The sequence below is a fragment of the Lissotriton vulgaris genome, unplaced genomic scaffold (assembly GCF_964263255.1).
Source record: "Lissotriton vulgaris unplaced genomic scaffold, aLisVul1.2 SCAFFOLD_1256, whole genome shotgun sequence".
Classification (NCBI taxonomy): domain Eukaryota; kingdom Metazoa; phylum Chordata; class Amphibia; order Caudata; family Salamandridae; genus Lissotriton; species Lissotriton vulgaris.
This window is the reverse complement of record NW_028242559.1, coordinates 331,945-476,123: the sequence shown is the minus strand read 5'-3', so window position 1 is coordinate 476,123 and position 144,179 is coordinate 331,945.

The window sequence follows — 144,179 nt, the reverse complement described above, 5'->3', positions numbered from 1 at the left end:
AATAATAAATTAGGGGCTAATTAATGTGTCACTGAAAGAATTTCAAGTTCCAGCCTGGCACCTGCTTGTCTGCTCCTTTAGCTGTAAATCAGGACCTTTGTGGCATACAGTTAAGGTCAGAGCAGGGTCACACAATAGTTGCAAGCAGGCAACCGACTTCTGGAGGGCCCCCTCAGGAAGCACTACAGAGAATCGTTACAAATCATGAGGTTGACCTTTTGCACCTGCTCATTGCTTTTGCTTTTGCTAAAATCGTTTTTCGGTTTTTTCGCGCTATTCGCGGGGCGCGGCGTCGTGCGAAACTGACCGCGGAAGCCGCCAATTCGTGCGAATGAGCATTTTATTTTTTTGCGGCTTGTTGTTTCGCGAGTTTTTTTGCAGCATTCGCGAGCCGCTTGCAGCGCAACACGCGAATTTACCCCAAGGTCGAGTACTGGCGCGGCCATTTTGTTTGCGTGACGTATTTCCGTTTCCGCCCGCTATGTATAATCTCGCGCAGTAAGCGCATTGCGAGTAGAGGTTCGCACGAGATCGCGCGGGAAATCTAGAGGTTCGCACGAGATCGCGAGGAAAATCTCGCGCGAACTTACTTTCGCGCTCGTGAACGGGCGCCGGCCATCTTGTTTTTCATTCATTTCCTGTGTCTGGGCATGGTGTTTAATCCTCTTGGTATCTTTGCCATCCTTTGCTTGTTTTCAGTTTTTTTTTTTACGATTTTGCTTCTTATCTATCCCTCTCTTTTCCTAGCTGTATATTTTTGTCTTTTCTGCTATTTTTCTTTACTTTTAAACTACTTTTTTAAACTCTTTTCTTTTCTTCTTCCCTATCCTATTCTTTCTTAATTTTCTACTTCTTCCTACCTTACCTGCCCAGACCATGGTCAAGCCAGGCGCCGTGAAGCTGCCCAGGCACTTGAGGGCCGCAGCGGCGGCGGGGAGTAGTGCTGGACCCAGTGCCAGGACAGCATGCGGGAGATTGAGGGGGGAGCAGGTGACGCAACGGGAGATATTCAGCCCGGAGGAAGTGGGCGCGCTGGTCTACTTCGTCCAGCGCCGCCTGCCCAGGACCATCGCGGGAGGCGGCAGGATCGCGGCCGGCGGCTACAACATGCGGGAGCGCCGGAAGCGGTGGGAGAAGGTGTGCTGGGCCATATCCCACCTCTACGGGGTCCAGCGCACCTACAGCCAGGTCACCCATCGCTGGACGGACCTCCTGGACCGCGAGCGCGACCTGCTGGACCAGCTCGGCTTGGAGATCCCCGGGCTTGGTGAGTAGTAGTAGCCATTTAATCACTCACTACTATGATGTTTTCTCCTGCTCTGTGTTGTTATATTGCAAATATTTGTTTTTTACATGGAGCAAGCCAATAATGCCGCTGATGACGATTACATTGTAGTTAAATTATATTTCAAAATCTTCTGTGCATTTCAGGTGCACTGCTCTCCTTCTCAGTGGCGTTGCTACTATGCTTATTTGTTTTCTATTTCGTGGTCTCATTGGCCTGAGTAACTATTATGTATGAGTGTACTTTACAGAACTGCGTAATGCTAGACACTAGGGGGCAGATTACATTTACAAGCCCCTTGCGCCACGTTTACGTTGCCTTGCGTGACGCAACAGCGGCGTAAACGTGCCGCATCCCTGCGAGTCATTTACAGCATCACGCATCTTGGGAGATGCGTCACGTTATAAAGCCATGGGCCTGCACCACAATGGGTGCGTTCCTAGTACGCAGGGTGGGCGGTCCGGCGGCTGTGCGCCTCGCAAAATTGCCTGCGTGAAATCTACAAGATTTAACGCAGGCACTTCTGCGACGCTGCTACGTCAATTCAATTCCTTATGTCTGCTGGAAGCAGGCGAAAGGACTGACACAGCATGTTAAGTATTGGGTGGCCCTGAGCATTACTGGAGTTGCATTGCGTTGGCGACGTGACTCCAGCGATGCGCCGCTCTTACGTGACGAGATGCGTCACGCAAGTGCCTACCCTTGCGCCAGGGCGCGCCGCATTGTAAATGAGGCGCATCTGCCGTGTCGCAAGGGTAGTTTTGCGTGACGCATTTGATCTGGCGCATCTCTGGAGATGCGCCAGAACGCGTAAGTAAGTATGCCCCTAAGGGGCAGAATTGCAATTACCGTCGCATCCCTGCAAAGTAGCAGGGATGCGCCATTAATTGTGCGGCCCGCTACCACCACCAAACATGGTGCGCCGTATTTGCAATGCGGCGCACCATGGGCCCAAAACGTCACCGAAGCTTTACTGCTGGAGTTGCGTCGCAACGATGGCGCAGCTCCAGCAATGCTGTGGGGTACCCTATCTCCCCAATGCTGGGTCAAGCCGTACGTCTGCTTCAAGCAGGTGCAGGGTTTGTGTGACGCATCATTGTCCTAAAGGTGACTGATTGAAATTTTGTAGATTTCCCTCAGCCACTTTTAGGATGTGTTCCAGCGCAGGAATGCCCTCCCTTGCGCCGGAACGCCCCCTGATGGCGCAGGGCTTTATAACGGGATGCATCTCCCAAATGCGTCACGTTGTTATAATATTATACGCCGCACCATGGCGCCCTTTTTTGTTTAGCTGCTGCGTCACAAAAGTCACGCAAGAACGGCGCAAAAGAGCCGCAAGGGGCTTAAATCTGCCCCTTCCTTTGTACCCCTGACAATAAGAAAAATAGTGGCGGTGGATTGATAGTTTGACTATTTAAATGACTGGTAATGTAGCAGGCAACTGTTAGTGTTGTCACTGATCTGACTGAAATCACAATGGAGTTTGTCTGTCACTTTGCGTCTTGCCTGCGGACTGCTGCCTGCCAGTCCTAGGTGAACGTTTCAGTACTTTGTTTAGTGAGTTACGTGACTTTCGAAGTCACAGGTCCGCAAATAAATGAAAACTAACCCTAATCAATATAATTTCGCGGAAATATTTTGTTATTGTTCTTTTGAAATGTTTGATTTGGTTGACATTGACAAGCAACAATCATCCATGTTTTCTGTTCTTTCTTTCATGTTGTACGTCAGCTCCCCCCAGGGGCGAGAGGAGGACACAGGAGCAGCAGGCGGCGGATGCTGTTCAACAGGGCCAGGATCGGGCAGGCGAGGGCTCCTCTGCTGGCCCCAGTAAGTTTTCATTTTAGACTAGTACCTATTTTTCCTAGCGTTCCTCATTTGACTTTTTTCAAAATTGTCTTTGATCTTCTTGTAGACTGTATCTAAATTCTTATCCTGCCTCTACTATGACTCCCTGTGGTATTACTAGATTATTCTTATTAGTCTGTCTGTGTAGCTAACTAAGATTGCACGGTTGGCGAAACTCCCATGATTCTAGTCAGCAATAGCTCTATCAACTTAGTGCAGTCCTCTGGGATTGTCCATAATGTCTTTTAAAGTGTTCTATCTGGACTCATGCTTGCAAAAATTGCAAAACCTTTCGCTCAGTCACTCTAGTCTGGACCAAAAAACACAGATTGTATTTAAGTTTAAGAGCTTTATTAAAAGTAAACACATTTATTAAAATGAAGTCATAATAAAACTAAACGTTTAACTGATAATGGAAAAGTGGTTAGTGCTGACGATTAATTGAAGACATTTCTTGTGGTCGAGCCGAGCTCTCACCTGGTTTCAACTTGATCTTGTTGTTAGAAGTCCATCTTCTGTCTGTGTGGAGAAAAATGGTGCGTGTTAAAAAAACAGCCTTCATCAGTTGTGCCAAAAAGTGCAGCAAGACAACCTTCCCTGGAAAAAGGGACATTTTTTTAACTTTAAAGTAGACAGTCACAAATTACATTGTTTTCACATGTCTTCATTCCTAGACCAAAGACTAGTGAGTGCTTTATTCTAACATTCTTAAATGTACTTTGTAGGTGGAACATCTGGTGGCGGGGCCAGTGTGGAGGTGGTGGTGCTCGACACGGAGGCGGAGGGCGATTCTTCAGGGGAGGAGGCGGCGGCTGTGAGAGTTGAGACGGTGGTGGTGGCGGCCAGAGGTAAGCTCTTATATATTCCTTACTTATTGAGATTGAAGACTAGCTGGGAAGGCAAGAATATGAGATGCATGGCTGGGTGAATGATGAAGCAATGATGGGTGGAAGGACAACAGCCTGGGTGGGTGACACAGAAACTGTATGTGTCCATATACCTGGATCATGCTACTATCTGACTCTTAGATAGCATATGTGTATCTAGAGCAGGGGTACTCATAGTACGGCCCGCGGGCCGGTGGTGGCCCGGCAAGCCTTCCTTGGCGGTGCGCAGATCTTGCAGACAATCACTGCTCCCCCGGCCCCCACAGAGCAGAGGCTTTTTTGTATTTCACCTGTTAGCGCCCCTGCATCTCCACTCTGACAATCACTGCTCCCCCGGCCCCCACAGAGCAGAGTGGAGATGCAAGGCCACAAAGAGGTGAAATAGAACAAAGCCTTTGCTCTGTGGGGCCGGGCAAGCAGTGATTGTCAGGGTGGAGAAGCAGGGGCGCTACAACAAACAAAGCCTCAATAATATGTTAATGGTCTTTTAAAGACCTGTTAAGTACTTTGGTGTTGTTGTCTGTGTGTGCGCGTTGAGGAAGCGGTCTCAACCCAGGCTGAAGGCTGACACAGATAGACACACACACAGTGAGATGACAGAGGTGGAGGGAGAGGGAGGGCAGGAGGGAGAGAGAGATGGAGAGGGAGGGCAGGAGGGAGAGCAGGAGGGAGAGAGATGTATGTAAATGCTGGTCTGGTGGCTCAGTGGATGAGGGCATCTGCTGCAGGGACCTGTGTGCAACCTCATGGTCACAAGTTATCGTTTTGCTTTAGCCCCGCCCCCTCTGACTCCGCCCCCACCAGTGCGGCCCTCGGCCACAAACTACACTGTAAATTTAGCCCCTGAGAGAAAGTTTGTGAGTACCCATGATCTAGAGAGAGTAGACGGTCAGTGGATGAACTAAGTGTAACTTTGAAGAGCATGTAACACTGCACCCGCACGTCCGTTCCAGTGTAGGAAAGGCAAGGAAAAGAAGTTTTAATTTTGTCCAAATACTACCATCAATAGTAGCAGTAGTTTGTATTGCAAGCACAGCATAGATCCGGTTATTACGGTGGCCACTCCCTACCTCTCTTAATAAGTTTAGTAGTACTCAGTCATTCATGTGTGGATGTATCACTGGTCACTCAATAAAAAGCAAAGCACCTAAAGTCATCCCATATATAAGCAAAAACATCCCATGTGAAGTGAAAGATAATCAGATTATTTATCTTCTTCAATTTTCCATTTCTAGTACTCATTTCCACTGTAGGGTGAAAGTTAAATTAATTAAGCAGTAGCCCTTGAGTTGTAACAGAGTATTCTCAGTGCCACCCGTAATAGAAAAGTAAGAGCTTCACCACCTGCATGTACTGGACGGGTACAGTAACGCAACGCAAGTCTAGGTCACTCCTCATGGCGTGCGTCTCTTTTTCTCGGGTGCAAGTTTACTGCGCTGGCATTATGCCGGCTTGCAGAAGATAACGTACCAATTTTCCTAAACAAGAGACAAGAAGAAGAATAAGACTGGTGTACTTTCATAGTCGACTCCAATGGAAGTCCATAGTGCTCGTAGAATTTGTTCCTTAAACTCCCACTAATGTTAGAGCAAGGATGAAGAAGTGTGAGGTTAGATAGATACTGGCCTCAATAGTTATGTAATGCGCTTGCAAGTTGCTAGTTGTAGTGCAACACAAATTTCTGCTGAATGATTGAGTTAATCTTAAAGAGCATTGGTTACAGACTATGTCTTTCTTTCTTCATATAGGTTCTCCTTCCAAACGAACAAGGAGGAAGGAGCTGGCTAGAGCGGCCCGGCAACGGAGGATCGATGCCACTGTGGCCGAATATCGTCGGCTGGTGGCCCTGGAGGACGAAGAAAGTGTGCAGTCGACCACAACAACTACGTCGTCTGCATCGGCCTCCGTTCCCCCACGGGCTGCCAGTGCCACCCAGCACAGTGGTCCACCCAGACTGAGCCGGGCTGCCAAAGCCAAACGCCACCGCCGAGTAGCAAGGACTACAGCTTCCTCTCACAGCCGTTGCACCTACAAGGCATTGAAGGCACGCCTGCGCCGCAGTACCCTGATGGTGTCCCGCCTCCAGCAGGAGCTCCACCACTTTTCAAAGGAGTTGGAGGGGCTCCGCGTAGAGCACGCCTTGCTCCGCCAGGAGCATGATGCCCTGGCCCAAAAAGTTGACAGCATCCACCCATAGTGTCCCTTGCCCCTTTTTTAGAGACTTTTGGGGGGTGGGAATTGGGAGTTGGGTTTTTGGGGACTTTTGAAGGACAATCGTTGGGGTTAGGGAGGGTCTTGCGGGAGATTATTTTGTTAGGGATATAAATATACTTTTTCAAACTTTATCTGAGCATACCCGTTTCTTACTGCTTGCCTGGTGGGTGGGGGTTTAACAGTGACTTTGTTTTCCTGAAAGTTTAGTTCCATTTTCTTCCTTTAAGTGTAAATGCCCAAATGTTTTCAACACTAAGTGCCTCTCACAGACTAAGTGAAGTGAATCCAAGAGTCCTAGGACTTTAGTAGTACTACCTTCAGTCTCTCGTCTCTCCTACTAATACTCCATTATACCCCCAAACCACCAAACGCTTATCTTACCTGTAATTTGTGTTTGAAAGTAGGGCTAGACCCAGGGATGGCTCCATGGGAAACAGCGAATAAGGTTGGCAATCTTGGTCGGATAAAATTTCCTCATAGCGGTGGTACTAGTGGTGTGACACAGTGGCAGTTGCATGCCTATGAAAAAAAAAGAAAATGAAATCTGGTTTGTCCTCCTGAGCAATTCAACGGTACAACTGAGAATATAGCAGGTGACAGAAGTACAGTAGAACAGTGCCACATTGTAGCCTAACAAATGGTAAAGTATAACTACTAATTCGGTTGAAGTTCTTTCACATTAGCAATGGTTCTTTGTCAAGCAGAGTAAGAATATATCCTCGGATTTCTTCACCAGCCTGTTGCTATCACCTTATCCTCCCCAGCAAGTGTGTGGATTTATTGCTGTAATTTAGTCACACATCAATCAAAACCACACAGACCGGGGGAAGAGGGTTAGGGTTTGAAAAATGGATGGGTACGGGGGTTTTTGGGAAAGGTTTTGGGAGACAAGAAAAAATAGCACAGCATAGACAAACAATTGTGAACATAAACAAATCTTTGGGTACAAACCTATCCATCAATCTTTGAAAGTGCATGCACTACTGCATGCATGTCAGTGAAAAGTAAGTAGTACATTCGACAACTGTGGAAGAAAGAATGCGACAGTACAGGGCCTGTGTGGAATTATTGATAACGATATTCAACATAAGGTCTCTGTAGCCAGATACCCGAGAGCCTTGCTGGTCACTATAAATCCATTCACAACAACACTCAATGGGGTTGGTCTGGAAGGTATAGTAGATAGAAAAGGAGAAATTGCTTTTTTTCTAGGTGTCCCCTCACTCACCAGGGTTGCCCCTTGGTGACATGCTTCATCATTGGGGCCATCCCAGTCCTCTACGGCCAGGGGCGTGCTGCGACTTGCGAATTACGTAGGAGCACTTACAAATGACTATGTGTGGTGCAGATGTGATAGTGGAGTGGACTAAGTGATGTGTTAAGGGATCAATTTAGAAGCAGAGAGAGATCCAAGAAATGCAGTCACAGTCAGAGAAAAAGGCAAGGGATACTGTATCTATGTGGTTGAAGTGGTCCTGTTGGAAGTGGTAAGTAAGTTGCCTGCAGAAAAAAAATCCTCCTATTAGCGGCACTCCTCCATTGCAGCCGACGCTTCGTCCATCGATGTTGGTCACTAGAAGACACCCTGTAAAAAAAAGCACAGCATAGACAAACAATTGAACATAAACAATTCTTTGGGTACAAACCTATCCATCAATCTTTGAAAGTGCATGCACTACTGCATGCATGTCAGTGAAAAGTAAGTAGTACATTCGACTACTGTGGAAGAAAGAATGCAACAGTACAGGGCCTGTGTGGAATTATTGATAACGATATTCAACATAAGGTCTCTGTAGCCAGATACCCGAGAGCCTTGCTGGTCACTATAAATCCATTCACAACAACACTCAATGGGGTTGGTCTGGAAGGTATAGTAGATAGAAAAGGAGAAATTGCTTTTTTTCTAGGTGTCCCCTCACTCACCAGGGTTGCCCCTTGGTGACATGCTTCATCATTGGGGCCATCCCAGTCCTCTACGGCCTGGGGCGTGCTGCGACTTGCGAATTACGTAGGAGCACTTACAAATGACTATGTGTGGTGCAGATGTGATAGTGGAGTGGACTAAGTGATGTGTTAAGGGATCAATTTAGAAGCAGAGAGAGATCCAAGAAATGCAGTCACAGTCAGAGAAAAAGGCAAGGGATACTGTATCTATGTGGTTGTAGTTGTCCTGTTGGAAGTGGTAAGTAAGTTTCCTGCAGAAAAAAAATCCTCTTATTAGCGGCACTCCTCCATTGCAGCCGACGCTTCGTCCATCGATGTTGGTCACCAGAAGACACCCTGTAAAAAAAAGCACAGCATAGACAAACAATTGAACATAAACAATTCTTTGGGTACAAACCTATCCATCAATCTTTGAAAGTGCATGCACTACTGCATGCATGTCAGTGAAAAGTAAGTAGTACTTTCGACAACTGTGGAAGAAAGAATGCGACAGTACAGGGCCTGTGTGGAATTATTGATAACGATATTCAACATAAGGTCTCTGTAGGCAGATACCCGAGAGCCTTGCTGGTCACTATAAATCCATTCACAACAACACTCAATGGGGTTGGTCTGGAAGGTATAGTAGATAGAAAAGGAGAAATTGCTTTTTTTTCTAGGTGTCCCCTCACTCACCAGGGTTGCCCCTTGGTGACATGCTTCATCATTGGGGCCATCCCAGTCCTCTACGGGCTGGGGCGTGCTGCGACTTGCGAATTACGTAGGAGCACTTACAAATGACTATGTGTGGTGCAGATGTGATAGTGGAGTGGACTAAGTGATGTGTTAAGGGATCAATTTAGAAGCAGAGAGAGATCCAAGAAATGCAGTCACAGTCAGAGAAAAAGGCAAGGGATACTGTATCTATGTGGTTGTAGTTGTCCTGTTGGAAGTGGTAAGTAAGTTGCCTGCAGAAAAAAAATCCTCTTATTAGCGGCACTCCTCCATTGCAGCCGACGCTTCGTCCATCGATGTTGGTCACCAGAAGACACCCTGTCCACTGCCTGCCTGATGCTGAATTGTGGCTCGCTACTGTGAAGCCTGACTCCATCCTTTTTTCCCCATTACAGAGACTGAAACCCGGCCTGTAATTATTCAACGAAAAACAGGAAGTGATATAATATTACAACACCACTGATAAATAAATATAAGGTATGTAGGCTGTGGAGTGCAAAAAGTCACAATTTGATTTTCCTAGTAGACAGTACAATATTTTTGAAAGTGCGTACTCTGTCTGAGTCACCTTTTGAAGGATAAATAAGTATGGGCAAATTAATGTAGCGGATCTTTCCCCTCAAGCTAGGTGTACTGTAAACTGTGTTTTAGAACAAAATTAGATCTTCCTAGCAGTGCTCCCACCCAGACCCTTACTAAAGCCAGTCGCAAAAATGTAGAAGACCCCCAATCAAATCTCAAAAAACGAGGCCTAGCAGAAAACTGGTGACAAAACTTACTTTGAAAGTAAAAGTAGGCCGAAGTACCCCCTTCCTAATTACCCCTTACCCACCGTGGATTGCATTCAAACCACTTGCAAGCAACCAAGCAAAAGTAGCCATAGCCAGCATCGCTCCAAGACTCGAAATCCCCCCCACTAAAACACATGCAATAGAAATACTGCTAACCCTAACGAACCCTAAGTTAAGAATAGTGGCAAAGGCTTTCTTTAACTATGCCAAATCCCCCCTTTCCCACCATGGATTTTCTTCAAATGACTTGCAACCAAAATTACACATTCTCACGAGTGCTCTAAGACCCCAGAACTCAGTTGCAAAAATCTAGAACACCCCGAAACACATGCAATCCTGCTGCTAGGGCTAACCCTAACGAACCCTAAGTTACAAAAAGTGCCAAAAGGCTTTTCCGCCTGGATTTTGTCCCAACCACTTCTACCCGGTATTAGACCTTCCCAGGAATGCCCCAAGACCCGCCAACCCACCCGCCAAGAAGCATAACACCCCCAAACAGGCCAAAAGCAAAATCTCATACTTGCAATATTTCTCGGCCTTCGGTCCAAACGCGCTGCATAGCTAGGCCATAAGTCGGGGTTGCCACGACGGATTTCCTGAAAAGCAAATGCAATCAAGATTAGAGTGTCCCAGCAGTGCTTCCAGACCACGAAACTCACCCACAAACAGACGGAACCCCCCCTAAGAGCACCTCAAAGGCAAGCAAGTCATCAAAAACACAAAAACTTTTCCGCCTGGGATTTGGTCCAAAACACTTTTATCCGGTATTAGAGCTTCCCAGCAATGGCCCCAGAGCCGTCAACCCAGGAGAAAACGAGTAGAAGACCCCCAAACAGCCAAAGAGCAAAAGTACAAAAATGGGGACTTAGTCAATTTTTCACAAATTTCCCAAATCACTCCGCGCGCGCTCTGCAGCTAGGCCCTAACTCCCCTATGCCACCATGGATTTGCTTCAAACCTCTTGCAAAGTAAAGTATATATAGCCAGCAGTGAGCCCAGCCCCCGAAACACACCCACAAACACCAGGAAGCCCCCCAAACAGGCCCCCGAAAACGCTACATTGAGCAAAATGTCAGAAATAGCCAAAAAAAAAATCGGCCTGGATTTTGTCCCAACCACTTCTACCCGGTATTAGACCATCCCAGGAATGCCCCAAGACCCGCCAACCCACCCGCCAAGAAGCATAACACCCCCAAACAGGCCAAAAGCAAAATCTCATACTTGCAATATTTCTCGGCCTTCGGTCCAAACGCGCTGCGTAGCTAGGCCATAAGTCGGGGTTGCCACGACGGATTTCCTGAAAAGCAAATGCAATCAAGATTAGAGTGTCCCAGCAGTGCTCCCAGACCACGAAACTCACCCACAAACACCAGGAAGCCCCCCAAACAGGCCCCCGAAAAGGCTACATTGAGCAAAATGTCAGAAATAGCCAAAAAAAAATCGGCCTGGATTTTGTCCCAACCACTTCTACCCGGTATTAGACCTTCCCAGGAATGCCCCAAGACCCGCCAACCCACCCGCCAAGAAGCATAACACCCCCAAACAGGCCAAAAGCAAAATCTCATACTTGCAATATTTCTCGGCCTTCGGTCCAAACGCGCTGCGTAGCTAGGCCATAAGTCGGGGTTGCCACGACGGATTTGCTGAAAAGCAAATGCAATCAAGATTAGAGTGTCCCAGCAGTGCTTCCAGACCACGAAACTCACCCACAAACAGACGGAACCCCCCCTAAGAGCACCTCAAAGGCAAGCAAGTCATCAAAAACACAAAAAAAATTCCGCCTGGGATTTGGTCCAAAACACTTTTATCCGGTATTAGAGCTTCCCAGCAATGGCCCCAGAGCCGTCAACTCACCTGCAAAGAGGTACAACAACACCCCCACAAGTGCTGAGTCTTTCTTCATTGGGCGTAAACCAGCCCTCTGGTTTGATGGAAATAGGAGTCTGGAGGAGGAGGATAGAGGAGCATGTTCTTCTGAACTTGTGAACCTGAGGAATGCAGACTGCGGCAACTTCAAATCAATTAGCAAACCAGTGAAGACAGTTCTGCTGATGGGCTTGATTTTGTGATTATCTGATTAAAGTTTGAAATATATTAACTGTGCACAACAAAGAAAGACAGACACACAGGAATAAAAGTGAATAAGGATGAAAAAGAAAGTTATTGATTCGTTGTCTCATTTTCAGGGCTCGGTATCACGGTCTAGGAATAAGAATAAGGCTTCGTCATCATACTCTGCGAATTCAGGCAGGGTGAGCTCAGTGTCACCTGACAGAGTAGAAATTCCCTCATCTATGTTGCTGGCCACCTCCTCTTCATCCGGCACGCTTTCTCGTACTCTGAAATCTGGTGGTATGAGGTGCTGATTCATCTTGATCATTGTTAACCTCTCCACATTTTTGGGCGAGAGGCGGCTCCGTTTGGGAGTTACAATGCCACCAGCAGCACTGAAAACCCGTTCAGAAGACACACTTGCGAGTGGGCAAGACAAGTAGTTTAAAGCCAGGTTGGTGAGCTGTGGCCACAATTCTTTTTTCCCATGCCAATACGCCAATGGGTCAGAATTAACATAGACCTCTGTTAAGTCATTCAGATAGTCCTTCACCATCGACTCAAGGTCCTCATCAAAGGTTCCTCCACTTTGCTTAGCTCTTGCTGTGCCTCTGACCTTTTGAGAACCAAACCCACGCAGAGCTAGCCAATCCTCTTCAGCCTCCAATGTTTCTGTTGTGTCTCGTGCAGATGATCCGGTTGCCGGTGTCTTTAACGGCTGAGAGGTCACTTGTGCCACAGCCACAGGTGCAGAAGTGGATTGTTTTGACTGGGGATGGCCTGCTGATGTACTGCCATTTCCTTCAATTTTCAGCCGTTCTGTTTCAAACCTCTTGGCTGACAAGGCTAGCCAACGTTTGTACTTTGGAACATGTTCATCATCAAAAGGAAAGAATGCTTGGCCTGCCAGCGCCTTTTTGTAGCGTGGATCCAGAATAGTAGCACAAATGTAATGCTGTTCTGAGTGGATCTTTTTAAGACGTTCATCACCTTGTAGGAGCTCTAATAATTTCTCAGCCAGAAGCAAAGAGTCTTGGTTTTTGTCATCTTTTTCAAACACAGAACACACCTCCTTCAGTTGGTCCTCCAGCATGTACAACAATGGGATAGCTTTTCCCAAATTAGAGTCCTCCTTGCTGACTGCACGCGTGAAGAACTCAAAAGGACGAAGCATGCGTGTCAGGCTTTGAACTATGTTCCATTGCGCCGCACCCATCCTCAGCTCCTCTGTACCCTCTGTAAGGAAATATTGATCGAGTTCCGTATACTGCTCATACAGACGCTCAAGCATGTAGAAGGTTGAGTTCCAACGTGTTACCACCTCCTGGATGAGTGCTTTCACTGGCATTTTACGTTGATATAGCAGGCTCCTCAGCTGCTTCCGGGCCTTAAAAGAATGGCTGAAATGGTTGCACATTTTTCGGCAGGTGTCCAATACACTGTACGCTGCACTGCCTTTATTACCCAAGAATTTTTGGACAACCAGGTTTATACAGTGCGCCAAACACGGCACTCTGAAATAGTAACCGTCCCTTATGGCCTTAACTATATTGGCGCCATTGTCCGTGGAAACATAACCAACCTGGCGTTTTAGTGGGGACAGCCAGTTAAGGACCTTTGTGTTAAAGACATGCAAAATGTTTTCTGCTGTGTGACGTTTCTCCAAACCAAACATGGCTAGTGTTGCATGTTTCCGAGCAGCTTTAAAAACAATGTCTGCGTCAACACCTGCGTTTAGCTTTGCTTTAGCCCCTGAAAAAGAGACCCAGTGTGCAGTGATGCACATGTAATCAGCGCCTGCGCCACTGGTCCACATGTCTGTTGTCAGATGTATAGTGTGAACAGCACTCTTCTGCAAAGCTGCCCCAATCACCTTCAGAACATCTTCATGTAGTGCTGGAACCGCAACTCGGGCAAAATAGAACCGGCTAGGAACCTTCCATTTAGGGCAGAGCGCTGCCACTAATTCTAGAAAACCAACCCCTTCTACAAAAGAAAAAGGGAGAAGGTCCAGAGCTAGCATTTTAGCCAGCTTAGTGTTATACAGACGCGTCAGTGGGTGGTTGCGTTCATATTGCGCTTCTGTAAACAACATCTTTTTAATGTTGCCCTGGACCAAGGATTTACGGGATGATGATGATATCTTCGACCCAGTTACGCTCGCTGATGAACTTTTCCGCATTGATGTCTCACTCTCTCCCACACTCTTAGTGTGCCTCACATGGGGTGTGCTGCTGACAGGGGTACTGGTTGTAAGTGAAGTGTTTGAATCGTCTTCTTCCTCCTCGTCATCATCAGATAAAAAATCAACGTTTTCATTACGTGCAATTCGGGCTTCCTTGATCACCTGTAGGTGCGCAAACCATTGGACAGCGTGCTTTCTTTCAAGATGACCTCTCTGGCCTCCGGTACCATAGTTGGAACCAAACTTACCACGACTAACTGCCAACTTACAAATGCTACAAATGGCGAGGTTTTCCTTTTTTGTGGAAACACTAAAGAAGTCCCAAACTGTGGACTTGAAATGTCTTTGGGGGGCGAAGGAGGCGGCGATACTGGTGGTGGTGGTCCTGCTGCTAATGCCAGATGAAGTGGAGGATGTGGATTGCCGAACTTCAGTACGTTTTGCACTTTCACCACCACGAATTGAGGTCGAGGTGGGTACCTTCTTGCGAGGAAGAAATATGGAAGCGGTAGGTGTTGGTGTACTACTTAACTCCAAATCTAATGATTGTTGTGTTTCCATTTCCATTGCCTCCTCGTCGACATCATCATCACGCTCAGCAGCTTCTCATGATAGGGTCAAAATGTCTCTTTGCTGCATGCCCGGTGGGGCTGCAGTTACCTTTGTGATGACTGGCTCGTCGTCATCGTGAGAGGCTTCATCACCAGCAGTATCTGTCACTTCTTGTTGAGCCTCATCACACTCCATAGGTATGAGTTTTTCGACGACCTTCCTTTTACGCTTAGGTATCTTTGTCAGATCATGGTGTGCCTCACTCTCAGGCTGCCGTTGTGGTACCCATTCGTCATCCAGATCATCAGTAGGAGGTGAGCTTGAAGAAGATGTAGACACCCCCCTTGATCTTTTCCTTGCAGGAGGAGTGGCTTCCTCAAATGATACCTCGGTCTGATTGTCAATTTCCTGATGTGCCCCTACTTCGGGAGGAACAACTATTGTGGGCACTTGTGACCCTCCATGCACCTCTGCTTGCGCATCTCCTTGCGCTGCCTCTCCTTCCACATGTACTTGGGCTTGTACTACTTGCACATGTTGTTGTTGCGGCTGTGGTTGTTCAACACTTGTCAGATGAGTTACAACAACCTGTGTTGATTCAGGGACATTGCTGCTACTTTCTTGCGATGAGCCAACATCACTGGTCGATGGTGATTGGAGAAGTACACTGACTGCCTCTGAAGCACTCAAGGGCTTTGACTTAAGTTGGCGTGGTGGTGGAGGCACTGAACCCAATGGAGCAGGGGTGCTGCTCCCAGCTTGGTCCCCAGCAGATCCTGCTGCTGCAGGCGTACTTTTTTTTTTGCTCCCAAAAAACGTGGCGGTTGGCACACCAGCCACCTTGGTACCTTGCTTCTTCTGCTCCTTACTAGCAACTTTCTTGCTAGAGGAGCTACGGAGACCTTTTTTTGGGGCCATCTTCTTCAGAGCAGGTCAGACAGCAGGCCGCAGTTGCACGAATTGTAGAGTTGTCTGAGGCCAGACGTGACGTCGCGTGACGTTATGCTGCACACACACACCGCTGCAGGACTTCTTCCTGGCACTGGTGGTTCTCTTGAGTCTTGTGCACCTAAAAACAATGGAAGACAGAGGAACATCAGTTCAGTTATACAGCACAAAAAAATCGAAAAACACTGCAAAATCAGCACAATCCCAATCCATCCATGCCCTCCATAATGTTTAAATTCAAGACAACCCACAGAAAGACTAGGCCCATGCAAGACTCACTACCCCTGGGCATAAATAAAGGTTGAAAAGTAGGCAAAATGGTTGCAGGCCTAACAACAAAGCCTGCATTCAAAATGGCCACTTGCCTGCCAGCACATGGCCAGTGCCTGTAGCTGCACTCAAAATGGCCACCAGCCACATGGCCTGTCCCTCCCCATGAACACCCCCAAAAATCGAAAAACACTGCAAAATCAGCACAATCCCATTCCATCCATGGCCTCCATGATGTTTAAGTTCAAGACAGCCCACAGAAAGACTAGGCCCATGCTAGACTCAAATACCCCTGGTGAAAAGGCCACAAGTACAGGCCCAAAAAACGAAAATCACTGAAAAATCAGCACAATCCCATTCCATCCATGGCCTCCATGATGTTTAAATTCAAGACAACCCACAGAAAGACTAGGCCCATGCAAGACTCACTACCCCTGGGCATAAATAAAGGTTGAAAAGTAGGCAAAATGGTTGCAGGCCTAACAACAAAGCCTGCATTCAAAATGGCCACTTGCCTGCCAGCACATGGCCAGTGCCTGTAGCTGCACTCAAAATGGCCACCAGCCACATGGCCTGTCCCTCCCCATGAACACCCCCAAAAATCGAAAAACACTGCAAAATCAGCACAATCCCATTCCATCCATGCCATCCATGATGTTTAAGTTCAAACTAGCCCACAGAAAGACTAGGCCCATGCTAGACTCAAATACCCCTGGTGAAAAGGCCACAAGTACAGGCCCAAAAAACGAAAATCACTGAAAAATCAGCACAATCCCATTCCATCCATGGCCTCCATGATGTTTAAATTCAAGACAACCCACAGAAAGACTAGGCCCATGCAAGACTCACTACCCCTGGGCATAAATAAAGGTTGAAAAGTAGGCAAAATGGTTGCAGGCCTAACAACAAAGCCTGCATTCAAAATGGCCACTTGCCTGCCAGCACATGGCCAGTGCCTGTAGCTGCACTCAAAATGGCCACCAGCCACATGGCCTGTCCCTCCCCATGAACACCCCCAAAAATCGAAAAACACTGCAAAATCAGCACAATCCCATTCCATCCATGCCATCCATGATGTTTAAGTTCAAACTAGCCCACAGAAAGACTAGGCCCATGCTAGACTCAAATACCCCTGGTGAAAAGGCCACAAGTACAGGCCCAAAAAACGAAAATCACTGAAAAATCAGCACAATCCCATTCCATCCATGGCCTCCATGATGTTTAAATTCAAGACAACCCACAGAAAGACTAGGCCCATGCAAGACTCACTACCCCTGGGCATAAATAAAGGTTGAAAAGTAGGCAAAATGGTTGCAGGCCTAACAACAAAGCCTGCATTCAAAATGGCCACTTGCCTGCCAGCACATGGCCAGTGCCTGTAGCTGCACTCAAAATGGCCACCAGCCACATGGCCTGTCCCTCCCCATGAACACCCCCAAAAATCGAAAAACACTGCAAAATCAGCACAATCCCATTCCATCCATGGCCTCCATGATGTTTAAGTTCAAGACAGCCCACAGAAAGACTAGGCCCATGCTAGACTCAAATACCCCTGGTGAAAAGGCCACAAGTACAGGCCCAAAAAACGAAAATCACTGAAAAATCAGCACAATCCCATTCCATCCATGGCCTCCATGATGTTTAAATTCAAGACAACCCACAGAAAGACTAGGCCCATGCAAGACTCACTACCCCTGGGCATAAATAAAGGTTGAAAAGTAGGCAAAATGGTTGCAGGCCTAACAACAAAGCCTGCATTCAAAATGGCCACTTGCCTGCCAGCACATGGCCAGTGCCTGTAGCTGCACTCAAAATGGCCACCAGCCACATGGCCTGTCCCTCCCCATGAACACCCCCAAAAATCGAAAAACACTGCAAAATCAGCACAATCCCATTCCATCCATGATGTTTAAGTTCAAACTAGCCCACAGAAAGACTAGGCCCATGCTAGACTCAAATACCCCTGGTGAAAAGGCCACAAGTACAGGCCCAAAAAACGAAAATCACTGAAAAATCAGCACAATCCCATTCCATCCATGGCCTCCATGATGTTTAAATTCAAGACAACCCACAGAAAGACTAGGCCCATGCAATACTCACTACCCCTGGGCATAAATAAAGGTTGAAAAGTAGGCAAAATGGTTGCAGGCCTAACAACAAAGCCTGCATTCAAAATGGCCACTTGCCTGCCAGCACATGGCCAGTGCCTGTAGCTGCACTCAAAATGGCCACCAGCCACATGGCCTGTCCCTCCCCATGAACACCCCCAAAAATCGAAAAACACTGCAAAATCAGCACAATCCCATTCCATCCATGCCATCCATGATGTTTAAGTTCAAACTAGCCCACAGAAAGACTAGGCCCATGCTAGACTCAAATACCCCTGGTGAAAAGGCCACAAGTACAGGCCCAAAAAACGAAAATCACTGAAAAATCAGCACAATCCCATTCCATCCATGGCCTCCATGATGTTTAAATTCAAGACAACCCACAGAAAGACTAGGCCCATGCAAGACTCACTACCCCTGGGCATAAATAAAGGTTGAAAAGTAGGCAAAATGGTTGCAGGCCTAACAACAAAGCCTGCATTCAAAATGGCCACTTGCCTGCCAGCACATGGCCAGTGCCTGTAGCTGCACTCAAAATGGCCACCAGCCACATGGCCTGTCCCTCCCCATGAACACCCCCAAAAATCGAAAAACACTGCAAAATCAGCACAATCCCATTCCATCCATGGCCTCCATGATGTTTAAGTTCAAGACAGCCCACAGAAAGACTAGGCCCATGCTAGACTCAAATACCCCTGGTGAAAAGGCCACAAGTACAGGCCCAAAAAACGAAAATCACTGAAAAATCAGCACAATCCCATTCCATCCATGGCCTCCATGATGTTTAAATTCAAGACAACCCACAGAAAGACTAGGCCCATGCAAGACTCACTACCCCTGGGCATAAATAAAGGTTGAAAAGTAGGCAAAATGGTTGCAGGCCTAACAACAAAGCCTGCATTCAAAATGGCCACTTGCCTGCCAGCACATGGCCAGTGCCTGTAGCTGCACTCAAAATGGCCACCAGCCACATGGCCTGTCCCTCCCCATGAACACCCCCAAAAATCGAAAAACACTGCAACATCAGCACAATCCCATTCCATCCATGCCATCCATGATGTTTAAGTTCAAACTAGCCCACAGAAAGACTAGGCCCATGCTAGACTCAAATACCCCTGGTGAAAAGGCCACAAGTACAGCCCCAAAAAACGAAAATGACTGAAAAATCAGCACAATCCCAATCCATCCATGCCCTCCATGATTTTTAAATTCAAGACAACCTACAGAAAGACTAGGCCCATGCTAGACTCAAATACCCCTGGTGAAAAGGCCACAAGTACAGCCCCAAAAAACGAAAATCACTGAAAAATCAGCACAATCCCAATCCATCCATGGCCTCCATGATGTTTAAGTTCAAGACAACCCACAGAAAGACTCAGTCCACCCACCACTGAGTACCCCTGGGCAAAAGGCCCCAAAACAGCCCAAAAATCGAAAATTCCAAAATTTTAGTTGCAGCAACTGTAATGCCCCAAACAAACTTACTTGTAAAATTTCTAATCCAACAGTGATCCAAAGAAAGTCAAAAAGGCCTCAAATCCAAATATCCAGCAGCATCCACAAAAAGCAATCCTTCCAGCTCCAGATCCAAATGAAAAGTGACCAGGAGATGGACAAAGCACTGGGAGGAGCCTGCTGAACAGGAACAGGAAGTTGAAGACTGTGGGGCACTTCCTTCCTCCCACCCCCCTCCCCCCCTCCCCAAAATGGACTCCTCGCTAAAAAAGTGCAGGCAAATGTCAACCTAAGGAGTTATTCAGATAAAAATCATCATTTCTAGAAGGTTTATGCTGCTTGCTGGTGGATTTCTTGTGCAGAATTGCAAATTTTATATTTTCGCTCGCCGCATCTCAAATCTCGCAATTGCGAAGTACCGCGAGACGTGATCTCGCCGTACTCGCGTTGACAAACTCTCGCTGGCAATCCGCGATGACGTTGCGCGCTCGCCAATTCCCGCGGGATCACACAGCAAGATCCAAAATGGCGCAGCACTCGCAAACTATCGAGAAAAACAACCCGGCAAACGATGATAAACGCCGCGCGCCGCAAAAGATGTATCACCAACGCCGCGCGCCGCAAAAAAAATCCGCTGCGTGCGAATTTGCGGATTTTGCGGGAAATTCGCAAATCTCGCGGATTACGAATTTCCCCAAAATCCGCAAAATCCGCGAGCGAAACGGATTTTCCGCCCATGCTTAGTAGCTTTGGCTATGTTGCCTATGGCTTTCCCTGTTAGTTGCGACATATCCTCTATGTCGCTGACTCTTTGTTCCATAGCTTCGACTTAATTGTTCGTGGCATGTATGTCTGCTCTAATGGCTGCGAGCTCGAGCTCAATCTTGTCTGTTGTTTTTTGTGTAGATATGGCTAGATCATGTACCTCGGCCAATTTCTTGAGTATACTGTCCAATGTGCCAGAAATGTCTGATCTATTCTTAATTGGTGATTCGGTATTGCTCTCTGGTCTGTTTTTCTTTTGTTGTTGCGACATTTTGCTCTGGGTTTTGTCGTTTGTTATCGTCTTCTCTTTGGTGTTGCCTATTTTAGGTTTGTTTCACATTCATTGGTTTTGATAATCTGGTGTTCTTAGCTTGATGCTCTTTTGCCCCCTGTTTTATTTTGTGGTTGGGAGCGCTTTTCCTCGCTTGATCTTTGGCTGTTTACACTGTTATTCTGCGTCCATGCGATGTTGTTGCGCTATTGCCCCTTTCAATATGGCCGCCTGTCTGTACTTTTTTGCTCGAGGGGGTGAACGCCTGTTTGCTGGGTACTCTTGTTTGTTCTGGTGGGTATTTTGCTGCCCTGTTTGTGTCCCTTGGCGCCGCTGCCCACACACCACTGTTTGTCCCAGCTTGTTATTCTCTCCGCTCAGCTTTGTCCTTATGGTTTTGGCGCTCAAAATGGTGACCTCGGTAGGTTTCGGTTTTGTTTTAGTCTATTTTCCAAATTTGTATACTGTGCTTTAGCCCCTCCTCTCGGAAATTTGTCTTCCTGCTATTGGCACAGGCTGCTCCACGTTGAGTATCCGCTGTTGTTCGGGAGCTCCCGCTAGCCGCAAAAGCGTCTGATCGATAGTGCTGTTGCTGCATCTTCACGCTGCCTGCCTTCTTTCGATTATCTACCTCCGCACGGCCGCGCTTGGAGTTGTTATTCTCGCTCCCACAATGGCTGCGCCCTGTGTGGGTTTCGCTTTCACTTGCGCTTTCGCTGCGTTTATCGTTGTTGTTGCTTAAATACCAGGCATTATTCCATATATACAGCGGAGGGGGTGCCTTTCTGCGGCAGCATTACCGAGCGACTGACCTTCGGTACTTGGTTCTTTCTGCGGTCTCCTTGATACTCAGTTCTTGGATGCGCTCGTTCGTTGTTTGCTATTGTGGAGTCTCGCCATTTTGAGCTCAGTGGTGTGATAGTTTTCTGCGGGCTTATAATTAAAATCGCTATTTTCTGTTCGGCTTTATTGTTCTGGTTGCTTCGTTCCGCTGCCTACACCATTCCCATAAGCGTTGCTCCCTTTTTCGAGTTTTGTGCTGCTCGTTCACGCCGTTAGTTTAGCTCTTTTCCAGGGGTCGGACGGAGCTCCGGATTTAGGCTACTCTCCCCCTTGCCATCCAAGCCATGCCCCCCTCCATCATAGCTGTCTACCAACAATATCTGCACCCTCTGTGCCTTACACCTTTTCTTCCCCCAATTCTGCATCCCCATCTTTACCTTTTCACTGCTCTGTTCTCTCCAACACCACGGAGGATGTGTATATAACCCTCACCTCTAACCCGGACAACCCTGTTATTCCTCACTTGGAATATGGTATTTCCTACTCGAGCGCCTTCCACCAAGTTGTTGTCCCCAGTACTTCTCCTCCTTACCCACTCCTCCCATCAAATCGTACGTCATCCACTGTACCCTCTGTGATCTCCAACAACAGGGGGGTCGGGCATTACACCAGAACAACCAACCATGATACCCCTGCTAATCTATCCCTAGGCTCAGGTTTTACCAACTCAAGGGCCTTGGACCTAGCTGCAGTCTCCAGTTTGTTGCCCCGTAACCCACACACACCTTCCTCTTCCTACTGGGCATCCCTTATCGCCTTTGTTAAATCCACCTTGCCCGTTATTAATCCCAATCCAGGATCTGCTCAGCTCCCCCTTGCACCTAATCTTAAACCCAGTCATGCTAATCCTCCTTCCTTGGGGGACGCTGAGACCATTCTCAAGCGGGATTCTATCTCCCCTTTAACTGTGGTAAGGGACCTACTCTACCTGTATATACACCTCTCACAGTTGGGTCAGACCCATCGACTCATTCTGGTTCAGCTGAGGAGGACATTAACCGCCCTTGCCTTGATTAGAAGATTGCTGACATTAAGCAGCATCTCCTTGCTGTCAAACAGATAATGCAGACCCGTCTACAGTTCTCGATGAAGATGGGGAAGCTCTGGAATACACCCCCCTCCCCGTTGACCAATCAACACAATCCACTGAAAGTATTTTATGCTGGTGATAATCAATCCTCTATCCATTCCCTTCTTAGCTCCATCTGTGGTTCTAGGCCTCTCTCTAACCACCATTCAAGGCCCCATAGGCTCCAGCCTCATCTGTCGGATGAGGACACCCTCGCTCTTTTATTCTCGTACAGTGACTCAAGGATTTTCTCCTCCTCTAACTCTCCTATCAACATCCCTACTATTACCTCGGACCCTGACAGGGAACCTAGTGTCAACCACAGATCAGTTAACAAGGAAAACCTACTTTAAATAACTACTTCTCATCATAAAGTGGTCACTACCAACCATCACATCAATTCAATGCTACTCAACTGCAGATCGGCGGTGAAACATGCAGCAGATATTTCGGAACTCATCATTTTGCAAGACTTGGACCTACTGATTCTCACTGAAACCCCTGTTCTCGACATCTTAATCCCTTCTAATTACACCATTATCAGACGCGATCAACGTGTTAAAACAAGGGGGGGTATTGCATGCATACATCGCTCCATCCTTTAAGGCTTTCCTCTCTGATCTTAACTTCTCACTGGTCTGTAAGGGACCAACCTACAACAAGAGCGCCACTCTCGACCTTATCATTGCCAAAGACAATAGCATTCAACTGAGTGACACCCTACCCTGTGACTGGTCGGATCATCATCAAATTTCCTTCCACATCTTGGAAAAGGTCACGTGCAGACAGGGCCAACCTCTAAACCTAAATAACTGACTCGCAATTTGAGAGACATCAACATCAATGTTCTAACATCCATCACCAAAAATAGGCTTCAGTCCCCTCCTAACAAGACCAACCTTGACGATCTATCTGATCACTTCAGTAACACTGTGGCTAACATTTTTGATACTATTGCACCTAAGCAACTCAAAAGGATTTCAGTCAAACAATCCAAACCTTGGTTTAATGGTACCCTAAATGATGAGTGGCACAATCTTAGACTCTCAGAGAGGCTTTGGAGAAACATGCCCTCCACCACAAGCCTCATTCAGCTAAGGAAGGTGAGAAGTACATACAACAAACACATCCGCATTGCTAAAACAGCCCACTTCAGGGCTCAGCTGGATGGCGCTGAAAATAGACCCAAGAAGCTATTTGAAATCATTAAGCAACAAGCTTACCACTCTTCCAACCCTATCTCAATTCCCATGTCCTTGCTTCCTAGTGGGGAGGACTTCTCAGTGCACTTCTCTGAAACAAGGAAAATTGAACTGGAGCTGCTACCTGACACTCCCATTTTGCGGCCTCTGACCTCACTGCATCATCAGCTGAGTTGGCGGAACATTCAGCAGTGTCCTTACCCATTGGTTGTTCTCTAAAAAATGCTGCCTCTTGGAATTCCTTTCTCCTTCCAGATGTCAAGGAGCTATTCCACAACATGGCGTCCCTTAAACCTTCCAACCATTATAGCGATCCACTACCTGCTAAGTTTTTTTTAAAGATCTCAATTCGGCCATTCTCCCTCTGTGGTCCTGCATCATACATGAATCTCTGTTACAGGGAATGATCCCTGATTGCCTCAAGACTGGGTAAGTTACTCCCATCCCTAAGAAGTCCAACTCTGATTTATCTGATCCTAACAACTTCCGACCTATCACCAGCATCATGACTCTAGCTACATTGCTTGAGAAATGCTTCCACTCGCAGCTATACAACAACATAGAGAAATTTCAACTCCTTGACCTCTACCAGTCGGGTTTCAGAGCAGGGCACAGTACTGAAACTGCACTAACTCACATTGTGGATGATGTCTTGAGATCCCTTGATCAAAATGTCCCTTGTCTCCTGATTCTTCTTGACCTGTCATCAGCATTTGATACCATCAGACATGAAAACTTGTTTGCTCTTCTTCAACAAAGGATTGGTCTCACAGGCCCGGTCCTAAATTGGTTTGCCTCTTTCTTACATAACAGCACACAAAGAATCAAAGTTAACCACTCCCTTGCAACTAGTACCACTGTTACGATCGAATTTCCGCAAGGATCTGCACTCTTTAAACCTATTTATGGAACCACTTACGGTCATCCTGAACCATTGTAACATATAGTACCACATGTATGCGGATGACACATAACTGTACTTGAATAACTCCTCTCAAGAGGACATAAAAAGGCTAAATGATTTACTCTCACAAACTTAACAATAGTTAGCCCAGAACCATCTTTTGTAAATATTCTCAAAACTGAATTCCTTCTGATTGCCCCCCCCAACTACTCTACATCTACCCTTGACTGGTTTAAACAACTCACTGCTCTTAACTGCACCCCTCATGTGGTAGACTCTGCTAAATCGTTAGGCATCACCTTGGGCAAATACCTAAATATGCACACACATCAGTGCAACTATTAGGGGAGCCAACTTTCAACTCAACACCCTTAAGAAAATCAAGCCTTTCCTTCCCCCAAAACATGAGGCCCGCTGTACAATCCCTGGTTACCTCTCGACTGGAATATATTTTGGTGACCCTTGCTGGGCTTCCTCTAGTTAACTTGGCCCCGCTCAGAGCTAATCTAAATGCATCGGCCAGGCTCATCACTGACTCCAGAAAGCATGACCACATTTCCTGGACCTTTTGCAACTAAATTGGCTATCTATCGAAGCTAGGATATGTTTCAAGATAGCTTGCTTGACGCATAAAGCCATGCATTACAACGCCCCAGGTTACTTGGGGAATAAGCTTGAACAATCGGGCTCATATCAGAACTTATAAAGTACTCCCACCCTACACACAGACATAGAAAGGGGACTATAAATGCATTCTGCAACACACCATTTTCCTTACCAACAACCAACAAACAGTGACAAGAAGAAAAGTTCTTGCATTTGGGAACTAATGGTTTTGCCAATTGGTATTGGCGATGCTGTACAGCATTTCCTGATACTGTACATTAGGGCTAATGAATAATTAAAAAAAACGCCTATGATGCAGCTGCCGTGTTAATTTGTAGGTACACACCATGCATGTGTTCAATTACAAAATGACACCGGAGCATTTATTTCTTTTTATTTACTGATCCGAGTTGGATCAGTAAATATAAAGGAATAAAAAAGCGTGGAGGCGTTTTTTCTTTATAAGAGGGTGGGGAAAGTAACATGGGATCCTGGAAGCATGAGGGTGACAAAAGCTACATGGTGGACTGGTGGGGCAATAGCAATGGGGGACAGGTGGTGGAAGCAACAGAGGGTCCTGGATGGGGGACGCAACATGGAGGGTATGGGTGGAGGGAAGTCCCTTTATGTTCTTGGCAAGCCCACTTTCGCAAAGAGGCATCTTTCACTGTCTCGTAGGCTCAGCTTAAAAAACTGAAGGACACCATTTAAAGAAAATATTGCACAAGACATCAATCATCTACAAAACAACAACAAAATCATCTTACGATGCATAATCCACATCCAGGTGAACAAGTTGCATCTCCATTTTAGCCAGGCCTTCGACTCAGGCAGACACCACTGATTACAGATAACATCATGACGAAACATAAGACCACTAAACATATAAAATAAAATCCAATGCAATAAACAAAATAAAAAAGACATACCACCACCCACACAGGACAAGACAACACTACTCACTCCTCCACTTACATAGCTCAAACATCACAACCTACAAAGGGTAACACGTCACTTCAACTCCTCCCACTGCATGGGGCAAAAAGGCAAAAGAAAAATCTGTAGTTCTCATTCGTGGTTCATAAAGTATTTTTACCTAGAATGAATCACTTGTGCATGCTTGCTATTAGGCATTTGTCAATATCCAATGGCATATTTTGGTAGTGTTTAACACGCATATTACCAACAGTGCTCCCCAGTGTCTAGTAACCCACAGTCATAACCTACATGCGCCCAGAACAAATAAGAAAACACGTTGTGCTCAAAATGAATGTTCATTTAATATCTAGTTGTCAGTGTAAATGTTGCAACATTCAACAGCTCTAAAATCTTCACACCAAAACAAACAATTGTGATGCCAAATGTGAAATGAATTACCGTAGAGCAAAACATTGAAAACAGCATACTAGTCAAAACATATTTTCGAGGAAAAACAGGGCTCAGCTTGTCTCTCAAGGCATCTCATTTCATAAGTTTAAAGTTATGCATCCATTTATCTAAGAATACCCTGTGAAGACCAAATAAAAGAAGTGATCACCAAGTAGCAGCTTAAAATGAATGTGGAGAATAATGACTGTCCCCCATGGATTCTCTCGACTGTGTCTCGTTAATCACCACATTGCTTCATCTACGTCTAGATGTATACTGACAAATCCTTCAATGCAAGGCTCAATAAGCAAATACCCTCATGTGGTACAGTCCATAGTTTTTTTTTTTTGTGATGTTCCTGGAGCATAGTCTTTAGGCCCAGACAAGGATCTGGGCCTAAATCCATCGTTTTTTTGCACTCCACACCACCCTGGAGTCAAGCTATCCAGGCTGATGAAGGCTGATAGCCAGAAACCGGTCCTTGGAAGCTTGATTCCGGTCTGGGAAAGACATGGCTTGGTAGTTCGGACTGGACTGTTCCCATGAGGCACAGGGTCAGAGCTGATTTGCATATAGCCAGTGTCTAACCCAGGGTGGTGTGGAGTGCAAAAAAACGACGGATTTAGGCCCAGATCCTTGTACTGGGGTGAATGTATGACATTGTTCTACATTCTGTCCATCAACTATGTTTTTTGCAATTTTAGCCCCGAGTGTGCTGGATATACTCAGACGTGAGTCCCAGGCTCTCCACACCACTGGAGTCAAGCTATCCTTGCTGATGAAGGCTGATAGCCAGAAACCGGTCCTTGGATGCTTGATTCCGGTCTGGGAAAGACATGGCTTGGTAGTTCGGACTGGACTGTTCCCATGAGGCACAGGGTCAGAGCTGATTTGCATATAGCCAGTGTCTAACCCTGGGTGGTGTGGAGTGCAAAAAAACGATGGAGTTAGGTCCCGATCCTTGTACTGGGGTGAATGTATGACATTGTTCTACATTATGTCCATCAACTGTGTTTTTTGCAATTTTCACCCCGAGTGTGCTGGGTATACTCAAACATGAGTCCCAGGCTCTCCACACCACTGGAGTCAAGCTATCCAGGCTGATGAAGGCTGATAGCCAGAAACCGGTCCTTGGATGCTTGATTCCGGTCTGGAAAAGACATGGCTTGGAAGTTCGGACTGGACTGTTCCCATGAGGCACAGGGTCAGAGCTGGGTATACTCAAACATGAGTCCCAGGCTCTCCACACCACTGGAGTCAAGCTATCCAGGCTTATGAAGGCTGATAGCCAGAAACCGGTCCTTGGATGCTTGATTCCGGTCTGGAAAAGACATGGCTTGGAAGTTCGGACTGGACTGTTCCCATGAGGCACAGGGTCAGAGCTGATTTGCATATAGCGAGTGTCTAACCCAGGGTGGTGTGGAGTGCAAAAAAACAATGGATTTAGGCCCAGATCCTTGTACTGGGGTGAATGTATGACATTGTTCTACATTCTGTCCATCAACTGTGTTTTTTGCAATTTTCACCCTGAGTGTGCTGCACACCACTGGAGTCAAGCTATCCAGGCCGATGAAGGCTGATAGCCAGAAACCGGTCCTTGGATGCTTGATTCCGGTGTGGGAAAGACATGGCTTGGTAGTTCGGACTGGACTGTTCCCATGAGGCACAGGGTCAGAGCTGATTTGCATATAGCCAGTGTATAACCCAGGGTGGTGTGGAGTGCAAAAAAACAATGGATTTAGGCCCAGATCCTTGTACTGGGGTGAATGTATGACATTGTTCTACATTCTGTCCATCAACTGTGTTTTTTGCAATTTTCACCCCGAGTGTGCTGGGTATACTCAGACGTGAGTCCCAGGCTCTCCACACCACTGGAGTCAAGCTATCCAGGCTGATGAAGGCTGATAGCCAGAAACCGGTCCTTGGATGCTTGATTCCGGTCTGGGAAAGACATGGCTTGGTAGTTCGGACTGGACAGTTCCCATGAGGCACAGGGTCAGAGCTGATTTGCATATAGCCAGTGTCTAACCCAGGGTGGTGTGGAGTGCAAAAAACGATGGATTTAGGCCCAGATCCTTGTACTGGGGTGAATGTATGACATTGTTCTACATTCTGTCCATCAACTGTGTTTTTTGCAATTTTCACCCCGAGTGTGCTGGGTATACTCAGACATGAGTCCCAGGCTCTCCACACCACTGGAGTCAAGCTATCCAGGCTGATGAAGGCTGATAGCCAGAAACCGGTCCTTAGATGCTTGATTCCGGTCTGGGAAAGACATGGCTTGATAGTTCGAACTGGACTGTTCCCATGAGGCACAGGGTCAGAGCTGATTTGCATATAGCCAGTGTCTAACCCAGGGTGGTGTGGAGTGCAAAATGCCGATGGATGTAGGCCCAGATCCTTGTACTGGGGTTAATGTATGACATTGTTCTACATTCTGTCCATCAACTGTGTTTTTAACAAATTTAAGGGCATTTTGAGAACCAACCTATGTATTAATAGGTCAGTTCTCCAACCTCTGATTCATAGTGGGTCATTATGCATGAGGTAAACAGAGTCAAGCGCACACAACCTAAATTAATTAATAGGTAATGTTTTGTGTCATTCAAGGAAAGGATAAGATCAAACTCCAATGGTATTGTCTTATTTGTTTTTTATTCATCTGATGAGAAGCTCCCCTAACCAAAAGGGGAGTTTTTCTTTCACAAGAAACCAGCCGACACGTGTTTCAACAATAACGGGGTCGACCCGTGACTCTTCAGGGCTGTATAAATAGGCTGAGGGCAGTATCGGGGGACCGGTGATAATTCCAACCCGGTCCATTACCTATTAACTAATTTAGGTTCTGTGCGCTTGACTTTGTTTGCATTTTCACAGAAGGTAGAGCTCCTCTCCCCCTTCTCTTCTCAGAGACCAAGGTTATCTCTGATCAAGAAGCACCAACCACCTAGACCTCGCAACTACCATTTGACCACTACCTGTAGAGCGCCATCATATTTCTGAACACTTCCATAACCCTTCGCTGAACTTCTTATTATGCATGAGGTAGGCCACTTTTTTTCCCTTCCTGCCACACTTTTCATGGAAGTCGCACCGCCATGAAAAATGTGGCAGTGAGGAAACTCCTAATATGCTTGGCGGTGCTGCAGTGGCCCCACCAACATATTAGGGGCCTCAGACCAATGCGCCACCACCAGGGATTGTGGATCCCTGACGGCAGCAGGGGTCCCATGGCGGTCCAACCGCTACAGTCTTAATGCAGCAGCGGACCACCAGTCTGGCAGTCCGCTGACTGCCACCACAGGTTCAGCGGTCTATTGGACCGCCAAACTCGTTGTCAGGGTCTTAAAGATTCCGACTCTCAAAGGGATGACCTTAACACGCCCCTTCCACATCTGTATTTATTCCCAAACCCAATTAGCGATTCTGTAAGATTCGGTAACAAGTGACTGAATTTCTATTTGGGTTTGGACCAGCAAACTCATAATAAGGGCCTTAAAGATTTGGTAACTGGAAGGGATGCACTTAACAAGCCCCTTCCAAATACCAAATCTGTATTTATTCCCAAGCCCAATTACCGATTTGGTAAGATTCTGCAATATGTAACTGAATCGCTATTTGGGTTTGGTGAATAGGCTCTGGTTTTTCGATTCAAAACCTTACCGACTGTAAAACGGTTTTGGACATGAGGTCCTACGCTTTTGTAACTAGTCGTCAACCAAAACATGCGAACCATGCTCTGAGATCAACACACATGCTATGGTGCACTCAATAAATGCATACTATGGAATTGCAAGTACTGAAGAATGAAGGCCTACTGTTAAAAAAAAATAAAAGTGTGCCCAGACCTAAGGCCAACACCACAAACAGAGTAAATGTTCTCAGTATTATAGCCCCATACTTTACTTTATAAATTTCCACTTGCACTACCGACACCACACAGGGTACTCAACTTGCTGCCATTATTGCGCATACCGGTATCAACAATAACGCAACACACATTCCGTAACTTAAGAGTTGGAAACATTGTCCTAGTTGCAGTACCATATGAAGGATATCCGGAGCCCCAGGTAAGACATATTTTGAGGCACCCTTTCTTTAAACATTTTGAATTTATAACCAATTTTTAGCTGATGCTAAACAATGCTGAATATGTGAAACTTTAAGGAGTGGTGGCATGCAAAAACGATTGAAAGTAAATGCAACTGGATATCCTCCAGCCAAACACTACCAAAATAAAGCTTGACAGGCATTAACAATGCATTGCACTTGGATCTAGATTTTTGAAGACTTGCAATAATATTTTTGGAGAATTGAGTGTTTCACCAGTTTGTTCCTCCCATTGTAGGAAAACATGGCAAGGGTGACTTGATGGCTATTTAGAAGCTTAATGCATAATATTAAAATAAGGCACGTGTGCATAGGTCTTGAACTGGTGCTTTAATTAACTGTTATTAATAATCACAGGCAACCCCCCATTCACAACTGGTAATTTCCTTATAGCAGAGAAAATCAGAACACTGCTCTAAGAATGTTTACTATTCCATCAGGTGAAATCTGATAATGTTTCCTTCTCTTCACTTGATTTCCTCCTCCTCTCTTCTGAGTAAGCAAGGTCACTAGACAAAGATAGATAGTGGAAGGAAAGTCAGAGGTGCATTGACAAAAAGTTAAGGTATGCATACGTGAGGTAGAGAGAGATGGGAAAGAGAGAGAGCGGGCAGGTACACAGTAACGTAAATAATATATTTTTAATCACACTATTATTACAGAGGGAGTTCTGATTTTATTGCAAGGCAGAAGGCCTATGTTGTGCATATCTCCCGTTATTGCTCCTCACACAGAGCAGCAACAAGGACAGAATCAAGTGCATTAGATCTTTGAAAACATTCTGGAACATACATCAAATACACAGAACACACAGCCACCATCAATCTTTTCTTGCTGCTCAGGCACAGATAAGTACAATGCTTGAGATCTGTTTTTCACGGATGATCTAGAATGTCTTGAATGACTTGAGCAAGTTATGGCAAAGCTTAGAACATTCATAATATTGGCCTTTGTGCCCTGCCATAAAATGCTGATTTTCCACAGCTATAGTGGGTAGAAAAGTAAAGACACAGAGACTAATATTATCCCTCCCAGAGTTCAACCCACTCTTTAAATGATTAAATTCTCTATTGGAACAGGTCAAGTTTAAGGAGAGAGAGTAAGACTTTAATGAGTTCATTGGAGGAAGTGTGGATTATTTATTCAAATTCGGAAAGATCTCTAGGTAAGTGCCCCTTTTTGACATAGTCACCCTCACCATTTGCCTGGTATCTAGTGAAGTTTTGACAGAAAGTGCACTGAGTTCCTGCTAACCAGGTGCCTAGTACCAGATCCTTTTCCAAAACTGTACACTTGTTCCCCAATTGTCAATACCTTTAGCAACCCCTATGAGTCCCTAGTACATGGTACCCCTGGGCTTGGAGTACTAAGGAGGATCTCTCGAACGGCTGCAACATGTATTGTGCCACTGGATTCAAGCAAGCCTGGCTGAAGACGGCTGTAATGCCAGAAACCGGTCCTAGGAAGCTTGTTTCCGGTCCAGGGAAGGCATGGCTTGGCAGTTCGGGTTGGACTGTTCCCATGAGGCACAGGGTCAGACTAATTTGCATATGGCCATGTCTGAACTGGGGTGGCAGAGTGATACTAAAGAACGGTGATGGATTAAACCCAGATCTGTTGACTGGGTTTGAGTGTTTGATTAGTTCAGATGCTCCGTCCATTACCAACCCCTTTTGTACCACTGGAAGACACCCCCAGCACCAACATGCAAACTGCCATTGCAGACTGCATACCATGATGCAGAGAAAAGGGGAAACACAACATTGGACACCCCCTGTGTTCCATGCCTGCAGGCACCGCATGCTGTATAAGTAAGCCACCCATAGAGCAGGCCTTACAGCCCTAAGGCAGGGTGGAATACACTACATGTGTGGACAAATCTACATGAGCAGATATGCCCCTGTGATATCTAACTCAATTCTTAGATGCTACAAGTGGACAGTTAAGCCATTTGATACATGTGCTGGACATTGGTAAATATGAGCTCCCCAGCTACATGATGGCTTCACCAAAACCCAAGATGATTGGTACCAAACATCTCGTATTAATAAACCCACACTGATTGAAGTGACGGATGTATTAATGCAAGCACCCAGAGGGCACCTTAGAGGTGCTACTGAAAACCTACTGACTCCTAGTATGCTGGCTGACTGGTGTAGGCCAGCCTGCCAACACAGACTGTTTTCTTACCCCCTGCAGGTGAGAGCCTGTGCTGTTTGAGGGCAGAAACAATGTCTACTCTGGACGGAGGTGTTGTCCGCTCCTCCTTGAAGGTTGGCTAAGTGATCAGCATATCAAGGCAGGAGGCTTCAAATGCCTCTGCGGCTTTTAACATGCAGCCCAAGGCTTCTACAGACAGGGGAAATGCTACCTCCTACCCAGGCCGACTTGGCACCAGGACAGGCAAAAAAGTTAGCTAGTAAGGAGGTGTGTCCCCCTATAAGGCTAGGACCTACTGAGGTTCTTCGATTTCCGACTTCGTTCCGTATTTGGCCGCCATTTTGTGTCTCGTCGCCATTTTCTGTTGCCCTCACTCAGGCAGCACGGCGAACGGAGTGTTTTTGCTTTTCTCAGCTGCCACGTGTCTCTTCTGTTGAAAAGTAGCCCCCTGCCCTTGTTTACGAAACCGATGTCAGGGTTTGTCCGAGTTTACTAATCCATGTCTGGGATGATTGATCCCGGTCTCGACTGACTATTTGGCTTCTCCTATTCTTTCCTTACATTATCTTATCCGACTGGCCTTCGCTATTCTCTCCTTGTATTCTCTTGTTACACAACTATCCTTTGAGGCACACAAATACGTCCTGCCACCTGCAAATTGGATTGTAGGCACTAGCACTGATTAATTTGTGGGGAGGGGTGACACACAGGGTCTGAGAGAGGGGCATATTTGGGACACCTGATAGTTTGTTTTCCAACTTTTCCTATTGGCTAGCCTTGTATGTACTGGGAGTATACGTTGTAAATATGTGTGCTATAAAAGATTGTGCGCCACAGACTAAAGTGGCAGTCTCCTGAGAACATACACTGTACTTCTGGGACAAATGTGCTTAGCTGCAGCTAATAAACCTGGTTTTCTACGCCAAACACAGTGTCTCGTGTCTCTGTCGGACAAGGCAGGTGAACTCAGGAATTTAAGGCGTGCCCTGCGCCGCCAGGCACATAAGGCCCGGTTCTCCACTACCCTAAAGTGGGCTACCTAAAGTGGACATGATTTTTAGAAATCCACCATCTTAGTTTTGGTGTAATAATGATTTCTGGGTCAGGGTTATGCTCTCTTCCCATAGGAAGTGGTCTATAGAGGGTGTAGACACCCTAAAGGTAAGTAGCTCATTGGCTACTACTTGTCACTCCCTGTAACACCTCTAAATTGAGTATTTAGGTGGCAACCCTGACACCAGGAATTCAGATTAGAAAGATCAAGAAGAGAAGGACACCAAGAGCCGCAAAAAAAAGCGAGAACTGAGGCTGCGTTGAGTCAAACCCTGCATGCCGCACTTAGTCCCAACAACTGTGACCAAGTGACTTGTCCTGCCGCTGAAATCCTGCCAAGAGCCCCAGTGGGCTGCCAGCACTTTGACAACTTCCAGAAAACCTCCCCTGGAATAGAAGAGCTACTCCCTTGCAGTCCACAGGCACCAAAACGCAAAGTGCAGTTTACAGAGTTGCCTCTCCCGACCAATCCTGAAGCAGCAGCTCCCCAGGGAGAAGACCCTGTGCTCCTAGAGATCAGATCCGTCCCCCCACCAAGGGAGAGGACACCAGGACCAACCAGAGTAGCACAGGACCAATACCCATGGTACCAAACCCCTGGTAACAAGTAAAGACCATGAGAGTCCAATCTGGACTCCAATGACCCAAGACAAAGCAACTGTCAAGGGCCATTAGCACTGCAGAGACCCGCTTTCAGAGTGCACCAGCTGTCCTGATTTTTGCACCCTCAACTGGCAAGACCGACAACCACAGACTCGAGAACGCACAATGCCCAGCTGACCTTTTTCTGCTGCACCGGAGCCCCCCAGCCCAGGTACCGATGAACTGACCATACTCCCTTGTCCCCTGGACCCTTGTGACCTGAGCACCCTATTGGGAGCTCCTGGACTTGACCTCAAGTCCCCATCTGCAGCCTTTTTCTAGGTTTCACCACTTATCCCAACCGGCCTAGCTCGAAAAGCTACCAATACATCCAGGACCTCTACACCCAGATGCCCCAGGGCAGGTAACGAGAATCTGCTGGGTGAACTTTGGACCTTGGCCCCCTACAATCTTAAGCTCTGAAGGAGACCCCAGAAACTGAACACAAATAACTGTATGGTATAGGAAAGAACTGTGCTGAGTGGATGGCAGCTATTTGCCTACAACTAAATTCAAGCAAATCGGAAATCATTCTCTTGGGAAGAGATACCCACCATTGGGGCCACCAGTGGTGGCCCTCTTTTTTTGGGGCCACATCCACATCCCAAGGCTCTGGTAAAAAATGTAGGTGTCTGGATTGACAGTGTTTTGACATTTGAAGAAAATTGAACGTATCTATAATAAGATCACCATCAGAGGATTGCCTACAGCTAACTGCTATGTATCATACTCCAAGACACCTCAGGGTATTCGCACGCTTTAGAAATCATATTACCATAACATAACATAAGGCCCCTGCCTGCGTGAAGAGGCAGCAGTTGGTGAGCTTCTACCCCTGATTCCGGAGAATGTTGAAGCTCTACTTCGCACTGTGAACTCAGGCTCTCCCCTACACGTCATTCCGGCTAATATCTCCTCTACACTCTCACAACAACTCTCTGCACCTATCTGTTGTCTCCTCAATCTCTCTCTGAAAGAGGGACACCTATCGCAGGAATAGAAAACGGCTCAGGTCATACCCATTCCTAAAAAGACAACAGTTCCTATGGAAGACCTTTCCAACCTGCGGCTTATTTCATTACTACACCTGATGAGTAAACTTTTAGGAAAATCCATTAATAAACAGCTGTCAGACTATGTTGAGTCTTCAGGCAGCCTAGATACATCACAATCAGGTTTTAGACCTCAACACAGCACAAAGACAGCCCTGGTAGCTGTGTCAGATAACATCAAAATGGCCTTGGAAAAGGGTCAACCCACTCTTCTTGTGCTGTTAGACCTCTCGGCCACGGTAAATCACCAGATTCTGCTTAGAAGGTTGGAGGACATAGGCATTGGAGGATTAGCCCTGCAGTGGCTGACAAGTTTTCTCACTAATCAAACTCAGACAGTCAACCTCTGACCCTTTAGATCTAGAACGATGAAGTTGGTAAAGGGAGTGCCACAGGGCTCATGTTTGATCTCCACCCTGTTTAACATATATGTCACTTCCTTGGCAGATCTCCTGAGGTCCTCCGCGTTTACACCAATCTCATATGCTGATGATACGCAGTTTATCTTCTCCTTCAATGAATCTACCCTATCAGCCCAGGCTACTTCCTCTTCGGGTAGGATGGTGATATCCAATTGGATGAAAAGTAACTTCCTCCAGCTTAACGTAGGGAAGACCGAGATCATGGTTTTTGATGAGGCCACACTGCTATGATCACCGAATTGGTGGCCACCGGATCTTAGTTCTCCCCGTACCCTAAGACAGTTGCTAAAAATCTTGGTGTCCACCTGGATCAGGCATTAACCTTGAAGGAACATGTGGTACATACTGTTGGACCCTGCTTCCATGCGCTGAGTCTGTTGAGGCGTGTTTTTCCAATTCTTCCAGACTCTTCAAGGAAAACCCTCTTCCAGGCACTGGTACTAAGCAGACTAGATTATTGCAACACTCTGCTGATATCAGCAAATGAATCTTCCCTGGATCAATTGCAGGTAGTCCAGAACACCGCGGCGTGCCCGGTTTTAAATGTACCTTCCAGAACGGCCTCGGCCCACTGCTACAACAGCTCCACTGGTTGCTGGTGCACAAACGTATCAAATTAAAAATTTGCGGCACGGCCCATAAAGCTGTATTTGACAAGAGCCCTGTCTACTTTGCTGAGAAATTCATTTGTTATACTCCCGCCAGGGATCTGCGCTCAGGAGCTAAATCCCTTCTTGTAGTCCCCCGGGTCAAGAAGGCTGGGATGGGGGCAAAAGCCTTTTCGTATCTTGCACCACTGCATTGGAATGTGCTTCCCATCACGCTGAGGCAATGCCCAGATCATCTAAAATTCAGGAAACTCCTTAAAACAGTCCTGTTCTAATTGATCGCCCTCAGCTTTCTCTAGTAGGCTCCGCAGTGCAGAGATACCCCTTTGGGGTGATTCTGGCGCAATATAAGTCTATAATAATAATATTAAGCACAGGTGAAATCGGTGGTGGGTGCCTGTTTCGGACTCCTACATCGGCTCAAACCTATTGTTGAATTTGTTGATTCTCCCACACACCAGGTAATCATTCAGTCTGCCATCCTTTCAAGGCTGGACTACTGTAATGTATTGTATTTAGGATCTAATAAAACAGTGACCAGAAGACTTCAGCTGGCCCAATATGCTGCAGCAAAGCTGCTATTTTCCCTTCCTAAGTTTTGCTGAGTGTCTAGCTTCATCCACAGGCTGCATTGGCTCCCTGTGGATAACCAAATCCATTTCAAGGACCTGTGCACTGCAAATAAAATCCTAACCTCTCAAGGGCCTCCCATTAAATCCAATTTGCTTCACCCTTATCTTCTCTCGCAGGTTCTGCGCTCAGCCAATCTCAACTTGGCATGTGTCCCTCGTTTCAGAAGAGCACGAGCAAGAGGTCTCACTTTTCATGCCAAAGCACCTGTTCTCTGGAAGGAACTTCCTCTCTCTATCAGGAGCATTCAGAACCATTGGGTTTTCAAGTGGGCCCTGAAGGCTTTTTGTTTTCAATTTTACCTCTAATGCGATTCCTCTGCTTGCCTTTTACAGCGGACCTTTCTTGATACTAGCGCTGAGACGCCTGTTGCTGGGGCAGACATGCCGTTTACAAGTATTTTAATGTAACATAACATAACATTGTGCGCAAAGACATATTTAAGTGAACATTTTACTTACCTGCTAAATTCAATATCTTAAAAAGTTCCTACTTGCTATAAAAATTCTTGGTATAAAAATTTGTATAAAAATACAACTTATTTTTCTAAATTGGTCTCGGATTTGTATGTCAACAAATGCTTAGCACTACCCTCTGATACGCCTAACTCCTCGACCATACTACCACACAAGAGAGCATTTGGGATATAATTTGTGCCACTGTAAACCAATCGGGGTATGCCAGGCCCAGTAGCGGCCGGTGGTGGGAGTGCTGTGGGCGGTAGGTGAGGCGAGGGTGGAGCAGGGTGCGGGGTAGTAAACTATGGAATACGGCTGAACAGAGGTAAATAAACAAATAAATAAATAAAACAAATGTTGCGCGCGCTGCATTGCATTTGGCAATGCTCCTCCCCCGCTCCTCCCCCACCCCGCCCCACCGCCCCTCAGCACTCCCACCACCGGCTGCAACTGGTCTGGACTCTACACAGTGTACCTTTTTTGGGTCCCCTAAATGAAGTGCCAGCTTCGTACAAGATCGACACAGGAAAATATGATACATTTGCAACAAAAAAGAAGGACGATGGCTGCATGTTCTATGTATTCATGCAAGTTCCACAATGTTTTTAAAGTTCTAATTTTCTTCATTCTATCCTTTAAAGTAGATATGCATAGCATTAGCCTCTGTGTCCTTAATAAAATCATGATTTTCTACCCAAAGTAGCTGTGGAACATCTGCACCTTCTTGATCACATTAATAAGAGGCCTCTTGGAGGTGGGGGCAGGGGGTGCCCAGGTAAATATTCAACTTTGTTTATCCATGTCCTAAAACAGCTCTGTCTCGTGTTCAGTGATGCATAGCATATGTAACAGCAATGTGTGAGAGTTCTATGTCTGTATGTTTCGTATTAAACCAACTTGTAGTATCAGTATTTGCCTGAGAAATTCAGTCGGCTAAATCTCCTTTGTGATGATTCTCCATATTTGTCAATAACCATATGAAGAATACAATTTTCTCAATTCTCTATTAAGGAGGGACCTAGTGGAGGGTATGTGCATGTGCCATGGAATAGAGGTGAAATTTTGACATTCACAAATGAATTCCTGACATTTAAAGAGAATCCAGTGGAATAGTGCAGATGGATTTAAATGTTTGTAAAAATCTCAAAAGTTCTGTGAATAGATTTGAATACATTGTTTGACATTGTGGTTCCTAGAGACTTATTGACTGAGTGTAAACTTTCTGTAGATTTGCCTGAAGCAGGATCATAGAGGGATCCTAGAATAGGTGCCCCATCTCCAGTAGTGTTAGAGAAATACCAGTAAGTGATGACGTTCTTGAAAGCTGAGAATTTCTCCTAAAGAAATCAAGTGGCAAAAGATTGACAGAACTGCTCAGGAACTTAAAGAATCAGTTCATGCTTTTTACAAGAGATTGATACAGGTTTTCAGAGAGCACAGTGGAACAAAAGATGTGGCAGAAAATGATATGGGAAATTTTGTTTATAGATTTGTGGATGGTTTGCATCCTGAGACTACGTCCATGATTAATCAGCATTTACTGTGTTGGTAGAATAACCCGATTGATGAGATTTTGCATTACACCAAATATTGTGGAGATGAATTGGAATTAAAAGGTGAAGGAAAAATGAATAAAAAGCGCAAATGAGAGCAGTACAAAAAGTTCAGAATCGTTTTGACAATATGATTTCAGTACAAGGAGGATTTAACATAGTTAATAGGTGTTAATGGTTTTCACCAACATAATTTCCAGACACAGGTTATAGGTCGCAGTAATCCAGTGGATTATCGAACCAGTGTTTATTTGTCAGTTTTGAAGAATTTGAATCCTTGTCACATGTGACGAAATTTTGAACATTGGAAACACAAGTGTAAATTTAATGTGAGTCATTTTGGAAATCAGATGCAGAATGGAACTGATGCACAGTTGCAGGGAAATTTCATAGTCCAGATTAACAGACACAAAAACAGAGAGCTCCAAATCCTAATACAGCCCAATCAATGCAAATACCCCAACGTTCCAATGCCTCAACAGAATGTTCATGTTAGAATTGGGGGTCTCTAGTTGGCACAGGTAGGTACTTGTGACAAATAGGAACCATCTCCTCTAGTCAGAGTAAGGGGGGTACACTCCTAGAAAAACCCTTGCTCACCCCCTTGGTAGCTTGGCATGAGCAGACAGGCTTATCTCAGAGGCAGTGTGTAAAGCATTTGTGAGCACATACAGTAATCAAGTGACAACACTACAAATAGACACCACACAGGTGGTATAGTTATACAAATAAGTATATTTTATATAGAGTTACCACAAGACCAATAACGGAAAAAAGTAATCCACAATACTGTTAGATTTCAAGAGTTCTGGTTAAAAAGGCTTAAATCAAGGTTCTGTGCGAGCCGGTAGCCCTGTCTGGCTACAGCGTTGCTGAAAGATCACAGAGTCTAACAAATCCAGAGGACGGCGTCGATACGGGCCCACTCAAATGTCGACAGACTCTGTCAAAGTACCTTTTACTTGATGCGGCCGGCACGGACGTGCGAGCCGGTTCTGGTGTTCGTCCTGGTGCAGAAAAGAAAGAGTTGCCGGACGTGTTGCCCCTCGATGCTGTGCAGGCAGCGGCCCGTTGACAGAGTCAGTGGCTCCAAGGCGTGCATTGCAGGGCGAGACGGTACTTCGATGCGGTGCTTGCAGCTTGCAGTGCGGCAACAGAGCCTGAGTTCGGTAGCTGGAGCCGATCAGTCCGGACAGCGGTGCGAGTCAGGTGGTGCGTCGCGAAGTGTGCGAGGTCGTGCCCAACTCCTATGCGTTCCTAGGACTCGAAGTCAGCAGCAGTGACCGCGTCGGTCAGACCAGTACGAGTTGGTGTAGTGAGGCGTTGCACGTTGCGGTGTCCACCAGTCGCGGTGCAGGCAACGGCTTGGTGACGTCGTCAGGACGGAGTCGGTGAGCTCAGAGCTTGCGTTGTTTGAGGCGGACGTTGGTCGATGCGGTGCCCACAGGACACCGGGCGGTCGTGAGAGTCGGTCACAGATCCCTGCCTCTGTAGCCACTGAAACAGCGTTTCCAGCAGCAATCTGTAAGGGCTGGTGAAGTTTACTGGTCCTGAGACTTCGGTCAGGGGGCAAGCTCTCTTCAAAGCCCTTGGAGATCCTTCAGAAGTTGAAAGTGAAGTACACAAAGTTCTTTCTCCTTCCTTTGGCGATCAGGCAACCACTGGAGGCCAATCCCCCAAGCAGCACTTCAGCTTGGAAATAGTCTCTCCTCAGTTTCTTCAGGTTCCTCTCCTCAGCAAAGGTTTCTTTTTGTAGTCCAAAAGTGATCTAATTTCTTAGGATCAGGGTCTCAATATTTATACCCCAAAATCCTTTGTTTTCTGAGGGGAGAGGGGCCTGTGCCCAGTCCAAACCAGTTCTGAAGCACTCTGTTTACCATACTTCTCCTTTCCTTTCACAGTGCAGGGCAGGAACATCAGATGCCCCACAGGAGGTGGAGCCAGCATTGTGGAAGGCAAGTTCAGCCCTGGAGCACTTTGTTGACAATCTTCCTTCTCTTCTTTCAGTGTGCAGGGCAGAGACATCAGACGCACCACAGGGGATAGAGCAAGCACTGTGGGAGAAAGTCACAGTCCTATTCATTTCCCAGGTGCAACTCCTCCCTCCCATCTAGATGCAGATCTATTCACCACTAGACTGACTCATTCTGTCTCCTGGAATTCCTCGGTCCTGTCACTCACTCAAACTCCACACAAGGAATACACAACCTAGCAGAGGCAGGCTTGAAAGGTTTAGGCAAGCAAATACCTACTTTCTAATATTGGTGTTTGCAAACACAGAATGTTAAAACCCACTTTACCAAAATATGTATTCTATCATTCTGAGTCCAGGCATACTAAACTCGAATTTCCACCATGTTCTCTGAGTCAGTTAGGATTATAAAATGTAATAATTCTAACAGCCCATTCTGGCCTATGGAGAACAGGTAGCCTTGCAATAGTGAAAGCAAGAAAATGGCTGTAATTCACTATTAGGACATGCCACACACATCAGAGCTTGTCCTACCTTATACTTACAATGCACCCTGCCCTTGGGCCTACCATATGAACAAAAGGGAAGGTTCAGGGACTGGCAAGTGGGTGCACTTGCCCAGTCAGCATGACAGTACCAGACTGCACGCAGGCTCTGTAATGGCAGACCTTAGACACGTTTTACAAGGCCGCTTTTGTGGGTGGCACAACCAGTGCTGCAAGCACACTAGCAGCATTTGGATTTACACGCCCTGGGCACACTCAGTGCACTGTACTATGGTCTGACAAGCAAACCAAATAGTCAATCATGGAATCACCAATTAATACATTCATTTACAGTAGGGAGAGCATATGCACTTTAGCACTGATCAGCAGTAGTAAACTGCCCAGAGTCATAAAATAACCAACAACAGGTCAGAAAAAATATAGGAGGAAGGCAAAAAGCTTAGGCATGACCCTGCAAAAAGGGCCAAGTCCAACAGTTCAAGTACAAAAAATGCACAGAATAAGCAGATGTATAGAAATCAAGACCAACATCAAAATGCATCACAGCAGTATTTGATTCAGGCAGATGGCAAATAAAAAGTTTTCCACCCCAATTTCAGAACCAGTTCCTCTTAAAATAGGGTAATTGGAGGTTAGACATTGATTTTGTGTAGTGTGATTCAAGTCCAGTAAATCAACTAGGACGAGATGTGTTATGCAAGCTAAATTGCGTCATTTATTGCACTCCAAATAGTATTGAGTTTCATACCACTGATGAGGATGTTGTTTTTAAACTTTCTGACAGAGATGTGACCAAACAGGATCTATCCATTGAGCTGAGAGACACTGTGTTGCCTAAAGTCTGGACTTTACAGATAAAGATATCCGACTAATCAAAGTTGTTGAACCAGTCCAAATCACAGTCAAACCTAATGTAGAATATCCAAGAATTCCAAAATACAATTTGAATCGCAATACTAATGCTGGAATTACTCCTGTGATCAACTCAATGATTGAACAACGGGTCCTAAAGTAGATACTGGGGAGTACATGTAACACTCCCATTATGGGCTTGCAGAACCGAATGGCAAGTATTGTATTGTTCAGGATTTCCGTAAAATAAATTCCATTGTTGTTCCATGTTGTCCTCGGGTACTGAATCCAGCTGTGATCCTATTTCAAATTCCATGTGAAACTGAAAGGTTTTCGGTTAACAATTACTTTCAAGCCTTCTTTCCCAGTGCCTTGTATGAGGATAGTCAATTCCTCTTCCCTCTTCATATCAGCAATCAGGTCTTGGCATGGTGCTGAGTCCCAAAAGGGTATTTGGAAAGCCCTCAATTTTTAATCAGATACTCAAGAAAAATCTTGCTGTTCTGGAGATGCCAAATACTCAGTTTTGGTGCAGTATATTGATGACCTACTGGTGGCATCAAAAACAAAAAAAGCTTGCAAGACTGATACTATTGCCCTGCATATTCATTTGGATGAAAATGGACATAAAATATCCCCAACTAAGATAACGTTTTTACAAACTGCAGTCCTGTACCAAATTGAAAAATAAGCATGGAAAGTGTCACAGGAAAGAATCGGAGTGATTCTAAATATGAGTCTGCCACCTACCCAGAAAGAAGTCTACATGTTCTTAGGAATGGTGGGCTGTTGTAAACAAGTGATTCCAAATTTCTCATTGACAGCAAAACCTCTTCAGAGGTTGACGTACAAGGACGTATCAGTTCCGGAGCCCTTGGATGACTGCTGTATGACAGATTTCACTGAGTTGCGAGAATGCCTTTGTAGGGCACTATTTCTAGGAATGTCTGATTACAACAAGTGCTTTGTGTTATTTTATAGTGAGAGAGAAGGCTTAGCCCTTTCAGTACTGAGACAGATGCATGGAGGCAATCGAAGACCTGTCACAAACCTTTCAGCGACTCTTGATCCAATAGCTGCAGCACTGCCTGGGTGTTTGAAAGTGGTTGCATCCAGGAATCTTGAGCAGTGTGAAAGTATAGTCATGGGGTATCCACTGACTGTGTTCGTGCCTCACTCAGTGGAAATACTGTTGAGCCATAGTCCGACACAGTATTTGACCAATGACCGTTTTACTAATTATGGACAGATACTTCTGGTTGTACAGAATATGACACTTAAAAGATGCATGATATTGAACCACTTTGTTGCCAGTGCCTGGACATCAAACTGTGACTGATGATGTTGAACATGATTGCCTGGATGTGACTGAATTATGTACTAAAGCCCAACCTGATATAATGGATGATCCATTACCTGAATCTGATCAGGTGTTGTTTGTTGATGGTTCTTGCTTACGAGACAATGATGAAAACCTGGAAGCTGCATATGTTGGTTGTACTGTTTCAGGTGTTGTGGAAGCATCATAGTGGCAAGAAGTATATTCCACTCAAGCTGCTGTGTTGATTGCACTAAGACAAGCTTGCAGTTTTTTAGAACAACTCAGAGTTACAATCTTTACAGATAGTCAGTATAGCTTTGGAGTCAAGCATGACTTTAGGCAATTGTGGTCACTGCGAGGGTTCGTGACTTCCTCCAGATCGCCTATACGAAATGGAGAAAGTGTGAGAAACCTTTTGCTGTCCCTACAATTGCATACCCAAATTGCAGTAGTCAAGTGTGTAGCTCACAGGCAAGACACTGACTACGTGATTGTTTGCAATAGCTATGCTGATGAGATGGCCAAACACTGTTCCATTAATTCCCATACCTTTAATGGAGAATTAATAGATGAAGTATCAGACGTCACAAAGGGCAACCTATTGCTAACTGCAATAGACACATTGGATGAAGTTATACAGTTGCAAGAAGAAGTATCGGAAAAATGGTTGCACTAGAAGGGAGGATGATGTTTGGATTTACTCTAATGGCAGACCTGATAGTTCGTTACCACCCATGGCTAGACATTATCATGGTCCTGCACATTTGGGAAGAGATGCAATGATGTGCCTCTTTCAACAGGTGTGGTTTAATTCTAGATTCAGATTGACTGTAAAGTACCTCTGCCAAAGGTGCATAGTCTGTCAGCAGCAAAATGTGGGAAAGAGAACACTTCTTACAATGCGTCATGTAGGGAAAGCAGCAAATCCCTTCAATCGGATTAAAATGGAATTTATTGAGAAGCTCCTCTGCAGCAGATGGAGATATGTCTTGGTTACTGTTTGCATTTTTTTTAAATTGGTGTAAGCGTATCCAACATGCAAGAATAACAGCTTGACTGTTGCAAAATTGTTGTTAAGGGAGTTAACTCCACGGTTCGGATTCCCGACTTCTCTCGAGTTAGACTGAGGGACTCATTTCAATTAAGTCCTGAACTTGTTATGTGCAGCATTACAGGTTGAGCAGACGCTACATTGCAATTACTGTCCAGAGGTTTCTGGGCTGGTCAAACAAATAAATGGCACATTCAAAACCAGATTGGCAGAGGCGTACGCTACAACATTTTTGAAGTGGCCCGATGCATTTCCTCTTTAGTTGATTAGCTTGCGAAGTATACCAGACATAAGAAGAGAATTGTCGTCCCATGAAATAATAATGGGCCTAGTGATGTGACAGCCAGCTGTTCCTCCAAATGCCTTAGTCAACATAAGAGATAACCTGGCCCTGAACTATTGCAAAGGTCTGACTGATAGGGGAACATTCTGTGTCTCACCAGTTTGAAGAAGCTGCTCTTACAACTCAACAGGAGCAGTGCCATGACCTCAGTCCTGGTGACTGGGTCCTGATGAAGGAACACGTGCAAAAATTGTGACTGGAGCCCCGTTGGAAAGGACCTTACCAGGTGAACCTGGTAACTCACACTGTTTTACAGTGTGGAGGTCTCCCGAACTTGGTAAGTGCTGTCCATACTCACAGAGTCCCATATCCCCTTGATGATACAACAGCACCTGTCCCTGCTGTGCTGGTGGTAAGAGAGAGATAGAGGGTGCGGGTTGGTCAAGCTGTTAGGGACCAGAAAACTGCTGCAACTGCACTTGTTGGGCCGGAGGGGGGTCCAAGAGAGTCAACTTGTTTCGGTACTGAAGGGTCTCAGCCAGTAGAGTCGACTATTAGAAGTTTTGACCCTAACAAAAGGCGAGTTGTTCCCATAAATGGTTGGCTCAGAAAAGGTGAGCTACTGCAATGTTGCCCAACAGAAGGAAAAGTGTGAGTACCACAGACCATTCCAGAAAGTTCTGAGCAGTCTGACAAGAATGAAAGTGATGATGAGAGAACAGTTGTAAGGAGATCAAAAAGAGTGAGAATAACCAATCAAAAGTACTTGTGTCCTGAATGGATTTATCTGGCTGCAAATGACTGGGAGAAGGAGTTTGTTACCTTTTGCTCTAACAATACAAGTCCACCTGAACCTCCTTGAAACAAACCTTGTGAATTTGAATTTCAACATTGGTATACCGCTTGAATGACAGACACAGTTTATCCTAAATATTCTCCTCAACGAAGCTGATCTGCCCATTGTTATTTGAACAGAACCATTGAACTGTGCCTAGGTATTTATGTGCCGTTCTTGTTGAATTGCTCAAACCACTCTCTGCTATATTTGTACAATTTTTTATTTTTTTCAAATGGTCTGAATTGTGAGAAGCCATGAGGTCTTACATTGAAATATCCCCTAGACGGTGCGTATGCTAGAATTATTTCTGTTATTATTCTGATATTAGTTTCATTACTTATTCTTTTGAATTAGGCCGCATTATGTACCTGTTGAAAAACCTAAGCTTACTAATTCTTTAAAACTGCTAAAACTAATGGTACTGACTTTAATATCTTGATTTCTCAAATCCTAAACCTTCACTAAATGTTTATACCAGACTGCTAAATGAGTACGTGAAAACAATGGATGCTAGTGATTGCTGCTTATGCATGCAATTACCTACATCAATTGCTGAAGATGTGACCTACAATAGCTTACCATTTACATATGGAGTTTCTTGCAGTGTGTTAACCAATTTGTTTTATGTCACTGACTGCTTACAATGTTATTTTTCAAATGAAGATCTGATCTTTTCTGAACTTCCTGTACTAAAAAGCTTAAACTCAGACTCTGAAGCTTTGCTTGTTGAATCAATGGGCTATCTTTTCAGACCGACTCAATCTTTCAATATGGCTTATGCACCTTCAAATATCTAATCTGTAAATGAGTGAGAGCTGAAAAGAAATTCATAGATTTAGTAGAGAGTAGATGAAATAATGTGCTTAATAAAATTGATGTATGTGTAAAATTGTCACTTTTTAACTTACCAGGAGAAGCAAATAAAATAGTAGAAGGGATTGCTACTTTAGCCTTAGACCGGCAGCATAAAGGAAAACTTTTTAGATATAGCAAAAGATTAAATGCTAGCATACAATTTAGAGGTCATAGTGAATGTAAACATACCTTTGATGTTTATAAAAACTGGGGAAAATAGTTAGAAGGAGTTGATCCGGTGTCACCTGGAGTGTATTATACATGTGGAAAAAACACCTGTCCTAACTTGCTGAAAGGATGGTATGATGCTGTAATTTAGGGTTTTCCCCCCAAAATGTGTCATAACAAATTAAGGATGAATTGCAATAAACAAACAGGAAAATTAAGAGAGGTGTGAGTGTTAATGAAGTAGGAGGTGACATTTTTGGAGCTTTAATACCTTCTGTAGGAGTAGCATTAAACTTGCATAAAATTAGAAATCGTTCTACTATAGTAGATAAATTAGCCACCAGTCAAACAGAGAAATTTTCTGTTGTGGATATTGAAATGATTTCAATAACATCAATGATCATGCAAAATCGACATGCCCTTGACATTGCTCTTCAGGAAGAGGGAAAAATCTGTTGGTTGTTAAAAGTTCAACAGTGTTGCACCTACATACCAGACAGGAAACATCCATTACAACTCAGTCATTACATTGTACTGCGTTTACAGTTCAACTGTTACAACGCAACTACCTTTACATCGCATGCCATTACAATGCATGTCACTACAATGCATGCCATTACAATGCATTATAAAGTAAGTAATGGATATTTTATAGTTTTAGGGTGGGTATTGGTTTTGGGGTAGATGGGAATAGTAATTTTTACCACCCCTACACTATCCACTACCTTCCCTACTGTTGCACTCACTGGAGTGGGAATACTAATTTTTTACCGCTTCACTATCCAACACTTACCCTACTGTTGCCCTAAAAATATTTTGCGTTGTAATGGTATGCGTTGTAATGGTATGCATTGTAATGGCATGCGTTGTGAAATCATGCGATGTAATGGTAGTTGCGATGTAAAAACAGCATTGTAAAAGCAAGCGTTGTAATTGTTTGGGTGGTAACGTTATATATTAATACCAGACAAGAGTAAGGATCTAGAGATAAATTAAAAATATTACTGACTTAAACAAAGACCTGAAAGAATTGAAAAACGATGGTGCCTCAGAAATAATAGGGAAGGTATTCTCAACTGTTCACAACTGGTTGGAAAATGTAGGTAATGGAGCAGTGATTTCCATCTTCAGACCAGTAGGGGCGATCTCTTTGTGCATACTACTGAATATACTACCTAACTAGTTCTGTAAATATAAACAGGAGAAAAGAGGAGTGAAAAGAACAAGATCTGATATTGAACTTGAATATGAAACTATGTAAATATTATGATGAAATTAAAAGTTTGGGAGAAAAAGGCTATAGACAACACAAATGTGATTTGTGACAACCTGATATGGATTGTTATGATGGTTTAAGTCACCATCAGAGGGGGGCTTGAAGAAGTGTAAAAGCTGATCTTGCCTTTGCATGATACACACGCTGAATTACGACTATGAGAGTAAATGTGCACTTTGCACTGTTTAGAAAGACAGCACCCAAAATTAGTAAGAACGAGGTTTCAGCACTGTAAAAGCATGCTTAAGTAGAGACAGAAAGGATTACTCAAGTAGTGAATTTAAGATGTTTATGTAACTGATTACTTTATATTTTTAACAAGAAGTTTTATGAAAAGTTGATTAAATTTTAGCATTGCAATTTGACTTCATTATAGAGTGTCCTAACAAACTCAACTTTGGTGCAGTTCTTAAATGAAAACATAGTCGATGTGTGACATTTTCAGTATAAGTACTTAACAGTATAAAGATCAATTGTGTTCAAGAACGATTTTATTTTAATGACTTTCAGAATTGATCTACATGTTTCTACGTTTTAGAAATAGTGGTAGTAGGCCATACTTGAAGTTGAAAATTTCTGTGTAACAATTACTGACAACACTACAAAATGTTTATATATGATTTGTGTGATTCATTTCACTGTGCCTGAAGTTAATAAGGAGTTTGTTATACTAAAAGATGAAATGTTGAATTTAAAAATGTTAACATGTCTTTTTCTCTTTAGGCTGCATTATTTAATAGCCTTGTACAAAGGACTTGATATGTTTCTCAAACATTGCTTTATTTGTTCTTGGTTCATGCATAATCCTTATGATAACAAAGACATCTTGCGTGTGAATGGTGGGAAGTTGATTTTTCCCCTATAGCCATGAAATGCAATAAGATGAACACATTCTTTGTCTATTGACCTGTGAAGATAGAAGGGCATCTGTTTCTCATGACTAATGTGGGAAATTATGTTGGAGTCAAATTTGTACTTGGAAAGACGGAAGAACAATTGTGGACTCACCACTGATGTCAAGATGACAAATATGAACCATTTAACCAGGATGCACAAGAGGAGGAGTATAGTCTCTTATTACCCTTTTTTCCTTTTGAGGAGAGCTTAAGTTTAAGCTCAAGGTGCCCTTTGACATTGTTCCTTGCCTCCAACCTGCCTGCCTGCTGATCTATCACTATTAGGACCCTTTGCTTTTTGCCCTCCGGTGACGAACTTGCCCATTAGAAAATTTGGAGCAGTTTGATGAGCTACCAGACTTAAACTTTCCTGATTTATGCTCCATTCCCCTTTGCCCCTAAAGGAATTTTAACTTGATCCCTTTGCTAATGCTTAGACAACTTTCAAGAACTAACTTCTTGCTTTGTTGGTGGTAGAGATTGTATTGCTAACTGAAAACTATCCTCTTAAGGATTCTTTTATTTTGGTCTATATTATTTTAACTAGATGTGTGGTTTTATATTCCAAACTGTTAGATTTATGACTGAGTTCCTTGAAATGTTACTAATATGCATTTGGATCTTTAGTACAATAACAAAGTTCTCTAAAGTTGTCTGAGTCTTATTGTGCCTAATCTTATTTTACAGAAATGGTGCTATTTTATAATAGATACAGTCATAGAATATTTTCAGCACATTCTTTTGCTCTTGTTCTGAGTAGCCACAACAGAGTTTTTGGTTTACATAATTCTTCTTAGACTAAACTTCTTCAGGATATTCGGACTACCAATTGCCATATTTTATTTTTATAGCATTGTCTTAAGAGTGATTTACCTAAACCTTATTACCAATTTGTGAGTTGGTTACCTATTTATGGCCCTCATTGGGTAGCTGACAATTGAACATCCTGCTCCATGGCCCTTACTATGACAGAGAAACGTCTATCAGAGGACCATCGCCTCTGAGGTAAAATCCTACTCCATGGGTCCTGTAGGAGTGTTGAGTCTAAGGTCATGAGATTAAATGCTACCCGCTCGAACAATACTATCACTCACACTGCCTGACACCCCAAACACCAGACGCTGATTCAAAATTATACTAACAACAATGCCAATGACTGAGAGATGCTGACCCACTGAAACATTCTAGGGCCTCAATTTTGAGGTCTGTATAAACACCTGTATGCAGGCAGCAGAATTTCAAGTTGTGTGATGTTTATCCTACCTGGTAACTACTGGATGAACTAGTGAAGGAAATTGCCAGTGAATTCTGTTAGAGACTCTAGGGTATGTATGAGGGTGGGATGGTCGTCTGAGTGAAAATTATACCCTTCCATGTGCGCAAATTCCAACAATTAATTTTACTTGCACAACTTCTGAAACAGGTGTGACTTATACCAGGCATAAATGTATATTATACAAGAAGGCATAAGTATATATTATACACAAATAAAACAGTTACTCATGTTTTTCAACCCTTATATTGTGTATTTGACACATTGTGTAGACTTTAAATAGTTGAAATTTGCAATATGTTTGTTTTAAATGTTAAAAACGTTAAAAGAAAAATCATGAAATGTTTTCCTACATGCTCCTAAAACCACCTTCATAAGGTGAACCATCTCCATAACCTGTATTGGACAATGGAGAAAAGATATGGGATATTTTGTGAGAGCCTATATTTTCTCACTCCTCGTGATGCTACTGAATTTCAAAAATCATGTAACACCACTTCGTATCATGCCTTAGTTCTAGGGGCAGATGATGTGAAATTTAAATTGTTGCCACTTTGTTTCTGTTGGAGTGGCACTAATGAACACATCATGACTAACATTCTATGAACCAATGAATGACTTGACATTCCTTCATAAACAAACTCTCTCTGATTTGGGTTTCTTTCTCTCCTTTTATATACCTACTTACACCCACAATTTGTAGAAACCCCAACCCAAGTTATTTGCATTTATTTGCTATAATACTTACAACACAAAACTATACATAGTACATGAAAATATACATTTTAATTAATGCCTCTTAACTAACTCTCTCCTCAAAGCGCTCCCTCTAGGAAGCCGTCATGTGTATTCCCACATGTACATATGAAAAGCAATCAAAGATAAAATGTAGAGCTGAAAGACACTCAGGTGCAGTATTAATTTTCTTTAGTAGTTTGGTTGTATTACAGTTCCTGTCAATCTCAACACTCAGTTCCAAGTCGTTTTGCATTCTTTCGCTATGATTGTTTTTGCTGGATTCATTTCAATCTGCCCCTGGTACCACATGCCTAGAGTTCAATCATTCACACACACACAGCATGTGACCGATATGCCCCTGTTACATAGCGGAGCTTCGGTGATAGATGTCATCAGCCTCATCTATACTTTCGTACATGTGATTCATAAGTGTCAGCTGCACTTCAGGAAGTCTTGCAGAAAGAGATGATTGATCACTGGGTGCTTACACTAATGCAGTAAACCCCAACAGACACTGACAGCTCGAGAAAACTTGGCAGTTCGGGCTGGACTATTCCCATGAGGCACAGGGTCAAGACTGATTTGCATATGGCCATGTCTGAACTCGGGTGGCTTGGTGAGGAAAATAACGATGTATTAAACCCAGATCTGTGACTGGGGGTGAATGTGTTGCCATTGTGCAACATTTCGTCCATCATCTTGTGTGTTTTGCTGTTCACCCAATGTGGGAAGGGTATGCCAAGACGTGGGTCCCGTGCTCACTACGCCTCTGGAGTCAAGCTATCCAGACTGAAGATGGCTGATAGCCAGAACCGGTCCTAGGATGCTTGATTCCGGTCCAGGGAAGACATGGCTTGGCAGTTCGGGCTGGACTGTTCCCATGAGGCACAGGGTCAAGACTGATTTGCATATGGCCATGTCTGAACTGGGGTGGCTTGGTGAGAAAAAATAACGATGGATTAAACCCAGATCTGTGACTGGGGGTGAATGTTTTGCCATTGTGCAACATTCCGTCCATCATCTTGTGTGTTTAGCTCGGGAAAACAAACAGTATGATCTTTCAACCACAAACCACAGGTCTACGGATAACATAAAGAGCCAAATAAATTCACACAAAGCATCAGTTCTCCATTCATACCACATTTTCCAACTTGGTTTGGCAGTTCGGTCTAGATTGTTCCCATGAGGCACAGGGTCAAGACTGATTTGCATATGGCCATGTCTGAACTGAAGTGGCTTAGTGAGCAAAATAACGATGGATTAAACCCAGATCTGTGACTGGGGGTGAATGTTTTGCCATTGTGCAACATTCCTGTAAAGAACGAGCGGTCCGGTTAAAGGTATAAATAATGGAGTTTATTGGAGAGCAAGCAGGACAGTCCCCTCCAGCCAGGCAACAAGCACCAACCGCAGCCTCCCCGACACCCCGGAGCGCGGACGCGGCGCACCATCCGGAACCACAGCAACAGAGGATGCACCACGAGCACAACGCCACATCTTCCTTCTTTATATTAACAGAACAAAAGAACATTGGACGATATAATAATATATGTGTGAGATACCAATGCAAAGAAGTAAAACAGAATATTACACTACATACCAATAAATAAGTGGAATAACATTGCAATGAAGTAAAACTAATAAGTAAAACAAGTCACAATAACCAACATGACCCACAACCCCTCTTCCCAATCAAAACAAAAAAACATAGCAAGGATTTACAATGAGTGTGACCTACTTCCAAGATGACATACTTGTAATGGGCAAATCCAGATGTGACCATGATAAAAGACTATTTTCTGTTTTAAAAACACTTGAATGTAATGGATTAACAGCCGAACCTAAGAAATGCAAATTTGGTATGAACTCTTTGGCCTACTTGGGCCATGAAGTGGGTGAAAAAGGTATTTTTCCCAAAAAGAAGTTAGTCGAAGCAATTGAAAATGCTCCTGTTCCTTGTTGTAAAGATGATCTTAGGTCATTCCTAGGTATGGTCCAGTTTTACTCAAAATTCGTGAAGAATTTTGCTGACAAAACTTTTAATCTTAGGCAATTACTTAAAGTAAGATCGGAATTTGTATGGAACGATATTCTACAAAATGACTTTCACAATATAAGGAAAGAAATAGTTAATGCATTTCCTCTCCAAGCTTTTGATCACACTCTACACAACATAATCACTACCGACGCTAGTGGTAAAGGATTGGGTGCTGTCTTTTCACAGTCTAACATGGATGGAGTTGAAGTCACAATCGCTTTCGCATCCAGGTCTATAACCACACTTGAAGGGAAATTCTCGGTCATTGAGAAAGAAATGCTAGCTGTTGTGTGGGGTATTGGGAAGTTTAGACAGTTCATTTGGGGCACTAGATTCACATTACGAACCGATCACAAGCCCCTATTAAAAACCCTTACCTCAGAAGGAATGTTGAAAGCCACTCCGAGACTTGCACGAATGAGTCTTAAGTTACTGGGATATGTGTATGATGTTGAATATATTCCTGGCAAAAGGAACATAGTTGCTGATTATTTAAGTCGTTCTCCCTTACCAGGCTGTGATGATTCCTTTGATTCTTTTGAGTCTAGTGAAGTTGCTGTTATCCATGAAGAGATTGACCAGCGATTAGTGGCTATTTCCAAAAAAGACTGGGAATGGTGCTGTGATAATGATGAAATCTTGAACTCTGTTCGCAACTTTGTTGTCTGTGGATGGCCTCGTAAGTCAAACTTGAGGGAGGAATTGAGACCATTTTGGGAAGTCAGGGACGAGCTTTGTATAGATGATGCTGACCACTTGTGTAGAGGTGAGAGAGTTGTGGTTCCTTGAGAGATAAGATTTTATCCATCAATCATGAAGGTCATCTTGGCATCATGAAATTGAAGTCAAGAGTAAAATTATCGTACTGGTGGCCTGGTTTGGATAAAGAGGTTGAGAGATTTATTCAAAATTGTGATACTTGTGCCAATGCTGATAAGTCCTTACGCGTATTTAAACCTACCTTAGGATTTAGACATATTTGGACATATTCCGATGTATCCATGGGAAGATTTAAGCATGGATTGGTTGGGTCCAATTGAAAATTGTGAAGGAAGCGTTAAACATATTCTGGTTGTAATTGATAATTACTCTAAATGGCCCGAAATTGAGATATCTGATAAGTTTGACACTAAAGTTGTTGTAGCCTTCCTACGTAAGTTATTTTTACAGGAAGGTGTTCCGAGGAACATCTTAACTGATAACGGTCCACAATTTAGATCTGAATTTTTTTTGAAGTTCTTAGATAGGAATGGTATAACTCCTAAAAAGACACCAGTATATCATCCTGCCGGCAACGGCATTGTTGAGAGGTTCAACAGGGTAATTATGGGAAGTATTCAAGCCTCCATTCGTGCTGATAAAGATTTGGAAAAGGAGTTACTAGAAACTATTTGGGCCTATAGGATCACCCCCACCAGTACCAAGTACAGCCCCTTCAGAATCCTTAGGGGTAGGGAACCATTTACTAAGGATAATGTTACTAGGAATTCTAGGAAAATATGTGGGAAGTGGTCTCCTGCTTTAGTTCGTTCAAGGCTAAGAAAAATACAAGATTCACATATTAACAATTTTGGTAAGAAGAATGCCACTAAAGAGGCTGAACTCAATGTTGGTGATTGGGTTAGAATTAAACGTGATACTAAAGTTAAGATGGAATTATTCTCGAAATCTGCCAAGTTGAGTGACAACCAAGTTTGGCATCACAACAGGTTGGCAAAATGTAAAGGCAATTTCTCTTGTTCCAAGACTGACTCTGGTCTTGATTCTTCTTTTGAATGGTTGTGGGACGATGTCTTGCAGGGTGGTAACACTGGGAGTGATGTTGTTAGAGCTTCTACTGGTGATGTGTCGACATCTTCTCCACACTCATCTCCTCAGCTTCCATCTCCTGATTTACCTGCTTTGGCGCATCCCTCTTCTGCTTGTATCCAGAACACCACACGCACAGGTAGACAAATCAAAATTCCTACCCGTTTCAGAAGCTATGTAATGTAACTCATTGTAAATTCTTGCTATGTTTTTTTGTTTTGATTGGGAAGAGGGTGTGTGGCTCATGTCGGTTATTGGGAATTTTTAGTAAAACTCGACCATACCTAGGAATGACCTAAGATCATGTTTACAACAAGGAACAGGAGCATTTTCAATTGCTTCGACTAACTTCTTTTTGGGAAAAATACCTTTTTCACCCACTTCATGTCCCAAGTAGGTCAAAGAGTTCATACCAAATTTGCATTTCTTAGGTTCGGCTGTTAATCCATTACATTCAAGTGTTTTTAAAACAGAAAATAGTCTTTTATCATGGTCACATCTGGATTTGCCCATTACAAGTATGTCATCTTGGAAGTAGGTCACACTCATTGTAAATCCTTGCTATGTTTTTTTGTTTTGATTGGGAAGAGGGGGTGTGGGTCATGTCGGTTATTGTGACTTGTTTTACTTATTAGTTTTACTTCATTGCAATGTTATTCCACTTATTTATTGGTATGTAGTGTAATATTCTGTTTTACTTCTTTGCATTGTTATCTCACACATATATTATTATATCGTCCAATGTTCTTTTGTTCTGTTAATATAAAAAAGGAAGATGTGGCGTTGTGCTCGTGGTGCATCCTCTGTTACTATGGTTCCAGATGATGCACCACATCCACACTCCAGAATGTCAGGGGCAACAAGCACTAACCGCAGCCTCCCCGACACCCCAGAGCGCGGACGCGGCGCACCATCCGGAACCACAGCAACAGAGGATGCACCACGAGCACAACGCCACAATTCCCTCCATCATCTTGTGTGTTTTGCTGTTCACCCTATGTGGGAAGGGTATGCCCAGACGTGGATCCCGTGCTCACTACGCCACTGGAGTCAAGCTATCCTGGCTGAAGACGGCTGATAGCCAAAAACCGGTCTTAGGATGCTTGATTCCGGTCGAGGGAAGACATGGCTTGGCATTTCGGGCTGGACTGTTCCCATGAGGCACAGGGTCAAGACTGATTTGCATATGGCCATGTCTGAACTGGGGTGGCTTGGTGAGAAAAAATAACGATGGATTAAACCCAAATCTGTGACTGGGGGTGAATATTTTGCCATTGTGCAACATTGCGTCCATCATCTTGTGTGTTTAGCTCGGGAAAACAAACAGTATGATCTTTCAACCACAAACCACAGGTCTATGGATAACATAAAGAGCCAAATAAATTCACACAAAGCATCAGTTTTCCATTCATACCACACTTTCCAACTTGCTTCACTCCCTATGGGGTTATAGATAGTCATCCAATAGCACAAAGCACCCACCTGAATATTCCCTCGATTTTCTGTACCAGTTTGCTGTCCTAAGAAAGGGTACTCCAGGAACGATTCAGACTGACAAGATGTAAATGAGAACACTATGCAGGAAATATGGAACACAAGAGGAGAGAAAATACATTGACAGCAGGCTGTTGGGATAGATGGATGAGGCATTTATCATGGGAAATTAAACTTGAGAATTTACACAGGATGACACATTATCCTAGGATGTCTAGAATAATATTGAGCAAGCATTGACACGGCTAACCAGTGTTTTCTTTGTCCATCACTGGCACCCAAGAAATCATCACAATATGACCACAGAGCATTCCTAGACATGGACATCAGCCATATTGTAATGGATTTTTCTTACAGTTTATAAAAAATTAGAGAGGATTGCTAGCTGGATGCCCACTATGTTAGTGCATACACATTGGTGGTCTGCAGGTGTCTGTAGGTGAGACTTAAAAGCAGACTTTCGTTCTATAATTTGAAGAAGTGTTTAAGAAGACATTTCAGATTCAGTAACACTGGTAATATAAAGAATATAAACGAAAAAGGTATTATGAATATGGACTGAAATAAATAAAAAGTATGTCTACTTTGAATCAGTTCTTATGGCTTTTGGTGCTAATTTCTGGTAGAAGAATTCACTAACCCAACACCACATCTGAAGTGCTACCGAAGTCTTCTGAATGTGAGATTCAAAGTATCAGGGCCATACAAGGATTTTTGCTCGATAATATTTATATTTTTCCATATTGTTACCCTTACAACAAGGATACATTTTCGTTTTATTAGGGTAAGATAGTGTCATCTGTGGTACCCTGGCAGTCGGCCTAAACCACCTGCTCATTAGGTGGCCCTGCACCAAATGAAAATATGCAAGGTAAAGTTAAACCTGTCCATGGATGATCAGAAAACATGCAACTTATTTATAGAGGTACATTTATATGTGAGTAAATCTGCACGTGTAAAGTTACTCTTATACTTTGTAGTAAATGTATTATTGTTGATTTTCTACCATTTCTGAAAACAGGTGTGAAGATGCTATTTGTTCCATTTCACAAGTTGGCAGAGGTCGCCACAGCCAGGGTAGAGATGTACCTATAGTAAGGTATAAGAAAATTTGAAAATGTTTATAAAAGATTTTAAATGGAGAACAAAATAAACAATGCTTCAGCAACATAACCTTAATTTCGAATTAAATATTTGAATAAGTAAAAAATATTACATTCTAAATTATTGTTTAAAGATTTATCAACAAAAAAAATCCTACCCAAAGTAAAATGTTTATAGTTATTTATTAAATTAATTTACATGAATGTAAATATTTGAAAAAAATAAGGTTGGACTTAAATATACATTTATATGTATATTTTGAAAGTCAAATTAAATTCATGCATGTATTCTACTTGCATTGCAGCATCATTCACACAGCTGAATATTAACAGTAGCTATGTTTGACATTGAACAATCACTCTTCATATTTGGTGCCTGCTGTATTACTGTTTATTATGATTGTATGTCATTAGAAAGCTGGCTTTCTTTGTAATGTTTGAAAATATCCAAATAAATAAATAATTGTAAAACTAAAGTCAAAATAAACTAATTTATTTTAACATTATTTTCTATGGGGTATTATTTTACATCCATGCCTACATAATTTTCTATGGGAGTTTATTGCTGTACCTGTACATGGGCATGTATGGTTCTGGAAAACTCCAAGGCTGGAATTATGACTGTTTGGGGGCATTTTGAACTTCAGTAACTTTAGAGCTGTAGTTTGTGAATTGCAATATCTTTACTTTTCTGTGGGTGGGAGTTTGCATTAGCATGTCACTCCCTAAACTAAGTCTGGGCAGTGAACTCTGCTCTGCTTGCGGAGTTTGCGGAGTTTTCTGCACTCTGCGTTACGCAAAGCTCGCAGAGTTCCGAAAAACTCTGCTTCAATTTGCAGGGCGGAGTATTTTTCCTTGCTCGCATTCTTCAATGTCAAGTTGGCGAGTTCGAGCCAGGAAAATCCACCTCCCGGCAAGATTTTTCCACGTTCGCAATCATCAACATCAAGTTGTCAAGCGTGGAGAATCAACCTCCCAGCAAGATTTCTCAACGCGGGCGGTCAGATTTCTCATTGCGAGTGGTCGCGTATCCTCGCGACCTCTCACGTTGAGAAACCGTCCGTTTCCATTGAGAAAAGCTGCAGCTCAAGTACAAATGCACTCGAGCGGCAGATAGGAAGCAGCTCCCGCTTGCGCTGTGCATTGTTCAGTTCGAATGGTTGCACAGTGCGGACAAGCACATGGCACTGCAAATCACAGCAAACTGGCATTTACCTAATGAGCTTTGCCTAGTATGGCAGAGGTTTTTTTGCACTTCGCAGAGTTCCGTATAGCGCAATTCCGTGAACTACGCCCAGGCTTACCCTGACCCCCTCCTTGTCTCTCCCTAAACCCCGCCCAGTCTTAGTGGATATTCCCCATTTTCACACCACTCCCTGAGTTTCTTTGCATATTTATTATATTTATAAATTTATATAAGTGTAGATCTCCCCATAGAAAAGACATGAGAGGTGGAGATAGTGACTTACACCTGCAGGTTTGAGAACTGCGTTTTGCAGTAAGTAAGTAGTACTGCCACAGTACTTCTTTATGTACTACAAGATGCAGTTTGTGAATGGGTTTCCCTACCTTTTAGAAGACCTTTGTAGTGAACCTTTCAGTACATATTTTTCTGGTACTACATGAAAGATCTTTAATGTGCACATGTGTATGGTTAACTATCACCAGCCAAAACTTGGACACAGTGACAGCAAAACAGGTCTGGTACACTTGGATATTTCCACCAATACAGTTTTAGGAAAAATATAAAATAGGAATTATGCACCATTCCAGAATATCAAAAGTACTGTAAATGAGAAAAAACATAATCTCCAATGTATTATACAGAAAGTGTTTACCAGATGTATTGGATTTTATCAGCATTAGGGCCTGATTTAGAGTTTGACAGACAGGTTGTTCTGTTACAAACACACAGAGTACCCTGACTGCAAACCCTTAGTCTTCAAGCAAGTATTCCGTCGAAGGAGCCCCAGTTGACTCCATTGATGGAATACTTCCTCTGACATCATTGATGGAGCAAGGTTTCACATATACCAAAACTTGCTTGTATTCAACCCTCTCTAAATAACTTGTAATATATTAACCAACATGTTTTGTTTACTAATATTTACATTTCACAACATTTTTATTATCTAGGGGAAGCTTGACAATGTGCTTTTACTAACAGCAATTCTAATGCATTAAAATGGCCGCCGAAAATGCGGGAAACCTTCTGCGCATGCGTCTGTCACATCTCCGTGGCATGACGTACCTCTCTGCTTGGTGGGAAATCTTTGCTTCTGCGCATTAGTGCCAGAAATGGCTGCTTTAAATCTCACATGCTAATGCTTATGCTGCAGCTTGTACTAAGCTTGTTTGTTCTGCTTAATCATTAACCACAAGTTAAAATAAAGTAACAGGAATAGAGTAGAGATAAGTGGTATATAGTGCATTCATTTATTTCTGTACTCTAATATGTTTCTTTGTGACTTTTCTACTAGCTCGTACTTTGGGCCTGACCAATGACACATCTTCCATCTTGGTCGATTCTGCACATGCACACTCTGACTCTGAAATTGCTGATGCAATGGCATTGAATATCTGCCAACACCATTCTTACCCACGATGTTCCTGGGAACCTGCTCTAATGACCTCTAAAGAGGAAGCAAGAAGACTCAAATAAATACAATGTATATGATTTGTATGCCAATATTGTTGGGCGGAATAAAGTCATGGTACCAATGTCTAAAGGGGTTACTGTGATTTCCTACAAACTTTATGTCCTACTAGTTATATTCTTGCTTGTAAAATTGATGGTCACGAGATTGTGGCTTTTTAATTTTTGACTCATAAAATCTCTCATACATAAAAGTTTTAAAACTTTCCCTGAGTCTGTGGTTATTATATGAAAGTAAATGTGTTTAAATACTACCTGTTTATTCTAACTCTCTCATTCACAGGACTTCTAATAAGGTGACAAGGATTGGTAAGTCATGGTTTACAGGTATAAGTCCTAAATCGGACCTCTGGGCAAACTGATAGCGTGACTAAATTAGTAATTGGTTAGGCAGGACTACTAGTTCAGAGTGTGAATGTTATATGGGCCCAAGGTAAGTATGGTAAATTGAGCTAGTTGGTCCCTGTGCGCTCTATCAGAATATTTTTCTTGGAAGCAGTAGTATGGTTGGAATTAGATAATAATAGGTAGTTAGCTGTGTATTTATTGTTAGATTAGCGATTATTGATTGTTTATTGATTTTCATGTGCTAACCAAAACTGTTTTTGTGCTGTTGAATGTTGTTTGGAATATCCCGGGATAAAGAAAACAGTTAGTAAATAGAAGCCATACTGTTGTGAGGTTACTTGCCTTGAGGAATAGGTGCAAAAATTTAGGTAAAACTTGATGCACTAGTTAGAGTTTATTTTTCCTTTGTATAATTGTGAGAGTGACTGGTAGCAAGAGGTTCGCTGGTGAAACTTTAGTCTTATATCACCTAGAAAGGGTAATTCTGAAGGAGTAGCCGATTCTTTTTTGCTTAAGTGAAGTAAACGGAAGGTTGTTTTACTCGCAGTATATGAAGAGTAGGCGGCATTAGGTTTACTCGTTGTGAAAGAAGTCTCTCTTTTCTTTTTTAGTCAATCAGGCACAGTAGCGAATGTTTCATGTTGTCAATTAATGATGTGTATAATTGAATATTAAAAGAAATTAAATTGTCGTATTACCTTGCAAAGGAGGGAGTCAGTCGCCGGTGCTGCACTAACGTCATAGAGAGCCGCGCTGGAATTGGTAGAAACAGCGGGTGTGTAGCCGTGAGAAAATTGTAAAGGAGGGGTGAGTGCAGAGAGTAAGATTCACGTCACATAAAAGCAGCGCTATTATTGGTTAAACACTGTTTGCAAGTTTAAACTGCATTGGTCATTAAAATAAGAGACGCGCTGGTATTGGAGAATTATTTCTGCAAAGTAAACAAACTGAGGTAATTGAATTCATTGACATTTCGTACAAAATTAAATAGCGGTATATGTGGAATTTCGATCCAGCAGTTATAGGAAACCATCCTGATAGAAAATATTTAGGATTTGCGAGAGAACAACAAATTAGAGGAAGCCCTTATATTATGTACGGAGAAAGAAGAAAGATGTCACTTTTCAGTAGAATAAAGAATTATTTAAAAAAAGACAAAGTTATTAAAACTAGAGAAGGGATTATTATTCCACCACCAAACACCCCCTCATCATACATGATGGTAGAAAGGGGCTACCACATCTGTGTGTGGTTAGAAAACTGGATAGAATAAACTAAGGAAGACAGGGTTTTGTCTTTTCCAGAACATGGTACCTTCAATGGTAGAATTTTGTACAATTTAAGAAATCGTATGAATAAATTATATCCCAGAGCCGTTTGAGCGAGACAGGTCCCGAAGTGACAGAAATTGGAGTAAGTTTCATCCCGAATTCCAAATAGAGACCAGAGATAAACAAATGAAAAAGTGGAGACAGTTCATGTTAGTGGAAGGATTATATCCTGTTTTTTACCACAGGAGAACCATCAGGAAATAAAGGTATAGGGAAAAATGTAATGACTAGTGGTGATTCGGATGATGATTTATTAGAGGACTTGTTAATGAAAAATACGCCACCTTATCAAGAAGAAACTCATAGGGTTACTCCTAGTGCTCCGTTCTTACACCGACCTTTAGTTCCGCAGGTTATATATGAAACCTCATTAGAAAAAGTACTTCAAGAGAGAGAAAAGGAAGTGTTAAACAAACAGCGTAGTGAACTAATTTAGAAAATTTCCCAAATAAATACAAGTCCTGAAGCTCTGACAATACCCTTAACAATAGGTCCTGTAATTCCTTTGTATGGAGATAAGCAAGCTCATTCTAAAACTCCTGTTCTGACTAGACCCATAGTACAGCCAAGAAAAAAAACTTTAATAGTTGATGATCAAGCAAGTGAGTGCGAGTCAGTAATTTCCTTAATGGATTTACCTATACGATAACCAGTAAGTGACTCGATCAGGAAAGTTACACCCCATGTTCAAAAGAGGTACAGATTGAAACATCCTCGGGAATGAGGCATGCAACTGAAGTAAGTCCAAAAGAGTTAGATAGATGGACCCGAAACATAGGGAAGCCTAAAACGCAACCAAAGGTATTGGACATATAATTGAGGGTGGAATTCGAAGAAATGGTAGCAGGAAATGTGGTTCTGGAGAGACTACACTCATTTGATGAAGATAAATTATTATTTATATGCAGAAGTATTACTCGCAATACAAAAATATATCATGAAAAATTAATGAATTTGTCTTTGGAAATGGGAATTGACATTGGCAAATCAAAGGTGTTGCAGAAACCATATAGAGCTTAATTTTCTGACAAAGATTTGGAAAACATGAATGTGTCAGGTCGTAAATTGCAGATAAAGGAATTGTTGTCGTTGCTGCAAAAATAGGGAGATCTAGACAAATGGAAAGTTAGATGGACAAAGAAAAATGAAGCGGCACAGGCAAATAAAACGTCTTCCGTATATTTACTAAAAGAAGCAGAAAAAGTCAAAATGTTGTGTTCGATGAGAGAAGTGCCAGGAGGAGGTTATGTACATGTCACATGGTCCCGACAGGATATTTTATCATTTACTAATGATTTCCCAAAGCTCAGAGAAAAACCTGTAGAATGGTACAGACAAGTCGAAAGGTTTGTGAAAGTGTCTAAAGTGCTACTAAAAGATTTAGATGGTTTATTTGATATTGTTTTTCCAGCTGATTTGTGGTCTGAGTGCAAGATCACTGTAGATTGGCCCAGTGATGAATACCCTAGAGACCAAAAGGCAGGAGCTCCTTCTGAGGAAGTAATGAAGAAATACAATCAGGTGATAACTTATTTAAAAGGGAAAATTCCTCCCAAAGAAACTGATTGGACTAAAATATGCAGAACTACCCAAAATAAAGATGAATCTGTACGTGTATATTATGAACGCCTTTTGCAGGTATTTAAACAGTACAGTGGATTAGAAAACATTGATAATAAAGACATGACACATTTTATTTATCGTTTTGTATCTGTACTAAAACCTAAAATCTCCCAAACGATTAGAGAGCATAAATTGTGTTGGTAAGCGAAGCCTGTTGATGAAATTCTCAAGTATGTAAAATTCTGTGAGGATGAAATTGACAATAAACGAAAGAAATTTGAAGAAAAAGTAATGTGGGCTCAAGTTAAAATGGCAGAACAACAGGAACTTCAGTTAAGTCAGAAAGCAAATAATCAAAAAGAGGGGAAGGCCAAAGTGAAGGAAAGGAAAGGGGAAACCCAGAGGGAAAATGAGTAAAGAAGAGGCGAAGAAAAAGTTTCCTTGTCATGAGTGTGGAAAATCAGGGCATTGGAGAAACGAGTGTAAATTAATACAGAATAATAATGTCCAAACTCAAAATTTAAATCCACAGACGCAGAATGAGGTGTCAATGAGGCAGTCGCAACAGGTAATACAGAATCAATTGCCTCAAGCCCATATGCCAGATTTTGTGAGTCAACCCAAATACAGTGTGGACACAGGATTTCGGGAAGGAAGTGGTAAGAAAAACACAGTAACACCACAGTTTCTTTAACAGGACACATTTTTTGAGATGGAGGATGACACATATTGACGGTGCCTGAGAGGAGGGAAGAGGATTGCGTACTTGGCGCATCCTTACCGGTAGATCAGTCAGGTCCTTACATTGAAGGGAAAGTGGAGGGAAATGATGTTACCTTTTTGTTGGACACTGGTGCTACCCGTTCTACTGTGAGAACAGCAGACATACCAAACCTACCCCTCTCGGGAGAAGCGATACAAGTAGTGGGCGTTTCTAATAAAAAAATTAGGGCTCCTGTCACAGAACCTATGGAAGTTTGTATTGGCAAATTCCGAGAAATGCACAAATTCGTAGTGTGCAATTCTAGCCCTGTAAACTTGCAAGGAGGGATCTTTTGTACACCAAATGGTGTTGAAATTCAGACTCCAGATGAAGAGAGAGTGTATAAAATTATGCTGGCCAGACAAGAAACAGAAGTTAAAAAGATGTCTCTAGAAGACTTATCAGGAGAATTAAAAACGTTTATAAATCCTGATGTGTGAGATTTTTCTGGGAAAGAGGTAGGCAGATGTTGATCCCATAAAAGTGACAGTGAAAGAAGGTGCAGTTTACCCAAATATTCGACAGTACAAAGTGAGTCCTAAGATAAAAGCAGGAGTCGCACTAGAAATAGGGCGTTTGGTTGAACAAGGTATCTTGGTTGGAAGAAATAATGAGCAGTCCTTGTAATTCACCTATAATTAGCATAAAGAAACCAAACAGAAAGTACAGGGTGGTCCAAGACCTCCATAAAATTAATAATTTTGTTGTCCCATGTTGCCCAGTAGTACCAAATCCAGCTGTGATTCTGTACCAAATACCATGGGGAGCAGGATGGTTCAATGTAATTGATTTATGCCATGCTTTCTTTCCATCCCACTGCATCCAGATAGCAAATTTTTATTTTTGTTCAAATTTGACGATCATGTTTACATTTGGAATCGTGTCCCTCAGGGGTACACAGAAAGTCCATCCATCTTTAATCAGATTCTGAAAAACTGCCTTGAATCACTGGTGCTGCCCGCAAAATCTGTCCTGGTGCAGTATATTGATGACCTATTGCTGGCATCGAGAACAAGAAATGAATGTGTGATCGATTCTATTGCATTGCTGAACCATTTAGCAAAAGGTGGGCATAAAGTATCTCCAGAAAAATTGCAATTCTGTACAACCTCAGTAAAATATCTGGGACACCAGATAAAAAAGGGGGGCCAGGAGAGTGGCATCTGAACGAATCGAAATAATTCAGAACATGAAATTACCCCAAACCCAGAAAGAAATCAGAATATTTCTCAGAGTTGTAGGTTACTGCAGGCAGTGGATAGTGGGATTTGCAGTGCTTGCAAAGCCACTGATTCAAATGACAAAGAAATTAGCAAAAGATCCAGTCGAGTGGGACGATGAAAGCATGACTGACTTTTTAAAATTGCATAACTGTCTATGTGAAGCCCCCAGCATTAGGAATGCCAGATTATTCAAAAGAGTTTGCACTATTTTGTGACACGATACAATTGTGCACTGTCAGTCCTAACCCAGACTCATGGTTTAATGCGACGACCTGTGGCATATTTTTCTGCAACATTGGTCCCAGTGGCATCTGCACTGCCAGATTGTCTGAAAGCAGTAGCTGCAACATGCATGGTCTTGAGCAAATTGAATCCATTGTCATGGGACATCATGTAACATTCAGTCATGATTCTGTTAACCAGAACACGCACTCAGCACCTAACACCTAGTCGGATGACTAAATATGAAAGAATTATCCTTGGTTCAGAGAACGTGACAATAGTGAGATGCACTATTCCATATCCAGCATACTTGTTGCCCAAATCTCACTTTGAGGAAGTCAGAGAGGAATTCGAACATGATTGTTTCGGCTTAACTGAATTCAGTACTAAACCTTGTGCAGACATACAGGAAGAAACCATTTAAAGACTCAGACCATGAGTTATTTGTAGATCGCTCATGTATGCGTCATGAGGATTGGATTGGATGTGGATTTATAGAGCGCGAATTGCTGCCCGGAGGCGTCCAAGCGCTAAAAAGTAACCAGAACCAACTAGAGAGCCTGTAAGGGAGGCTAGGTTGAATTTAATAGGGTAGGTTAAAAAGGAAGGTTTTTAGCTGTTTGCGAAAGGCAGAAAGATTGGAGTTGGCTCTGAGATGCAGTGGGAGGGTATTCCAAGTCCTCGATGCATTATGGGAGAACGTCCTGCCCCCAGATATGGTCCATTTTATTCTAGGGGCTACTGCTAGGAAGGTCTGACTAGAGCGGAGGCTTCTGCTGGGAGTGTAATGGGTGATTAGGTCACGGGTAATCCTAGGGCCTGTGTCCCAGAAGGCCTGATGGGCTATACACATTGCCTTGAACAGAACTCTCTGGCGCACCGGTAGCCAATGAAGGCTGACCAGCCCGGCCCTCACTGATTGTCTGCGAGGGAGATCGAGCAGTATGCGGGCTGCGCAGTTCTGCACAGTCTGGAGCCTGCGCAGAGTGTACTCTGGGGCGCCGAGGTAGAGCACATTGTTGAAATCAAGGCGTGACTGTATTAACCCCTGTATAGCCACCTGTTTGGCTTCCATGGGGAGGAGGGGGAAGATTTTCTTTAACATCCTCATGATGCCGAAACAGGTGGCTGAAAGTTTTGTGGCCTGAACGTTGAAAGACAGGGATCTGTCCAACCAAACTCTGAGGCTCTTGATATTGTTTTTGGGGGTTGGAGGGAGACCCAGACAGGGCAGCCACAGAGAGGTGGGAAGGCAGAGATCTGGGGGGCCTAGGAGCATCAGCTCCGTTTTGTCCCCGTTCAGTTTGAGGGATGATAAGGACATCCAGATTTTCACCTCTTCTAGGCATTCTCTGAGCCCACCTGGCGCAGGCAGGTTGGCTTCCTGCGCCAGTGAGACCACCAGCTGCGTGTCGTCCGCATAAGAGATGATCTTGACCCCAAATGGATGGACAACCTCAGCCAGTGGCCTCATGTACAAGTTAAAAAGTGCGGGCTTAGAGAGGAGCCCTGGGGGGACTCCGCACTTCAGAGGTCTGCTGGTGGTCACGGACTCACCCTCGAAGACTCAAAAGGATCTGTCCTCTAGAAAGGACTTAAACCATGACCAGGTTTTGTCCTTGATCCCGGCCCAGGACATACGGTGCAGCAAGGTGTCGTGGCTGACCGTGTCAAATGCCGCGCTGAGGTCAAGGAGGATCACTGCCACTGAATTTTCTGGCTTCCTCGGTGACCATGAGGAGGGCGGTCTCAGTCCCGTGTTTCGGTCTAAAGCCCGTCTGGGTGGGGTCTAGTAACTGGTGGTCTTCTAAGAAGTTTACCAGCTGTTGATTTATATATTTTTCCAGGATCTTGCTCACCCATGGGAGCAGGGAGATGGGTCGGTAGTTACCCAGGTCAGTCGGGTCTAGATTAGGTTTTTTCAATAATGATCTGACCATGGCCTGCTTCCAGACGGTCGGGACAATGCCGGAGGTGATGGATGCATTTAAAACCTCCCTAATTGTAGGCAGAGTGATCTGAGAGGCTGCCATTGTTATATCTGGCGGGGCTGGGTCGTCAGGGGATCCGGATTTGACTTTCCACGCTAAGGATTCAAGGGTTGCAAGGTCTAGAGGGGGAAAGTGAGTCAAAGTGGATTGATGTTGAAAAGGGGGGGAGCTGTGGGTTTATTGAATTGGGCTGAGGGGGTGATATTTCTGGGGGGGAAGGATGAGTAGATAGTGTTTACTTTCTGGTGGAAGAACTCAGCAACGCTATTACAGTGGGTGGTGCATTTTTCGGCCTGCAGGCTAGGGGAGGGTTTCATTAATTTTTTCACGATTTGAAAAATTTCCTTAGGCTTTGACTTTGCAAGCAGTATTCTATTGGAAAAATATGTAGCCTGGGCCGCTTTTACTTGAGCTTTATATTTGCTGATGGATTCTCGGTAACGGGTTTTATTGTCTACCGAGTAATCTGAACGCCATCGTCTTTCCGATTTCCTGCATAGGCGTTTCTTATCCCTGAGAGCCTCCGTGTACCAAGGGGCAGTGTAGCATCTAGGGTTTGTGTAATCCAGTTAACGTATGCCTGGTTGGCTAGGCCAGGATCCTCGTTATCAAGGGGTTGATTGCTGGCAAGTTTGGTAGACCAGTTGTCAACTGCGAGGCGGGACCAGGCTCGCATAAACCTCGTGGTAGGTACAGTCGGTGAAGGCTTAAGCGATGTCCAGCTGATGGGAACCAGGAAGTGGTCCGTCCAAGGCAGTGGGATTGGTGGACCGGCTAGAAGATCAGAGCAGTTGCTGAAAACAGGGTCAAGCAAGTGGCCCTTGACGTGGGTGGAAGTTGTAACACGTTGGGTGAGTTGCAGTGCTGCTAGATCGTCTACCAAGGTGGAGGCTGTGTGGTCTGAAAAAGAATCGAAGTGAAGATTAAAATCGCCTAGCAAGGTAAAATTGGATGTGGTGCTGACTCGTTCGGCCACCCTTGAGGGTAGGCTTTCGTGGAACTGCTTCGGGGGGCCAGGGGGGCGGTAGATAAGCGTGCCTGAGAGGCAACTGTTAGGTGAGAGTTCAATGTTAAAGGCAAGGCTCTCACAGTCTGGGATGGTTTCAGGGGCAGCTCGGCAGTAAAACTGTTCCTTATGAATAATTGCCAGGCCTCCCCCTCTCCCTTTAGGTCGGTCTTGTTGAATGATTTGGAAGCCTGACGGATGAGCGTCTACAACAGCAGGGTCAGACTCAGAGGTAAGCCAGGTTTCCGTTAGAAACAATATGTCTGGCGTGTGTTCCTCTATTAAGAGAGCAATTTCGGCCCTGTGTTTCGGCAGGGAGCAACAGTTCAATAAGAACATGCGAAAGTCGTGCGTGAGTTCAGCGGTTAGTTTGGGTTTAAGGGGGTGATAGCATTTGGGGCAGACTTGTGGCATGGCGTCGGCTTGATAAATATGCCGCATGCAGATGCTGGCAGGTGGCCTAAGGCTGTCGAGGGTTTCAGCGCTGTAATATCTGGGCTCTGATTTCCGAATTGCAGGGGGGCAGGCCCTAGGCCCGGACTCGGCGCGGACGAGCGCAGACGAGCTTGCCTTATGCGCTTCCGGTAGATGCACATGTTTATGGGGCAGGGAGGGGGCAAGGCCTCAAGGTGGGCGTGTCCCTCGTTTCAGCGTGGGTGAAGGCGGCTGGAAGATGGCCCACGAGATCTCCCTCTCAGCGCTAGATCCGCTGGGTAGGAGTGCTTGCAGGCAGAATCGAGTGCAAGGAGTGCTAGGTAAATGGTCTTAATTTTACAAACAACCACAAGTTTTAAAAGAACAATGTGCAAATACGCAATCTAAGCTACTCCCGGCTGAGCCTCAGGAGGGTTCAAGTTATCTGACGCGCTAGCAGCTCAGCGCGCTTTTAACTCGACTGGAGAGGGGGCGTGGCCTCAAGGTGTGCGTGTCCCTTGTTTCAGCGTGGGTGATGGCGGCTGGAAGCTGGCCCACGAGATCTCCCTCTCAGCGCTAGATCCGCTGGGTAGGAGTGCTTGCAGGCAGAATCGAGTGTAAGGAGTGCTAGGTACATGGTCTTAATTTTACAAACAACCGCAAGTTTTAAAAGAACAATGTGCAAATACGCAATCTAAGCTACTCCCGGCTGAGCCTCAGGAGGGTTCGAGTTATCTGACGCGCTAGCAGCTCAGCGCGCTTTTAACTCGACTGGAGGGGGCGTGGCCTCAAGGTGGACTAAGCGCTGCTTTTGCTGTATGCAACTTTATCGAATATCATTGAAGCATCCTATTTACCAGGAGTCAAGTCTGCACAAGTAGCCAAATTGATTGCTTTAATAAAAGCATTCAAAATTGGGAAAAATTGGAGAGTAATCATTTACACTTATAGCCGGTATGGTTACGGGTTGTGCACGACTTTGGCCAGCTCTGGATGCAAAGAGAGGTCATGACTTCTTCAGGAACTCCTGTCAAAAATGGACAATATGTGAAGGAATTACTTGAAGCAATTCAATTACCTAAATAATTGGCCGTGGTCAAATGTGCTGCTCCGCAATCTGGAACTGACAGAGTGGCAGCCGGTAACCGATATACTGACCAAGTGGCTCAACATTGTGCCAAATATAAAATGGCAATAAACAAGAAAATTGGAGCATGTGGAAACAGCTGCAAACTTATGTTTTTGTGTGGTGTAAATACATGGGAGAAAGTGAGAGAATTACAAGGTGAGGCAGAGCCCAAAGAAAAGGAAGACTGACAGAAAATAGGCTGTCGAGAGAGACCTGAAGATGGCATAATAGTCTACCTAGATGGGAGACCAGTGTTACCTGACAGTATGCTTGCACCAATGGCCAGAATGTACCATGTGGAATCAAACATAGGGAGAGATGCTATGGTGAGACTGTTTAAAAAGGACTGGTTCAATGCAAAGTTCAGGAACATAGCAGAGAGTCTTTGCCAGAGTTGCCTCATATGTCAACGATTAAACCCTGGTAAGAAAACTGTTGTGTGTCCTTGAGAAAATTGGGAAAGCAGAAGGCCCTTTTATTAGACTGCAAATTGATTTCATTCAGTTACCTACTTGTCGAGGATTGAAGTATATTATGGTCATTGTATGCCTGTTTTCAAAATGGGTGGAAGCATACCCTACTCGCAGGAATGATAGCATAACTGTAGCAAAACCTTTCTTAAGGGAACTCATCCCAAGGTTCGGTTTTCCAGTAACGATTGAATCAGACCGAGGAAGGCACTTTAATAATAAAATATTCAGTCTAATCTGTGTAGCATTCAAAATTGAGCAAAAATTACACTGTGCATGTTGCCCAGAGGCTTCTGGAGTGGTAGAACAATTGAATGGCACAATTAAAGCAAGATTGGGAAAGATGTGTGATCTACCCATTTGGAATGGCCTGATGCTTTACCTCTTGTCGTGATGGGACTCAGAAGCATTCCAGACAAGAAAAAAGGCTTGAGTCTCCATGAGATACTCATGGGAAGGGCAATGAGGCAAGCATGTGTGCAAGGACATCAACTGTTAACTAAATCTGAAGATTTAGTGTTTGAGTACTGCAAAGAGTTGGCTGACCAAGTGCTGTCTATCTCTCACCAGGTTGGGGAAGACGCAGAAGCCAGACATTCAACTCCAGCACATGACTTGGACCCTGGAGTCTGGGTTGTGATAAAGAATCACACTCAGGAATCTTGCCTAACACCAAGGTGGGGAGAGCCACAGCAAGTGATATTGGTTACCACCAGAGCGGTAAAGTGCAAGGGAATCCCAAACTGGATCCATGCCAGCCATACCAAACGGATACCAGAACCTGACGAAGTTGAGGCTGAAAGTTGTGCAGCTGAAGGGTCTCGAGATCCTGAAGTAGTTGACGAAAACCAACCGAGCACCAGTCAGGATGAAAGGATCCCAGTGGTTGACATACCTGGAATCAGAGTGAGAACAAGAAGTCAAACATATTTAGATAGTCAGATTGATAGTGAGGATGAGATAGGTATAACAGAACGTACATAGATTACAGAAATCCAAGCCAATGGTAATCATGAGGAGGAACAGATAAGAAAAGAGCTGTTGGATCTTTCCACACCCCAGCTCACACCACGGAAGCGAGGATGGCCCCAGCCCTCTACCCTCACTCGAATCGCCTCACGCACTCTTATATCGCGTGACCGCGACCCGAGCCAAGAGAGAAGGTAGGAAAATAATAAATCAAAGAAAGAGTAACGTCCAAGCTCTCTCTAAGAATCAGCTAGACAGCCCAGCGAGCAGAGTGACAGTCTTTCTTCCTGCAGTCAGAAAAGAAAAGAAAACACAGAAAAGAAACAGATCAATACCTCAATGTCCAGTGTTCTCTCCTCTGCATCCCTATTCCCAACCCTGAAAAATGCCCAACACCCCCCAATTCCCTGCTTACTTGTATGTCCAGTTGATAGTGCCAATAGAGAGCGAGAGTCCAACAAAAACCAGAAATGATTGACTCCAAAATCTAGGACGTTATTCACAGGAAGGGGAAAAAGTCATACGTCTGACTCAAAAAACCCCTGAACTAAACGTGTAGTCCAAAACACCTACACTATTTTCAAAATGGCATTCTATCTGTGGCCACAGACTAAAAGCGCATCCAAATGGAAACGTTTCAAAAAATGTGAAAGCACCCTTGAAAACACTTCCCAGCGCTTACACGACAACGTACCTCGGGTACTCAAAAAACCCGGAAATCCGATTCCCAGTAGCTCCCTCTGATGCGAGGAAAACCATCGAGCCCAAAAGTAAACAAATAACACATTTATTTCCCCAGTTCGTGATCGCGCATATTGACACGAAGGCTCCGCTTACGCGTCCCGTGAAGTTGACTCAAACGGGAAGGCGTCTGATGTTGCACCCAGCCGGGCCGCCGATCCGAAGCCTCGTCCAGCGAAAACGCCGCCACAAGAAGTTCGCGTTTAAGCAGCAGAGCTCCCTTCCAAGCGCTCACGAAAAAACACGTATCCAAATACCAGGCTCAAATCCAAGGAAAAACGCCAACCGGGTTAGAAACCAAGCACCGAGACAAGGTGCCGTGGTTTCTTTATCAACTTCAGAGGGAAGGGGGCGGGGCTACCAGAAACAAGGAAACAGAGGGAGGACACCGGGGATATTCAAAGAAACGAAAACAGAGGACAGTAAAGACTGACTAAATCCTAACAGTACCTCCCCCCAAAGGCCTCCCAACAGGGCGGGGTTTCGATGGATGACGGAGATGGAACTGTCTAACCAATCTAGGAGCATGTACCCCAGTAGCTGGTTCCCAAGTGCGGTCTTCCGGAGGATACCCCTTCCAATCAATCAAGTACATCAACCTCCCCCGTCTCCTCCGGGCATCAAGGATAGCGTTGACCTCAAATTCCTCTTCTCCCTCAATCATTACCGGAGGGGGAGGAGGTAAAGTCTGATCGGTGTCTCTATAGGGTTTCAACAATGAAGTATGAAACACCGGATGAATGCGATATTCATCAGGTAGCTCCAACCTCATCGCGACAGGATTGATAACCCTAGCTATAGGAAAGGGACCCACGAACCGCGGCTGCAATTTCCTAGGGCCATCCAATCTCAGGTTCTTTGTCGACAACCACACTCGCTCCCCCACTACAAAGGATGGGGCAGGGACCCTATGCTTATCAGCCTGCCGCTTCATGTCCTCCTTGGCCCGTAAAAGATGTTCCCGGGCCAACCCCCATATCTTGCTCACAGCTAGTCCCAGAGAATCGACAGCAGGCACATGACCAGAAGGTTGAATAGGAATAGCCCTTGGATGAAATCCCATGGAACAGTAAAAGGGGGACATCCCAACTGCGGAATGAATGCTGTTATTGTATGCAAATTCCGCAAGCGGGAGGGCTACCACCCAATCACAAGTCAAAGTAGTCAGCAAGCAACGTAAGTACTGCTCCATAGTTTGGTTTACCCTCTCTGTCTGACCATCGGACTGAGGGTGATAGGCCGATGAAAGGCAGATCTTTATTTGTAACGCCTCACATAACTCAGTCCAAAACCGGGACACAAACTGCGCACCCCTATCGGACACAATGGCTGACGGTAACCCATGCAATCGCACGATAGATGATACAAACACCAAAGCCATTTCCCTAGCGGTAGGCAGTTTAGCTAAGGGGATGAAATGGCCCATCTTCGTAAAAGAATCAACCACCACAAGAATCACCGTACAACCAGACTTCAAGGACAGGTCAGTGACGAAGTCCATACTAATCGTATGCCATGGCGCAGGAGGTACCGGTAAAGGAAGCAACAGACCAGACGGACTGGAGTGCGATGACTTACTCACAGCGCATATAGGGCAAGCCGCTACAAACCGTTGAACGTCAGGTGTCACAGACTCCCACCAGAACCAACGTAAACAGAATTCCTTGGTTTTATGGATTCCGGGATGCCCTACCAAAGCAGAGGAATGACACCATTTCAACACTGTGTCCCTTAAAGCAGGTGGGATGAACAGTTGAGTTTCATGATACAACAATCCGTCTTTCAAGGAAAAGGAAGGCTGGGAAGACCAAGGAGTCAAATCAAGTCCCCGCAACTTATCCTTCACATCAACCAAGAACCCATCCAGAGACACACTCCCTACAATCTTTTCAGATGGAATAAAAGACCCCGTGTCCCTGTCAGTCCCCCACTCTGTATGGTTCACATGTATACGGGACAAGGCATCCGATTTCAATTGCTGAGCAGCAGGTCTGTAGGTGATTATAAAATCGTATTCATTAAAAAATGAAACCCACCTCATCTGCCTAGGAGTTAGGGCACGAGCTGACCTAAAGAACTCGAGATTCTTGTGATCTGTGAAAATAGTAATAGAATGGCGAGCCCCCCACAGGTGATGTCTCCACTCCTCAAATGACAGCTTAATGGCCAACAATTCACATTCAGCAACGGTGTAATTCCTTTCCGCCGGCAACAGAGTCTTTGAAAAGAAGGCTATGAGATGCATAAACCCCGTCTCGGCATTTCGCTGAGACAAGACCCCCCCCCACAGCACCCAAGGAAGCATCCGCTTCAACAAAAAAGGGTAACGAGGGATCAGGATGTACCAGAACAGGGGCTGAAGTGAACCGTTCAATCAACTGATCTAACGACATTTGAGCCAGATAGGACCAAACAAAAGGAACACCCTTTCTCAACAACACAGTCATGGGGGCCACTATCTCCGAGAAATGGGAGATAAACCTCCGGTAGAAGTTTGCAAAACCAAGCAACACCTGCACATCTTTCACACATTTTGGCGATGGCCACGAGGTAATAGCCTCGATCTTCCTCGGATCCATTCTGATGCCCTCAGCAGACACAAGAAACCCCAAAAACTCCATTCTGTCAGAATGGAAACTACATTTCTCTGGTCTCACAAACAACTGATGTTCTCTCAAGGTTTGTAGAACCTGGCGGATGTGAGTTCCATGTTCCGCCTCAGTGTTAGAAAAGATCAAAATATCATCAATGTAGACTATTACACTCACATCCAAAAATTCCCTCAGCACCTCGTTGATAAAAAACTGAAAAGCAGCCGGAGCGTTACATAGCCCGAAGGGCATAACACAATACTCATACAGGCCATACTTAGTCCGGAAGGCAGTTTTCCACTCGTCTCCTTCACGGACTCGTATGAGATGATACGCCCCTCGGAGATCTAATTTAGTAAACACCGTTGCATGCCTCAGCTGATCGAGTAAAACGGGAATCAAGGGAAGGGGATACTTGTTCTTAATAGTACCCTTATTGAGTGCCCTATAGTCCACACAAGCGCGAAGACCACCTTCCCGTTTGGGAATAAAAAAGATAGCGGAGGAAGCTGGAGAGGAAGATGGACGAATAAACCCCTTTGCCAACATCTCATCTATGTATTCCTTCAAATGTTGTTCCTCTGGCCCGGATAAGGCATAGATGCGACAACAAGGGAGAGTGGCCCCTGGTATCAAATCAATTCTACAATCAAAGGAACGATGGGGAGGCAAGTCCCGCGCTCGTCCTTTGTCAAACACCTCGGCAAACTCTACATAAGCCTCTGGTATCTTTCGCACGTCACACCTCAACCCATCACTCGCTGCACAAGATAAGGGAGTAAGCCAATCCGTGGCGACCTTGTAACAACTCTGCAGACAATAGACCGAATCAAGGGTCACGGTCCTTCGAAACCAATCAATCCGGGGATTATGAGACTGCAACCAAGGAACCCCCAACACAACACCAAACGAAGGAGCATCAATTAGATCAAACCCAAGGTATTCAGAATGTCCGTTATCACAAATCATACACAAGGGTTCGGTCTGTTTAGTGATAGTACCAGAGGACAACTCTGTTCCATCTATAGCCCTCACTGGTTCGGGTTGGTCCTTCAAAAGCCAGGGCACCTTCAGTTGTTCCGCCAACTTAATATCCATGAAATTGCCCGTGGCCCCCGAATCCAACAAAGCCGAAACAGGAGTCCTATGGCTGTTGGAAATTACCAAACAAACAGTGATCATAAAATGTTTAGGGACTCTCTTGACCGTACCGGATATCTGGTAAGAAAGATTGAGTTTCTCACCCATTAACGACTCCGCAGAAGGCTGCACACAAGCTACCACTTTTCTAGATGTCATGGAAGAAGGTTTAACAGAACAATCTCTGGCATAATGACCTCCCTGCCCACAATACAAACACAAGTTCTGGGTTCGTCTTCTACTCTTCTCTTCAGCAGTTAGGGGGCCCCTTACCCCTCCGATTTCCATAGGCTCTGGAGTGGCTCGACCCTCACCGGTGTTCTTCCCCTCGCCTCTTGCAGGAACCACTCGGGACATCTGAAAGCGGGATCTTTCCCCTTTCCTTTCCAATAGCCTATGGTTCAGCTTCACTACTAAGTCAATGAATTCCACACAATCTTCAGGAGGATCCACCACCTGTGAGACCACATCCTTCAGGTCTTCTGACAACCCTTGATAGAACAAAGACGTTCGTTTATCCACAGGCCAATGGGTTTCAGATACTAACCGATTGAACGTGGACACATAGGTTAGTAAATCCTGTTTTCCCTGTCTCAATTTCAATAATTCGGAGTCACTTGCTTGCATAAATGCATGTTTTGCAAAAAGACAACGCATTTGTTCTTTAAATGCCCCATAATTATATAATACAGGGTCATCATTGTCCACCAATGGCACCGCCCAAGACGCCGCAGTACCCGCCAAATAGGAAATAACAAACGCCACTTTTGTCGAGTCGTTAGGGAATGAAGAAGGACGACACATAAAGTGTAAATGACATTGATTCATAAACACACTGTATTTACTGGAATCTCCAGTAAATCTCTCAGGCACTGCCAAGGGGACAGGAGAGGGAGTGGTAACATTGACCGTTAAAGGGGGATTACTGGCGCTTGCACTTCTATCGAACTGAAAAGTAGCAGGCTGTATTACAGAGGGCTTACCCATTCCCCACACAGGATTCTTAGCCTTCTCCGCACTCATTTCCTGACGCAACCCCTGGTTCTCATGTTGTAACTCCTGTACTTTGATCTGAAGGGCATTAACAGCCCCCATCAATTCCTGCACTGTAGGGACCCTCTCTTCCCCTTCCTGCCCATCCTCATCCATTCTCGCTCGGGTGGTGATACTTTCGTGGGCTTGGTTTTCTGTTGGATCTTTCCACACCCCAGCTCACACCACGGAAGCGAGGATGGCCCCAGCCCTCTACCCTCACTCGAATCGCCTCACGCACTCTTATATCGCGTGACCGCGACCCGAGCCAAGAGAGAAGGTAGGAAAATAATAAATCAAAGAAAGAGTAACGTCCAAGCTCTCTCTAAGAATCAGCTAGACAGCCCAGCGAGCAGAGTGACAGTCTTTCTTCCTGCAGTCAGAAAAGAAAAGAAAACACAGAAAAGAAACAGATCAATACCTCAATGTCCAGTGTTCTCTCCTCTGCATCCCTATTCCCAACCCTGAAAAATGCCCAACACCCCCCAATTCCCTGCTTACTTGTATGTCCAGTTGATAGTGCCAATAGAGAGCGAGAGTCCAACAAAAACCAGAAATGATTGACTCCAAAATCTAGGACGTTATTCACAGGAAGGGGAAAAAGTCATACGTCTGACTCAAAAAACCCCTGAACTAAACGTGTAGTCCAAAACACCTACACTATTTTCAAAATGGCATTCTATCTGTGGCCACAGACTAAAAGCGCATCCAAATGGAAACGTTTCAAAAAATGTGAAAGCACCCTTGAAAACACTTCCCAGCGCTTACACGACAACGTACCTCGGGTACTCAAAAAACCCGGAAATCCGATTCCCAGTAGCTCCCTCTGATGCGAGGAAAACCATCGAGCCCAAAAGTAAACAAATAACACATTTATTTCCCCAGTTCGTGATCGCGCATATTGACACGAAGGCTCCGCTTACGCGTCCCGTGAAGTTGACTCAAACGGGAAGGCGTCTGATGTTGCACCCAGCCGGGCCGCCGATCCGAAGCCTCGTCCAGCGAAAACGCCGCCACAAGAAGTTTGCGTTTAAGCAGCAGAGCTCCCTTCCAAGCGCTCACGAAAAAACACGTATCCAAATACGAGGCTCAAATCCAAGGAAAAACGCCAACCGGGTTAGAAACCAAGCACCGAGACAAGGTGCCGTGGTTTCTTTATCAACTTCAGAGGGAAGGGGGCGGGGCTACCAGAAACAAGGAAACAGAGGGAGGACACCGGGGATATTCAAAGAAACGAAAACAGAGGACAGTAAAGACTGACTAAATCCTAACAAGAGCAATATACTCATACCAATGATACACCTACCAGAACTCCATTGACTGAGAAGGGACAGATAGGTACTAGTCAAAACGCACAGGCAGAAGACAATCAAGAATCTGCAAGTCCTGTTCAGGACCAGACAGGGTTAGTCAAAAGATTCAGGACGAAGACAAATTTCAACGCCCAACACAGGCATATCCTGAATCAGGTCAGATTAGGATAGAAGGATCAATACAGGCAGAAGGGTCAACTGTGTTAAGCCCTGGGGTAGGTGCGTTAAAGAGGAAACATGAAGTTGATGAAAATCAAGTTGTGCCACAACTTAAAGAAAATAAAAGCACATTTGAAGAATCAGAAAGCACAGTGTCAGTCAAAAGACTCCGAAAAGGTGATAAATGGCCTGGTTTTGTTAAAAAACTGAAATATAGCCTAGTGACAATAGATGAAGAACCTGAACAGGTTAATGAAGTAACTAGTCAAACTGAACCATCCACCAGCAATCAAAGAAGAAGTCCACGCCTGAAAAAGCTGAACAATAAATTCAAAGGCCCTGAATGGACATACATCATCCTTGAAGATTTCGAAAACCTAGAAATCAGTGATGACAGTGATGAAGAATTGATTGCTGATCAAGATATTGAAGAAGTGAGACCAACTTGAGATAAATCACAGGTGTATTCTGTGTAAATTCTCAAAGAGGGTAAAGAAAATAAGTTTTTACTAGGTCCTATTAATTTCCTTACATTCCTCCATTTCTTGCCGTCTTGCGACACAACCCTGCCTACAGCCTCCATTTCTGCTGACCCTAAAAAAACTATCACATACCCAAGCCCCCTGTTCTTTGCAGGTAACTAATTCATCAACAGAAAGCCATGAGACACCTACGCCCTGTGTAAACAAGCTTGTTTTTCATCTTCTGCTCTCTGCTTGGTAAACATCTTTGACTCCGTGATCAGGTCATCTGGACAATGGTCTGACTGACCGAGCCTTGATCAAGCTGATTGAACAATAGTCTGAATGCCGAGTCTTGATCAAGCTGATTGAATAATGGTCTGAATGCCAAGCCTTGATCAGGTCATCAACTACAAACACCGCGTTGATCAGGTCCTCAACTACAAACACCGCCCTGATTGAACAATGGACTGACTGCCAAAAGAGTGGAATAAAAATGTATGTAAGGCTTATTTGCACTGGAGTAAAGCAGCAGCCTCCTGGGTTTTGTTTCTGACTAGCTTAGGACTCTGTTCCATAGCTCGGGCTATTGTAATAAAGGTGATTCTCTCTGTAAACGAAGGTTTCCGGGTCCACTTTATTATATAAGGAGGGTAAGAGTAGACTCTGGTGATTCCCGCACCACCAAGCCCCACTCCTCCTTGAGGTGGGCTTTTCTTGGTTCTACAAGGGGTTAAGCCTCCTTAATAAAAAAATGGCTGATAGAAGAGTTTCTGGAAACTCGAAAATAAGTTGTATAAAGACATGCTGTAGGATATGCATATGTAGTGTATTGTTAGTACTTGTAGTATGGCTAGGACTGACAATAGCAATACCGTACTTGATGGTTGCTAAGCAAAATGACACTAGTATACACGGAAAGAAAGCGCATCACAAACAAGATAGGGTAGACTTAGAAGCACCAGATGAGATAGAATTACATCACATTAGAAATAGAAACAAAACTGAAATAAATGTTTTTGCTAGTCTATTAGTACATTATGTAGAGACTATGCAAATTAGTGATTGTTATGTCTGTATGAAATTACCTACTTCTGTAGCTGAAGGTGTTACCTACCATCATTTACCCCTGACCTATGGAATTTCCTGTAGCATATTAACTAGTTTGTTTTATAAAACTGGAAGGTTGCAGTATTATTATTCTAACATAGATGTTATTTTTCCTGAGATTCCTATACGTAGAAGAATGAATACTGTTCTTAGTGCTAAAGATGCCCAAATCTTTGGTGAATTTTTCCTGATAATGAGAGAAATAGATATAACTAATGCACACAACGACAATCTCACATGTAGTTTACACGAAGAAGAAAAGGTATTTTTAAACTTAGTAGAGAAAAGGAGGCACGATTTCCATGGAAAAGCCACTGAAATGAAACTCCAGATACACAAATGGGCTGAAAGGGAAGAATTTATGGCAACTGGCAAACCTCTTGCTGCTATGCCTTTGGACTTTGAAAAGATGGGGAAAATCTGTCTCCATAGAAAGAAAACTGAGTATAACAATGTATTCATCGCTTCCAGTGAAAGTGAACACAATGTCCTCATAATCGGGGGTTGGGGACTAAAAGGGGGAACTGATCCAGTATTTCCTGGAGTCTATTACATTTGTGGGAACAAAGCTTACTTTAAGCTGTCTGATCATTGGTATGGGAGTTGCTATTCCGGAATAGTATTCCCAAAAGTATACCATGTAAAAAGAATCACTGGAAGCAATGAACATAAAAATGAACTAACACGTTATAAAAGAGCTAGTTTTGCAGAACTTGTAGATGATATATTTAGTGCATTGATACCTTCAGTGGGAGTGGTTCTGAATACTCAAAGAATTTGTAAATTGTCTACAGTAGTGGATTGCTTATCGACTGACACTGCAGGAGGATTTTTATTGATCAATACCGAATTGGTTGCGATCAGATCAATGATTTTACAAAATCGACTTGCTCTTGACATATACTTGGCAAACATACATACACACATTGACAAACTACACTCTTCCTTCCTTACAACTAAAAAGAAACAAAGGACCGACTACTGCAAATTGCCCTCATGGAAAGGGAGAGAGGCCTTACCCCAGATAAGGCTCACTACATTGAAAACAAGATAGGACTATACCCCAGATCTCCTGATAATCAAGCAGCCATATTGGAATGACTCCTATGCTGGCTACTAAACAGCAGGCTGTGTCCGATCTCATCTGACCCCTAGGAGTGCAGCGCCCTGGCACCACAGTTTTTTTTATGAATAACAAGAACCTCCCACCACCAGGAATACCACCAAATATAAGAGTAAAATGACCTACCCCAAGGCGCCAGCATCTGTAACAATTAGTGTCCTATCACTAGTTATACTCTCCAATTAGATCTCCTTCAACTCTACCTCCCCCAGAATTTTGACCTTCTCACCACACTCCCCTAACAAGCAACACACACACCATGGAGCCCATGGCAATACACTCCTACTCCATCAAATACCCCATTAGCCACTCAAAAAGGCAGCCAAAGGCTTCAAACATAGATTACTTAAATCACACCCAGAAACCCCAATATCTGACCCTTACTTCTCAAATAACACAGGTCACATATCAACACAGATCTTCGTGGGGGATTTCAACCTCCACTGGAACAACCCCGACGACCTAGAGGTCAATAGCCTCAAAACATTTTTGTCCAACCTTAACCTGTCCCAAATCTGTAATAGCCCTACACATGAAAAAGGCTGAATCCTTGATCTAGTCATTTCTAAAACAGACTCAATCCAGCTGGAATCGATTCTTCCTTGTGATTGGTCCGATCATTATATAATCACTTTCCATATCAGGGAAGTAGTTAAACTACTCTCTGTACAACTTACTGAGGAAGAAAGGAAAAGACAGAGAGTAGATGCAAATAATGAATTTAATTCCTGGGTCTCAGATAGAGCCAGCAATGAGAATAGCCACCAAACATTGGGACAAAACATCCAGTCTGCAGGGCCTGTTTCTCCTGCACCTCAATTCTCATCCCCTCCTCCAGCAACTTAAATGTACCCATCACTTTCAGGTCCCTACATACAGTGTGAAAGACATAATACACCTGAGCAAGCACTGGCTTCACAACCAAGCTTAGCACGTGTACCTTATTTCCACATATCCCTGGAAAGTGATTTAACTAGGGTACCTGACATACCAACTAGCCCCAGAGAGGGCAGTTTTAGAATACGAGTCCTGAATGGGCACTTATCCTTAGGAGGGGACATGCTACATGCTTTTGAATCCCCAGCCCAACCTTCCACTTTTGGTCTGAGGAAAGATTTAGGGCTGAGTGCAAAAGAGAGAAACGATGAGGAGGAACATGAGCAGTTGATACACCTGAGGAAAGAGGCAGATGAGTTCCAAGAAGAAGTAAACACTGATAGGGATGAAATACAACGCTCTATTAATAAACTACCGGATAAGCTAGAGAGGAGGAAATAGCTGATACATATACAGTCATGAAACGGACCCTAAAGGGAAAGGGTGAGAACTCATATACTGATGACATACTATTGAACACTAAACTAACTGCACCAAAAATAGTGTTTGGGGGGACAGCCATGCTAAAGCCATGTAACCCCTTGGAGGCAACCCAAATGACTAAGGACGCGCCTGACCCACTCACTGCCAGTGTAAAATATTATCAGTGGCTTAATAAAATATGTATTGCCTATAGCCCCCTCCCTCAAGATGTAGAAATGCTATTAAAAATAGAATATGGGAGCAGATGGTCTTTAGTAAAAAGTGCATTTCAAATTCCACAGGAAAGGGATTGGACCATGCTGACTAATAATATGAATGTCACAGAAAATAGATTGATTAATTGGTTAGAGTCTATCAGGAACACAATTAATGGCCTAGCAGTTAAACATGGCGATTTTTCCCAAGTCACTGCCACGTTGCAGAAGCCAGGTGAGTCAGTAGCTGATTACATCTAAGGTACAATGAAGCATGGGATATTAGTGCTGGGGTATCGCGCACCACAGAGGCCTATAAGGTTTTGGCTACGCAAACCCTTATGAATGGATTGCGAGCTTCGGATGTACCATGTTACAACGCATACTATTACAACTACCTACCGTTACAACGCGACCATTACAACGCATACCATTACAACGCATAGCGCTTTGAGGTGCTGGATAGTGGTAAGTATAATTTACTATTCTAACTCCAATCCCCGTGGACCCTAGGGAAGGTGTTGGATAGTAAATTATACTTATTCCCTATCCTAGAGCGCCCCCCAGCGCAATGCGTTGTAATGGTATGCGTTGTAAAAGTCGCGTTGTAATGGTAGTGCGGAGTAACGAATGCGTTGTAACAGGTGTATACCGCTAGCTTCTGTGGCCCACAGTTGTAAACTATTCCACCCTGATTGGTCCACTAAAGGATATCGTGAGTTGTGCATGCTTCTCATAACTATGGAAAGAGATGGTATTTTTAAGGTAAGGAAGGACATCGCTAAAAATGACAAAGGAATGATGTTGCAGCAAGTACAAAGAGAGGAGGAGCCGGAGGGAAGTACTATCAGGGGGCACAGCAAAGACAGTATAATGGACAAGGATACCAGAGGAGAGACAAGAGTAGGGAACGGTGCTATAATTGCCGGAGGTATAGGCACTGGGGACACAATTATAGAAATAATAGAGGTAGAAGGGACTGGAATGAGAGAAGTGACCAGTATAATAGAAATTATAGAATTAGAAATAAAAGGTTTGACAGATATGAGTCCCAGCCATCTGCAACACTCATGCCCAGAGACCTGAAGCAGACCCAGCACTCCCTGAGGAATCCTTTCCAGGAGCAGCATGGATCAGCATAGGCCCACGCAGAGAGAGATATGGGACAAAGTGCAGCAACCAGAGCCCAGTGCTTTATGATGAAGGTATCAGAGACACCAGAGTAGAATCCCATGTTTCAAATTAAATTAGGAGATAAAGAGATTGATTTCCTAATAGACAGTGGTGCAACCCTATCCGCAGTAAGAAACAAGTTGGGTCCTGGTAGTGGTGAAACAGTCACTACTATAGCAGTAAAGGGAATGATGATGCATGAAGAATTGTCAGAACCCCTACCAGTTTGTGTTGATGACTTCACAATGACCCATCAATTTCAGCTGTCACTAGATGCACCCATCAATTTGCTGGGGAGAGACCTCCTCTGTAAATTGCATGCAACGTTATATTTTTCACAAAATGGAATTTACTTACAAGTACCTGAGGACAGGTTAGAATTGGCTAATAGAGCACTCGCTGCTTGCAAATTAAGTGAGGACTCTGTGTTATGTGCACCCCCGTCTTGTCTCTCTGTCCAACACGTTACCAATGGACTCCATTACATGGAGATTTTTATGAAAACATGTTTCAAGAACTGTTTAAATACAGCCCTGACATTGAGAGTGAATTGGTCACTCATTTAGTGCAGTTGACATTAGTACCTGAGCCCATACACTATACAATAAGACCTCAATATCCGAACAGCATAGTCCTTTATTGATGTTCCCCATTTCTTACACTTCCGGGGCATGATACATAAAAAGAGAGCCTCAGTCCGTTGTGCTTTCATGCTCCATTTCACGGACCGTTTTTTGCTGAGTGAGTTGACTTCGTTTTGAACAAGCGTAAATTGAGGAGACGTTCTTCGATCTGTTGCAATCTATCCAGAAACTGCTGTTCGGATATTGAGGTCTTACTGGTTGAAATTAGCACCAAAGCCAAGAAGAGATTTTAAGACAAGTCTTCCTATTCAACCCGGGAGATTCGTTCTTCCCAAAAAACCCTGGGCACTCCTTTTTGCTGTTAAACAATTTTCCTGATGATGGTTTTAGAGACTACAGCTACAAAGACCAAAATGTCGACTTGCACACCATCTCCTAAGGCATCCATGTCTGGAAGAGCAATAATAATCTATGTTTTCTAGTTGCTCTCACTTGATCAATAGGAGTGGTTTTTATGTGATGAATTGTTTTGTTGAATTAATTTATACATTCTTTCATTACATTGTTGCATTAGATTCAAGATGTTATGTATCCCCTTTAATCAATTTGCAATTCAGTAATTAAATACAGAATATATTTTTCATACACCTGTTAATTTGGCAACATTATTACCGCCACTAGGTGATTCAGATGAGACCCCTGACCATGACTGTGTTGAAGTTGTAGAGACATGCACCACACCCAGACCAGATTTGCAGCAAACACCATTAGAAAAAACTGATCAATGAGTGATACACTGACGGTTCCTCCAGCAGACTAACAGACACTGATTACAGAGCAGGGTATGCTATAACAACATTAGACACCATAGTTGAAAGTGCAGCCCTCCCCCCTGGCACATCTGCACAGCAAGCCGAGCTGTATGCTGTAACAAGAGCATGCATCCTAGCTGAGGGGAAAGATGTTAATATTTACACTGATTCACGTTATGCCTTTGGAGTTGTTCATGATTTTGGCCGCTGAGGCAGTATCATGGTTTCACAACAGCAGCAGGACGCCCTATTCAAAATGATTAAGAAAAGGGGGTGGTGATGAACAGAGTGTCTGAATTGAGCAGACCACTCTTACCCAGTCCAAAGATCAGGGCTTGATCCATCACCGTTATTTATCTCACTGCCCCATCCCAGCTCAGAACCTGGCTATATGCAAATCAGTCTGTCCCTGGCCCAGTGCATCATGGGAACAGGGCAGACTAAACTACCAAGCCAATTCTTCACCAGAAAGGAGACAAGCTACCGGGGACCGGTTTCTGGCATTTCAGCCGTCTTCGGCCCGGCTTGCTTGAATCCTGATGGAGCAGTGAGAAAGGGACTCATGTCTGAGTATACCCTGCCACACTTATAGTGGCCAAAAACGATTAAGAAAAGGGGGTGGTGATGAACAGAGTGTCTGAATTGAGCAGACCACTCTTACCCAGTCCAAAGATCACGGCTTGATCCATCACCGTTATTTATCTCACTGCCCCATCCCAGCTCAGAACCTGGCTATATGCAAATCAGTCTGTTTAATTCAGAGACTCTGTCCCTCACCACCCCTTGTTGTGAATATTTTTGTCCACCCTAAGCGTGGAAGGGTATACTCAGATGTGAGTCCCTTGCTCATTGCACCATCAGGATTCAAGCAAGCCGGGCCGAAGACGGCTGAAATGCCAGAAACCGGTCCCCGGTAGCTTGTTTCCTTCCCAGTGTAAGAATTGGCTTTTGTAGTTTGGTTTGCCCTGTTCCCATCATGCACTGGGACAGGAACAGACTAATTTGCATACAGCCAGGTTCTGAAACTGGGATGGTGCAGTGAGCTAAAAAACGGTGTTGGATCTAGCCCTGATCTCTTGACTGGGTGAGAGTATTCTGTTTAATTCAGAGACTCTGTCCCTCACCACCCCTTGTTGTAAATATAGCCCTATTCAAAATGGCCCTTTAGTAAAGAATTTGCTACAGGCAATACTACTGCCCAACAGAATAGCAGTAATAAAATTTGAGGCACATACAGGAGCTAATACTGAGATAGCCAGAGGTAACGCCATGGCTGACACAGCGGCAAAAGAGAGCATGTTACAGCCAGTACAGATGGTGCCTCAATGGCAAAAAGTATTCCAAAAACACAGCTGATTCAGAGACAATTGTTGCAAGCTGATGTGAAAGAAGCACAATGGTCTGCACCACCAGAGGAAGAAAGAGCGTGGATTGATGCTGGATGTGAGCCAAATGATGAGGGATTGTGGGACCACCAGGATGGGAGGCCTGAGGCCCCACACAGTATGTTCCTGCCCCTTAAAAGTCTTGCACATGGACCCACTCACATGCCTCAAAGAGGGATGAATGCTTTGATTAGACAAGAATTGTTTGCACAAGGGATTACAGCTTTCACTGCACAATTCTGCTCCCAATGTCTTGCCAGTACCAGAAGGTCCCTTTACCAACATTCAAATAGACTTCGCCTATATGCCCCCAGTGAATGGATTCAAATATTTGCTGGTATGTACGGATCAATTTTCAAAATGGGTGGAGGCGTTTGCCACTAGGAAGAATGATGCAGCAACTGTTGTGCAATGCTTGATGAAAGATGTAACCCCTCCTGTGCTCATGACGAGCTCAGCCCATCATGAGCCACGGCGCTCCGGTGATCATGACGAGCTGAGCTCGTCATGACCGCGCCCGTTAAATGGAACGCTCGCATGCTGGCTGATTCCGTTGCTGTGCTGAGCGTTCCATTGGAACGGGCGTGGTCATGACGATTTCAGCTCGTCATGAGCACCGGAGCGCCGTGGCTCATGGCAAGCTGAGCTCGTCATGAGCACCAGGGCGCTGTGCGCCCCCCCCCCCCCCCCCCCAGCACAGCATGGGAATCCTGCCAGCAGTGAAGGGGTTAATACCCTGATTTGGGCTCCCCCAGAGCAAAAACAGTGACAGAGGGAGTGAATTTGTTGCTGCCATTGTGGAAATGATGTGTGACGGTTTGGGAATAGAGTGGAAAGTGCATGCCCCTTACCCCCCACAAAGTTCAGGCCAGGTGGAGAGAATGAACTCCACAATAAAACATAAATTAGCTAAAACAACTGATGCAACAGGCCTGAAATGGCCAGATGCGCTGCCTTTAGTGCTTCATGCCATAAGAGCAACACCATCTAGAACAACTCTCTTGTCCCCCTATGAGGAATTGATGGGGAGGCCTATGTCGGTGGGGTTGAGGTTGCCTCTCACAGTATCCCAAGCAGCACTGCTGTGGACAGATGAGCAGATTTCTGACTATGCTGTAAAATTGTCAGTGGTATCGAGGCATCACCATCTCCAGGTGAAGGAAGCTTTGCCCCATTCTTCCTTAGAACAAACACACCCTTTCCAACCTGGCGACATGGTCATGGTGAGAAAAATAAAAAATGTTTCTCTTACTTCTAGGTGGACTGGACCCCACCCATCACTAAAGGTGCAGGGACGTCCAGAGTGGCTGCACCAAACACGATGCAGGGCTGCACCAACAACGCCTGAGGCAGATGCACCTTTAACAGATGAGCAACGGCCACAAGTGGAGCACCCGGACAAGGGGGAGACAGAGCAGACCTTTCCTAACAACAACGCTGAGGGTCCATCATCAAGTGTTCCAGGAACGGTGACACAAACTGATGCTGTTGAGTGAAGCACGCAGGGCAGGTCCGTGAAACCGCCCCTGAACAAGACGACTACGGACCAGGAGGAGAAGCAGATGACAGCACACCACAAAAACTTTCATTATTGACACTTACAGTAAGTACCCTGGAACTGAGACAGAAAGGCACTGCCTAACAATATTTTAAATTCTGAAAGTGATATTTACCACTGCCAAGAACATGCATTGCAATATGCTAACAATATTTTTTAGTACCTTAATTATGTGTGTGCTACCTGTACTGCAACAAGCTGCTGACCATCCCCTCATTGCAGTACATGAGAAAGTTGCCCAGGCTTTAGGTCTTCAAAATTGCTGTATTTGTAGAGAGTTATCCAGACACCCCAGCTACCCTATTGGCCTTTATGAAACACCTGTGCCTATACAAAATTATGTGCAAGGAATAGGATGCCTCATATCAAATGTAACCTGGGATTGTGGAGAAGGAAGGATTGGATGGTACCCACGTTGTACCATACTGCCAAATATTCAAGCCCAATACCAAGTGCCTCCTACAGTAGAATACAAAGACAAGGAAAAAGCATTTCCTGCATGTTTAAAGCATCTGGTTTCAGGATATAACCCAGCTTCGCAATACTTAAAATATTTAAAAAGTAGCCAGTGTCCTAACATATTAGAATTTGATAATATCACAGGGAATTGGAACATAAAAGACAGACAGTTAGTAAGTAGGAACTGGACAGCTAAGGTACGAGGAAAACAAGTAAACTATACTTTGCATTACTGGAACATCACTGTAGATGGAGAGACACTGTTAATAACACCTGAGGGTCTTTTATATGATCCATTTATTGAGCAAAAGAATAAGCATGCTGGAGCACCAAATGTGATTTCCAAAACATTAGAATACCCCTTATGTTCAGCTCGCAGCTCATACATGGCACCATGGGCAATTGCTAAGCTTATAAATTCTTCATGGATTGATTACAAATGGTGTGACAATTCCAAAACACTTTTCCTGACGGGGTAGGCCTTCCTCTCAGTAAATATCACACATTGGACACACAGTTACAGTGCGGAATGTATTTTGTTTGTGGCACTAAAGCTTACAAGGTGCTTCTCCGGGAAGGCATGTGTGCTATTTCTTATCTTACACCAAACATTTCAGTCGTGCCACACATTGCAGCCCATGAGCCACTAAATTTGGGCAGTTTTGCTCATAGATATTAAAGAGATAAACATGCACCTATTCTGGAAACTAGACAGGGTCTATTCTTTGAACTAATGCGTATATTTATCCCTACATATGGGGTATAAGATTTAGAATTGGCTCTAGTTAATACGTCTGTTGAGTTAGCTGTAGCATTTAATGCAACAAGAGATGCACTTCAACAGTTGCAGATGGAAATTTACTCAGTAGCTGCCACGACTATTCAACACTGAATTGCACTTGACCTCCTGACACTACAACAAGGAGGACTGTGCGTTTTATTAAATACCTCTTGCTGTTATTTTTTAAACAAAAGTGGAAACATAGCAAGGGATGTGGCACAAATTAAGAATGCAGTTCAAATATTCTGTGGAGGAGGGAAAATTACAGATTCTGATGACTGGTCCTGGCTATGGTCATGGCTATCAACAGGATAGTTAAAGTACTTACTTTTAGCATTACAGGGTATCTTTTTAACAATAGTGATATTTTTGTGTTGTCTTCAGTGTTGCTGCTCCATAGTACAGCAATTGTGTAGTAAAAGTATCCATTCAATTTCCGCAGTTAAAATTCTACCTCCTACAGAGCAGGAGCTAGCCTACAAATATCTCCAAATACAACAGGATGTAGAGAAAGCACATAAAGAAACATTTCAATTAATGGCTATAGATATATATTATAAATGCATTGAGTATTAGTATATAATTTTCTCTATGTAAAATTAATACCACTTGGATGGGTCTACGCCAATATATGCATGTTATTTAAACACTGTGTAATGCTAGTCAAAGATAAGTACTTTTTCGATATTTCTACCATATGTATATATTCATATTTTTCTTACAATGGTATTTGATATTGCTATCAAAAAGGAGGGATATTGTGGGTAAAAATATATATCTATATGTTTGCATCCGCCAAATAAGTGAATCAATCCCATATTCTCCTCCACACTATCTCAGACCCACTGAGCTAACTAGGCCTGCTCTGACCTAACTGCTTGCTCTGTGCTCCTGAACACCCCTCCCTTTACAAATCTATTAAAGCTTGACCCCAGGCCATGTATTGCCCTCTTTGACACGTCCTGGGTTAACAGCTTTGAAAAGCCTCTGAATCTTGCAGGTTGGCTTAAACTTGCTTTCTGGTCCCTTGTGCCCTTATTTTGCTCTATGTCCTGGACTTGCATAACACTTCTATTTGTATATCTACAACCGTATTTGGCCTTGTCCATATCTTATGATTTTACTGATGACTGCACTTTCTGCCCTATATATTCTCCTGTAACTATCTATGAGGGGCAGAAGAAGCTTGTTCCAAGACGTGACACTGCGTCTGCATTCTGCCTTGAAATGCCATTAAACAGACAAAGGTGCAAGAACATTTCCTGTGTTTTGTGGCAGCTGGGGTCTGTTTGCTTTGCGTCACTCTGAGGAGGGTTGGAGGATTTATTACCCAACTTCAATCCAATCCAAATCCAATCCAATCAGAAATTTGTAGGGCACGCTACTCACCCAGAGGGTCTCAAGGCGCTTAAGGGGGAAGGGTTCGCTATTGATCGAACAGCCAGGCTTTGAGTTGTTTTCTAAAGGAGAGGTGGTCCTGGGTAAGACGGAGGTGGGTGGGGAGGGAGTTCCAGGTCTTCGCCGCCAGGTAGGAGAAGGATCTTCCTCCCATGGTGGCTCTTCGGATGCGTGGAATCGTGGCGAGGGCTTGATTGGATGATCGCAGTTGGCGGGTGGGAGTGTAAAAGGTTAGGCGATTGTTGAGGTATTTGGGTCCTAGGTCGTGGATGGCCTTGTGTGCGTGGGTGGGGAGACGGAACATGATTCTCTTGCTGAAGGGGAGCCAGTGAAGGTCTCTTAGGTGTTTGGATATGTGGCTTTGTCAAGGTATGTCCAGGATGAGTCGAGCAGAGGCGTTCTGGATGCGTTGAAGTCTTTTCTGCAGTTTGGCTGTGGTTCCGGTGTAGAGGGTGTTACTGTAGTCCATTCGGCTGGTGACAAGTGCTTGGGTGACCGTCTTCCTTGTTTCGATGGGGATCCATCTGAAGATCTTTCGGAGCATGCGTAGGATGTTGAAACATGATGATGAGACGGTGTTGACTTGTCTGGTCATTAAGAGGGAGGAGTCTAAGAAGAAGCCCAGGTTGCGAGCATGGTCCGTTGGTTTGGGTGCGCTGCCAAGGGCCGGGGGCCACCAGGAGTCATCCCAGGCAGAGGGGGATGATCCTAGGATGAGGACTTCTGTCTTGTCTGAGTTCAGTTTTAGGCGGCTGTTCTTCATCCACTCGACTACTTCTTTCATCCCTTCCTGTAGGTTGGTTCTGGCGGTGGTTGGGTCTTTGGTGAGGGAGAGGATTAGCTGAGTTTCGTCCGCGTAGGAGATGATGTTTAGGTTGTGTTGGTGTGCGATGGATGCAAGGGGGCTCATGTAGACGTTGAAGAGGGTGGGGCTGAGTGATGATCCTTGTGGTACGCCGCAGATGACTTCGGTGGCCTTTGATCTGAAAGGGGGGAGGCGGACTCTCTGGGTTCTTCCGGCGAGGAACGAGATGATCCAATCCAATGCCTTATCTTGTATCCCGACGTTTTTGAGGCGTTGTACTAGGGTACGGTGGCAAACCGTGTCGAACGCTGCGGAGAGGTCCAGGAGGATGAGGGCCGCTGTTTCCCCATTGTCGAGTAGGGTTCGGATGTCGTCTGTGGCTGCGATGAGGGCAGTCTTGGTGCTGTGGTTGGCTCGGAAGCTGGACTGTGAAGGGTCGAGGGAACCGTTAGACTCAAGAAAGGCGGCGAGCTGCTTGTTGACGGTCTTCTCTATGACTTTGGCGGGGAATGGGAGGAGCGAGATGGGGCGGTAGTTCTTAAGTTCGGTGGGGTCTGCTGAAGGTTTCTTCAGAAGGGTGCTGAGTTCGGCATGCTTCCAGCTCTCCGGGAAGGTAGCGGTGTTGAAGGAGCAGTTGATGATGTCCCGGAGTTGGGGTGCGATGGCGGAGTCGGCCTTGTTGAAGATGTGATGGGGGCATGGGTCGGTAGGCGATCCGGAGTGGATGGAGTTCATCATGCGGATGATGTCTTCGGTGCTGATCGGGGTCCAGGCACGGAGGGTGGCGGTGGGGGGTTTCGGTTCAGTGGTAGGGGCAGTGGTCTGGTCGCCGAAGCTGTTGTGTATGTCTGCGATCTTGCTGTGAAAGAACGAGGCGAGAGAGTCGCAGATGTCTTGAGAGGGAGTGATGTTGTTGTTGCCGGCGCTGGGATTGGGGAGCTCTTTGACGATGCTGAAGAGTTCCTTGCTGTTGTGGGCGTTGTTGTCTAGTCAATCCTTAAATGCTGTCTTCTTGGTGGTGCGGATCAGCTGGTGGTGTTTGCGGATGGCGTTCTTGAGGGCAGTCATGTTATCTGTGGTTGGGTTTCTTCACAGGATTTCTCAAGGGTGCGGCAGTTCTTTTTGGAGTTCTTGAGGTCGTCGTTGAACCAGGAGGCTTTTTTGCTTCCTGGCTTGTTGGGATTGTTTTTCAGGGTTGCTAGGTCGTCAGCACAGTGGGTGATCCACTGTGCGAGATTGATGGCTACTTCATTTGGGTCCATTGATCTGGAGGGAGCGTTTTGATTCAGTGAAGTGGTGAGCTGGTCAGCGGTAATTTTGTTCCAGCTTCTGTGGGGGACCTGTTGCGGGAAGTGGTGAGTTGTGTTCTTTCTGAAGCTGAAGTGGACGCAGCTGTGGTCTGTCCAGTGGAGTCGGGTGGAGTGGCTGAAGGAGATGTGCTTGCTGGAGGAGAAGATTGGGTCGAGCGTGTGTCCGGCGTAGTGGGTGGGGGTGTTCACCATTTGTTTGAGTCCGAGATTGGCGCGGTTGTCCAGCAGGGTGGTGGTGTTGTTGTCGTTGTAATTCTCCAGGTGGAAGTTGAGGTCTCCTAGGAGAATGTAGTCAATGGAGGGGAGGGCGTGTGGGCTGGCAAAGTCAGTGATGTCTTCGCTGAATTGTGTGCGGGGTCCTGGGGGTCTGTAAATGAGGGTGCCTCTCAGTGTGGTCTTGGAGTCGGTGTGTATCTGGAAGTGAAGGTGTTCGGTGGCTGTGAGGGTGTCGTCGGAACTGGTCGAGATGCGGATGGTGTTCTTGTGGACGATTGTGATGCCTCCTCCTGTTTGGTTGATGCGGTCCCTTCGGATGATCTTGTTTCCGTTCGGGATGGCTATGGCGATGTCGGGCGCTGATGAGGCGTTTATCCAGGTTTCCGTGAGAAAGGCAACGTCCGGAGTTATGGTGTCGAGTAGGTTCCATAGTTCAATGGCGTGTTTGTGGACCCAACGGGTGTTGAGCAGGATGCACTTCAGGTGGTTGTTGTTGGAGCTCTGTTTGGCGTGCGCGGTTGTAGTGTGGGTCCTGATGCAGCAGAACTTGCAGGCTTGGCAGGTGAAGAGTCCATGGGTGCATCCTGGGGCGGCTCGGTGGCAATCGGGGAGTCGGCCGGTGTTGAGTGCAGTGATGGTTGCAGCGTCGTATGTTTTGCGGGAGGGATGGCCTCTGCGGGAGCCAGGGGGTCTAGCGCTGGGCGCGGTCCAGGCACGGACAGGCACAGACGGGCTTACCTTTGGCGCGCCTTCGGCGCGCATAGGGTGAGCCCACTGAACGTGAACACTGCGCGTTTGCCACTCTGTCATAAGTGGAGAGTGTAGGGGGGCGGAGCGAGGGAGGAGCAGCTGGGAGGCGGGAGCGTGGTGGCGAGGTCCGGGGATGCTGGAGGGAACGTGGATGGGGCCGTGGGGGAGCAGCGGCAGGGAGCGGGGAGGGTTAAGAAGCACAACAAATGGCACCAAAACAATGCAGGCGAGATCGGGGGCACAATCTGGCACAAATACAGGTTAATAAACAATATCGATACGATACCAGGCACAATTGCAGGCGAGATCGGGGGCACAAGTAAGGCACACCAAGTAGCGAGTGGAGCGACCGGTTCTGACCAGGTCAGGATGGTCACAGCTCTTCACCTCGCGGGACTTCCCTTATGTTTACCAGTGGAAGGGAGGAGCAGCTGGGAGGCGGGAGCGGGGTGGCGAGGTCCGAGGATGCTAGAGGGAACAGGGGTGGGGCCGCGGGGGAGCAGCGGCAGGGAGCGGGAGGGTTAAGAAGCACAACAAATGGCACCAAAACAATGCAGGCGAGATCGGGGGCACAATCTGGCACAAATACAGGTTAATAAACAATATCGATACGATACCAGGCACAATTGCAAGCGAGATCGGGGGCACAAGTAAGGCACACCAAGGAGCGAGTGGAGCGACCAGTTCTGACCAGGTCAGGACGGTCACAGCTCTTCACCTCGCCGGACTTCCCTTATGTTTACCAGTGGGAGGGAGGAGCAGCTGGGAGGCGGGAACGGGGTGGCAAGGTCCGGGGATGCTGGAGGGAACGGGGGTGGGGGCGCGGGGGAGCAGCGGCAGGGAGCGGGGAGGGTTAAGAAGCACAACAAATGGCACCAAAACAATGCAGGCGAGATCGGGGGCACAATCTGGCACAAATACAGGTTAATAAACAATATCGATACGATACCAGGGAACATTTGCAGGCGAGATCGGGGGCACAAGTAAGGCACACCAAGGAGCGAGTGGAGCGACCGGTTCTAACACCGAGGGCATGAATAGCAACAGATGGGTTGATTTTGTGACTGCAGGTGTTCAAAAAATGTGTGAGTGCTTGGGAATAGAGTATAAACTACATGTCCCATACCACCACCAAAGGTTAGGCCAGGTGGAGTGGATGAACTCCACAGTACTAAAATAGATTAGTAAAAATAACTATTGCAACAGGCCTGAAAGGGCCTGATGCTATGCCTTTACTGCTGCATGCCATAATGGCGGCGCCATCTAGAACAACTCTTTTGCCCCCCCTCCCCCTTTGGTACTCATGGGGCTGCCTATGTCATTGGTGGTGACATTGCCTCTCACAGTGTCCCAAGCAGCACTAACATTTCTGACTACGCGAAGTAGTTGTCAGCGGTCTGGAGGCATCTCCATCTTCAGGTGAAGGAAGCTTTGCCCCATCTGTCCTCAGAGCCCACACATCCTTTTAAAGCTGTTAACATGGTCATAATGAGAAAAATGAAAGATGTTTTCTCTTAGTTCTAAGTGGACTCGACCCCAAATCATGCTCCTAATGATGTGGACAGCGGTCAAAGGACGCCCAAATGGATACATAGAACAAGATGAGGAGCTGCACCCCAAATGCTAGAGATGGACGTAGCAGCAACTGATGAGAATGTGTCACCAGAGGAACTGCTCAACAAACCAGACAAGAAGAGGACAGACCATATGGCAGTCTTCCAAGATTGAATTATATAAAGAAAGGAATACATTGTTTAACTGTGGCAGGATATTTTGCTAGAATTCAATGGGTATTCCATCGATGCCACAGGCTTTGCTGCTAGGTGTATTTTTTACGGCTGCATGAAGCCCCATCTCTGAAATTGGTACTACCAGCTGGGCTTTCTGTGAGCAAGTTAAATAAGGTAATGTAATTGTATTAAAAAATGTATAGGTGTAGGTGTCGAGGCTGTATAAAGTTTTTCATAATGTGATTAAAAGACCTTATTGATCTCGTCGGCCTGATGGACGTTTTGGTCTTTCTCGTCATCGAAGATGGATTTCACAAAGGCATTATTAAGATATTTTTTTTTACAGGCCATGTCAGTCATTTGCCTGCATGTTCAATTTCCTCATACCAATTTTGAAAGCAAGTTTTTGGGTTCATTATTCCATGATGTTCATAAAAGTTTTCAATATTTTATCGAGCCTGCTTTAGGTTGAGAGACGTTATTTCAGAGTGGGATGAAAGATTAATTTGGCTTGCTTGATTGAAATTGTACTGGAGATGCCTAGTGAGTTGTTTTTTCTCTTTGATAGATAATTCTGGCTTGTTGAGAAATTGCCTCCCTTCTGATGAAAGCCTTACAGGAATCCCATACCGCAAAGGGTGTGGCTGATCCCACATTTCTGATAGCAAACTCAGTTAGTAGTGTCTGCGTTTTTTTGATCTCGCCCTCTTCCTACAGTAAGGTTTGGTCTAATGCCCATCGGGGTCGCTCCCTTGGACCGTCTTTTACCTTAATCTCTACTACTGGGACCGAATGATCAGAAAAGGGATTAGAAATAATCCAAGACTCCCTCTTTTTGCATTGATGGAAAATTAGAAATAAATCTATTCTGGATGCTGTGTTTTTTGAAAAGCAAGTAAATTCCTTGCTGTCGGGGTGATGAGCTCTCCATGGGTCTACTAGCGCAAATCCCGAAGCATTTTATTCAGGTACCTGGTGGTTAGCGGTTTATTTTGGGATTTATTTTTTTGACAGGAGTCTAAGCCTAGATTCTGAATAAAATTGAAATCCTCTCTGATGATAATAGCTCCATTTAGTGGATTTAGTAGTACAACCATGTTTTCCAGTTTCATCATGTACAGGGCCATAATAGCTAATTAGATGGAACGATTGCTAACCCAATTTCAGATTTCTCACCACCTATCTAGCAAGGGGATCACTCAAATCTGAAGGGCTTCACCTTGATGATGTTAACAGGTGATAAGAATTGCGACCGCCCTAACAGTGGCATCTGCCAAAGCCAAAAAGTCCTGCTTTGTAAATTATGACCTTTTAAGTGAAGAGTTACTTTTTTTTTAAATGTGCCTCTTGAAGTAGGATCACATGAGGTTGACTAACCATTAACCATTGAAGTATGGCTCATAATTTTGTTGAGTTATTGCCTCTGTTTATGTTACATGATACAATATATGTAGCATCTGTTGCCTAATCCTTTAAACCGGTTATTGTTTCCTGGATTTTATTCTTGTTGTAGATTCCATTGCTTCCTGCCGTACAGCTTGGGAAATTACCTTTAATTGGGTCTGTGATTGTTTTTTTTCTTTCTTCCTTCCACCCACCCTAGAGTGCCCATCCTTATCTCTACCTTCGAGTTGGGTCTTGCTTGCCATGGACACTTGCCCAAGTACCCTGGATCCACCCCCAGTGTCCTCCTCTTACCCCTACTATTGTACCTTGGCATGGTACTGGGAGCTTTCATCACCCCCAGAGGAGATAACAGCAAATAAAAAAAAATAAAAAAAATGTCGTTCACTGAAAAGATACATTTATCTTCTCTCAAAGTCATACCATTGCTCTGGAGAATCTAAAATATGGTGTTGTTCGAGCTCTGTGCCAGTATGCACCAGAATGTCATCTTGGAAGATTACGACATTGGGAACATTCTGAAACATCTTAGTCATAACTTTCTAAAACACAGAAGCTGCCGAGGCTAGTCCAAATGGCATGCAGCAAAATTGAAATGTACCATCAAGTGTTACAAAAGCTGTAAGGTGGCAAGATTGTTAATCAAGAACTACCTGAACACAAATCCAATTTGAAAAACCATTTGGACAAACCAACTGCAGTAATGAAGTCATCTATATGAGGTAAGGGATCATTCTCAACCCAGAACGCTTTGTTGAGAGATCTTACATCAATGCATAAACAAAGTTCTCCAGTTCTTTTTTTAGCCAAAACTATGGGAGATAACCAGAGACTGGCATTAACATGTTCAATTATGCCATCATTGAGCATTTTGTTGAGCATAATAGTAAGATAGCTTCTTACACCATGAGGAACATTCCTTAATTTGTGCTTAACAGGGGGTACACTTTCTTTGACCTTAATTGAATGAATAAAGTCTTTGATTTTTTCAATCTTATTTTGAAAAACCTGCGAAAATGTTTCTTTCCATTGGGTGGAGTCAATTCAATTTATGAAGCTTTATTCGGCACATATAAAATGACCATAAAAGCACAAAGAAAAAACATAATGATAACAAATACATCAATACCAAAAATGTTTACAGAGAAATATTACAGACATGATTCATTAAAAGCGCATACTTTTCCTGGCATTAATACAGTGATTTAAAAACGTGGCTATATAAAAACAAATATCGGCCGATTGCAGATTAAAACTTAAAGTCATTGCCTGCTTAACTGTACGTACACCATATTTTACGAACATCGGTTTCAAAAAGGCAGTACGTAAATTCGAGTACAGTTTACAAAACAATAAAAAGTGCAAAGTGCTCTGAATAGAAACACCATCACACATGCATGGCCCGACGGGTGTTTCTTGAGGGTCGGAAGGGCCACCAAATGGTGTGCCATACCGAACCTGAGTCTAGTGAGCACAAACTTATGGGATGGCCTAGTCACAATGGCTAAATACAAAGGAAAACCTTCTACCATACTATATCTGATGTAGAGCACAATAGTGGTCAAGGATCCGTAGGCTAATGCCCGCTTCTTCACCCTAAAGGCCAAGAAATCACTTTTCAACTCAGCTTTGGGTATCCTAGATGCTGCACTTGGATCAAGTAAAAGATTCAAATTAAATATCTCGGAAAAACAACCAACAACATATTTTACCCAGGGTATCTTTAGATGTTTATCCAGCGATAAGCAATCCTCGATTATAGACCTGTTAAAAGACTTTTCAGCCTTAAGCCAAATAGAACGCCAAATCATAAGTGGCCTTAAGGATAACAGATCAATTAAATAATTTGTATCTAATTCTCGGTGGATTAGCTCATTTGGAGCGGAAGTTGGTAGAGACAGGAGCTTTTTTAGGAAGGAATTTTCCTCTATTTGCAAGTTATGATCACATCTGAGGCCCCATACACCCGCCCCATATAATGCGATGGAAACACATCTTGCTTGATAGATCTTAAGCATATCCATGGTTCATCGGTCCCCAACCTTAGCAGCAAATCTAAAGACTCCATGGGCATTTTTAGCCATTTTATTCCGGATATTATTAAATTCTTCGGTCCATTTACTGTCTTTAGAGAAGGTAATACCAAGGTAACAGCATTTGTCTACCTGCTGCACCTTTTCACTATCAATAAAAAAGGCATTTAAAAATTTATTTTTTACCCCGCAGGTCATAGTGTGTGTTTTCCCCTTGTCGATAACTAGTTTTCTATCCTTAATAAAGGAAGAAAAACTGTCAATCAAGCGCTGTAGTCCCAAGGGGGTTCTAGAAAGTAGAACAGCGGCATCGGCGTATAATAACACCGGTACAGGGACGCCTTTGATCTGGGGGGCATCTGCATTAACCTTTTTCAGAATGGCATCGATTCCATTAATAAATAATATAAAACGGAGGGGGACCAATACACAGCCCTGTCTAATCCCTCTTTTAACACTGAATTTTGGGGTGCATTCACCTTTGGTGCCAAAGCGCACACATGTTTGTAGGTTCCCTTACAACCTGGCGAGAATAAAGATTATGCCCTTAGGAGCTCCTAACTGTAACAGGGTTGGCCATAAAATAGAGTGGTCTACCATGTCAAAGGCACTACTTAGGTCTGCAAAGCAGAGGTAAAGTGAGCCAGGTTTTGCTTCAGTGTATTTCCCGATCAGTAAATCACGATTGATGCACTGATCGAGTGTACCCCTGCCCTTCCTAAAACCATACTGGCTGTCAGCCAGAATGCCTTCTCACTCGACCCATTCCTCTAACCTAACAAGCATGACTCTACTCATGATCTTAACTGAGGAGTCAAGAAGAGAAATGGGACGATAGTTTTTCACATCAGACCTACTGCCCTTTTTATAAATCGGGGCAATAATAGATTCTCCCCAGGTTTTGGGGGCCTCGGTACACACAGCTGCATTAAAGACAGTGGCCAGAAGAGCTCCCCACATCTCAGGTGCTGCCTTATATACATCAATCAGCACCCCGTCAGGGCCTTGGGCTTTGCCCCCCTTACTTGAATGTATGCCAAGTTCGACCTCACCAACTGTTATATCCAACGGTAAAATGATCCACCTGCTAGGGTCGATATCTACACTTCCATTAGTATCAAAGATGTTAGAAAAATGAGCGACCCATCCTTCACTGGAGGTCAACTCTGGTATCTTTTCGTCTTTAAGGAAAGGAGAATTGACCGTGGCCCAAAACAGAGTACTATTGGATAACTCCGCTGCTTGATTAAGGGAGTCCCAGGCCTGCTGCTGTAACTCACTCTTCCTCCGTTTCAGTGCAAGCTTATAATCCACTCTTAGTTTAATAATGAAACTGGTGTCACTGGGCTTTTTTGCAAGCGCATGTTTAAGTTCAGTTAATGAGGTAGTACATAAGTGATCGAACCAACCTGGTCCGTTCCTACGCTTTCCACTATTATGTTTAGTGAACCTGGCATCGATTGAATTATTAATACCAAGGAAAGAGATTAAAACCTTCTCATGTTCAGTGCTATTTTCAAGGATGAAGATAATATCTACCAAACTATCCTTCACTATAGAACTGATTAATTTGTGGGCCTTATCCCCTGCCCATCTTAATCTAACTCCATTGGGTATGTGTGGCTCTACATTGGTCATTGTAATTCCTACTTTAACCGAGCTACCACCCCAAAAGATAGTATCCAAGATGATATAATTATGGTCGCGTAAATGAGGTTACTTCGATTCTAGGGGGAGCACAACATAAAATAATATTAGAAGAAACAATCACATAGTCAATAACAAAGTTGGAATGCCGGTTTTTAAAAGTCGGAATGGTTTGGCCATTTATGTCTTTCGAATGGTCCAAAACGTCCAGGTCATAACAGCCCATAAATTTGTGTAGTGCTTCCCCATAGCTGTTATGTCCAAAATGCAAATCATCCCACCCGGCATGATTTGTGACCCCACAGACCTTTTGTGTTGACAATTCACATAATGTGATAATAAAATCACCTACCCAAATAAAATCAAATGTAACATTCCCTTCTAAACATAAATTTTCAATGGCACTCGCCAGGTCAGTTACTACTGTCACCCTAGTATTATCAAAGATGTTATTGTAGTCATTTAGAATATTACGACCTTTGTCCTCAATAAGCCAAAGAATCTGAACATGATCTCCCACAGTTATATACGTTTTTATTACTATTGGGCAAAGAATAGATACTAATATCAGTAAACCACCTTTCGCTCTCCCTGGTCCAGCAACCTGCGCTGGCAAATTATAAGAAACAAATCCCTCATACTGACATCTTCCCTGCACCACGTTTCTTGGAAATAGAGAATATCGTAGGTGTTAATGAGGTTCGACCAGCCTAGAACATTCCCCTTTGATTTTAATCCTGCAACGTTCCAACTGACAATCGTAATCCCTTTACCCCTTATTCCCATGCCATCTGACATCAAAACACTGTTAAAACCATCTCCCTAGTTTTGGTTTCCACGGCTTGGGACCACACACTCGGTGGTCAGACTTAAATCGGCCACCACATTTAACTCCGGTGCTATGATATTATCAACTGTCTTGTACAACTGAACACTTCGGGTCTCACAGAGTTTGGACTGACCGTCCTGGGCAAGTCAATCATTTGCATCCAAGGAGTTTAGAGCATGGAATCGATTTTGAATCGGGATATCAAAATATGGCCTATGAGAAGGTGGATAGAGCCTAGTACTTTTATTGTCATATGGGACTTTGTTAAGGTGGCTTTAAAAAAAGCCAAGTAGGCGCACACACACACTATTATCAGGGGTCGGTAGGGAAGCTGCTCTAAGCAAAACAGTGGTGGCGTGTTGTGGGTGCTTAAAATTAACAATGACACAATCGCCCCTGTAATTCTTCCTAGAGTTCCCTATCGAGTTGACCCTTCTAGTAGTCAATACCTGATCAGAGTAAGCAGTTGGAAACCCACATTGTCTATGCAGCCAAGAAACAGTTTTATTTTTTAGCGATTCATGAGATTCCTGCTGGCTCTGGCTCATATGGGTTTCGGTGGGTGGTCGCCAGGACGCTCCTTTGCTGGAGCAGCTGTGCGCACAATAAATACCTATAACATAACATAACATTAGTTAAAACCACCACATATGGAGCACAATCAGGAGGGAGGTTAATAGAGTGCCTTCTCTTCTCTTCAGTCCATCCCAATTTAATCTCATCTGGTTTTACGGCCAGCTTGTCCAAACAGGCCGTAAAAGGGGGGTTCTACGTAGCTATCTCATTGACGCATGACACCCCCTCAGATGGAGCAGCTTTACTAACACTAGCACTAATGCTTTCAGCTAAAACCTTAGAACTTCTCACTGAGGCCATATGGGTGTCCAAAAGGCCCCCTAATCTTATAACCTCAGCAGAGATCCGGTCAAGTTTAACCACTAGAGGTTTAATAATCCCGTCTATCTTTGAATCAATGACATTAACCAAGAGATTAAATTGCCCGATGTCCAATTTGAACTTTCCTGCATGCTCTAACTACTCTAGGGGCAGGGGCCGGGGAACACTGTATCGAGGTATTAGGGGTGTCGTCCAGCATAACTTGATTGGACACCAGTTGCTCTGGCACTTCCTTGTCAATTGCATCGGGATTATTGGGACCACTACTATCATCTAGTGCTGGTGGGACTAATAAGGCTGGCAGGGTGGGAGACAAGGGGAGACTACCTAAACCTAGAGATAATCGACTATCATTATTAATTTTGCTGACCACCTTAACTAGGTAATTATCTAGTGTAGCCAACAATGGTGGGGTTTTCACAGATTTCTGTTTAGGCATATTTAAAAGATATAACTAAGACAAAAACTACTATTAATATCGGCTATCATGAATTGCACACGAGAAATAAAATTAAGATTATATCAGCGCCAGTTCCTGGTGGCACGAAACTTATAAGAATCACTAATAGTAATACACCTCCAAAGTAAATCACAAAGTCTCACGGTGTGGGGGTTGAGGGCCTCGACAGCACCCAAAGTCCCTGGCCCAGCCCAGCCTCGTTCTGCCCCGGACTGCCACAGACTGCCCTGCCCTTGTCCCGGGCTTCTCCCGGGCTTGTCCCGCGCGCGTCCCGCGTGAGCGGGAGGTGGGCCTGGTGCTTTGTAGCGCCTCTGGGCGCAGAGCTCGTGTCACAGGTGGGGCGCCGGGCCCCGGGGCAGCTGGGATATGGAGTCTTCCCGCTGTCGCACGGTCCCGGTCTGACGTGAGGAGGAAGCTGCCGCCGCTGCCCACACGGCGATGAGGAGGAGCTGTGGCGACCCACTGGCAGAGACAGGTAAGTTCAAACTGGCCGTTGCCTTCACGGCGTCTGTCCAGATATTTCCGGCCCCCAAGGCACTCTCGGCAGGCCTGGTGCTTTGTAGCGCCTCCGGGCGCAGAGCTCGCGTCGCAGGTGGGGGGCCAGGCCCCGTGGCAGCTGGGATATGGGGTCTTCCCTCTGTCGCCCAGTCCCTGTCTGGCGTGAGGAGGAAGCTGCCACCGCTGCCCACAGAGAGTTGAGGAGGAGCTGTGGCGACCCACTGGCAGAGACAGGTAAGTTCAAAGTGGCCGTTGCCCTCACGGCATCTGTTCAGATATTTCCGGCCCCCAAGGCACTCTTGGTGGGCCTGGTGCTTTGTAGCGCCTCCGGGCACAGAGCTCGCGTCACAGGTGGGGCGCCGGGCCCCAGGGCAGCTGGGATATGGAGTCTTCCAGCTGTTGCCCGGTCCCGGTCTGGCGTGAGGAGGAAGCTGCCGACGCTGCCCACACGGCGCTGAGGAGGAGCTGTGGCGACCCACTGGCAGGGACAGGTAAGTTTAAACTGGCCATTGCCCTCACGGCGTCTGTCCAGATATTTCCGGGTGGAGTCAGAAATGAAGTTTATGAAAGAGACAGGATTCTTCTGACCAGATCTAATGATCATACCAAATTCAGCCTGGTGTCACCACCCTAGTACATTAATACCTTTCAGAGCAACATAAACTTTGCCATGTATAGCTTTGTTTTGAAAGGATATATCAGCCCAAAAATAACCAACAATGTCAATCCTGCCACCCTCAAATGCAGAAGTGATGACATCAGGAGGTAGCAATACCATGTATGGCCAGGTTTGTCTATATTTGTCAATGGAAATAATAGTAATTCTCGCACCCGAGTCAATGAGTAGTGAAATATCATGACATTGGATGGACACTTGGACAAAGGGATCTCCAAATATCTTTTCAGAATATACATTATTTATCTCCAGGAATTCAACCGAGACAACAGACAAGGACAACTCTTCAATTCTTTTATCCGAACCATCTGGAACCTTGATAGGAGCCAAATGTTGGACACTTCTTATGGGAAAGCATTTGCCACCCCTACAAACCTTCCCAAAGTGCCAGATTGTTTACATTTCCAACACTCTTGAGCAATAGCAGAACAGTTTCTAAAGTTGGAGAGATAGGAGGATGAACCACATCTGAAGCACTGGAAACCAGAGAAATTCTGTGAAGGGATTACATTTTTATTGTACCTGTCCGGTAGATCTTTATCCTTTTTAGACTTGACATCGCTGAGAGGCTGTCGAATACTAGAAGAGACCTGGTAGAAGCAGCCGTGGAACAGGTATAAGACTCCAACTGTTTAGAGTCTAATTCTGAACGTTCTATGCTCTTAGCAATGTTAATTGATTCGTCCAAAGAAGTATTTTTGCAAGATAGTAATTTTTGTTGGATCTTTTTGGAGTAGCACCTGCAAACAATTTGGTCCCCTATTAAATGAGAAGTAAAATAATCAAAGTCACAGTAGCTGGCTAAAACCTTTAATGAAATGAAATGAAAAGAATATTTGTAAAGCGCAGTAGCTAACCTGAAGCGTGCTAGAGCTACTGAAAAACGCAGGCAAGGAGGTTGCTGGTGTCTATAAAGGTTTATTGAAAATTAAAGTTTTTAGGAGTTTGCGGAAAGGCAGTAAGTTAGGTTCTGCCCGCAGGTGGAGAGGAAGAGAATTCCACAGTTTTGCTGAGTTATAGGCAAAGGAGCGACCACCGCACCTTGCTTTCATAATTTTAGGGACAACGGCGAGGAAAGAAGAGGCCGATCTGAGCTGTCTGTTAGGTTGGTAGGGAGTGATCAGTGATTGGTTGATGGCAGGGCCAGTCTTCCAGAAAGCCCTGTGGGCAATGCACAAGGCCTTGAATTGAATTCTTTCCCTGACTGGGCTCTTTAATCCTGGATTGGTTGAGTGCCGGCAGGAGATTTGAAGGAGTGTGCGTGCTGCACAGTTTTGGATAATCTGGAGTTTGTTAATAGTAGATTGAGGGGACCCTATATAAAGGGCATTCCCATAGTCCAGGTGTGACAAAACTATGCCCTGGACCATGATTCGTCTTGCCTGGAATGGGAGCAGGGGAAGGATTTTCCGTTGTAGCCTGAGTAGATCATAACAGGAAGCTGATAGCTTCGCTGCTTGATGATTGAAATTGAGGGAGTGGTTCAGCCAGATGCCCAAACTTTTTATGGTATTTTTTGGAGCTGGGGTGGGGCCGAGATAGATAGGCCACAGTAAGTTTGCATTAAATGAGGGAGTATATCCTAAGAGCATGTGTTCAGTTTTTTCTCCATTCAATTTTAGACAGGAAAGGGTCATCCAGTTTGCCACCTCCTCTAGACAGCTACTCAGATTGGATAGGGAGATGTTCAGCTGTTTAAGGGCCACCACTAGCTGAGCTTCATCCCATACGTGATGAGTTTTATGCTGAAAGGACAGACAATCTCAACAAGGGGCTCATATACGTTAAATAGTGTGGGGCTCAGGGAGGAGCCCTGCGGTACACCACATCTGAGCTGGAAGAGGCGGAGTCGCCCTAGAAGACATGGAAAGAGCAGTCAGCTAAGAAGGATCTAAGCCAGGTGATGGCATTTCTTGCCACACCTAAGTTTATAAGTCGGTATATAAATATGTTGTGGTTTACATTGTCAAACGCGGCCCAGATCGAGAATTCGTTTGGCCTCCTCAGTTACTGCGAGGAGGGTGGTCTCGGTTCCGTGCATAGGACGAAACCCAGTCTGGGAGAGAACAAGTCGATGATTACTTTCCAGGAATTCAACCAGTACCAAATTAACGTGTTTCTCCAAGATCTTGCTCAGCCATGGTAGCAGGGAGATTGGCCGATAGTTGCTGGGATTATCTTGGTCGAGGTTGGGCTTCTTTAGGATAGCCTTGATGATAGCACGCTTCCATGGGGGAAACAATGCCAGAGGAGATGGAGGCATTGAGCAGGTCGAGGGTAGTTGGAAGAATGTTTCTTATGGCCGGCAGCAGAGCTTGTGGGGTTGCCGGGTCAAGGGGGAGCCAGATTTCACCTTGTGCATGATGGAATCTACTATAATGGGATCCAGAAGAGGGAGAGAATTCCGAGTTTGCTAAGGGTCCAGGACCTGAGTTTACGATAGTGGCCAGGGTAGGATCAAGCTGAGTGAGAGGAAAGGAGGTATATATTCTTTGTATTTTCTGGAGAAAAAATTCCGCCAGATTGTTGCAACGAGTTTGGGCATCAATCGGGTTGGGAGGTTTCTGGGGAAGTTTGAGGAGAGTTTTAGCAATTCGATAAATTTCCTTGGGGGAAGAAGCAGCTGCCTTAATTGTTTCTGCTTGAGAGGCTTTTATTTAATCTTTATACGTTTTTATTGCTTCCCTATACGCGGTTTTGCTGGTAGGAGAGTAATCAAGTCGCCATTTTCTCTCTAGCTTTTTACAATATCGTTTGAGTTCCCATAGTTTGGGGAAATACCAGGGGGAGGTTGTGTCACTGCGTTTTGTTTCAGAGCATTTCAGGGGGGGCACAGCATCTAAGGAGCTATGGATCCAGCTATTGTATTCCTTATTAGCTAGGATGGGATTAGGGTTACTAGAGGGTCTAGAGGCTTCCAGGGCTGGCAACCAGAGTTCCAGGGGAAGTTTAGACTACTTACGTTGCCTACGAATGATCGTGTTCATAGGAAAGTGGAGATTGGGGGTAGCCCTGGAGAGAGGGATCAGGAAGTGATCAGACCAAGGTAGTGGGGAGGGAGCTCCCGTTGTGAGTTGTGCACAGTTGCTAAAAACAGGGTCGAGTAACTGACCTTTGGTGTGGGTGGGTTTGAATAGTATCTGTTTAAGCTGTAGTGCAGAGAGGCTCATAGTCAGTCCCTTGGTGATGTGGTCGGAGGCATCATCAAGATGGATATTAAAATCCCCTAATAGTGAAAAATTTGATGGAATACCTGTCAGATTCACTATGATAGAGGGGAGGGTATTAGGAAAACACCCAAGGGCTCCAGGTGGGTGATAGATGAGTAGCCCAGAGAAGATACTAGTGGGGGAGCAATCGAAGGCAAAAGGAAGAGTTTCGCAGTCTGGTACCAGGTTAGGGAGACAGCAGCAGTTGAAGAGGTTCTTCAAAATGATTGTTAGGCCTCCTCCTCTACCCATTTTGCACTCCTCTACGAAGATGTGATATCCATGAGGGAGTGCTTGGACAAGATCTGGTTAGGATTCTGTGTTGGGCCAAGTCTCTGTCAAGAAGAGAGTGTCCGGTTTAAGTTTTTCTAAGAGCAAGGCGATTTCATACATGCTTCACTGGATGGTCTTGGTGTGGGCGTCAGGTTCAGTGATTTTAGTTTGGAAGTGGGACCCACAGAGTGGGCAAGTGTTGTGTGCGGCTGCTACATTCCAAGAGTGCTGGCAACTTGCAGCTGTCACTCTTTTAAGATTAAGGAGGGATGGAGGGCTGTAGCTTCTAAGATGTGGATGGAAATGAGCAGGAGTTGTGGCCCCTGGCCCTATTCGGACATGGACGGGCGCTGACAGGCTTGCCTTTGGTGCGCCGGGGGTGCCCGCTGCGCCGGCGGCGCGCCCACTGCGCGCATCCGCTGCGCAAAGCAAATGGCATCCTAATTAAGTAGGTGGGGTAAGATCAGCTGCTGGTCAGCTGACTTGCCCGGGTGTGCCGGAAGTAGCAATCACTTCCTGTTGTGCCTAAAATTCCCTCCATTCAAACCGAAGAAATGGCGGTGGACCGGGGAAATGCACAGAAATTAAGATGCAGTAGGTGCTGCATGTTTGAGGTGACAAGCATACAATTGTATGGCAACAATGCATGCGAGCACATTTTAAAAGTGTTTTAAAAGTAGATTAATAAAGCAGTTAGAGTGCGGGTTGAGGAGCCCTTTACCAGGCGCTCCTGATCTAGAAATTAAGAGGTCTCTCTCACCGCTGCGCGCATCTGCTGCGTGAAGTGAATGGCATCCTAATTAAGTAGGTGGGGTAAGATCAGCTGCTGGTCAGCTGACTTGCCCGGGTGTGCCGGAAGTAGCAATCACTTCCTGTTGTGCCTGAAATTCCCTCCAATTAAACCGAAGAATCGGCGGTGGACCGGGGAAATGCACAGAAATTTAGATGCAATAGGTGCTGAATGTTTGAGGTGACAAGCATACAATTGTATGGCAACAATGCGTGCAAGCGCGTTTTAAAAGCATTTTAAAAGTAGATTAATAAAGCAGTGCGAGTGCGGGTTGAGGAGCCCTTCACCAGGCGCTCCTGATGTAGACATTAAGAGGTTTCTCTCACCGCTGCGCGCGTCCGCAGTGACATAAGTGTCAATGGATTTGTTTGAAGTTTCAACGCGAGTAAAAAATGTGTGCCTTTGCATGACCAAATTGACCTTGTCCTCAAAATAAGTACTAAGTTGTTTGAGAGCTAGTTATATTCGTCCATGTCACCCCTGTCATGGCCAGTGTAAATAGGCAAGTGATCAAAAACATTTTGCCCCTCTACACCTAAATAATAGTATAGGAGGTTGGGTTTCCTATCAGGTTTGAACTTCAAGCCATCAATTGCACCCAAATAGGCATTAAAAGATCTGAACCAGAGACGCCACTTTAATGGTGGTTTGCCCGGATCCTGCAGAAAATACCTTAGTGGTGTGACAGCTTGCATAGTGCGGTAATGGAAAACACAAAAACAAAAAAATTAAGTGAATTATGAAGAGTAAATGATGAACAAAAACATCAAATGTACATAAAATAGTGTGTGGATCACTGACTGAATACACAAGATCAGAAGTGGAAGGTTGCTTGCTTGGTCTGCTAGAGTTCAACAGGATGCACACAGAACGTGACCTCAAGACATGCAAACAAAATGACCTGAACGGGCTCCCACGGTCAGGATGTCCAGCAGAAAGTTAGCATGCTAGTGCTCAGAAGGAAGCACAAAACAGGAAGTGACGAAACGGACTCCCACAGTCGCGATGCACAGGCGAAACAAAAACTTCCAGAGCAGCAAAGAAGAAGGAAAGTAACGTTAAAGCAGAGGGAAGACAGCACATATCCAGGTAACACTGCTCTTTATGACGTGTGAAGTCAGGCTTGCAATAAAGACAGCAAGTATCCAGGTAACACTTCTCTTTATTACATGCAAAGGGAGGCATGCATTGAGAAGGCTCACGAGAAAGAAGGCTTGTTCAAAACAGGCAGTTCAATTAAACTAAGAGCAAGAAATAGACGAGCGAAAAAAATCTTGATAGCGAGACTGTTTAAAAGAGATACCAGTGCTTAATTTGAGCAGGTGCTTTCAGGTGCTCAGCACCTGCACTTCATTTACAGGGCCTGAGCTACAAGTTTTGAACCTGCAGGTGGTGGTCTCAATATTGATTGTTCAAATTCAAAATAAAAAGAATAACATACACTGCATGGTGACTGGCTGGTAAATGTTCATAGGCAGGCCGGAATACGCCTGTCCAGGCAGGCATGATTGTGTATCACCACGTTAGTGATGATGTCATCACGCTGATCACAAATCCAAGAAGTCGTCGACAAACTATGGCTTGCATTCTATTCCCCTAGTCTGCTGCACCCTGCCACTGCCTCAGCCTAAACATCCCATTGGATAATTGTAGCTGGGGGCTGGCTCATGACGGAGTTGGAACTTGGGAGTGAGGGCTCTTGAGGAAGAATAAATTAAAGTACGTGTTGACTTTCCACTTGTTGCGTAGCCAGAGTAGCATGTCCAGCAGTCCTGCATTGCCGCTATCGCCAATGTGCTCGATGCAGCTGTGGCCCAACACAACTTTTGTGTGCCATGGCGTTACCTGTAGAATCTGTGCGCTGCACCCCAGCATGGTAATTGCTGAGCGTGAGTGAGTGAGTCCAGCAGGCACCACAGCCATACTTACCAGCATTGGCAGCATTACTGCTGGGGACAATGCCTGTGCTGTAGCAGGCTGGGTCACAGCAAGCTGAGCAGTGGGTGTTGATGCCGTCGCCATCCCTGGACCTAATAATTATAGGCAGCACTAGCAGTGACATGACCTGCTGTGCTCAACCAGCCGCCTGATCCGCAATAAACCCAGTCATACTACACTGATTAATATATGCAAAAAAGCATTTTCATTTGGTGTACATTTTGTTTCTGCACTCGGTGTAGGTAAGAAAGTAAAACACGTCATCTTCCACTTTTTTAGGAATGACAACAGGAAAACACAGAGTTCAAAATAGCAGGAACATGTACAGGCTGACGACAGGGGTCACAGGCAGCAGCAGTGTTAGAGATGAGAGACAGCAAGAGTAAAGAGGAGAAGAAACAACAAGAGAGGAGAGAGATATAACGGAGTAAAGTAGAAGAAAATGAGGAGAGCAAATCAGATACAAAGAGAAAGCAGCCATGATGTGAAGAAGAAAGCATTAAGAAGAGAGAAGATAGAATGAAAGGATGTGGATGACAGGACAGAGGAAAAAAAGCAGACAAATGATAAAATGGAGACACAGCTAATCACTGCTAGAGAGTGATAGTAAAGAGCCAGGATCAAGGGGAGAGAGAGAAGAGCGTGGATACAAGTGAAGAGAAAAAAGAGCAGGGCTAAAATGAATGGAGGGCAAATCAGAAATACAGGGTGTGACAAAGATGATAGAAAACAATTAGAGAGGTGAGAGGATAGACTCTTAGAGCAAAGATGTAGGGGACAAACAACAGATCAAGGTTAGAAGATAGAAACTGAGGCAGTGAGAGTGCTGAAAGTGGGGCTCACCGGAGAAAGTTGTGAGCGGTGGCCTCCTTGGCAAACTTTTCAGCACATGCACCTATTTTTTCACAAATTAAGCACTAGAGATACCAGTTCCAAAGCCAGTAACACAAAGCTCATGTAGGAGTGGGAAGTCACAAGTTGAAAGAAAACGGCCGCTGGGCCCGTAAAGAGAAGGAGAAAAAAAATTACCTTGGAAGTTCGAAGGCGGAATAGCAAAGTACTTGCCAAGGAAAACATCTAGCTGTGGATCACAAGATCGTCGCCAAATGAAAAGATGTAGTCCACCGTGTTAAAAGTAGAGCAGGAGCTTTATTGGAAAAGCAAGTACACAGGACTAATAGGCCCAGAGGATCAGCACCGACTGAAGAACAAGGTGTTCTAATCCTCTGTTCCCATATATTCCAAAACAGCATTACAGCATTACACTTAATAGGGGGACATAAATATCCCAGCATTCTATACCATAAGTAACAAACAAAGGTAACACAGAAGAGTAACATGCAAAACACCACAAAGTGTCTTTAGGAAGAGGAGAGAGTGTGGATTAGTGAGTAGTGAGCAAGTTAGTAATCCAATTGATTAACCCCCCCCTTTATCAGAGGCTCACAGGAGCAGTTGATGCTATTCTTGAGTGTTGAGCCCTTTAAGAGGTTTCCCTGGATTGCTAGGTTACAGGTTGTTGCATGCAATCATCCATAATACAGTTGGATCTGTTCCTTTACTCTCCTTGACCTGTTCCTTTATTCTCCTTGATCTTAAAAAAATAAATAATAAAAGACCAGCATCGCGCCGGAGGCCACGCCCCCTCCTTGCAGCACTCTGCAAACGCACCCCCTGGCGCATTTGCAGACGGGGAGTGAATTCCCCTTGAATGCTGAGGGTCTCTGGGGGCCAACTAGCCCACCAGTAACCTCCAGTATGCACCAGGGAGCTGCGTTGCAGAGAGGTGTTCTGAGGTCACGCACCTTTTTACACCTCTCTGCAACGCAGCTCTGTGGCGCTTAATGGAGGTAGCTGGTGGGCTAGTTGCACCCTAGGGACCCTCAGGATTCAAGGGGAGGTAATCCCCCAACGTAAAACGTGCCACGGGGCGTGCTTGCATAGTGGTGAAGGGAGAGGGTGGGGCATGAGGTGACATGTGTGCAAACACGCCCTGTGGCGCGTTTTAAATTGAGGAATAAATTCCTCTTCAAGCCTGAGGGTCCCTGGGAGCCAACTAGCCCACCAGGTACCGCCAGTAAGCTACACGCAGCTGCGTTGCAGTGTTTTAAAAAGGGGCGTGGTCTCTGAACACCTCTCTGCATCACAAAGCTCTGGCACATACTGGAGGTACCTGGTGGGCTAGTTGGCCCCCAGGGACACTCAGGATTGAGGAGAAATTATTTCTCCAACTTAAAAACGCGCCACAGGGTGTGTTTGCAGACATGTCATCTTAGGCCACGCCCCCTTCCTTCACCATTGTGCAAACGCGCCCTGTGGCGAGTTGTCAGTTGGGGAATTAATTCTCTTTCAATACTGAGTGTCCCTGAGGTCCAACTCTAACTAGCCTAACAGGTATCTACAGTATGAGCCAGGGAGCTGTGTTGCAGACAGGTGTTCAGAGGCCACGCCCCTTTTTACACCTCCCTGCAACGCAGGTCTGTGGTGCTTACTGGAAGTACCTAGTGGGCTAGTTTGACCCTAGGCACCCTTAGGATTCAAGGGGACTTAATCTCTCAACTTAGAACGGCCACAGGGCGCGATTACACAGTGGTGAATGGAGGGGGCGGGCCTGAGGTGACGTGTGCAAACATGCCTTAAAACGCGTTTTAAGTTGGGGAAATAATTCCCCTTCAATCCTGAGGGCCCCTGGGGGAAACTAGCCCACCAGGTGCTTCCAGTAGGCGCCACTGCTCTGCGTTGCAGAGATGTGGTGCAGGCCGTGTCCCTTTTTACATCTGTCTGCAATGGCGCTTACTGGACGTACCTAGTGGGCTAATTTGCCCCTAGGGGACCTCAGGGTTCAAGGGGACTTAATATCCCAACTTAAAATGGCCACAGCGTGTGTTTACACAGTGGGAAAGGGAGGGGGCAGGGTCTAAGGTGACGTGTGAAAACGCGCCCTATGACACATTTTAAGTTGGGTAAATAATTCCTCTTCAATCCTGAGAGCCCCTGGGGGCTAACTAGCCCACAAATTGCTTCCAGTAAGCGAAACTGCTCTGCGTTGCAGAGAGGTGGTCCAGGCCGTGCCACTTTTTATACCTCTCTGCAACGCAGCTCTGTGGTGCTTACTGGAGGTACCTAGTGGGCTAGTTGGACCATAGGGACCCTCAGGATTCAAGGGGACTTAATCTTCCAACTTAAAACGGCCAAAGGGCACGTTTACACAGTGATGAAGGGAGGGGACCGGGCCTGAGGTGACATGTGCAAACAAGCCTTGTGGCGGATTTTAAGTTGGGGAAATAATTCCCCTTCAATCCTGAGGGACCCTGGGGGCCAGCTAGTCCACCAGGTGCTTCCAGTAAGCGCCACTGGGCTGCGTTACAGAGAGGTGGCCTAGGCCATGCCTCTTTTTACATCTCTCTGCAACGCAGCTCTGTGGCACTTACTGGAGGTACCTAGTGGGCTATTTGGACCTAAGGGCCCTCAGGATTCAATGGGACTTAATCTCCCAACTTAAAACGGCCACAGAGCGTGTTTTCAGAGGTAGTTTTAATCCATTTGCCCTATTATATACTAGGGGTCTACAGAGGAGGTCATGCTAATCACAGGGGGACCCCAATGCATAGTGTTCCCTAGTGTATGTAAGTGTCTTTTAACAGAGCACTGGTTCTAGGACTGGTCTGTCAGACTCAGTTACCACCAGTGTCTGTCTGAAAAAGTTGAGAGTACAGGATGATTTTGCAACAAGGCTTCTTTCGACTCTTCTGTTTGTTCTTTCTGAACGTTTTTCTTCTTCCTGCACTTTTCTTCGTCTTTGAGGACTTCTGTTTCTTCTTTCTGCATTTCTTTTTTTTCTTTCTGTGAGTTTTTTCTTCTTTTTTAACATGTCCTATCTCTGTAGGCATAGTTTAGAAATGAGCATTTAAAAAACCTTTGAAATTCACTGAAAAAAACATAGGTTTAAGGAACATTATAGTTAGGAATTAGCATTTTAAAAAACTTAGAAATTCACTGAAAAAAACATAGGTTTCAGGGGCATTATAGTTAGCTGGACATTTCACTCGAACGAAACCATTGAATTCCCCTGTAATAGTTAGTTCAGTTAACTATAACTTGCGCACCCGCAATGCACTGCTGATGACATCACATATTACATTATTCATGAGATGGTCAGTGACATCACTCATGACATCACTGATGACATCTCAAATGACATCACTGATGACATCCTCCTTGTGATAGAGTAGCAGACCTCTTCTCACCCTCATATAACCTTTGATACACACATACAAAAATAGCAACTAAAATGTTCAAAACAATGGACATACCAATATGTTACAACAACCTATTCAGTAATTCTAAGATCTACATACACATCCACTCATTCACCAACAGTCCTATATAGTCACTCATACATGTACTCACTCATCATATGTACTCATACACCTATACATACTGTTAAACACCGACACTCATCCAAAGAGTTACTCACACACATAGTCAGTTATGCTAAGAAAGAATCAAACATCCATTTACTTGCATATACAGTTATACACACACCACCACACTTACTTCTACAGAAACTTACACATACTTAATATTTTGAACAATCATTTATAGAAACGCATACTTATTCATACAGGAACTCTTCCAATCTCTAACTCTTGCATATCGTCACTTATATATAGGCATGGGCGGATTTCGCGGATCCACGATCCGCGAATTTGCGGATGTGCGTATTCGCGGATCTGCAAAATCCGCGAATTTGCAGATTCGCGGATTTTGCGGATCATAGTGGGTAAAGGGCGGGAAAACGGTGCACATCACTAGTGTGAGGGGCAGGGCCAAACGGGCGAGGCTTATATGCGAGTTCACATGCCTCTTGTTTGCATAAAAGGACAGGCACGGATCAGAAAAGCTCGTGGTCACAGGAACTGCACAGGGATTTATATGGGGAAAACGCACACCTGCCCAGCCTCGACAAAACTCCCATTTTTGGGGGGGCTGATTAACTTTGCCATCACACCGAAGAGCATCGGGGTCCCTGGAGTGAGCTGTCCTTCATAGTGGGTAAAGGGTGGGAAAACGGTGCACATCGCTAGTGTGAGGGGCAGGGCCAAACGGGCGAGCCTTATATGCGAGTTCACATGCCTCTTGTGTGCATAAAAGGACAGGCACGGATCAGAGAAGCTCGTGGTCACAGGAACTGCACAGGGATTGAGCTTGTGAAAGTCAATAATGCAAAGGACTCCATCAAGCATTAAAGCTAATTTTCGACGATAGATATGGGGAGAACGCACACCTGCCCAGCCTAAAAAAAAACTCACATTTTTGGGGGGCTGATTAACTTTGCCATCACACCGAAGAGCGCAGGGGTCCCTTGAGTGAGCTGCCTGCCAGTGCCCATCATCCTGTAACTATTTTAGGATGGCGCCGGCAAGCTGCCAGCGCCATCCTAAAATAGTTACTAAATTAGCTTCATCAGGAAGCACTAATAGATAAAATAAAGCAGGTGCTCGAGCACCTGCTTTATTTTATCTATTAATGCTTCCTGTTGAAGCTAACTTAGTAACTATTTTAGGATGGCGCTGGCAGCTTGCCGGCGCCATCCTAAAATAGTTACAAGTTCAACAGGCTTGAACTTTTGCCCCCCAAATCCGCCGCTCGCGGATTTAGCGGATTTTCGGTAAATTCGCGGGAGTTTGCGGATTGCAGATTTACCGAAAATCCGCGAAATCCGCGAGCGGAACGGATTTTGCGCTCACCCTTACTTATATACACCAATTCTCACATATACTAGTTTACAATATATGTAGTTACTTATAAAGACACTATTGAGACAGTCATTCACTCAGTAACACACCAATACACACACTCATCCACCCATTCAGTCCTGCACACATACTGTCTTCAACACATACAAATAGTGATCCATGCATGTATGCAGTAAGTAATACCCCCCACTGATCAAGCAGACACTCATAATGATACTCAAAAAACCAAGTAATAACCCATATAGACACTCATGTAGCTACGCACCAACCCATGCAGCCACTTATACACAAAGTGAAAGACTGATACAGATATTTACATACTTAAACATTACTCACTAACCCATGTATTCACTAAGATACACTTAATCAGTCAGTTATAAAATCAATTTTACAAAAAAAATAACCATTTAGACACTTATATCTACCCATGTATTCTTCCATCGACCTTGAGATATACATATATAAAACATATTTAATTTTCAGAAAAACACACAATCACTGGAAGATGTCATCAGTGATGTCATGAGTGATGTCGCTGACCATGTCATGAGTGATGTAATATGTGACGTCATCAGCAGTGCATTGCGGGCGCGTCAAGTTATAGTTAGCTGAACTAACTATAACGGGGGAATTTCAATGGTTTTGTATGAGTGAAATGTCCATTTAACTATAACGCCCCTGAAACCTATGCATTTTTCAGTGAATATATATATATATATATATATATATATGTGTGTGTCATACACTAGTGTAATAATATACGTACATATATATATATATATATATATATATATATATATATATATATATATATATATATATATATATATATATTCCTCTTAGCTACGTTGGAGGAGGATTACGATTGGAATATATATATATATCTATATATATATATATATATATATATATATATATATATATATATATATATATATATATATCAAACTTCCACTCCTTCAAAGAACGAGTAAGGCCACAGCCGAGGAATGGTTGGAAGCGCTTTATTAGGCTGCATATGAAACACAGAGAAAATGTTCTGTTCCCTTCTTATGGCGGATGCATTTCGGCGTCCATCGCCTCTTCAGCGCCAGGTGCATGTGCTCGTCTAAATGGATGTAGGTGAGAAAGGCCAATCCTGCCTTCCCACTAATAGACCACAGCTCCTCCCGCTGCGTTGACCTCATGACGCATATACCACTTGTAGTCCGCTTGATGTTCGGCGCCTACAAGGCCCAGCATGCCACAGCCGTGCATAGGTAGGTATCGCCCGAGTGGAGTGGAAGGCGAGATATTGATTCCATAGTCTATATTGAACTACTTTGCCCAGAAGTACATGTGCGCAGCTGCGCTTCCTCCAGTCCTCGTACCGCTTCAACCCCACAGTTCAGGAATCCTTTCTGGCGGGGGCAAGTCTAGGAAATCCGACCGGCCCGACGTGGTGCATAATGCAACCCTCACCGTCATACTTCTTTCTTCGCTGCGTGGTGGACTCTGCAAGTTCTGGTACCCCGGAGAAATCCAATCTGCAAGCAGAGTTCCAGTATTAAACAGAGTCACTTTAAGGAAGCGTGAGCCTTAGAAGCGCATAACTGGAAACTGCGCTGGAAATATCAAACTTCCACTCCTTCAAAGAACGAGTAAGGCCACAGCCGAGGAATGGTTGGAAGCGCTTTATTAGGCTGCACATGAAACACAGAGAAAATGTTCTGTTCCCTTCTTATGTATATATATATATGGTAGAAACATAGCACTATCAACATGTGCATAAATCTACCTGTGTAAATTTACTCTTACACTTAAGTTTGGCTATGCACCATTTCTAAATTTTAATTTACTGCAAAGAGTAGATTTACATGTCTCCAACCCCGAAACCTGAAACAGTGGGCAGAGACAAATAATTCAGGGTGTAGTTGTTACCATTAGCTTTTCTCATGTAGGGGGAGGCGTCTGCAAGCGAAGGAAGCCAATCAAAACAAAATTTCCCTGTGTGTGAATAATTGTACAATGTGCAAACTAGTCACTGATATAAGTACTGCGTATATGAAACACTGGCCTTCCAAGAAATGATCCTCAAAAACGTTAATACGAAAAAAGGTATCACATTTATTTAATAAATATAGTTTAACAATTTAAATAGAAAGAACATAAATATTACATCAAAGTATGATAATCCAGTGCATCCTACATCCCACACACACATTCGTTCAACCAAACAGAAGCACACCCATACATACTCGTACGTACTATACAATAAGGATTCAACACTTACAAGATAACAATATATACATAAAGTCAGATCGCCCCACAGATTGAGGAAATAATTCTGGGAAATCCCCGGAAATGGAATTAGCTTAGATCAGTTACATAATAGATATATGGAAGGAAAATCCATGCATGGTACAATTCATATTTAGAATCCCATTATTTCTCAATTTACTTATGATTGTAGAGGGGAGACAAGAACCAAAGGAGTAGACAAGACAAACTCCAGCACTGATGGGTTTTTCGGTGTGTGACCCCGATATGGGTCTCATCTTCTTCAGGGCGCAATAATCAGGTGTAAACAAGAAAGGACGCACCTGGTGAAGATGCCACAAGGATTAGCAAACACAACGCCACTGTAGAATGAGCAATAAATGGAATCATAATCTGAGCCAGAATTGATAAAGGGGTCAGATCCCTGGGGTGGAAAAGTATAAAGTCCTCAGATTCCTATGCCAAACTGCACCTCAGAGAAACATTGTAGAGAGTCTGAGCATGAGGTGTTCCATAGGGCAGACCAACGTTCTTTTCAGGATAAGACCCAAGATTAGCAGACATGATTGTTCATAATCAAAGAAAAAGGTGGATCAGGGTCCAGAAAAGACGACTCCTAAAGATTCCCATCCAGCATGTCCGACTGGTACAGGAATCGAACTAAAAGGAAGATCTCTCTATGGTAAAGTATAGTGATTTTTTTTTTTAAATCTGCAAAAACATTTTATGTGTAGTATTAATCGGAACGATTTTCTATACTTATTTTAAATGTAGAGCAAAATGAAACACACGGCAGAATTTCAAATTAAGTTTTGAATTAATTTAAACATATAACATTAAAATATTTTTTTAAGATGTATTAAAAGAAAAAAACACCTAAAGTAAAATGTGCATATTTATTTTGTATTTCGTAAAAAATGCAAAACTTTATGTATAAACTTAGTTTCAATTAAGTTTCTGTAATAAAATAGTTGTAACATTCTTTTTTAAATTAAAATCGTTTATTTAAATATTCATAGTATAATAGTAGTTCTTTTCTATTTAATGTTTTACCATTCAATGAAATGTGTATATACTTCCAAGAATTCAAAATGAATTAATTTATTTAATTTATTTTAGCATATTTTCCTATTTGTTGTCAAAGTCCCTGCCTCCATTATTTTTTATGGGAGTGTGTTGAAGTAGTTGTGAGTGGCCATGTGCGGTGCTTGACGACCTCCATGGCTGAGCTGGATTACATTTACAACGGTTTAGTGTTCTTTTGGGTTATAGTGACTTTAAAAGCTCAGTTGGTGAATAGCAATGGGCTTGCTCTTTTGTAGGTGGGTGTTTGAATTAGCATGTCCCTCCCTTAACCCCTCCTTACCTCTCATTAAATCCCTTCTTACTACTTCCTAAACTCATCCCATTTTGTAGTACCACTCTCACCTGATCCTTCATACATTTACTACTAAGTAATAAACTTACATGGGTGGAGCTCTCCCCATACAAAAAGATAGGAGAGGTTTACGCCCATAGGTTTGTGAATTGCAGTTTGTAGTAAGTAAAACTACTGGAATACTACGTACATACTACAAAATGCAGTTTGTGAATCAGCTCCATAGTATTGCAACCTTAGCAGCAATGTTGTATTCCTACTTCTATGTTTGCTCCTAAATCATAGCTCTTTTTCTCTGTCAACAGCATATACTTGTGTTCAGTTTCCTAAATATGGTCACCCTATTCGGGCAGCCACATCCACTAGAGAGACAGGAAGAAAGGGCCTCTTTGTTTCTGATAGCACGCTCTGTGGAGGCTACAAATGGGGTTTACACATGGTGCCATCCAACCTCTGCTCTGGGACCTTCTGTTATCCTGTTAGCAACTATTAGCAAGCAGCTAACAATCAAAGCTCCAGAAAGAATTAATCTAGTTGATTATGGGATGTTCGGTTAGTCATTGCAATACATTCAAAAGTGGCACAAACCATTTTGCCCTCCCTCTTATCCATGTAACAGTTACATCTGAGAGGATATGGGAAATAGCACCAGATCCAATAATCCTGAAATATTAAGATAAGCAGTAGCAAAGCCAATAGGTTTAGCTTTGAAGTGCTAACTTCTGCCATAAATTGCATAGATGTGCGGGTGTGCATGTCTGTGTGTAAATGTGTCAGTCTGTGCATCCTTTGTGAAAAAAGGAGTGCTGGTGCCCAAAGCTCTGCTCAGAAGCCTGTAGCCAGCACTATTAAATGGATATATGACGTTACAACGTATACTTTTACAACGCCTACCTTTACAACGCAATTTTTACACCACAACATACATTACAACGCATACCATTACAACACATGCCATTACAACAAATTCTTTGAAACTACCTTTACAACGCATTCCACTACAACGCATACTACATTTACAACGCATACCATTACAACGCATAATATTACATTGCATGTAAGGTAAGTATTGGATAGTGTAGGGGTAAAAATTACTATTCTAACTCCAGGGAGTGCAACAGTAGGGTAAGTGTTGGATAGTGTAGGGGTTAAAATTACTATTCTAACTCCAGGGGGTGCAACAGTAGGGTAAGTGTTGGATAGTGTAGGGGTAAAAATTACTATTCTAACTCCAGGGGGTGCAACAGTAGGGAAAGCGTTGGATAGTGTAAGGGTACTATGTGTTGTAATGCTATGCGTTGTAATGGTATGCATTGTAATGACTGCGTTGTAATGGCATGCGTTGTAGTGGTTGCGTTGTAGTGTCATGCGTTGTAATGGTTGCGTTGTAAATGCATGCGTTGTAATGGATGTTGCGTTGTAAAAGTTTCATTGTAATGGTAGTGCGGTGTAAAAGTTGCGTTGTAGAGGTTGTTTCCCCTATTAAATGTCAATGCTGTGTCGTCCCCTTTAATCCACTATCAGACACTCTCTGCCCGTTTATCTCTGTTTTGCAGGTTTCTACTTTCTTCTTTAGTGACGCTTTTTCCGTCTTTCTCTTCCTCATTCCTTCCCCTGCGTGCCTTTTTCCTCGCTTGCTCTCGTAAACGATCTGATAAGTCAAAATAAGTGTCAGTCCGCAAAAAGGAGTGTAGGTGGGCCCCGCCGGCAATCACAGGCTCTATCAAGTTAAGCACTGGTGTTTTAAGCTCTTTAAACTAGCCAGAACTATCGACATTGCCTAATCTTCTATGAATACAGCTCTGTGAAAAGGCTTTTGCTAGGGGTGATGCACCAAGCAGGCTATTGAGTGGCATTTCCCATGATCAGGATGTAAGCAGTATGCTCATTGGTTATTTTAATTATATACTGTTGGCACTGCAACCGTTTTTGAGTAGGATGTAATTAAGTGTTGGGAGTAGCATTATTGTATTGGGCTAATTATTTAAATTTTAATTATAAGCTAACAGTATGTTTTCTAATAAAGTTTATGTTCTTTTAATCGCACAGTCCTACGTGACCTCTTATGTGTGGCCTACTAACGACCCATTGTTGGTAATCACCGAATACTAATTACTATGTGTGTAGGCTTACATATTCATATTCCTCTGTTAGAGACAAACCCATACAAAATGTGTATAAGTGCAAGCCTTTCAAAAGAATAAAAGCTATCTCCCAGTTTAAAATGATGCACTTTCAACATCCTAAGCAAAACTGGGAGCAGCTGAAGAGTAATCTCATATGACGCATCCTGCAGCTGGGGAGGGGTCGGCTGAGAATAGACCACCATCCCACACACACACGGAGCTGAGCATGCGCCTTGGTGGGGGCAGAATGATCACGGGGGACGACTGGAAACCGACACCGATGCTCTGGTATGTGCAGCTGAACTTGCTGTCCTGTACCTGACCGGCGCAGCTGCCTTTAATTAAACAGACTATAAATCTCTTCCTCTGGGAGGAACAGGGCTGCGGCCACGAGGCCTGCATGGATCTGCTTCTGCTCCCGAAGCCCAGCAGGTGCACGTGTGCAGACTCCTCGGGCAATGTTCGGACTTGTGTGACATGGTCTTACTACCCTCGAGGACAAAGCTTGTCTTGTTCATACCTGCGCCATAGTCTAAACCATGCGAGTTAGTGTAGCGAGAGAGGCTTATTCACTATCGCCAGGTGATGAGGGAGGCTTTTCACCAAAGGAAGGTTTAGAAAAAATGGGCACAAACAGTACACGTTACAACACAATTTTTCAAATATCGGCTAAGTGTTTTCGTTTGACGAGACATGCATCATAAATCTCGATGAAATCTCGGCTTATGCAGACCACAAAATTGGCTCTCATCAAGCTGATGACTAAAGCCCAACTAAAGTATTCAACAAGCATTTGCAATGCAATAGGTCTCGCATTTACATGAGTTTAAGCTATTGGCATTGAATGACCATGCGTTTTATTTATGCTTCAAAAACGTAAACATAAATTAAAGGCATTGTCATTTACAATGCCAATAGCTCAAACTCGTTAGAATATTGGTGTGGGGTGAGAGTTTAAAGTACTGCTGAGAGAAGAGCTTTGGGGGTGACATTGAGCTTCAAAATAAACTCTCCACCTTTATTGCTTGAGGTCATTACTTCAAGAAGTCAACATTCCACCGAGTTGATATACTCTCTGCAGTGCCTTCCCAGATGATGACGAACTTTAACTCTTAAATGGATAATGATGTCATTTCTATTGATCAACATCTTGAGGATTGCTGCTTCTTTTAAATGTGCACACGTGTTTTGAACTTTCTAGACTATTTTATTGTGGAAATAAACATTCAGGGTAGTTCTTAATAACTTAATAAAAAATGGGCAGGACCAATGCACCGACTGCTGGAACGAGTTGCATACATTCGAGAAATTATAAAACACAATGCATGATATAAGCTGGCATTTACTGCTGTTATTCAAAAGTCCAGTGACAGGTCTTCATCGTTTTCAACCCAAGTGTTTTCTGAGTCACTGTCCCGATTCCTCAAACAGGTCCTGCACAATTAATGATCACAAAAGCAATTACACCTCTTCTGCCACTAACTGACTTGACCAGACAATACATAAACCTTCAGCAACCTAAAACCATGCAATCTATTAAAAAAAAACTCTACTAAGAACCCACGCAAAAGCACTGTGCTACAAAACTCTAACCTTAAGGATGCAATAACAACTTACTGCCTACCAGGCCAAAGGAACTAAGTAGTAGAATATGCACCAGAATTCACTGTCCCTAGCCAAGCTCCAACCCCCCCCCCTCCCTCCCCCCTCCCATTCCAACCTAAACCAGAGGACACCAGACGGAATTAAAAAAGAATGTGCTGTGAACTCACCCGCACATAATCCTCTACAAAACTCCCGTAACAGGGATTGAAAAATATTTTAGCCCAAAACAGTACTACGGGATGAAGTAGTAGAAAGGGCACCAGAAATCACTGACCCTAACATAACCTCAGCAAAACTGGACACCTTGCTTCTACCCCAGCTGCAAGACCAGTGATCAGAAAGACACTCCATTGATTTTTCAACCATATCTGGCCAAAATAACTGTCAATTAGCTATACTAATCTGTGCTAGGTAATTATGCAAAATAGAAATTGCAAATATCTATTAGCCGACCTCAAGCCAGGTCTCCTTTTCATTTTGTAAACCTGCTAGGTCATGATGCAGCGTCCGTTATGCACGAATAATCCCAGAGGGGCACGCAATTCTCTTCAAAAATGAAAAAAATGATGGTCTTGCCGTGATTCGTATAAACTCACTATTTACATCTTGCTTCACTATCTCAGAATGTGAAACCTGCTAGTATGTTGTTCTTTTGGCAACCTTTTCAGCCTTCCTCATGTATGCCCTCCCCTGTCCAGCCATACTTTTTCACTCAATACCAGGCGTTTCAATGGACCACAAGATCCCTTGCATCACAAGGGCATTAAAGTTTGTCACCTTCTGTTGTCAACCGTACCCTATATCTCACTGGTCTTACCCACCCCTGCTGGGCCTTCAGCCCGGAGTACTGTGTTACAGGCATCTGTGGATCTTGCTGTGCCACCCTTAAATATCGTGCACCTGTCCGTCCATGCAGGCCCATCTTTCACAGGACCCTTTCATGCCTCTTAGGTCCATCCTGACCTGCTCAGTGTTAGGAACTGCTGTGCAGAACATTGTGCACGTTTAGCTTACTTTACTCCCGCTATATTGCATTCGATATTGCATAAAGCAATATCGTGCCCATTGCATCCACTAACCACTACATAGCAAGGTAAGTGTAGATAGGAATAAAAATAAAATTACGTAGACAGTCTAGCGGTAGGTGGCCCATTGGAAGAGACGTTTTTGTAGGTCGATCTTATTTCTGCCCATAAGTCTGTTCTCTTCAGCCGAGGGTCTAACCCGACCAGCATTGAATTACCCAGGGCACTAGGGTTTATGAAGGGCTCCAGTAGGAAAATAATACATGGCAAATTGTATGTTCTGTCTTCCAAATGAGGGTCTGTCCACCCACCGAGAGACCATTGAGAGAGCCAGCAGCCCTGTCATTAGCAGATCAGTCGTCACGTGCGCTCTGGGCCCACTCCCCCAGACTCACTTCATGCTTTCTTGGCTACAGCTGGAACGAGGCTGTATGTTTTAACATTTCTTTTTTTTATTACAAAAGATTTTATTAGAAGTTTTTACCAAACAGTACAGAGTAAGCCGATCGAGGGAAACACTGGTAAATGTAAACATACGTATCGGTAATAATACATACGGGTTTGTTACGGCGCTTGTGTGCTGGTTATACATAGGCTGCTTGAGTCCTTGTTATTACATACCGGTCATATACTTTGCCCCCTACGGTTGGAAGAGATCGTGTGTAGAGGTAAGTAGGACGGAGATGAAAAGAAGTGAGAGAAAGGATGGACACAGGTGCGGTGAATAGAGGTTTGTATGGCCAGAGAGAGTTTGCAGACGGGTTACGCCAGGGGGTGGCGGTGGGAGGGGGCCGTCTGTGTAGGGCCAAATGGTGCATTCACAGCTGTTTTTGAGAGGCAAGGTATTTGTCCAGGGAGAGCCACATCCCATTGCTGCGTCCAACTTGTGGTGTTAGATTTTTCATTATGTTGTCTGCTCCCCTTAGGAAGGTGACCCAGTTGAACCATACTTTGAAAGTGGCCTTCCCTGTATCTTTCCAGTTAGACAGGATTATCTTGGTTGCCGCCGTGAGGAGCAGGTCAATGAGGCTCCTATCATTGGCAGATTGAATCTCCGGTGCCGTGAATGCATTTGCTATGCTGAGGAGGTCCAGTTTTGGAGTGTACCCAGTCACATTGTGGATGAAATCTGTTACTTTCCCCAGAAATGTTTAACTTTAGGGCATTGGACTATCATGTGTTCTAGGTCACCTCTCTGTTTCTGACAGTTCCAGCATAGGTCATTGTCAGTGAGCCCGACCGCTGCTAGGCGTACCGGGGTCCAGTACGCTATGTGCAGGAGCCAGAATTTTGTTTGTGCTAGTTTGGAGGTGACTTTGTTCCTGCTTGCCGAGGCCCAGAGGATGGCTTTTTCTTTATCGCTAAACCGCCCTGCGTTTAGTATTTCCCAGTGATCTATGACTTTCCTGTTTAAATTGGTAGTTTTGGCCCTAAGTAATTTGTATAGATAAGATGTTTGGTACCCAAGTTTGTTGAGATTTGACATGTATTGGTGTATTGTTGGCACCTCTTTGCTTAATTTTGCTCTAGTGATAGCCGCTTTGATTTTGAGGAAGTTATATAATTCTATGTCTGGGAGGTTGTGCGCTTTTTGTAGGTTGGAGAAGGTGGAAGGGGACCCTTGTTCTTCTAGTTGGGATGGGTGTAGATACCTCGCTGGAGCCAGGGGGTTATATTAAGTACGCTGTTCTTGTATTTCATTTTTGTGTTGAACCAAATGGATTCGTGTTTTGTGTTTTTTATATCCTTTCCCATTCTTTTGTCTACTTGCAGGAGGGCATTTTTTGTGTTTCTGAGGATTATGTTGTTGGCTTCCGGGTGTTTGTTAGCCGTGAGGAAGGCTGCCGGGTTTATGCCTCCCAGCAGAGCTTTCTCTAGTTCCAGCCAAGCTGGTGTGTAACCCTGTTCCTGCGTGAGCCAGTATATGCCTTGCCTGGCGAGGCAGGCTGTTTGGAAAGTCTTAAAGTTTGTTACGTTGAGCCCCCCTAGGTCCTTGCTGAGCCCGAGTTTCTGGAGGCTAATCCTGGCTTTTTTACCTCTCCAGAGGAACAAGTTTATCATTTTGTTCAGTTTTTTATGGAATTCTTCCGTAACTATCAGTGGCAGCATACTCAGCAGGTAGTTGACCATGGGGGTTAACATCATTTTAATAGTTTCTACTCTGCCCCACCAACTGATGTACTTGGGGGACCACGTGTCTAGTCTGTCTTTTATTTTGTTTAGTATTGATTTTTCGTTATGCTCAAGTGTTGACTTGAGGTCCCTGTCAAAGTAGATACCTAGGAATTTTAGTGCCCCCTTCTGCCACAGTAGGCCGGAGTTTCCTATCACTTCCCTGGTGGTATGGACATTGAGTGGCTTGCATTCGGACTTGCTTCTGTTAAGCTTGTACCCTGCTACCTTGGCATACACTTCGATGGTGATCATTAGTGCTTCTATTGAGGGCTCTGGGTTCTCTGTCATGATTAGTATATCATCTGCATATGCTGCTAGTTTGACCGTGTTCCCGTTGACCTTCACTCCCTTGATCTCGGCATTGTTCATGATCATGGTCAGTAGGGGTTTTAGGGTCACTAGGAACAGAGCCGGGGATAGTGGGCAGCCTTGTCTGGTTCCTCTTTCCAGAGATAGGGCCTCTGATGTGCCTCCATTCATCACAACTCGGGCTTTGGGTGCCTTGTACGGTGCCATGACCATTGGCCTATACTTCTCGCCTAGGCCAAACTTCTGCATACACTGGTCAAGGAAGAGCCATGAAACTCTGTCGAAGGCTTTTTCTGCATCTAGCGCGATCATCACTGCTGGTTTAGTGTTGGAGGAGGCACAGTTAATTATGTGGCAGAGGAGTCTTGTGTGTTCTTGGGATAGTCTGTTTTTAAGGTAGCCCACTTGCGTTTTGTGTATGAGGTTTGGAAGTTGTGCGTTGAGTCTACCCGCTAGTATTTTTGCGTATATTTTGCAGTCTACGTTAATTAGAGAGATGGGTCTATAGTTCTGCGGAACTTGCGTGTCCTTGCCTTCTTTGGGGATGACTATGATATTGGCCTCTGCCATTGAGTTTGTCATTTTCCCTACTTTGATGCAATGTGCGAAAACCTCTTTCAGTGTGTTTCTAATTTGGGGGAGGAAGTGTTTGTAAAATTTGGCTGTGTAGCCGTCCGGCCCCGGTGCCTTATTATCTTTTAGGGCCGCTACTGCCATATCTATTTCTGCCCCTGTTATTTCTGACTCTGGTGTTGCACATTGTGACTCTGTTAGTTTGGGTAGGTTAAGCTTGCCCAGGAGGGTTGCCCCCCATCGAGGTTGAGGTCTTTGTCCTCTTTGTATAATTCCTCATAGAATTCTTTGAAAATTTGGAGAATCTCTTTGTTGATTGTTTGAGATTTCTTGTTGGCGTCGGTCATGGCTGCTATGGTGTGTTGTCTTTGCTTGCTTTTAAGGTAGGAGGCCAGTGCCTTGCCTGCTTTGTTTGCTGAACATAGATTTATGGCTTTGTACCTGTTGATCCATGTGCCTGCTCTCTTGCTTAGAATCTTATTTAGTTCGTATTTTTTCCTTGTCAGGGTAGTTAGTGTGTTCCTGTCGGCTAGGTTGACACTGTGGTGCATCTCCAGGTCTTTGATTTGTCTCTCTAGTTCTGCTATTGTTTTGTTCCTGTCCCTGTTCATCTTGGCCTTGATGCTTATTATTTTCCCTCTTACTGTGGCCTTCATAGCATCCCAGAGTACTCCCTTGTCTATGTTTGGCTTGTCATTAATTTCTAAATTTTCTTTGATGGCTTCCTCTATGGCTGCTGCATTGGTTGGATCCTTAATGACATCGCTATTGAATCTCCATCTACAGCTAGTTTGTTCGTTGTGGCGACCGCTAAGTGTTAGGCTAATGAGGGAGTGGTCAGACAATGTTCTTGGCGCAATCTCTGTCTGTTCTATGAGGTGAGTGTGAGTGGCAGATATTAAGATGTAGTCAATTCTGCTGTATGAGTTATGGGGGTGGGAGTAAAAGGTGTAGTCTCTGGCGTCTGGGTTGTGGAGTCTCCATGGATCTCTGAGGTGGAGTTTGGCGCATAGGTTCCTAAGTTTGTGTTAGGGCTGTGTTTGGTGACTGGTCCTTTGTGGGTGTCTGTCTAGAGTTTGGTCCAATACCTGGTTGAGGTCCCCTGCTACTATCAGTAGTTCCTCTTGGGGGAGACTGCCGAGTTTGTCTCCCACTTCTCCCCAGAAGGACTCGTCCTCCGTGTTGGGGCCGTAGATGTTAGCAATGTGTATCGTTTCCTCTCCGCACTTCAGGCTGGTTATTAGCAGGCGTCCATCCTCGTCCGCCTGGTGCTCGAGTAGGGTCAGTCTGGCTTTCTTGTTTATTAGCGTTACTACTCCTCTTTTTTTGTGAATGGATAGTGAGCACAGGGTTAGTCCAACCCAGTTCGCCTTTAGGCGCTGTGCGTCCTCTTCGGAAAGTTTTGTTTCCTGCAGGACATATACATCGCTTTTTAGTTTGTGAAATAGTTCATTATCTTCCTCCTCTTTATCGGTGGTTGAGCCCTTTGACATTAAGTGAGGTTATTTTCAGGTCTGATAGTATTTGGGGGTCACTGTGCGTTTTCATGGTAAGTGTATATTATCGCTCTTGTTTGGTGCTGTCTGTAAGAAGTTGGCTCCTCTGTGTTTTGGTCTATCCACCCCTCTCCTGGTGCCTCCCTGCGTGCCCCGTCTGGACTGTCTGCAAAGCGTGATGGCTGGGAATGTGTGTCCGTTGAGAATGTAAGAAGTAGAGAAAGAAAGAAAAAGGAATATATGGTCTGTACTGGCCTCCCCCTCCTCCCCCCCAACCCACCACCCCTCCCTCCCCCGCATTTCAATAATTGGGTGTGCGACAGCAAAGTTCCTTCCCCCCACTCCTCCCCCGAGGGTTAGCAGTTGTCTACAATATTTGCCCCGGGCTAAACCCGGGATCATCAGTAAAGGATATACATTTGGTCCGTGCGGAAGATGAAGCCGTGTTGGGCTCCCACTCGTCCCAGGGTGGCTGAGGTACACGAGCTACCTTGAGGTAGAGTCAGTTTGTAGAGTCAGTGACAGGGTCCACCCCGGGACAGGCGAACGTCTTCTTTGTGAGTTCATGTTCTAGATACAGGCTATACCGTGAGGTAGAGTGTTATTTGAGGTAGAAACGTTGATCATGTGCTTGAGTTCTTTTGTATGCCTGGCTATTGTCCATTGCAGGCCTGGTCTGTTGCACTTGTGTTATCCGATGATGCTCTTCTCTTTGCAGTCTCTCTGCGTTGCGACTCCATGTCCTCCACCGGGGGGCAGCGTAAGTGTCTTCTCAGTTCTCCCGGGTCGTCGAAGATCAGTGGATGCCCCTTGTCCACGATTCTCATTCCTCATTCTGTCTCTCAGAGCTAGGAAGCCTTTCCTTGTTTCGACAGTTTGGCGCGAGAAGTCTTGGGTGATTATTATATTGGGATCTTTCCACTTTAGTGTTTGGTTCTTCCTGGCCACTGCAAATATTGCCTCGGTCTGCTGCGATCTAAGGGGTCTGCAAATAATCGGGCGGGGGCCACGTGCGCTTTGGAGTTTCATCGCTAGTACTTGATAGGTCTTGCCTAGTTCGAAGTGTTTGTCATAGCTAAGACCAGTGATATGCGGGATGAGCTCCTCTAGGAGGGCTGTGCAGGATCCGGGTTTGTCCTCTTCCCCTTCTGGTATGCCGAGAAGTCTTATGTTGCCTCTTCTTGTGCGGTCGTCTTGCTCAGCCAGCTGTTTCTGTAGGCTGTAGGTGGCTTTGGAAATTGACAGCAGGGCTCTGCTAGAATTTGTGTTGGCGTCCTCAATCTCGCTGATTCTCACTTCCGCGGTGTCAATCCTGGTGTTTGTATTGTGTTGGTCTGCTCTAATGGCTGCTAGCTCTAGTTGCATGTTGTCAATTGTTTGTTTGGGGAATCTAGCAACCTTGTTGCCTTCATTGACTTTCCTGAGGATTGTGTCCAGAGTTGTGTCATTTTTGAGCTTCAAGGGCGAGTCAGGATTGTTTTTGTATTTCTTTACTTCGTTGGCTACTTTCCCTTCTTGGTTAGACATCTCGCTAAGGAGCCTTCTGGCTAGGTAGCTGTCCAATCTGCCGCCTTTACGTTGTGTGGCCGAGCTAGAGTGTTCTCCTCTTAGACCCGGTGTGACTTTGCTCGTGTGCTGGCGGTCTAGTCTGTACCTGCTAGGTTCTCGGATGCCTCTTGTTCTTGTTTTTGCTCCCGCAAGTTCCGCTTGAGGGTGTTAGCTGAGGTATTTCCATTCTATGCGTGCTCCCTTGCTGTTTATTGGCCAAGGTGGCCTCTTCTTCTCCGCACTTTCGGGTTTGCTTCCCCCTCGGTGCGCTCTGCTTGCTGCTGCTGGGCTGGTGTGTTAAAGACTTCCCCTGCTGATGCCAGAACTAGCCCTTGTTTGTGTCTGCTGCGCTTTGTTCACCGATTTAGTGGCCTGGGATTGGTGTCTACTGTGCGGGGTGGTTGCTGCCAGTGTGTGCCTTCAGTTTCGTATTCGCTGTGGTTACGTTGCCGTAATCGCCGTGGTTCTGTTGTCGTTTATGTCCACCGGGCTGATCTGCTTTTGTTCGCCGAGCTAGTAGCGCTAAGTGCGTTTGTGCTGGCCAAGATGGCTGCTGTCAGTGTGCACCTTCAGTTTCGTATTCCCCGTGGGGCTGTTGCTGTAATCGCCGTCTTTTTGTTGCAGTTTCTTACTTTTCTTACTTTGCGACCCCTGGGCCGGACTGCTAGCTGCTTTCCCACTTTGTGCAGGCGCTCGTTTTGCCTTCTGCTCTTGTTCGCCTACTTTGTCGCACTGGATGGGTCCGTGTGGGCCCGGGAGCCTACTTCCTGTGGACACCTTCAGTTTCGTGTGGACCGGTTGACTTGATGCTAGCTGTGATGGCTGCTTCCAGTGTGCACCTTCAGTTTCGTATTTACAGTGGTTTGTTGCTATAATCGCAGTGGTTCTGTTGTCTTTCCTAACGTTTGCACCCACTGGATCGATCTGCTTCTGTTCAGCGAGCTTGACGCGTTGATAGCGTGTGTGGTAGCCAAAATGGCTACTGCCAGTGTGCACCTTCAGTTCCGTGTTAGACGGGACCTGGAGGGTCGGCCGAGGACAAGGGGAGAGGTCTCCGGGGAGAGCCGTCTCCAGCGATCGTACAGACAAGTAACTTCCCCCCCACAGATGTACACCACACAAGGATAAGGTTCAACGTTCTTTATAAGCAATTCTTCAAGTACGGTGAAATGGTACAAGGAGGTCTGGACTCCGAGGTCCCCTCTATTCTAGTCTCTTGGTTGGGGAAAGGGTAGCGGGACAGTCTCGTTACCAATCTGGTAGATGGAATAGCTCACAATCCTCGAGCTCGGCGTTCTAGATGGTCGGGCCGCGGCGGAGCCAGCAGGTCCCGGGATGGTTGGAGGTAGCGACGGTCCGCGGCGGAGCCAGCAGGTCCCGATGAAGGTGGTGGTTACAAACGGTCCGCGGCCACGCCAGCATGTCCCGATGAAGGTTTCAGAGGGTTGCGGCAGCGCCAGCAGGCAGGTCGATAGTTCGTAAGGCAGGGCTACGGCAGCGCCAGTAGTCCGTCAAGGATGAGTTCTTCACTGCGTCTCTCGACTCCAGGATACAACTCCCTTCCTGCTCTGGAGCTGCCCCAGTTATAGGTCTGGCGCCCTTTGATGTCCGGACCCTCGCACTTGGAGGTCGGGAGGTCCAGGATGAGGGAGTCCAGACACCCAGCAGGGGGGTGGAGCCAGCGCCCGGGGGAGCTGGGGCGATCGGCACCTGGCGGGGGAGAGCCATCGACACCTCTTTCTCCCATTGACCTGCCAAGTAGTCCGCTCACCTCCTGGGTGGATGGTGGTGCCGGGATGTCGGGGCCTGGCCAGGCCCAGGGTTGGGGTCGATCGGAGGCCACGCGGCCTCGTGGTGCTGTGTCCAAGATGGCGCCCGGGCCGGGCGAGAGGGCCGGTAGGGAATCGGGCCCATGATGGGGAGATGTCCAGGGGCAGGGGTCCCATATGAGACGGGAAACGGGTGGTTGTTGCGTGTAACACCTGAAGAGCCAGGCTCGGGCCTGGTCATGCGGGGAGGGAGCAAGCCTTTCACGTGGCCTGTCCAACATTCCGTATTTGCCGTGGGTCTATTGCTGTAATCGCCGTCGTTTTTGCTGTTTCTCACGTTCCTTACTTGCGCCCCCAGACAGGACTGTTAGCTGCTTCCCCACTTTGTTGCCAGTGTGCGCCTTCAGTTTCGTAGTCGCCGTGGTTACGTTGCAGTAATCGCCGTGGTTCTGTTGTCGTTTACGCCCACTGGGCTGATCTGCTTTTGTTCACCCAGCTTGTCGCCGAGCTTGTCGCCTTGGATGCGTTTGTGCTGGCCAAGATGGCTGCTGCCAGTGTTCACCTTCAGTTTCGTGTTCCCCGTGGGGCTGTTGCTGTAATCGCCGTCTTTTTGTTGCAGTTTCTTACTTTTCTTACTTTGCGCCCCCTGGGCGTGTGTGGTGGCCAAAATGGCTGCTGCTAGTGTGCACCTTCAGTTTTGTATTCGTCGTGGGTCTATTGCTGTAATCCCCGTATTTTTTTGCAGTTTCTTACGTTCCTTACTTGCGCCCACCGGACCTGACTGGTTTTCCCTTCTGCTCTTGTTCGCCTTCTTTGTCGCAATAGGTGGGTCCGTATGGGCCCGGGAGCCTACTTCCTGTGGACACCTTCAGTTTCGTGTGGACCGGTTGACTTGATGCTGGCTACGATGGCTGCTTCCAGTGTGCACCTACAATTTCATATTCACCGTTGTCTTGTTGTCGTTTGATTCGTTGTACTTGTTCGCACTCACGGCTCTCCAGCACTCCATCTCCCAGGGTTGTTCATATATTTGGTGGGTGTCTTCCGTCTAAGATGGCCGCTCTCAGTGTGCACCTTCAGTTTTGTATTCCCCGTTGTCTTGTTGCCATTTGATATGTATTACTTGTTCGCACTCTCGGGGTCGCAGGCTCGCCGGCTCACTGGGCTGTGGTTTCAGATGTTTCCCCTCCGTTTTGTCCCCGGTGTCGCAGGTGGACCTATGTACTTCTGTGCTTTTCCGCCTACCTTGTCTGCTTGCTAAGATGGCCGCTCTCAGTGTGCACCTTCAGTTTCGTATTCCCCGTTGTCTTGTTGCCATTTGATATGTATTACTTGTTCGCACTCTCGGGGTCACAGGCTCGCCGGCTCACGGGGCTGTGCTTTCAGATGTTTCCCCTCCGTTTTGTCCCCGGTGTCGCAGGCGGACCTATGTACTTCTGTGCTTTTCCGCCTACCTTGTTGCTTCCGGCGGGTGTGTGCTGGCCAGGATGGCCACTGCCAGTGTGCACCTTCAGTTTCGTTTCGCCCCGGTTCGCTTATTTAGTCCTTTTTAGCGGTTTAGTGCTCTCTTTTTGCCACACTCTTAGCACTAACCTGGCTTGGTAGCACAGGTGAGTGCTCTGTTGTCGGTCCTTCTCACTCTCCTCTTCTCGGGGCCCGATCTTCTCCTACCAGGGCTAGCACCTGTGTGGCACCATTTCTACCCCTCTTCGCGTCTGTCTTGGTCTTGTGTTGAAGACCGTTTCTTGGCTTTGCGGTTTTCTTTGGCTGTGGTGGGGTACCTCAGTCTGTGCTCCTGATATTCTGACGTCCGTGCTTGTAGTTTGGCTGTTATGCTGATTTAGTTTCGCTCAATAAATCGCCGGTATTTCCCTCAGGTTGATGGAGGTATCGGACTCAGGCGCCCGTCATCGCGTCCTTCCTGGAAGGTCCACAAGCGTGCAGGGGGTGGGGTGACCGGCGGCATGTTTACCATCGTTGTGCGTTCACCCGTAGAATATAGGTGCCCAGAGGATTTTTTGTGGGCTGGGAGAATCCTATCATACTGGACATTTCCAAAGTCCCTGGGTACGGTGAGGGTGAAGGGAGCTGCACTGTGAGAGGTGCTATAACTCTTGTGAGCAGGACACCTCATTCATGGGGCTTTTCCCCGTGGCGGGAGGGAGGCATTCCTCAGCAGGAATCTCCCACATGCCTCTCCTCATACACGACCTTTGGAATGAGGTGCCTTCCCGCCGATCCATAAACTTAAGAAACAAGCTGTGGAATGACCGGGTTCTTGAAGGGGAGGGAGGGAAAGTGAAAGTGCGCGATGAGCATGCTGTGCCACCGGTTTCTCTGCTGAAGGGAGACAGGAATTGGCACGCGCGGACAGAAGATGTGCATGCGTACGGCGTGCATATCTCCTGTCCGCGCGTACCACCTCCTGTTTCCCTTCCGGACAGAAAGCGGCAGCAATAGTCTTGTTAGCGGAGCAGCTGCACTGCATTCGCTAGCGAGACCTAAAAAGTGATGGATGGAATGCTTTATTTTAATTTTATTTTATTTTATGCGTTTTTATATAGCGCAAGTGTCAGTGCTATTTCTTTTTTCTCATGTTTGGTGTCTGTTTTATGATGTTATGTTTTTTACTGAGCTGCCCCGATAAAGCGCCGGGACACTCCTCTGGAGTAGCCGTGCGCTATAAAAATAAAATTTTAACATAACATAACATAACTCAGAGCGCTTCACAGTAGGAACAGTACTTATCCAAGAGGAGAAAATTACAAGTGAACAAATTACAAAAGCAAATGTTAAGTTACATGAGGCAAAAGTGACAATTTTGAGCAAACAAAACACATGAGGTAGCAAAGGTACATTACAGGAGGAAAAAGTGATGTGTGCAAGTTACAAAAGCGTACAAAGTACAAGTAGAGTTATAATACTGCAATAAATGGCAGACACTCAAGCACAAGAACAAACGTTACGTAGGCAATGGTGGCACTTGTGCAAGTATCTAAAGCAAACAAAATGTAAGAGGTACTAAACAGTCTGTTACAAGAGAAAAGTGACGTGTGCATGTTACAAAAGAGTACCAAACACAGGTAAAAGGATAGTACTTCAATAAATGGCCGACTCTCAAACCACAAGAACACACTGGGAAGGCACTTCCATAGTGATGGAGAATAGAATTTTCAATAATGGAAGATCTTCCTTCAGATAATGGAAAGGGCGTGAATTAAATTTGGAAGTGTCTCTGAAGGAGGAGAACTTTGAGGTCAGTTTTGAAGGCCTGGGAGGAAGAGGTGGTCCAGAGCTAAGGAGGAAGTGAGTTCCAGATTCTCACCGCGTTGTCTGAAAAGGATTGGGCCATCGATCTTTCGTTCTTGAAAGTGGGAGGTTCGAGCAGTACATTTTCCGCATTGCGTGATGGTCTAGAGCCTCCAGAGAGTTTCAGTTTATTCGCCAGGTATCAAGGAGAGGAGGAGTTTATGGCTTTATGGATGATACAGGCAGTCTTGTAAATAGATCTTGCCTTGATGGGAAGCCAGCAGAGGGTGGATAACATGGGTGTGACGTGATCGCTTCTTTTGGCCCCATAAATGAAACGAGCGGCTGAATGGAGAACAGATTTAAGGGGGGACAGGTGGGGTTTGGGGAGGCCGGTGGGGTTTGGGGAGGCCAGTAAGAAGAGAATTGCAGTAGTCCAGTCTGGATAGAACCAGCGATTGGACCAGGGTTTTAAGGTCATGCTCTGGGAAGAAGAGACAAATCCAAAGGCGCAGTTGGTATCGAGCAGACTTTGTAATTGAATTAATGTGGGAGAATAGATTGAGTTTTGTGTCGAGTATGACACCAAGGGATTTTGTGCTGTTGACAATGATGGGCTTATTGTTCAGTAGATTCATCTGGTCCATCCATGATTGAACCGGGGTAGGAGAAAGTGAGGAGGAGAGGAGGAGGAATTCAGTTTTGGAGGGATTCAGAATCAGTTAATGAGTTGACATCCAGTTTTGATCAAGAGTAGAGCTTATGATGGAGAGATCGTGAGTGGAGGCAACCTTGAGGTAGATTTGAGTGTCGTCTGCATAGAGATGATAGTGGATCCCAGATTTACTTAGGAGATTTCCCAGTTGTTCTAAATAGATATTGAACAGTGTGGGTGCAAGTATAGAGCCTTGAGGAACTCCTTGACCTCCTGCCAAAGGAGATGAAAGACTGTTCGCTATATTGATCATTTGGGATCTATCAGAGTGGAAGGAAGCAAACCATTTAAGCACAGTGCCCTCCTTTCCCATTCTCTGTTGAAGAGTGTTGAGGAGTGTGTTGTGATTGACTGTGTCAAAGGCTGCAGAAAGGTCAAGGAGAATTAGAAGACAAGACCGCCCCGAATCGAGTATCCGCAGCACGTCATCAATCACTTGCAGCATTGCTGTTTCTGTACTGCAGTTTTGGATGAAGCCGGACTGAAAATTCTCAAGAAGATCATTGTCTATGATATAAAGAGAGAGTTGTTTCACTACACATCTTTCTGTGATCTTCGCAAGAAAGTTAGTGATGGGGCGGAAGTTGTTGAGGTCATTCGCATCAGCAGTGGGTTTTTTAAGCAGAGGGGTGACCTGCCCATTTTTGAAGAAGACAGGAAGGGAGCCTTGACAGAGGGATAGGTTGACCAGAGTGGTCCAATAGGAAAGTGAATGGGTATATAAGTCCGTGGCAATGGCACCAGGGATGGGGTCAAGAGAATGGTTGGAGGGCTTTGTTTCGAGGAGGGCATCTTCAAGGAAGGGGTCAAAGTTCTGCCAAATGACTAAGGATTTGCGCTCCTCTAGAGGGGTAGGATGAACAGCCTGATCCACAAGTGATTTCCCTTTTTCGTCAAAGGATAGAGAAATCCGCTGCTTTCTTTGTAGAATATTCCAACTTGGAGGTTCGGGGAGAGCAGCTAGGATTCTTGATGAGATCTAATAGTTTTTTGGGTCTATTTTTGGCTGAGTCAATGAGGGATCTAAAGTGAGACGCTTTCCCACGGAAGAAGTGCTTGTTGTACTTGGATCTTGCTGAACGAAGCGTGGTCAAATTATCGGTGGAGGGCGCTTGCCTCCATTGTTTCTCCAGGAATCTTAGGTGCTTCCTTTCTTCAGAGAGGTATTTGTTGAACCAAGGTGCTGTGGGAGTGGGTCTTTTCTTTTTGCCTTGGAGAGGAGCAACGTTATTGATTTCAACTGCAAGGACTGTGAGGCAATGGGAGGTGAGTTTGTCAACATCTAGGTTCGGGTCTAGCCTTGGATGTGATAGCAAAGCTGATTCACAGATTTTAGTGTCACGGAACCAGGAGGTAGCCCTCTTGGGTTGGCCAAGGGTTATAGAGTGTGATAGGTGAAGCGACAATGGGATGAGGAGGTGGTCAGACCAGTCAACTTGAATAGGGGTAGCAATAGAAAGCATGCCTGCTTTAGAAATACCAAGGTCCAGAATTGAGCCCCTTAGAATGTGTTGATTCTGTGATTTGTTGGATAAGATCGTTTTTAGAGAGGAAGGTGGCCATCAAATTCACAGAAGAGTCTTGCGATGAGCCCCAGTGGAGATTGAAGTCCCCCACGAAGGTATGATTGTCACTTTGCGAGTATTGGTCAATGATGAAGTCAGTGAGTTCGTCCATAAACGAAGGGCGGCTACAAGGCGGGCGGTAGATGGCATGGAATCTGAGGGGTGAGCGGTGGTGTAATTGAAGCTCAAGAGACAGGCATTCAAAAGTGCGGAAGGAGCTGATAGGACAAGCCTTAAGTTGAAGGGAGTTTCTAAAGATGACTGCAACACCTCCCCCAACTTTGACAATTCTGTCATTCCTGAATATAGAATATAGAATAGCCTGTGGGTAATAGAGAGATCAAACATAGAGTGAGAGGTATCGTTGAACCAGGTCTCTGTGAGTAAGAGCATGTCAATATTTTGAAGGGTGATGGTATCGGAGATTTCAAGTTTGTGTTTTATTGCAGATCAGCAGTTGTGGAGCAGACAGCGCAGCTCTGTCAAGATTGTTTTGGTGACGGGGGCACTTGGGCTATGAAGGGTGATAGGGATATTGTACTTATACGGGGGTTCTCAGGAGGGTTTAGGTGGATGCCTGGTTCTGACAGAGGAGGAGATAGTCGGAATAGTGAAGATAGTAGGTTTACTAGGAGATGCAAGTTGAAGGGTGGCGTTCAAGGGCTTGTCTGAGTTAACGATGTTTGCAGACAACAGGTTATGCTTGGCTATGATGGGGTAAGGGGGCGAAGTGCATCTTGTGGGAAGGTGAGAGTTTTCCAAAGGAGTTGAGGTGAGTGGAAACGTGGAAATCTTGGAGCTTAAAAGTGAAATGGTAGCTACAAGCTGGCAGATGGAGGTGATAAGAGAGCCTAGCTTATTTTCAAGAGAGAGTAGGGCAGAGCACCGAAGGTTGGGTGGCTCGCTGGCCACAGGAGGGGGTAAAATTGGTAGAGGAAGGCAGAGAGAGGTGGGGGGACAGGAGGAGAGTTGGGGTATAGGTATAGGGTTCATAGGTAAGGAAATGTGGAGGTTGAGAGCGTAGTTGGTGTATCAGAGGTGGAGGGAGAGTTGTGTTTCTTGGCGTTGCACGAAGGAAAGGAATAAAGGACATAATTAGGGGGAGATGGGTGTGGATCAAGGTGGTGGAGTAGAAGGAGAGGGGAGGACTGTGTGGAGTCATAGGAATATAGGAGGTTTGGGAGGAAAAGAGGGGTGGTGGTTGGAGAGGTCCTCTCAGCTAGAAGAGGTGGCTGTGAGGGAACGAGCATCTGGCAGAGTGAGGGGGGTTGGGAGAAAGGGAAGTTGAAGAAAGGAAATGGTTCATCTGGGCCCGGGGCAGGGAAATGGAAAGGGTTACCAAGGGGAGAAAAGGGGTAGCACAGCATTGCTGGAGGAGTGGGGGGAAGGAGAGAGATGCAATGGGTTTGTGGAGAAATCGGGGTAAAAAGCGAGGGGAGGAGGGGGTAGATAAGAGGGGTGGAGGGAGGAATGAGGGGAGCATAAGGAAAGTTAGCTGGGGGAGAAGGTTGGAGGAGAGGTGAACTGAAAAAGGGGGTGGCAGGTAGGAATAGGGGGGAGGAGATTAGATTGGAGTACCGGGACGGTGCAGATTGGATGAGGAGCATATTAGCTAGAGGTAAGGCTGAAGTGATGAAGGGGGGGCATACTGTGAAGGGGAGGAATGGGAGAGGAGGGCGCAGGGGAGGCTGAGGGAAGAGGCCCGACCTGTGCTACTCAAGGGTGCAGCCTATTGGAGTATAGGGGGGTCAGGGGTGGAGAAAGGGAGTAATGGGTGAAGCTAGATGGAGAGTCAGGGGATAACCCGGTCGCAGAGGAGGGGATTAGGGAGGGGAAGAGGTGGTCAAAGAGAGAGAGAGACAGTGTCTTTGCCTTGGATCATAACAGTACCGTTGTTATAGAGTGAGATAGTGAGGGAGCCGTTGAAACACGCAGAGGGGGACATTTTTAGTTGTTTCCCATGAGGGATAGAGGAGGAGGAGGTGATGTTGAGGGAATTATATAAGCTGGTGGACTAAGAGGGGGTGTCGTGAGTGAAGAAAATTAAATCGTTTTTGAGCCTCCCAAAACGACCATTGTAAAATTGATCACCAAAAAGGGAATCAGGGAAACTTTCAATAGTTTTATGCTTGAATTAGTCTCAACCACTGGTAATGACATTCCTGTCCATTGTTATTTTGCACACCATGCCACCTCAATTTGGACCCAACCACATGCAAATCAGTCTTGATGCTGCTCCAATGGGACAGTCCAGACCAAGCTGCCAAGCCGGATCCTCCTTGAATTAGAACACAGGCAACCCAGGACTGGTCTTGCCTTGGTTAAGGTTCATCAGCCAGGTATAGCTTAGTTCCAGTGACACAACGTGCACAGGACCCATGTCTGGGCATACCCCTCACCTATAGGGTGACATTCAAAAGTATAAAAATAGTGACGGATAGAGTGCTTGAATTAACCTCAGCCACTGGTTATTACTAGTGGCCATGTCCCAGTCATCATTATTTTGCACACCTTGCCATCTCAGTTTATACCTAGCTATGTGCAAATCAGTCTTGACCCTGCTCCAATGGGAACAGTGCAGTCCGAATTGCCAAGCCATGTGCTCCCTGAATCAGAACACAATTGTGTAAATAATTGTAAGATGATGTATTTTTCTCTTAACAATGTTGAATCTAATATATAAATGACATAAAAAGGTTAATATTCTACATGCATCCTTGTCATTGACTTTCTGGATGGTGTTGGCATATATCATCATGAATTATAGTAAATGAATAAGTGCGATATTTAGGTAGTTATAGGGAGTTGCAGACTAATCCTTCAATCTCCTTCAGGTGAATATGCAAGTCTCACTCTTGATTCCCAATTTAATCATGCCTGTTATCATCGACCCATACCAACAAAAAGGAAGAGGTATGAAGTGAATCAGTGGTTTAATGTCCAAGAGGCAGGACTTGGATTTGTAACAATTGACCAGGGTCATGACCCAAACTTCCAAATTCGACCATTTGTTTTTTGCGTGCAAATGCTGCTTTTTTCTTTTTTTTATGGAGCTTCATATAGAGCAAACTTGACCCGAAAGTATCAGGTATAAGATCGCTTTACACAAGCCTCAGTTGTGTTGTATGAGGACACATTCATTTTTGTTAGTCACAGGGAGATTAAGTGATTTGCCCAGAATCACAGGAAGTTTCACGTCCTTGCCGAGACTCAAACCCAGTTCCTTAGATTTGAGGTCGACTGCCCTAGCCGTAAGGCCAACACCTCTTCCTATGGGCGTGCCAGGAGATGATTAACTTTGCTTATCAACACTCACTTATTAATTTGCAGATGTAGGAAAACCATGCACCTTTTTATTAGGTCAGGTGTAGGCGAAGACCTTTGGATTTTAAACAAATTATATGTATAGTATACTTACCAACAGAGGCTTTTAGCCCGCCCTCTTCATCCATTGGCTTGTTATTGTGTCATTCACAATTTTCTTCTGCTTCTACAACATACAGCCTGGGCTAGGCCACTTCAGAAACAGGTTAACTTCACTGTAAATAAAGGCGTTTTTCCCTTTCACAAGGAGCATTTCCACACACACAAAGTAGCTCCCTTCAGTGCCTGGGAATCCAAAGGCAATGTGTGCTTGTTGAGTCCAAAACATATTTTTACTTCTAGCCAATTTTTCTCTTAGGTTAATAAGGGCATGGCATCTTCCCTGAAAATAAAGATTTGCAAGAAACATGACAAAATAAAGAGAGTATTGACAAAGCAAAAAGGTTTTAGCAAAAGCCTGACCTGTTGGCTTGGTCAGTGCTTTTTGAGCTTGAGAGAGGAAATTGATACAGTAAACTGAAAAAAAACATCTGATGACACCAAGGCATATCAAAGACACAGTGAAATTGATATGAAAAAGCCTATATGTGGTATCATGAACATCACATCACATATAAAGTCTGAACTATAAAAAAACAAAGGAAAAGATGGATTTAAAAATGGAAGCAAGAATAAACCACAATTAAATTTCTGTAAGCACACTTCCTCACTAAACCATATGTACAGTCAGTAGATCACATTTTTCAATTACAGCATATTTCTTGCACAGTCAATTGTTTGTTCTTGTTCACAACTATAAAACATTTAATTAATTCCTAAAACCGGTAGGGCGCTGACGTGAAACTTTTATCTAGCCGTGGATTGCCAAAACAATATTCCCAAAAATTAGCAGAATTGGTAAAATCCAAACCAAACTCCTTTGATGAGTGCTGTATAAAGAACCATCGCAACACAAAAAAGATGATAGACGGAATGCTGAACATCGTCAAACATTCTCCTTCGGTCACAGATCTAGGTTAAATCCATCATTTGTTGCTCCCCATGCCACTCCATGTGTGAACCCAGCCATATGCAAATCAATATTGACTCTGCTCCCCAAAGGTGCAGTCCAGCCTGAAATGCCAGGCCAGGTCCTCCCTGGAACGGAAACAAGCATCCTGGAGCATGTTTTGAATCCAGTGGTACAGTGAGTGGTACAGTGAGCAAGACCACTGACTCATTGTCAGTGAAATTGCTCTCCCACCCTCGCAGCTCCACCATTAAGTGAGGTGCCCCTGCCCCTGCACTCTTCAGTGTTGGTGATCGAGGCCCTCCTCCACCCGCAGGTTTCCCTGCGCCTCATCCCTGGTGGTCCAGTGGACCTCTGTCTCCTTTCTTTCTTTCTGCTCCTTCACTCGTTTTTCTCCCCTTTCTATCTTTCACCTTTCTGCACCTCTGCTCTTTTGCGCCTTATTTCTGCCCATTCTCCCTTTCTCTCCCTCTGCTCCTTCACTCGTTTTCACTCGTTTTTTTCCCCTTTCTATCTTTCACCTTTCTGCACCTCTGCTCTTTTGTGCCTTATTTCTGCCCATTTTCCCTTTCTCTCCCTCTGCTCCTTCACTCGTTTTCACTCGTTTTTTTACCCTTTCTATCTTTCACCTTTCTGCTCTTTTCTGCACCTCTGCTCTTTTGTGCCTTATTTCTGCTTATTTTCCCTTTTTTCTTTATCCCTTCTTTCCTCCCTTTACCTTTCCCCGCCGCTGCTGCCCCCGCGGCCCCTCCCCCCCAGCACGACCGGCCCAATCCAGCTCCCCTCCCCGCCTCCCAGCTGTCCAGCCCTCCCCGACCCCTACTTAATGGCGGCCACTGCGCAGCCGCTGCGCGGCCGTGGGCTGCGGGCGCGCAGCTGATGCACCGAAGGCGCGTCAAAGGAAAGCACGTCTGCGCCCGTCTGCGACCCGTCCGCAACCAGCACCAGGAACCCTGGACCTCCGCCCCGCCAACGCTACGACCCAGCAGCACTCCACGCACTCAACCCAGGCTGCAACAACAACTGCAAGCTAGCATCACCAGCCGATTCCCATGGACCCTTCAGCTGTCACCGCTGCCGGCACACCTGCAGCACCGCCAAGAACACGGATCAAGCACAACCCGCCCACAAGAACACAACCGAACCGAAGACCCTGCAATGCATCCTCCTCAACGTCCGTCCCTCCACAAACACGCAACAGAAATCTGGGACCTCCTCGACAGCACCACCCCAGAAGTAGCATTCTTCACCGAAACCTGGACCAACACCACCTCGGGACCGGACATCGCCATCGCCATCCCCCAAGGATACAAGATCTCCAGGAAGGACCGCCCCATCCACCCAGGAGGAGGAATCGCCATCGTCCACAAATCCAGCCTCCGCCTGAGCACACTCCCTGACGAGTCCAACTGATGGAACACCTTCACTTCAAGATACTGACCAGCCCCACCGCCACCCTCCGAGGAACCCTCATCTACCGCCCCCCTGGACCCCGCGGACCCTTCGCCAACTCCATCACGGACATTATCTCCCCGCAGGCCATCGCATCCACCAACTACACCCTACTGGGAGACCTCAACTTCCACCCCGACAATCAACTGGACCCCAACACCACATCCCTCCTGGACAACCTCCACAACATTGGACTCCGCCAGATCGTGACCGAGCCCACGCACTCAGCAGGACACACCCTCGACCCCCTCTTCACTACAGGAAACTCCATCACCTTCAGCCACACCACCAAACTCCCATGGACCGACCATCGTTGCGTCCACTTCACCTTCAGAACACCCACCATCCACAGACACCAGCACCTGCTTCCACAAAGAAACTGGACCAAAATCACTGATGACCAGCTCACCTCCTCACTCAACAACTCCACCCCAACCATCGCGGAAAACGACGACCCCAACACCGCAGCCCGAACCCTGCATAGATGGATCTCGGACAGCACCAACACCATAGCCCC